The 144,179-nt window shown below is 35.6% G+C and overlaps 3 protein-coding genes across 7 annotated transcripts; 2 read left to right on the top strand and 1 right to left on the bottom strand.

Annotated features, from left to right (window-relative positions):
* Positions 1-24,824: 24,824 nt before the first annotated feature.
* Positions 24,825-114,700, bottom strand: AP3S1 (adaptor related protein complex 3 subunit sigma 1). Of its 5 annotated transcripts, none has more exons than XM_081293539.1 (7): positions 114,276-114,523; positions 88,092-88,183; positions 84,466-84,577; positions 50,474-50,545; positions 34,074-34,181; positions 26,692-26,739; positions 24,825-25,445 (listed from the first exon to the last, which is right to left on the bottom strand). In XM_081293539.1, the coding sequence occupies exons 1-7, from the start codon at positions 114,342-114,344 to the stop codon at positions 25,317-25,319; spliced, it is 630 nt and encodes a 209-aa protein (XP_081149665.1). In that variant the 5' UTR covers positions 114,345-114,523; the 3' UTR covers positions 24,825-25,316. The 5 variants fall into 5 exon arrangements, with proteins under 5 accessions (XP_081149665.1, XP_081149664.1, XP_081149661.1 ...); XM_081293536.1 differs by lacking the exon at positions 26,692-26,739 and adding an exon at positions 31,152-31,192 and having other exon boundaries at positions 25,310-25,445; positions 114,276-114,524; XM_081293537.1 differs by lacking the exon at positions 24,825-25,445 and adding an exon at positions 31,152-31,192 and having other exon boundaries at positions 114,276-114,524.
* Positions 114,701-114,825: 125 nt separating this feature from the next.
* ATG12 (autophagy related 12) lies at positions 114,826-122,223 on the top strand. The gene is made up of 4 exons (XM_081293586.1): positions 114,826-114,990; positions 118,238-118,374; positions 119,523-119,585; positions 120,483-122,223. Exons 1-4 carry the CDS (start codon positions 114,828-114,830, stop codon positions 120,540-120,542), a joined length of 423 nt encoding a protein of 140 aa, XP_081149712.1. The 5' UTR covers positions 114,826-114,827; the 3' UTR covers positions 120,543-122,223.
* Positions 122,224-128,509: 6,286 nt separating this feature from the next.
* CDO1 (cysteine dioxygenase type 1) lies at positions 128,510-140,117 on the top strand. The gene is made up of 5 exons (XM_081305535.1): positions 128,510-129,128; positions 132,167-132,244; positions 133,784-133,938; positions 138,056-138,225; positions 139,398-140,117. The coding sequence occupies exons 1-5, from the start codon at positions 128,959-128,961 to the stop codon at positions 139,425-139,427; spliced, it is 603 nt and encodes a 200-aa protein (XP_081161661.1). The 5' UTR covers positions 128,510-128,958; the 3' UTR covers positions 139,428-140,117.
* Positions 140,118-144,179: the final 4,062 nt, after the last annotated feature.

Here is a 144,179-nt window from a genome sequence, read left to right as displayed (position 1 = left end):
TTGATGACATTCACTTGCTTACATGTGCATCCATAATCCTTATAAATTAAGTTTTTCTACTTTTGAACTTTATAAGAGAAAGCAACTTAATATATATTCTATGATGTCTGGCTTCCTTAGCTCAATGTTACAGCTATAAGATTCATGCACAATGTTGCATTTAACTTTGGATTTATTCTTACCAATGTATATATTCTGCTGAATTCATATTTCACAATGCATTTATCTGTTCTACTGTTCTTAAATATCTGAGTCATTTTTAATGGGTGACTCTTATGAAAATTGCTGCTATAAACACTGTTGTACATGTCTTCTTGTATACATTTCTGATGAATATATACATAGGATATATATTCAATTATAGGATATGTATATACCTTCTCCTTAAGTAGATGATGCAACGCTATTGGCTGTATCAATTTATATTCCCACGGGAGGCACGTAAATTTCCCACTGTTCTCTAACTTTGCCAGTACTTGATATTGCCAATCTTTTAAAGTTTAGCTATTTTGGTACATGTGTGGTGGTATTTCATTCTGATTTTCATTTCTGTTTCCTTGATTTACAATGAAGTCAATCACTTTTTTATGTGATCATAAGATTTTTGGGATTTCTTCATTTGTGAATTGAGTATTCAAGTGTTTTACATATCTTTCTACTAGCTTTATGTCTTTCTTTTTGACTAATATAAATTGCACCTATGAGTCTTTGTTGATTATATATGTTGCAAATACCTTTTCTGATATTAAAGCAGGATAGGGACAACTAAAGAGAGAATAACATTTTTCAGGAAGAGGAGAATTTCGTTTTGAATATTCTCTTTTGAAATGCTAAATGCTGGTGTTCTCTTCCAAAGCTTGGTTGGGGTAGCTTTTGTTGTCCATTACTAAGTCTTGCTTCCAAGTGCTTATAAACTTTTACAGTGTGCTGATACTTAGCTTCCCCAGGTTCAAGGTTTTGGCTGACCTCATGCAATAGTGAAAATTTGTCATTCTGACCTCCTGCTGCCGGGAAAGGAGTTGACTGACCCTTGGTGCTGCTCTGAGTCACCACCATGTTCACACTGAGAACACGCTTCCCACCTTGTCCACACTGAGGGTTTCCCATCTGGTGCTGGGAGACAATGAATGTGAGTGTGGCAGGAATGTTAATGAAGATCCTGCAATGGATTTGAAGGACTTGTAGGACTTAACTGACAGGCAACGCTGGCTGAAAAACTTCCCACTGGCTTGCCAGGGACCTTCTTAACACTGGGCCCGAGTCTTCTCTCTTCCTTCTATCTCTATAACAGTCTGAATTTCATCATGGTGTAAAGCTTTATTGGCTTCCCTGCCCTTTCACCCTCACAGTCGTTTCCCCCAAAAAATCTTTTGCATGTTGAATCCCTTTTGGAGTCAGCTTTTTTGACTCCATGCTATATATAGAAACTGTCGCATTTAAAATTTGATTATACTTTTGTCTGGATACATAAATAATTTTTTCTTTATATAAATAAATTATAAAATTCAGAATTTGTTGCAATAACATGTTTAAGAGAGTAAGCCTTTTTCAATTATTTTTTTAAAATTAGAGTTCTTCCAACATTTGTAGTTGTAGTTATTTTTTCAGTTTAAAAACTTTTTTAGGCTTATGTTATTAATTATTGCTTATCTTTCAATTGTTCTTGTTTCTTCATCAGAAACATCCTCAATTCTTAGGTTGGATTCCTATCATTAGTCTTCTTTACATATTGTACTCTCTCTTTATTTTTATCTGAAGTTCTTTCTGTTTTGTTCATGGAGAGTGTCACCTGCTTTCCCAGCACAGCTTTTGGGTACAGCCATAGTGCTACTGCTTCCAAATCCTCTTTTTCTCTATTCTCTCTGCTTTCTTTTCTTACCCTATAAATGGTTGTAATTCCTAGGAAATAGAGGAAAGGTATCCAGGGAGTGACATGCTGCATCTAAACATATAAAGCGTTTGTCCGGGAGGGGGGCAGAGACAGGAATCAGAAAAACCTTTATGCATTATAGTCTTCCTTATATTCCATCTGTTCAGTGTCAGAGAACATGACAACCGTGCTGGCAGCAGCGAGGACAGGGGAGAAGATTTCAGCGTCAGGGCTGCAGTAGATAACGGAAGAGTTGTATTAGACACAGTCTTACCGTCCTGGTTCCACTTTCTACCTACTTTCTCAAACGTCTTTCTCAGTTCAAAGACCGGATGCTGTCTTTGCCCAAGTGCCAGCACTGAACAGATTTCCTCCTTTATATAGTTATATTGTGAGAAGGAGACACTTGGTACACCTATCAGTCTCTCCTCAGAACAATTCTATGACTGATCTAGGGAGTGATGAGTTGGGACAAAAGTGGGACAATTCATACTTATTTCTAGATGGGCAGAGTTTTCCATAATTCTGTCTGTATGGATTCACCTTCAAATTTTATTAACAGTTGGTTCTTACTCCTAATTTTTGGTGGTGACATTTTTATTCTTTTTTAAGCTGATTAGATATTATAGTGATAAATTGGGAGGAGGGCTTACAGTGGAAACTCTTAAGAAATGCTGTCTTACTGATGCCTCTACCCCAGTACTTACACTTTTATATAAGATTTTCCTCTCTTCTATGCATTAAAGGCAATGGGCACAGAAACCATGGCCTGAGTGTCAGTGGAGTATTGAGCACAGCACCCTCACAGCGTAACAAATCCAATAATTGTTTATGGAATGAATAATAGAATTCAAATGATTAGTTCCCAAGAATTTTTTTCTCCTACTCTGTCACATTGCATATAATATTTTAGTCACTATTACCAAATTAATGTGTTCAAAAGGAAGATCAACTCTGTGCAAATTGACAAACTTTCCTAAAATAGGAAACATACAACCTGACTTTGGCAATTAAGATCAAACCATACAGAAGAGATGACTAAAATTGTGTTGTGTTCTCTGTAGTATCTTGTGTACAATATAGTATTTGAACCACAAATATGAAAAACACTCATAGAAAACAGAGAGCAAGAAAAACACATGAAGAAGCAAGCCATCCTAGGTAATAATACTAAATACATATATTAAAATATGTGCTCATTTATTTTTTAGCCATCTATTTAATTAGATAAAACCAAATTTAAAAAACTTGATTTTTCAATAAAATATTTTGTTTGGTCACCTGTTTATTTAGACAGGTTATTAAGGATTGCAGAAGAATGTCTCATACATATCTGCATGAAACAGATTGCCAAATGAGTTTTGATGTAGTAACTAAGGTTTAAGCTAGGCTGCTATAATAAAAAGACCCCCTCAGTGGTTCATGTAAGACAGGATTTTATTTAACAGACCAAAGGTAAGTGGAGGATCCACATGGGAAGGCAGCTCTCTTCCATGGTGTCATCCCTCCAAGGAATGGTCTTTGTCTGCATACTTAGCCTGGGTCACTAATACCACATCTGCAATGGGCCCTGTTACAGGACTCCCAATTGTTGAGAAGCTGAGGCAGCCAAGGAGGCCCCCTCTTTACTGGTTCTTTCAATCATGCTGGAAAGATTTCAAATCACAGTAGCAGGCATGAGTTTATTAGAAGAGACAGGAAAAGGGAACACGCTTAAGGGAGAGAATGGGTCTGCTTAAAGAGGAAAAGGATGACATGCCCTTCCTGTCCTCTGGTTTTATTGGGCTGGGTCCCAGGGAAGTTTCCTGAAAATCCTGCCTAGATCCACCTTTTAACTTTTATCAAGGACAGTAGATGACATCAGACTTTCCCTACTACACATAACAATGCTAGGTCACTTTGGCCCATGCTGACCAGCTCTAATTGGAACCTGTTCTTACAGATTTTATGATTGGGGAAATTATCCTTGTCTCCTAGGTTCTGGGGTCTGGTCTGTGTAAGGGTCATAAAACTTTTATGCCCCTTTAGGGTAACTTATTCTTCTTATGGACATTTGGGACCTTCTTTTTTCCTGAAGATAACAGATTATTTACTAGGAATATAACATATCCTATTAATTTAAACCAAGCAGAACTAAAGGTAAGCTGCTTTTTTTAATTTTTAAAATGGCTCTAGAGGCTGAGGCAGGAGGATTGTGAGTTCAAAGCTAGCCTTAGCAACTTAGTGAGGCCCTAAGCAACTCAGAGAGACCCTGTCTCCAAATAAAATATAAAAAGGGCTAGGGCCAGGCACAGTGGTGCACCTGTAATCCCAGAAGCTTAGGAGGCTGAGGCAGGCAGGAGGATAGTGAGTTCAAAGCCAGCCTCAGCAACAGCAATGTGCTAAGCAAATCATGAGACCCTGTCTCTAAATAAAACACAAAAAAAGGACTGGGGATGTGGCTCAGTGGTTAAGCGTCTCTGAATTCACTCCTCAGTACCAAAAATAGTATATGGGGGTTAGTACAGTGGGCCCAGTTTATAGAATTGTTCCGTTAACCTCATGTTCCCACTGCACACAGCTGTGTGTACTCTATATTTGTCTGTTGTTTAAGCAACTCATATTATTGTACTTTGTATAGCAACCTCAGCACCTAACACAGATGAGGCAGACTGGGAGTCTCAAGAATGGAGCCAAGGTGGCGGAAGAGGACAATTAGAAACTTAGAGCAGTGCCTATGTACCAAAAAAAAAAATGCATTTTCAGTAGTTTACCAGTTATTTTAGCTGTACCACTATATACAAGGTGGCTAGCAAGTCTGGAAGATGAAAGACTTTCATAGCCTCTCACTTTCAGAGAAGTACAAACAAAGAGAAAGAGAATACATATCTTCCAGAGAATTAAAGGACCGACTGCTTATTTTAATAAGGCATTGGATGTGAAGATTTCTATTTGGGATTCTTGTAGTTTTCTAAGAAACTCTAACACCATTTTATATCATGCAATTTTTTATCTGGCCTAGAAATGGAAGTCTGAGACTATGTCTGATCACCCCAATTTATAATTTAGTTTTGAGACAATATTGAGTCACTAGAAAGAAAAGCTTTGTTTTAGTCTTTTTAAAAAATTTTTTTTTAGTTGTAGAAGGACACAATACTTTTGTTTCATTTATTTATTTTTTTAATATGGTGCTAAGGATAGAACCCAGTGCCTCACATGTGTCAGCTAAGCACTCCACAACTGAGCTATGACCCCAGCCCCTGTTTTAGTCAGTTTGTTCATCACTAGGACCAAAAGACCTGAGAAGAACAATATAGAGGAGGGAAAGATTATTTGGGGCTCACAGTTTCAGAGGTCTCAGTCCAAGGTGTGGTAGAACATCATGGTGGAAGTATGTGGTAGAGGAAAGCAGCTCAGGATGTGACACTTAAGAAGCAGAGAGCATTTCTGCTCACTAGAGACAAAATATATACCCCAAAGTCACACCCCCAGTGACTGATCTTCTCCAGCCACACCCTACTTGCCTACTGTTAATCTCTATCAATAGATTAATGCACTGATTAAGTTTAGGCTCTCATAATCCAATCACTTCATCTCTGAAAGTTCTTGCATTGTCTTACACATAAGCTTTTAGGGGATACCTCATACCTAAACCATAACAACCTTACATAAAGCAGTGGAAACTTAGCTACAATATATTTCATATAAATTGTCATTATTATTATCATTATTCTTTAAGTACCAGCCCAGACAACTGAACTTAAATGAAAGATGCCTATCATTTCAGCAGTTCTGCTGTCAAATGAATGGCCATGAAATACTGTGGCTGACAGTTTGTATCTCCTTTTGCTCCTCCACTTCCACCCTGCCCAGTGTGTAAGTTGCTGAAAACTTTGGGATGTGAGCATCTCTCTTAGGCATAAGCTGACTCTTCCTAAAAGAATCAGGAAACTCCCCTGTGCTTTTATTCATATGCTGCCAATGTTGCTCTGACTTTTTATTTTTTAAGTTCTAATCTTTTGACACTTGAATTCTTTTCCATTTACCTTTCTACAGAAAAGTCCTTCATGGTTGTGAAATGTCAGGATGATCAGCATGTTGCATTAACTCCCTGCAAGCCTATTGAGATTTCTAGTTTGTCTAGGGCACATGGATATGGACCAGCCCATAAATGTTAGCTGGGTACTGACCCTTTCTAGCAAAATCCAAGGGGAATTCTCTGCATGCTGAGGAAAGAATGTCTGACTGAAAGGAAGAGGGAGGGAAAGGGCAAGCCTGAAACATAAGCAGCAATAGGTCTTCCCAGAAGTGGCAGAATTTGCCAAGGGACAGATCAGGACACAAGGACTGCCAGGAACATGATGCACTTTTCAGCCCTGTTAGGAGGAGAGCAGCGTCTCAGCACTGTTGCTTCTGATGAAACATGCATGAACTGAGAGGCCAGGGACAAGTTCCGAACTTTTAGATGATTAAGCTGGGGAATCCTAAGGAACACAGAAGCATGGCCATACAATTCCAGGAAGAAGCTCCAACATCTGTTCCATGTGTGTCTGGGCCTAATCTGAGATAGCATGAAGCCAACTGGCAAAATGTGTTGCTTCCCTAGGCCAGATCATAGCATCTTTAGAAATCTAAATTCACCTTGACTTTTCTCCTCCTTTCATAAGTCATTTTTGTTAGTGAGTTTTGTTTTTCTTCTAGTCAGATTATCTTTCCAACTACTCCAAATTTTGAACTTGGACACACACACCAAGTGAAGAATGTTGCCACTGCAGGTTCTATGATTGGAAGCCACAGTTTGGGGATGCAGGGAAGAGAATCAGGAATAAATTTTGAACACTGTACCATTAAAAAACAGATTTTTGTGTTTTATATACACTTGAACTTCATTTCTATGAAACTCCTATTGGATCTGCGTGGATCCTTTCACTACCATAAATGTGTCAGGGCTACCACTGATGTGCTTTAAGTAACACTTTGATCACTCTACTCCAACTATCAGACCTTTACAAATAATTGCCCTCACTTCCACACTGTTTCTTTGCTTCTATAAATTAAGGATTAAATTGTGTTTCCTTTTCATTTTATTCCTTGTTCTGGAGTTGGCCTATTTGACTTTACAAATTATCCAAGAAATTAGGCAGTCTGTGATTGTCTACAGACAAACACCTTCTAGCAGGGTGGAGCCTTCAAAACTGTGCTGAATGATACTTAGATGACTTTTTCATATTCTTTCGCCTTGCTGGTAAAATCTCAATATATTCCTTTCAAAAAGACAAACAGTAGGGTTTTATTCAATCCCCAAATGTGTGATTAAAGCTATAAGACAATTATCTGGCTAATTAAAGTATCAAGGCTACTGCATAATAAAAGGTTTAAAAATGAAGCCAATTGAATAGGTAAAGGACTTAGAAAAATATGAATATTTTCTTCCATCTGGTTTATTCATTTGGGTGCTTTATTTTCTTGAAAATTTGTTTATATAAACCCTTGACTTGCTTTAGCTGGATATTTGTGGGCTTGCCTACTGGTACATGAGTAAAGCAGAGATTGGAGGAAGATGAAGGCACCAGGAAGAGTGGGAGTGAGGCTCCGACAAGAGCTTTTGCTGCTTATTGCTGAACTCTGATGATTTCTGAGAACTGCTGTGCATGTTTGCAGAAAGTGTCAATTTAAAGGATGAATTGTTTTATGCAAGGTCATACATTACTTTCCAGAAGAGCTGTGGTTCATTTCTGCAATTCCTGAGGTGCCTAGCACAGAGCCTCATATACAGAAGTTGTTTCAGGAATGTGTATTTGCTAAATTTAGATGAATTTGAAAAGTTGGTATGCATTCAAGTTTTATAAGTTGAATCATAATTTTAAAACATATGGGGAGCATATTTCAAGGAACACTGCCTTAAATTATTTTGTGAAATAAATGTATTATGAAAATGCTTTTTATGATTTTTAAATTTTAAGATTTAGACTTACAGAAAAGTTAAAGTAAGTTTTAGACTTACAGAAAAGTTAAAAAGATGCCCAATACCCAGTTTCCCTTATTGTTAATATATTGGTCTAAACTAATGAACCACTATTGATGAGTTATTATTAACCAAAGTTTATACTTTACTTGAATTCCTTTAGTTTTTAATCTGATTTTTTTTCTTCTGATCCAGAATCCCATCCAGGACATCATATCACATTAAACCATCATGTCTCTTTAGGCTCCTTTGGCTGTACCAGAAGTTTTGAACGGCCTTGGCAATTTTGAGGAATACAGCTCAGGGTGCTTTGTAGATGGGCCTCAATTTAATTTGCCTGATGTGTTTCTCACGATGAAATTAGGGTTTGGGGTTCTTGGACAACAGAGCACAGAGAAAAGGTATCATTCTTATCACATTGTATCAAGGGCACATACTACCAACATGACTTATCAGTGATGCTGTTATCTTGATCACTATTATGTTTTAGATATGAGGTATCCTCCAAAAGCTCATATGTGAGACAATGCAAGAATGTTCAGAGGTGAAATGATGATGAGAGGTATGATCTATTGATTTGGATTAACTGGGCAGTATCTGTAGGCAGGTAAGGTGTGGCTGGAGGAGGTAGATCACTGGGCTGGGAGGGGTGGCTTTGGAATTTGTATTTTGTCCCTGATGAGCAGAGCTTTCTCTTTCTACTTCCATGTCCTGAGCACTTTCCTTTGCCACACCCTTCTGCCGTGATGTTCCTCCTCACCCTCTATCCCAGAGCAATGACGTTACCTATCTATGAACTGAGGCCTCTGAAATCATTAGCCAAAATAAACTTTTCCTCTTTTGGTTGTTCTTGTCAGATCTTTTGGTCACAGTGAGACAAAAGCTGACTCAAACAACCACACAGTTAATTCGGTGTTTCAGGTTTCTCCACTCTTTTGGGTCCATGTCCATATATACTCTTTGGATGAAAGTCACTGTGTGCAGCCTGTACTTGAAAGGTAGGGAATTATGTTTTATCTACTTGGAGTGGGGACATCTACATACATTTGGAATTCTTTTGTACAGATTCGCCTGTTCTTATTTATGAATTTATTTACTCAATCATTTATTTGCATCAGTATGGACTCCAGGATATTATTTTGTACTTTGGTTTATGATGCAATCCTATGTTATTTATTTTGTTACTAAAATTATTTTAGTTTCTGCCACTGGGAGATCCTTCAGTTGGCTCTTAAGCAGTACTTCCTGTCACTACAAGTTGCTCCAGGCCCATCTTGCATATCCCTGCCCCAGACCTAGAATCTGCCATTTCTCCAAGAAGCCCTGTTCCACTTTATTGGTTATTGATATTTAGAATCCAAGATTTGAGTAGGTGTCCTCATTGCCTTTGGGTATGGTACTTCTTTCCTTTTCCTTCCTTTGGACCATTTCAGTCAATGGAGTAAAGAAATATATGTGTGTGTATTGGTATATATGCACATATTTATAAATATTTCTACATTTATCCAGCTGTACTCTATTAAGATAAACATGGAATCACAAAGTCTCCAATTTGAATCCATTATCACATATTTTGTAGAAATTGCAACTGTGGAGAAGAATACAGCCAACTAGATTTTCCCTCTACTACACAAGTGACTTTTCCAACCATGTTGCTTATTTTGGAAATTGAGTGACTTCATCAGGTCATATATTGAGCTGCCCCTAGTGCCTTATGGAGGTTTTCATTCATCTTTCTCTTTTCTTCTTTCCTCCTTCCTTCCCTTCCTCCCTTCCTTTCTTTTTTTTGTGAAGTATACTCACATGCTACTGTCTATACTTTTTGTCTTCTCTTTTTAAAGAAATTATCCCATGTGACATTTCTTTGAAACCATACATAACTCTGAGTTCTTTGATTAATTTCTGCTGGTCTTTCAGTGCATTTTCCTTTCTTCCTCTCCCACCCACTTTTGAGGTAATATCTATGGACTTATGTAACATGTTATTTCTTAATAGTCATTACTTACTGTCAAATGGGGTCAAAAAAAATGGGTGAAGAGGGGTGGAGTGAACAAAGCCCTTGGCTGTGTTTCAGATTAATGATGTCAGTGATCACATCTCTTTTATTTCCTTTGTTCTGGAAGTTTATCTAGTTTGCTGGCATTCAAGAGGCAACATGGCAGCCAAGGCTTTCAGTCAAAGGCTTTCTGTACTGGTATATAAAGTAGAGGGGCTCTGAACACATGTGGTGTTCCCAGAGTAGGAGGTCTGAAATGCATGGGAGTGACACATGGACAGAGTTCTTCTTCAGCCCCATTTCCCTGGTGTTCTGTGGTTAAGGACTGTCTCTAGAGACATCCCCTACTTCTCTCCTGGGTCATCTACATTCTTTGGTTGACCACACTAAGATTTTTTTTTCTTTAGATAGACTTTTCCACAATGTAAAATTTCCTTTCAGGGAAATGTTTCCAATTAAAGATCTTAGAACATAGGTTCAACTTTCACTTTTCTCCTTCACTTCGATTTCACAATACTTTCAAGTATGTTTCAGAGTTTGTGGCAAACATTTCTTTATTTTATTGAACTTGCAAACATTTCTTTATTTTATTGAAGATGGAATGGTCATTTGGTTATATTTTGGGTGGGGTCTTTTTCTTACTGTTCCATTATTGTTAGATTTTTCAATGAGTTTTGAGAACATTGGAGTAAAAAAATGCTTTATTCAATTATGTTTAACTGGAACACTTGAAGATTTCTTAAGTGTTTCTTTCCCTAACCATTTTCCAAATTGGCAGAACCAGATAATTCAAACTCTGATAAATGTGCATTTATCAAATACTCAACACAAGACATTGTCAATGCACTTAAAAGCTTCCGGGAATAACATCAGACCTTCTTAGCCTAGTTTTCAAGTTCTGGTTTAGTTTTCAAATATTACACCACCATTCAAATATTACACCTCTCTTGCAACTTCACACTCCTGAAGGCCAAATCTTTTCTCTCTTTAATAGAACAGTTCATTTCTGCACCTGTTCTCTTGCTCATCTGCCAGATGATCTAATATATGAGCAGCCATAAAATAGATGATTTTGCTTCTTAATTATTTTATAAATTTCACTTCCCAGAAGTGGGTTAAACAAAGCAGGGGGTGGGGGGAGCTGTTGTAAAACAATTTATCAACAAATTGTTTTACTGCAAATTTCAATTCCTGGGTTGGAAACTCTGATGATTACCAAAGATCAGTATGCCAGCATCCTCCTTACTCTGAACATGGAAATTGAATTCTTGAATTTTTTTTTTTTTAATTTCCAGGCTGTTAGTCTATAGGACACCTTCATGGATAGGTGACATTCTTTATAAATTAGAAATCTTCTATTATGGATACTTTCATCTTCATAGAAGCAGCCCACAGAATATGATAATTCAACTCACTTTTATTTGGTAATGCCAATTTTGATTGAGCAATGAATCCTTTTTATGTAAGTCATAAGTTTATTGAATAAAAAAGAAATGTATTAATAGTAGGCACTTGAATTATCATGGCATAAACTCTGAAGTTTCATATGAAGAACTTCATTCTGCTTTATTTAGTGCTAATGAAAAGTAATGATGGGATCTATTAACAGGCAAGCTTCAGGAAAACATTTTAAGGGTTGCAGAATAATTTAATTTTAACAGAAGATGAAATTCTTTGGGATTTTTGTTTTTAGGTGTGGGTAAGAGCAGGCATATAAGTCCTAGGTCAAAAGACACGGTATTTACTGTTGATGAGTAAGGACTGTTGATTTATAGGCCATGTCTCAGCACTGAATAAACTGGACCTTCTTGGCTCACGGATTTCTGCCACATTTTTCTCATCACATTTCTAAAGAACCACCAGTCATGATTACAGTGACTGAATACTTAGGAATGATTAAAGCAATTTCCCCTGTTTATATGTTCTCTTAGATCATTTTACTTTGCTTAACTTTAAGGATAACACTGGATAACTGGTGTGATGCCAGTGACTCCTTGGCCATCAGCAGAACAGCTGAACTTGCACACCATGTTCATGTTCCCAGTCTCCATCTGCAGCTTGGATGCTGCTCATTCACTGGCCAGCACATCAGGTTTCTAATCTGGATAAAATTATGAATGGAGTCTGGGTTCCAAATTCTCTGTTCTACACACAGTTTTTTTTTAATACTGGAGCTAGGACTCTGCAAACTATATTTTGAATGAGCCTTTGGCAGCTGGTTCCCAATTAAGTTCTGTCAATATGGAGACCAGAAAGTGAGAAAAAGAACTTATTGCTTTTTTTCTGTTTTTTTGTTTTTTGTTTTTTGTTTTTTTGACAGTCACCCAAGTAGTTGTGTGACAGTTGGTTTCAACTGCTGATGTCTACCAGCTTTTTTTGGTTCTTTCAAAAAGGGCCAGTCCCCACAGGGATGCTGCCAGAAGCCAGTCAGCACCTGCTCCTCAGGGCTCTCCCTCTAGCCTCTTAGGTTTCATTTCTACAATTATTTCTGAATTACTCTAGCATTGCTTTTTGCTGTTTTAGTTCTCTACCTGTATAATCAATCCATTGTCTGAATCAAAATCTCATCTTCTCTGTTAGTCAGATTTGTTGCTGTGACAAGACACCTGAAATAAATCAACTTAAAGGAGGAAAGGTTTATTTTGGCACACAGTTTCAGAGACTTTTCAGTCCATGGATGATTATTAGCTCCATTACTTTTGGGCTTGTTGTGAGCTAGAACATCATGATAGGGAGTGTGTGGTGGAGCAAAACTGCTCACTTCATGATGGCCAAGAAGAACAAAGGGGGCAGGGACAGAAGAGGGATTGGGGTCACAATAATCTCCCTCAAGGACACACCTTCAGTGACCTCACTTCCTTTCTCTAGGCCCCATCTCCTAAAGGTTTGACCACTTCCCAAAAGCACCACAAGCTGGGGACTAAGTCTTTAGTACATGGGCCTTTGAGGAGATGCGATTATAACACTGTTAAAATACCTACTGTGGGTACTGTTTCCCTGAGTGTATTCTGACTTCATAAAAGTGACAGAAGAGTTTAGAGGACAAGATTATAAAACCACTCTCTCTAGACCTCCAAAAATCCAACTGAGTAATTTGTAAGTCTTTTAACATCTTTTAAGTTTAAATTTGTATAGGGTAAAATTATCTCTGTGATGTACAGTTCTATGGATTTTGAAAAATGTATAGAAATGTGTGCCTGCCACTATAATCATAACAGAACAGTTCACTCACCCAGATTTTCTCTTTTTGCCCTTTGAAATAAATCCCTTCCCTCCCCCCACCCCAGGGTATCACTGTTTTGTTCTTCATCCTTATAACTTTCTCTCCTCCAGAATGTCATATAAATGAAAACATACAATATTTAGCCTTTTATGTCTTGCTTATTTAACAAAAATGCATTCAACTTTTTTTCTGGGATGTTGCATAAAATCACTTATGTTTAATGTTAAGTTTATATTAATATTCATGTCTTACATCAGCATAGTTCAGATTCTGCTTTGGTGATTCCCTTCAATGCCTGAAATAAGTTTTGTTCTGTCACATAACAAATCACAACAAATGTAAGGGCTTAGAATAATATTCACTTATAACCTCATGGTTTCCATGGGTCTGGAGTCCATTTTCTGTTCAGGCACAGTTGCAGTCAACATGTGGGACAGGGTTAGTCTCTTCTGAGGCTCACAATCCTCTTCTAAGCTCCCTGCTTCTTGACAGAATTCATTTTCTTGCAGCCTTAGGATTTAGGTCCTCATACTGGCTGTCAGCTAAGGGTCTCTCTCATCTCTTCAGCTCCCTCAGGGCTGTGATTTTCTATAATGTAGTCTATTTCAGGGTGAGCAGAAGTGTGCCTGTCTTGCTTTGAATCCCTCCCTTCAGCAAATGCCTGGACCATCTTTTAAAGAAATTGCCTGATTAAGTTAGACTCATCTAGGATAATATCCCTCTGGATTAATTCAAAGTTCACTGACTTAATCATATCTACAAAATCCTTTCATGTTTGCCACCTTTTCACAGAAGTGAAATATCATCATCTTCCCATGTCCTGACACATCAAGAAAAGGGAGTATTCAGGATTTGTATAACAGGAAGCAGGGGTCTTTAGGGGTTATCTTAAATGTTCTGTCTACCATAATGCCCTATTCCTTTCTACAATTTAAAAGCTTCTCAGGAAGCATTTGTGAAGGCTTCCTCCAATGCTTCTTTTGCTAACAAAATTGAGGCCCAGAGAATATATGTAATGGCACCAACTATGAATTACTAAAGATGATTTATTATATGCCATCAAGGGGCTGACATTTAAAGCCTATCTGTTAGCTTCCAGTCTACCCTTGCGATGACAATGACTTCAGTGATCACTGGGAGAGGCCAAGAGCCCGTAGCAGTTATATCTTCAGACCTTACATTCCTTGTTAAAGTAGGAGCTATGTGGAAGCTTCTCAGGCATCCCTGTATCTATTAGATGTTGATACAAGTGGAGGGAGGGACTCCAAAACTCAGTTTGGTGACACCAAATTGAGCAAGTTACTGAAGTGGGGAGGACAGTGAAGCTTTCATCTTAATCACATATTGTCACACCAGGTAAAATTGTGTGTGAACAAAGTTTTCAAGAATGTCAGAAAATAGGCTTGAACACCATAGATGTAGCCTAAAGTTTTCATCTTACAAACAAGAAACATGAGATCCTTTCTCACTCTATATCTCCAACACTGGGATGTGAGGTGAAAGCCTTCATGTAGGGGTAGATGTGAGTAGGTACAGAGGAGAATGGGCATCTTATGATGGAGGAAGCAGCAGACCAAAGGTCAAGTGTGGTAGGGATGAAGCGTGTCTCCCAAGACACCTATGTCTTAATTCTTGGAACCGTACATTATTTTATATGCCAAAAAGATCTCTGCAGATGTGATTAATGATCCTCAGGTAGATGGTTACCCTGTTATCCAGATGGCTTCTATGTCATCACAAGTGTCCCTAGAAGAGTGAGGCAAAGATAAGAGAGAAAGAAGCAAGATGAAAAGAAGCAGGGAAAGATCTAAAGATGCTTCACTGCTGGTTTTGAGATGGAGGAAGGAGCTCTAAAAGCCAGATAAGAGTCTCCCCTTAAGCTCCCAGAAAGAACCAGCCCTTTGGACGCTTTGGGTTTAGTGTACTGAAGCTAATGTTGGGTTTCTCACCTCCTGCAAGAAAATAAACTTGTGTTGTTCCAAGTAACTGAGTTTGTAGTAATTTGTTATAGTAATAGGAAATGAATACATCAGGCATTAGGAGAAATGGGTATGTTCGGGATATGTTAAAATAGAACATAGATTCTAAAACGTTGACTGAAACTCTTGGTAAGAAATACATTTTATATCAATAGCTAATATGAGCAAGCATACAACTGTACACCCAAAACAGAGAGCAAAAGTTTGCAAATCAGTATTTATTCCATGGAAACACACTGATATTTTCTTTATTATTTTATTATATTCTTGTTATTTCTTCAAAAAATGCAGATTTGTAGTCATTAAATTGACTTCATATTCCCCTAAACAGCATCTTGAACAATGTTGGCATTCAGGGAAGAGAGTAGATTCTAAGAAGGGTAGACAGTGTTTGGAGACATTTTTGCTGTCACAGGTGGGAAGGAGGCTGCTACACATATCTAGAAGGTAGAAGCAGGTATGCTATAAAGCATAGCACAGTCCCCCACAGGAACAAATTATCCAGTCCAAATGTCAACAGCACCAAGGATGAGAAATCCTGCTCCAGATACATTTTCTCTTGAGTCAGCTGTGCCCAGTGGCAGTTTAGTATCTTTTGAAACCCGTCTTTGTGTCTCCTGTCCTCCAGCACCTCTCCTACCTAATAGAAATCATCACGAGCTTGTGTGAGTTGGGCTTGTAATAAGTGATAGCTGCATTTAAAGGCGTTAACTAATGAATCTGAAAGCAGTGAATGGGGATGTGTGCATGAGATCTTGGTATACCATGGCCTATTTTAGGCTGTCACTGTTAGAGAACTAAACAAGCACATCTGCAAATTGTTTCAAGCTTCCAAAACTGCAAAACTGCTAATCTCTACCATCTAAAAATCTGCTATTTGAAGTTTGATTTTACTGCAATTGTATGAAAAGTACATTGGAAGAGACTTTGAACAGGACATAGGTTGTACTGGCCCATTGAAAACTGTAAAGATAATAACATCTACATCATAAAGCCATTTAAAAACTCTTTTCACTCTAAAAATAATTTTACCAGTGTCTCTAATTCTATATGTTCCATTTTAGGGTGCTAGAAAGCAGCTTAAGGGTAAAAGGAATAATCAGTAACTGGCTTCTACAAATAACTGGGATGAAATACACCATATGTTTAGGAAATGACATCTAATTAAAGCCAATATGGGACAACTAAGACAGGCCCAGGGTTCTTAATACAGAGCCAGCCCTCTGGGGTTGGGGGTTGGTGTGGTACACATTGGGCACAGAGTGGTGGTGGTGTCTGTCAAAAGACAGAATATGAAAATAATCTATTTTAGCTTCCAAATTTGGGGGTCCTTGGGGAAAAATCTTACATGTATCATTAATAGTTCTACAGTCAATGACTTTGAGGTTTGAGTCCTAGTCTCTTCTCCTTTCACAGGAACATGAAAGCACCAATAAAAATAAACTCCAGGAAGTGGAAGATAGACTACAAAGAGTTTTAAACATAATAATTAGAATTCTTGCCTCCTGAAACTAAAATAGTTTTACTGTGGAAAATGCTGTGATCTAAATTTCTGTGTTTTAATATGCAGCCCCTCCCCAGCCCTGGGGGAGGCTGGAGTGCTGGTGAGGTGAGGTCTTAACAAACCAAAATTCAGGAACTTGAACAGTTTAGGAATGTGTCTGGAAAGGTTCCAGAAGGTAAGGTCCCAAGTAGAACAAACCCGTGAAAGTGAAAAACATTTTTATTAACCAGTCAGGCTCCTTCTATATGTGTATGGAATTCCTCAAAGGCACATAAGTTAAAAACAAAACAAATGAAGAGCAAGACCCCCATCATTTACTAAATGCTGCTGACCTGTTTGGTACTGTACTAAGCACTTTACATGGATTAATTCATACAACTGTCACAGTCATTCTAGAAAGTAAGTACCATTGGTGTTCCAATTTACAGATGAGAAAACTAAGGCTTCAGGGGATTACTAGGTTAAATAAGGGACCAAGGTTGGTTTAGAAACCAGGCATTTTGACACTAGAAATCATGCAACTAATCTCCTGGGACATGCAATGCATGGGATTCTTTCAAGCACTGCCAAAGGTTTACTTTTAAATGGGCTCAAATTGCAGGGCATGTTAAGGTATGGACTGTTGAAATAGGAGAAGTCAGAGTTACCTTTTTCAACCCTTTCAATATCTATGGAGCAACCTACTATGATCAATAATTGTGATATAGAGATTACATTTTTCTAAATCCTGTGATCATACATAGATAGTAGCCTAATAGGTATCCCTACCTTTCCTCACCTGCAGTAATCAGTTACTCTTCAGTTTCATGCCTCCTCCTTCTTCTCCTCTCCCCACCCCCATACACACCAGACTTAACATCTGGTTTTAGAGTCTACTGAGAGATCTGTAAGTCAGAAGCAATAACCCAAGCATCACGGTCTCAATAAAACGTATCTCCAAAGTGGCTGTTATTTCCACCACATAAGCCATAATAGCTATTCTTTATGGTGCCGTGAAAGACATTTTTGAGGGGAGCAGACTTCAATGAACTGTGAAGGCATGGTGGCAGGGTGGGTGGGGAATTCTTTCTTTGCCAACTCTTTGCTCTCTTGATATGAGAAGCCTGAAAAGACTAGAAGGCAGCTGTAGATTAAAAGTTCACATGACTGTGTCTTAAGGAGAAGCATTTCCTTTCTGGGAACCAAGACCTCTATACCGATAGATCCTAGACTTGTGACCACAAGTACAAATTCCCCAAGTGGATCATTAGGAGTAGTGGAAGTGGGGCCTGGTCCTATGTGGTATACTTGTGGGGACACAAAACCATACAATGATTACTGAATTAAGGTATATTACATTCCAGGGTATGGTGCTCCATTTTTGCTGGGTATCACACCCAAGCTGGTGCTCAGGTGTACTTTTAAAAGATCATTCCAGTGACTAGATTTTCTGGTAAGGTGCAAGATCAGTGGATCTCATGGATCTGTATTCACTGCAGCACGTCTTTTACTGTACAGTGGATTTCTTGGTCCTTTGTGATGTTATACAGGACCCTAGTGTTTTGGTTTAGATGTGAGATGTCCCCCAAAAGCTCATGTGTGAGACAATGCAAGAAAGTTTAGAGGTGAAGTGACTGGGTTATGTGTAAGTCTTGACATAATCAATGCATTGATTTCCTAATAGGGATTAACTGGGTGATAACTGAAGGCAGGTAGAATGTGGCTGTAGGAGATGGGTCATTGAGGGCATACATGCCTTTGGGGTATATATTTTGTCCCTAGTCTGGAGTCTCTCTGCTTCCTGGTGTCATGTCTCCAGCTGCTCTCCTCTGCACATGCCTTTGCTGTGATGTCTTGCCTCATCTCAGGCCTAAGGAATAAAATCAGCCATCTATAGATGGAGACCCTGAAACTGTAAGCCCCCCAATAAATTTTTCTTCCTCTAAATATTCTTTAAAGGTCTTTTTGGTCACAGCAGTAAAAAAGTTTACAATAACTAGGTAGTCAACTAAACCTTTTTAAGTCCCTGATAAGGATGTTGGCTGAAGCCACACAGCTAGGAAGGATAAACTTGTACCCAGAATAAATATCTATTCCAGTCAGGCTTAATTCCCTGTCAAGATGGAAGGAGTCAAATGTCATTTGTCACAAAATGGCTTCTCAGTCTCACAGTGCCAGGGTCTTTGGCTTTGGTCTGTTATTGGTAGATGGAATATTCGACAGAAGCAGTAGCTAGATCAGCCTTAGTGAGGAGGATCCTTTGCTATTAAGCCCATGTTTAACCTCCATCCCTGATTCCAAGGCTACTCCAAGTTCCCACTGCGCCAACACTAGTGGCCAGTTACAGAGACAGAGTGATACTTTGCTAAGTCATCTGCCTATTCAATTGTATAATGCTCTATTCTGTGATAGAATCTCTGATGGATAACATATGACAAAAAAAAAAAAACCTCAAATGCAACAATGAACTTTTATATTTCTATGCTAATCCCATAGGTCCATCTGCATGCCTCTTCCCTAAATGTCCTTGCTTCTGATCTTCCTGATACTTTCAACCAAATAGTAAAGATAGTAGCCATTGTCTGTGATTCCACATATAGTCTTACCTTGAGCCACTTCCATTTTCATACTGTGTTAGGGTTCTCCAGAGAAAGAGAACCAACAGAATATATTTATTCGTTAGACTGATTCACAATCACAGAAGGCGGAGAAGTTCCTTGATGGACATCTGCAAACTGGAGACTACAGGATGTTGGTGGTGAGGCTCAGTTCAAGTTTGAAAGCCTCAGAAGAAAGGCCAAAGGCCTGAGAACTCAGAAGGTCACTGGTGTTAAGCCCCAGAATCCAAAGGCTGATAAATCGGTACTCTGATGTCCAAGGGCAGCAATGGGAGAGGAAACACCCCACTTTGGAAGAAAGAGCTAGAGTTTTCCCTCTCCCTATCTTACTTTTTCTTCACCATCTAGGGCTCCAACTGATTAGATGGTACCTGCCCATCCAATCCAAGGTTGTTTTCGCTTTTAGTGTGCTGACCCATATACTAATCTTTTTTTCATAGACACACCTGTAAGTAATGATTTATCAGTTCCCTAGACATCTCTTCATCAAGTTGACACCCCAAATTAACAATCACACACAAACACACACCCTAAGTGGCTGTCCATGTGCAAAACTAAAAACTCTGCCCACAGGAAGGATTTTTCTTGCTACTGCCTTACTTACTAGCTGAAGGAGAGGTGCTGGTCAACAGTGGAGAATAAAATTGGGACAGGGGCTAGTTCAAATTACTATGCCCTCAGGTACCATTTCTATCTTATTGGATTGTTGGTGGGTCTGCCTGACCTCATTATTTTGTGGGTTTTTCCAGATCTCAACTCAGTTCTGGACACACAATCACCAGAAGCTGAAGGAGCTGTTTTTCAAACAACACATAATTTTCCACTACAGGTGGCATGGCTTGGCTGCAAAATCCTTGGGGCCTATGTTGTGATTCTCTACCCTCAGGCATGCCCATAAATACCACATAGTATCTTTTTCCATCACTGGATAGCTTTAACAACACTGGGTCTATCAGGTAGTGGGGTACACGGAGGAGAATCACTTGCACTGCAGCATAAACCTCTTACAGAGTCCTTTAGTTCTAGGTCTCAAGATGAAAGCTGTTTGTGTAAATGAATTATATGAAATATGCTGCCTCTAGAATCTGAAAAGGCCTACCAATCACCATTTTCCTCTCAGTAGAAAAAAATGATATGCAATGTTATTGTGAAAGGGCTATTGTAGACCACTGGATCTCTAAAAATTTCACTGATATGGCAGGCCCTGAATCTTCATAGAGCTTGTCTCCTGACCACAGAGGGTAGGTATCTTATTAAGGCCTTCAATGAGCTTTTGACTTCTTGTTCATCCAGTCCAAATCACACAATGTTATCAACATGTGGACCAATGCAGTATTACATCCAGAAGATCCAGATACTTTCTGACTACAGTAAGAGGAAGGACAGAGGGGTTAATATTTATTGTACACTCTTATGTATCCAGGATGAATGTGAATTTTCTGACCCTTTCTAATGGGGATGGCAAAGAAAGTATTTACCAGATCAGTGGCCACATAACGTAAATTGGAGGGAGGCCTTACTAAGATGCTTTAACAGATATCATGTTTGGTAAAACAAATGCAATTGGGGCTGTAGCTTGGAGTTCATAGTAGTACAGTTATCTTCCAGGACCCATCTGGAGGAAACAGATTGATCAATTAAATGGGGACATAATAAAGACCACTGATCTGAGTTCTTTGGGTCTTTAATCCTCAGATCTTTTAGGCATTCATCTCTACCCCTTTCCCCAAGTGGCAATAGTGCTATTTACTTACTATTGTTGCTAAAAGTGTGGGAGTAGTTTCAAAGATTCCACTTAATTTTCCTTCTGATAGTAATTCTAATTCCATATACTAAGAAAACACTGTAGGGATTTTCCAAACACCAAGTCCATACCAATTAAATATAGTCAGGAGTAAGGAAAATCACCTACTCCTGAAGGTATTTAATTGGTATGTTGAATCTGTAGGCACAATGGACTATGAACTAGACTTGGCTGAGGACTACCCATAGATTAGATTTATTACCTAACTTTCACATGCTCCACACTATAATGGGGCAAGAGGAATGACAATTCTTGGTTCCTATGCATCAATGCCAACCTGGAAATTGTGCCCAACAGTCAAATATTGGGTATTTTTTCAATTCCCAGTATAGATACATAAGTCAAGTCCTTTTGGAGAAGCACTGGGAAAATCACTAACTTATGCACTTGCTGTGGTATTGGAGGGTCTTTCCTCCTAGGGCTTCAAACTTTTTCTCAATTGATTAGTTCTGGGCCTTAGAACTGGGTAAAGGTTCATGATTTTTTTATTGTGGCGGCAGCTCTGTCTCCTGATAATCCATTCTTGATTTGTTCTGATTATATAGATTAGGTTATGTTCTTACTGGCTGACCATCTATCTTGCATTTATTGAAGATTTATTCCATTAAATATCTCTCTATGACTCACTATAGTTCATGACTTTTGACTGCTATTGGTCTTGCAGTTTTTTAAGATAACATCCACTTTGCTCCGGGAAGTTGAGTACTACAACCTGATGATGTCTACTATTTCACAAATCTCATCCCTCCAATTGTTATCAAGGCACTCAGTTCTGCAACATTTCCTACCATCAGCCTTGACCTTCAAACTACAGTTACTACTGAACTGCTAAGTAATGCTGGGGTCCCTTTAAACAGCACACCCCTTATTGCTCTGGCAAATGAAAACTACTGCTGGGCCCTCCTGCCTTATGCAGTATATTCACTGTAGCACACACCACTCCTCTGAGCTTTTTGATCCTTTCTTCCCCTCCCTACTTTGATAGTTCTGGTTATACTTCACTTAGCTAAGTCAAGGTAAGTGGCTCAGGTCACTACCCTAAATGTTAGTGTTCTTCCCAAAGTGTTAAATTTTTATTATTGTAGAGTGTTTACATATAAATAAAACTCATCCAACTTTATGTACCTTCCCCCTTGACCCAGAATACTCAGGATCCAAGCATACACACACACACACACACAAACACACACACATTCTCTCAGCTCTTGATGTTTGTTTTGGCAAGGTGCTGCAGACAAAGAAGTCCTGGCCTGCTCCTCAACTTTTCCTGTCCTCCAGCTGAAGATGAGAGTTTATATGTTGCCAAGAAGGCCCTCTGGGCCTTAATTGGTGATTAATCATCTTCAGCATTTCTTGAATGTACCGAATATCCAGATTCAATGAAGTTGCCATCCAATTCCATATTCTTTATAATTACTACTTCCCTTGAACCTCTCAAATTTTTGAGATACTGTCCCCAGAGTATTCCCAGTATCCCATTCCAGTTTACCATCAGTGCAAATTTTAACAATTATGTTGCAAAAGCATGTGGGTGATCGACACTGCACATGCCACCACTAATAAGACCCTGCAAGCTAACCTAGCAGGATGATCCAGTTCCAAACTTTCATTTTAGAATTTAGTTCCTCAAATTAATCTTGGCAATAACTGCTTGAAGGGCTTTCCGGAAAAACTGATTTGAGATGAAGATTTATGTGCACAACATTTACTGTGGTATGCCTTTCAGACCAAAACCTGTGAGGGTAGAGTTCAACTGCAATGAAGGCTACAACAGATCCCATGGGTAGCAAGAGAGTGAAGATGGCCTTGCTTTGCCTTAGCCAAGGGGCCTTGATTTTTACAATTTGGAAGGAGAAAGTCCTTGGAAAGAAGCCTTGACTTTGGATGAAGCAACTGTCTCCAGCTGGTGACAATTCTTAAATGGCAAATCAGCTTCTGAGGGCCATTACGAAGTAGGAATGACGCATCGAAATTTCCTTGCCAGCGTACCCCATGTTAAATTCGCTGTTGACCTTGCATGTGTGTTTGAGAAAGGTGACCCTGCTCAACGACCAGGGAGGATCCAGGATTAGGGTGTGTCCTGCAGTTTGAGGAAGTATCCCGCTCCTTGGGTTAAGGGCGTTCCCAGTTTAAGACCTTGGATTTTAGGGAAGTTTGATGTTGAGGATTATTGCTGCTGGAATTAGGGCATTCCTGCTGCCTGAGCTCCCGTTGAGTTCTCGTGAGATTCAGAGAGCACTTTGGGAAAAAAGCCTCGTGGAGTAGGTGAATTGGGTGGCAGCAGAACTGGGATTGCCCCAGAACGTGTGTGGAGGCCGGTGTGAGTTCGGGAATAAAGAATTGCTGTTTGAATCTACAAAGCTGTGTGGTGGCTCGTGATTCTGTGCCCAGCCAAGACTGCGGCATCAGCTGAGTACTCACTGCCAGTAGCAGAGGTGTGAATGCCTCAGTCCTGATGGATATACACAATAGCACCCTTTATAGACACCAATGTACTTTTTCCTTATCCTCAATCCACCACCTACATATATAGTCTCAGAATAAAAATACCATTGACATTGTGATTACTAAAAACTTTTTTTCTGGGGGAGGGAGGAAGATGGAGAAGGCAGGGTAGGTCTTTTTTGTCTTTATTGGTACAGAGTCAGTACTTTAAAATCTTGTAAAATATCCTCTGGGAACCAACTTATTGAATGGTTCAGTTCATTTGCTTTGCTTCCAATTTTTAGGGATTATTTTCTGAAAAGTTAATTTTGCTTACTAATCATGTAAAATATTAAAATGATTCCAAAATAAGGCCCTTTCAGATAAGTTTAGTTTTTATCCAATCTTCCTCCCTTGCATGATAGGTAGATATTAAAATATGCATCATTTATTTTTCCATTTAAAAAATATAAACATATATTTCTTCGTTTTTCCTAAGATAACTGATAACATACTATGATGGTTAATTTTATGTGTAAACTTGACTGGGTCATAAAGTACTCAGATATTTGGTCCAAAATTATTTTGGATGATCCTATACATGTAGTTTTGGAAGAGATTGACATTTAAGTTGGTAGTCTGACTACAGCAGACTGCCCTGCCTACTGTGAGTGGGCTCATCCCATCAGTTGAAGGTCTGAACCAAAAAGCCTGGCCCCTTTTCCCTTACAAAGAAAATTTCTTGTGCCTCACTGCTTTGAACTGGAACATTGTCTTTCTCCTGACTTAGGATGTGAATAGAAACATTGGTTCTTCCTGGCCTAGAGCCTGCCTATAATTACACTGTCAGCAATCCTGGGTCTTTGACTTACCTACTCATCCTGAAGTCGTGGGGGTTTGTCAACCTCTTGAATATCATGTGATCTAATTCCTTAATTTATACATACATACATACAGAGAGAGAGAGAGAGAGAGAGAGAGAGAAAGAGCATTCCTGAGATAAGACCAAATAAGAAATTATGAGCCAATTATGAGAAATTAAAATATATGTTTCATGACTTAAAAGAATTAGTTTAGCTTTACAAAGGGTTTGTGTTCAAAATCAAATCGGTACTTGCTGAAATTATTTTCCATCATCTGGGCAAGAAAAAGTGAGAAGTAAGGTTTAAAGCTATTATGTAAAGATGATTTTACGTTTTCTTAATTTACATTTTACAAAAAGATTTGTCATCTCCCACTGTAGATCTCATCTTACACAGTAAATAAGACGTAAAATACACTAAAATGCACTACCCTTGACTTATGAAATGATCAAGTTTCAGAATAAATTAGTGAGCTTCTAAATATCAAAAGCATGATAACATATTAAATAAATCAACATTAACAACTGCTTAACAGTGATAAAATATACTTTTATTTACTTTGTTGAGTCAGAGGGTCATAAAAAAATTATTGCTAAAGTAGATATCAGGAAACAGACAGGTGCTTTAGAAGTCCAGTTACCTTGGAATTTATTTAAACTAAGAGAAAAAGGTCATAATGTTTTCATGCAATACACACTTGGTTCTTTAAATAACAATTGTGACAAATAGCAGAAAGAATTAGGAATGCTGCACTGATGATCCATACAAAACACCAAACATTTTAGGTTGTACATAATTAAAGAAATATCTTACTTTTCGAAATACTGTAATAGCCAATACACAGAGGCATGCCTTAGGTGGGCATAGGAATGCAGTTTTAAAAAGGAAAAAAAAAAATCACACTGGAACTACTCAATTTCTTTTAAACCACTGAGCAAGAAAAGCAACATTGAACTTCCATACTGATTTTACACAATTTCTATACAGTACCTTGACTTAAATCCAAGAGCAAAAGTTAAAACTCTCCTCCTCTATTTTTGGTAAACAACTGCACGGTAAACTTAGATGACTTTTCCCCCTGGATTTTACCTGGGAGTGGCCTTTTTAATATTTTATTTAAAAGAGGGCAGGTTTGGCACTTTTATACTGATGTCACCAATGTTAATATTTCTTGGGATCTCAGGAAGATTCATATTCTTTACAGCTGATACAGCACGGGCTGGAGCTCCCGCTAAGCCAGCCTGCATACAGAAGTAAATAAAAGAAAAAGAAAATGTACAACTCAGGTGTAGTTCATCATAAAACACTTATAATGGAAGACAATGAAAAAAGATTTTCACATAACAAGTTTAGAAACCAGATGGTAGTTTGAACTGATATGAGATGGTTACTCTGAATACTAATCTATAAAGAGAAAACAGTTGACACATTTAAAAATACAGTAAATACATGCAATAATAACAATGTAAAGATTTAAATACAAATTAATGGGTACTACCTAGATATGACAGGCAATATTCACAAAACAAAAGCTAAATCTTTACCTATATTTTGATTTAAGTGACATATAAGCCCAGAGCATAATTTACATTAGTTTCCTTATTAAACATCTCTTGCAAACAATCATGATTTTTTTCTTTTAAAATGGCATTTATTATCAATATGTGCTTCAAAAAATTAATAAATTATACTTTAGTTTCATTATTCAGGGCTAAACCCTTATAAACATTTCAAAACAACAAAATTGTTTTTTTTTTTAAATTGTGGGGGTTCTTCTAAACTTTTATAAAATTTCTAGAACACTAAAAAGGAAAAAAAAATAAGGATTTTTAAATGAAGTCTGAATCCAAAGATAAAAGTTTTACCTAAAGATGAAACTGCAAAACAAAAAACAAAAGATTTTAACTTTAATGCATTAGTAAAACTTTTAATGATTAAAAATGTTTTATATAGATTCAACATCATATTTAATTTGTAGCATACAGTTATAGAGAAGGAAAAGCATATGTAAATGAATGAAATTTAAAATTTTCAGTCAGTACCACTAGTGCACAATATTTGGCTTTCCACTTAACAGGAATACTTAAAATTTTTGAAATAATTTTGGAAGAAACTATGCTTAAAAATAAAAGAAAAATTCATGTATATAATTTTTCTGAATGTGAAAATCAATAGCATTCATATTTCAGGTATAACTTATATACCAATAAAATTTCAGCACTTTTATGTAGTAAAACATAATAGCACCACTTCAATATAATAAAGCAAAGCCAACAACTCAAGAGAGTTCAGTGGTATCATCTTGCACAAAAGTAGAAAATTAAGTACTAACAAAAACAAATCTTCCAATTTGTTTAGATTACATATATGTAAGATAGTATGAGAAATTACGTAGTTTTTAAAGTCCCTTTTCATAATTTTATTTTTTCTTTTATGTAATCCTACCTCTTTTGCTAATTAAAATAATAATAATAATAAAGCTGTTACCTGAGAAAAATCTTGACTGATACAAAATAGGCCAGTGTAAACTATTTGCTGAATAAAGGATACAAACATTGTTAAGCAATGAAATAAAAGCCATGGATCATCAATTCAGAATTGGAAATAGAAAAGTTAGTAAAATAGTGTTAATAATAGATATGGTGCACATAGGCAATAAGAGTTATCTAGATGAATCAAAAACTCCATACCCAAACTAAAGACTATGCAGGGCTGGATAATTCAATTTTTATTATTTAATGGAGTTTAGCTGTTCTTAATATACAACTAAAAATTCGATTGACTTCTATATTTATACCTACCTGAAGCAGAGAAATTTATGTAATACCCCACTTCCCTCCTATTCCTTCAAAAAATGTATACTTAGGGTAGTAAGCACCATATTCAAAAGTTTCTTTAATTTAATCATTTCAAGTTAAAGGTGTAGCTACCAAAATTTAGAATAGACTACGATCAAAGAAGAATTCAGCTCAAACAGGTTTACCACCCTGTAAACATTCTTTTACCAGAAAGCATGTTGTCTGCCAAAGGAACAAAAATTATTTTACAAACTGCAGACATTATGGAATTAGCATCATTTTTCCAGGTAAAGGGATTTTGTAATTTTTCTAATAAAATGCCAATATTTTCACTTTGCAATTTCCATAAAGATACAAATTATAAGTGGACTATAGAATATATTGATAAAATATTTGGACATAATTATTTTAAAAGTTATGAAGTATTAAAGGATGTTATTGTGAAAAAGAATATGTAGGTGTGTATTTACTGGATTTTATGGTTTACATTTATAAATAGTAAAACATAAATATTTTACTATTAAATTAAATGTCATAAAGCCTTATTTTCCACAATATCCTTTACCATGTATAGCTAAACTAAACTTAAGCAAGGAAAATGAGAATTAAAAAAAATTATCTTGTTATTTCATTAGGTTAAATTGTTTCTTTTTGACTAAAAATGGAGTTTGGTTGTGGATTATTAATAAGAATATATAAATTCAATATAGCAATTGATTTAAATAGCATGTATGTGCCATGTTCTTATTATATACAATCAGAAGTTTCTAAATACAACAATCTATAATTCTTCTAAACATAAGCAGCAAGCCATAGACATGCAAAGGATGGGAACTATTTAGAACACGCAGATGAATTAAGAGAATCAAATTATTTCTCAAGCATGTTCAATACATTTGTGTAGTATATCATAAATTGAAGTAGTAAGAAATTTAAATATTATAACATATGTTAAGTTTTATTTGACATTTTAAGAAATCATATTGTGAAGAATATTAAATGTGAAGAAGAAAAAATAAAGACTGTTGATTAGAAAGCAGATGCTTAAATAAACTGTCAATTTTGATATATAAAAACTATGGCTTAAAAAAAAAGGACTATGTTACTCAGGCAATCAACACCAGAACGGTCATGAAACAAATTTTGTTTTCAGACTTCCATCAAAGTAAAGTCTGAAACATTTTTATTAAAGAATAAAATGTAAAGGAAGTAATCTGTGATTAGAAAATCCATTTGCTAACACTGAGGTATAAAGTAATTTTTATCTTGGTTAAATTTTTTTTCTAGTAAGATATATGCAGAGCAATAGGATAACTTTTACTAAAACTTAACTTTTTTAACACTAAAATTTACCGAAATTATTTACCTGACTTGTTAGTAGTACACACAATTTAAAAATATAAAGGAAGATATTCCTGACAGTACAACATAGTTCTTAAAGATTTAAGATTACATAATTGACACAAAGCAAAAAGAAAAAGAATGAAATTCTACTAGAGAAATAACTTGTTTCGTCTGTTATACTTGAGCACCACCATGGCAGGTAAACTGCAGCAACTCCACTAACAAAAACAAATATATGAATCCAAAGCAGTTAAGAGTATGAAACTGGATGAAAGAATGAAGTACAGTATATAAAAGAATGGGCATGTTTTCTCTCCCATGAGATTAAATTAACAGAATTAAGAGAAAGAAAACAAAATGAAGTCTGCAAGTATACCAAAATGAGGCCAAACAGATAGAAGACTTATACAGACATACTCTTGGAAATTTCAAGCACTTGAATCACAAAGATAGTAATGGATGGATATGATTTGTTTTTTATTTTCTTTTTAAATTGCCAGACCCAAAAATAAACAAAATATGAGCAAGCAAAACTGAAAAAGCAGCATTGCTAAAATATATTTCAAAGAACTGGAAAGCTCCCCTTTCCTCATGCAATAAGCAATTAACTTTCCTGAAGGGAAATGGGAATTAATAATCTTATTTCATCTAAGACATAAAATACCATCTACCACCTTAAAATAGTTTTTGCAAGCTTGAAATATAGTATAATAAGATGGTAGCTGGAATCATTTGTACATACTAAATTCTTTCCTCAACCTTCTGCTGGAAATTGCTAAGTGCGTATTCATAAGTTTGACCTAACAGGAAGGTGAAAGAACACCAACATTAATAAATATGATATTAAATGGTTTCAGACTCAAAATCATTAACAAAATAATGTCAGATTTTGAATGCATGCTTTTGAGCAAAACAGAAATTTCAATGTTTTAATTTCTGAATATGAGGCATAATAATTTTTAATCAGGATTTACAATAGGCTTGTTCTGTACTTCAAAGACAGTGCTTTAACACTGTAATTATAAACACATTAAAAATGTTGATGATGTGAGCAAAAACTAAAGGATTTTATAAACAATTTTATCAAAATTAGAATGTTCAAAAATTTTTAAATCTTAAAAAATTACTAGTCATTTTATAAATTATCTTCAGTTATAGTTTTAATTTCTAACAGAATTTGCCTGTATGAGTGAAATAAATATAGCAGACTAATGACATTCCTGGATTTATTACAACTAGTTTGATCGTAAATGGATCTTAAGGGTCCCTCACCATGATTCTGTAGAAGTACAACATAAATGTGCACATCAAGGGAGAGGGGCAGAATCAACTCATGGCTGACCTTCCCGCCATCTTTATCTTAAGGTCACTTTTCCTACTCTCTACTCTTTGAAATCAATACCTGAATTTTTAAAAAGCCAATTAATAATTGTAACATATCCAAGTGGTTGATGGTTTCTTTGATAGAAAATTGCAGATTAATATAAACTAAATACTACAACATAGAAATTGGCAGTGCTCTCAATTTATAGAGTGAATAGGGTACCAAGTATTTTCCATAACAGAGACAAAATAAAATTGAACACTGGAACCAAAAACGGTACTCCAGCTTCATGATATAGCCCATAATCTTATTCTAAGATATTACAAAGCCACCTGTATGTTGCTACTTCTCAAAACACAAATAATGCAGTAGCTGAAAAGCATGCCAAATTCTCATGTTTTTTCTAATTAGTCAACTGGATAACCTACCTTGTTAAATTTATAAACTGTTTTTTCCTCCATAAGACTCAAGTAAGGTATTTTCAACTGAAAGTTCTTATTGGAGGCATATAAATATTTTTATCCTTTCCTGAAATTGCTTGTTGCCAAAAAAACTGCTCATCACCATCTACACAGAACTCTCAAAAATGTAGTTTACTCTAATTTATGGTATGAAACATATACAAAAAACTGAAGAAAAAATAATTTTGTAAAGCAAGGACTCTATTAAAAACACTTCCAATATTTGCCAATATACTTTGCAAAACTTTTCAAGCTTCAAGAAATTTAATTGATTCTAATTAGGATATGTTTGGATGTCAGAAGATTTGCTACAGCAGAAATCCAGTGTTTCTTGGTAATATATTTAATCCTATTTTTAGAGCACTTCATCAAGTTTTAAGAGATTTCTGATTTTAATTTTTGTTGGCCACTATTAACATGCACTTGCAGGTCAAAAACTCTAAAGGCAATTCTGTTAAGACTTTGGAACTGAAAACCATTTTGGGGGGAAGAAGTACTATTTAACAGTCATTATTCTAAGACTTTACTGCTTCCCACTTTGTATGCAAAACTCTAAAAGTTCAGCTTTGGGTTTTTAAATTCACAGCTTCCAAAACCCAGCAGGCAATTTTATGTTAGAATCCTAATTTGGAGATGGATAAAACATTTGAAAGTTAAATTAAGATTGGTTCTGTCACATCATGCTCAAAATATACAAAGTAAATTGTCATTTCTACAAATGCAATTTGTCAGTTAAATGACAATATTTTAAAAAGGAACAAAAAAATTTAAACTTTCCTTTTACAATGCAGGCAGACAAAACAGAACAAACATGACATCAATGATATACTAGTAAAATACACTAAGTCCAATAAAAGATGAAGAAACTACAAGGAGAAACTAGAATGGAAAATAGGCTACAGGGACTATATGGGTTCATTAACACAAAGAATTTTTGAGTCTGGCCTAAATGATTAATTGCCTTTGACATCATTTTGCTTTCCCTTTGGTAAAGTACATTTTTCTCAAAGTCAGCAATACCTTGTCTACCTGTCCTGTCTGGGAGACTGAAAGATAAAGGTCTGTAAGAGAGAAGAATGGAAAGAGCTAGAAAGATCAGGATGTTCAGAAAAAAAGAGGACTGATTTTTTTTAAAAAAATAGTGACTAAATTCAGACTCATTTATCCATCTTAAGAATAACATGAAATATATAAAAGCTAACAAGCCTCCCCAACCTCACCCTCTACCTCCGCCCCCAGAGAGTCATTTCATTTTTAGGCAGATTCCTGAGTACCTCTTAAACTTACCAAATCCCACCAACCTCCCAGTTTAAACCCTCCTCTCCCAAGATCCCAATGTTATAGTAAACCAGAATAGATGAAAATACATTCAGAGTATTTCTGTTTTCTCCTCTTTGAGGATCTGGTAGATCTTTGTTTTTATCTGTTTAGGTGTTGGGAATTAAACTGGAAGTGTATGACCTTTGAACCAATGTAATAAAATCTTTTATTTCTGACAAGCACCTAGATAAATCCACATTATATTCAGAGTGGTTTTTTAAAAGATGAATGCTACTCCTAAAGAACTGCTTAGAATTTTAAAAATATAATTATCAGTTCTTCTCATCAATCATGATATTCAGAATTTTAATTTTCTTTCTTCTTCAGTTTTTGCTTTATAAAAATTATAACAAATTTGGTAAGAGATTAATAAGTCTATACTTTGCTCTCAAATAATTTGGGTTCATCTATAGAGTTATATTTCTTGATAAATCTAACCAGTTGAAGTAAAATAAAAATTAAAAATATATGAAAACTTTTCTCATTTCAATGTGTCTGGAATAAAGCTCACAGCCATCTAAACATACTTAAAAATACAAACATTGCTGGAAGATTACGTTAAGTTGACATATTTTTCAACACTATTTCTTAAACTATGATAAGGACTAAATGGTCTCACTTTGACACACAAAAAGGTATTTCATCATTAAAATATTAGCAGGTACCCTATGTAGAGAAACACTTGATAAATGTACAACTTTGTGGTTTATTCCCAGATTTAAAACATGCCTTCCTTTAAAGTACAAAAAGAAAAACTAATATGGTCACAGATAACAACTGGTTATATGTGTTAGAATATGATCAGTAGATAAATAATAGAAGCATGCACCAGTGTCTATTTAAATAGTGCTGTTTCTGCAAAATATTTTTTAAGTTAGGGCAATTTCATAACTATAATATTCCCATCAAAATGTAAACTGCACTTCACTGCTCTTTATAGATAAGAAAAACTGCTTTATTAAAATATTTTTAGTGGACAATCAAAAAGAAAATACCTATAATACTGTAAAAACTATACATAGTTAACGCTAAAGAGCAAAAGAAAAAAGGGGGGGGGGACACCACCAATGGGAGGAGGTAAGTACTTAAAAATGTGAAAATTCCAAACAAGTGGTCAATATATTTTTACAGATAATTATACAAAATTCACAAATTATTCATTCACATTACACCTATTATTAATGAATCATGTCACTGCTCCTTTGCATTTAAAATTTATAACTGTACAAGCTTTTTGAAGCAATGTTTAGTAATTTACATACATTTCAAATTGTCATTTTAAGACTTTACAAACTGTAGTGTAGATTTTGCAATGAGTCTTTTACTATACTAAATAGTATATTCAATTGTACTAAATATTTGGAGTCCTTTTCTTTGTTCTAAAACAAAATTTTCTCTATTACCCTACATTATGCTTTCTTCATTCAAACTCCAATATTTTAAAAACTGGCTACAGAACATACAAAATATATACAGTCACTTAAAACATTCCTAAGTTTAAGCTCTTTGTCATCACTACAAGCCTCTCCCCTTAGGAAAGTCAATGGGAATTAGCGACTTTAGATGAGGAGAAATACAGGACTATTTTTACTTTAAGAACTCTGGAAAGGGTTTTTCAGAAAGCCTCAATTGTTGCTAACCCTCAAATTTATTTTAATCCATCATCTTTTATTTCCATAATTCAAATGAGCCAGAATTGTGTCAAACTGATTCTTTAAAATGCCAACAGAAAATTTTTCAGAACTCACCTTTTGTACATTAATGCTAGTGTATTAATTAATCCTTTGCTGCTTTTATAGCAATATTTACTTTAAACCAATCAAACATGTGAGCTAAAAGTAGAAGTATCAAATATAAGAGTATGAAAATTTTCTGATGAAATTTCTAATACAGCATTGAATGAGATATCAAGACACTTTACCTTTCTAAACTTTGGCTAAGATAATAAGACAGCACCGAAATAATGTGAATTTGAGTGGCCTAGCCACAACATGTTCTGCTGACATTCAGCCTAGTTTTTGAGGAAATAGTCACTAGATTTCTAAAGTAAAGTAGGGTTTTATACAATACAGAAGTGTGAGTATCCTTAATTCATACATTCTAACACTGAATCAAATAGCACAAAGTTAGCAAAGTAAACCCAAACTTTCTTTTTATAATGCCATAAAAATCATAAATATCTGCATCAATGTATTAAAATGTGGCTTAACTAATTTTTCAGTGACCTTTGAGAAAGTCCAGAATCTAAAAATTGAGGTACTGAATTTGTTTTTTCAGTGTGCACTCAGACTTTCCAAGCACATAATCTGAAATATTACTTCCTCATAAGAATACCATCACCTCTCCTTTCCCTTTCCAGAAAGAATTTGGAATTGTGTTTATTAACCAAGGCAGTTACAATTGTGGCTAAAAGAATAATAACATAAAGCTAGTTGTTGGATAATAGTCACAGGACATTTAACATACTAAAATGTGTATATTCCATTTCTAAAACCTGAATAAACAAACCAGCTGTACCTAAAGGGTGATATTGAACGACAAACGGTGAAAGTTACATACCATGCATTATTTATGATCATGCTTAGAACCGTCATTAACTAGAGCAAAATTTTCCCTTCTTACCTCAGATTTCTCCAGTTTATTTTGTGCATCAATTTGTGTAACAATCTCATTCATGTTGGTCTCCAATACCATTCCCCCCATCACCATTTCTGCAAGAATATTGTGAACCTAAAAGAAAAAATACAAAAACATAAAGAAAATCTCACAAATGTTTCATAATTTCAGTAACTTTTGTTTCAAAACTGCTGATTCTATTTTATAAGTAGTAAAAATAATTGAGGGCTCATAATCCACTTTCATCACTCCTGTGAACCTTTAGGCAGTTATATAAGCTCTTTAAGTCTTAGTTTAATGGGCTGAAAATCAGAAACAAGAATATACATTCTACAAAGGACTGTTGAAAGGATTAAATGAGGAAATCCATGGAAATACCTGAAACAAAGTAACTGATAAATACTAACTTTAGTAGTCTTCCCTTATCTATACTTTCACTTCCTTGGTTTCGGTTACCTGCAGATTTCTTTGGTCCAAATATATTAAATGGAAAATTATAGAAATAATTTGTAACTTTAAAATTGTATGCCTGATGAAATTCTTAGGCACTCCACTTCATCCTATCCAGGATGTGAATCATCCCTTTGCCCAGTGTATCTATGCTGTATTATGCCACCCACCCAACATTATGACGACTCTATAATCCAGGATCACCTGAAACAGTTCTGACTTCAGGTCAACAGATCAATAGTAATCTAATGCTACGTCACAACGCCTACATCATTCACTTCATTAAATCTCATCATATAGGCACTGTCATCTATCATTATCAAAAAATAAGGGTGAGTACAGTATATTTTCAGAGTGTTACCATAATAACTTTTATCACTGTATATTGTTATAAGTGTATTACTTTAATATAATAGTTAACTGCTTGTTGTGCCTAATTTATCTTAAATTAAACTTTATCAAAGGAATGTATGCATATGAAAAATGTAGTATGTAATCTGGATCTAGATTATCTCCCAAAGTTCCACATTTTAAAGGCATATGTTAAAGGCACCAGTTTGTGGCACTTTGGGGAGATGATGCAACCTTTAGGAAGTAGGGCCACCTGGAAGGAGGTTGAGTCACTAGGGGTACCCCCTTGAAGGGACTATTGGGATCTAGCCCTTTCCTCTTATTCTCTTTGCTTTCTGGCCACCAGGAGGTAAAGAGGTATCTTCCATCACACAATCTCATCATGATATATCATGCTGCCACCGGCCCAAAAAATTAGAGCTGAGTGTTCATGGACTGAAATCTCTAAAACTGTAAGCAAAAAACAAACCTTTCCTCCTTTTTTAATTGATTATTTTGTCACAGTGATAGAAAGTTAACCAACATACGTAATATCTGTGGTATAAGGCATCTACTGGGAGGCCTTGGAACATGTGTGAAAAGAGGAGCTACTGTACCACTATTATGATAATATCAAAATGATATTTCATTCAAGGTCAGAGCCAATGAATAGATATTCATTAAAATTTCTATTCTAGAAGTAGAAATACCCCTTCTCTTTGTAAAACAAATTCTTATGAGCACAACTGATAAGGCTCATAAAAGTGCAGTAATTCCCCTACCTATAATAATGTCATATTTAATACTCAAAAAATGATATAGGAAGGCTTTTTATATCAGATTCTTAGTTAATAATTGTTAGGTTACAATATTATACTGTAGGCAATTTAAAAAACAATGAACACACTGGGAAAAAAAGAATTTTCTTTTTATTGTAAGTAATTTAATAGTGTACCCTCAAAACACTCTACATATAAATATTCAGAACTTTTATTATAAATATATCTGAAAATGACTAAAAATAGTGTCTTCCATTAGAAAGTAAAAATATAACCCAGATATTTTTTCATAGTGTTTACTGGACAAAAATTAAATAATTCAGAGCTGAAATAAGTTCCATAAGATAGTATACAGTGCTACAATTTTTTTCAAAAACATAATGTGATAAGGTTAAGAGTACAGACTCCAAAATTATATAGGTATGAATACTGACTCTACCACTTATTTGTATGAACTTCAGCAGTCACATCACTTCTGAGTCTGTTGTTACCTTATTGACAAAACAGACAAAAACAATACAGTGTTTATAGAGATGAAAACAGTATAGGTATCTTCTAGGGTTAGCCTAACAATTAAATGAATGAGTCATGTAAGCGCTTAGCATAGGACTTATTACGTATTTTTTAAAAATTAAGAAAAGCTTTAAATATATTATTCAATTTTAATTCTTGTGTAAGATTTCAAACTAAAACTATCCTATCGTTTACTCACTTTTCCTTTTACAAAGAAGAACAAATGTACAAATTTTGAAGAAAGATTTATATAAATTACTTTTTTCCAGGAAATAAAATCAAATCAGAAACCACAATTTTTTTTGAAACTAGTGCTAAATACTATCACTTCTACTACCATCAATACTGCACTAGATATCATTTTTTAAAGAAATGTTTTGATGCTATACTTACGTGATATGATTTTATTCTCACATTTGGTTCAGTTGAGGCACATGATCTAGTATTTGGCAAACCAATAATTCAAACCTAAGTCTAAGCTACCCAAGTCCAATTCCCTGCTTTCTTCACTAACAATAATGATTGTAATTGATATAGCTAATTGATTAAAGGTCAAGGTGATTAAACATATAATAAAATTATCTTAATTAATTGCTAATAGGTAGAGGAAAAGTGTTCAGAAAGGCTAGAGCCAATGAATAGATATTCATTAAAATTTCTGCTTTAGAAGTAGAACCACCCCTTTTCTTTGTAAAACAAATTCAAATTCTTATGAGAAAGCACAATTGATAGGCTTATAAAACTGCAGCAATTTCCCTACCTCCTTAGCTCAGTCTCTCTGTGGGTTCATGACCTTCTTATACCTTTATACATTGCACTACTGCTTTTCCAGAAACATCCCACAACACAAGTGATAGATTAGTAAAAAACAAAACAACAACAAAAAAACTATACATTTCAGTATTATAGGAAAAATCAAGGAGGTTTAGAATATGGGTGGCCTAAAAATGGGGGTAATACCCAAGAAATTTGAAGAATATGTGTCAATTTAAGTGATAGGAACTAAGATGCAAATTGATTCTCAAGGCAAAGGCAAAAACAACTAGGACAGCAAATTTAGAAATCCAGAAGAGACAGAAAATAGAAAAGTAGGGTCCAGTGAGTTATATCCTTAAAGAAACATAATCCTATTTATTATTAAGGGGAGGAGGGACAAAGTTTATTATTCCTATAATCTCAACTACACTCCTGTGACCAAAGATAGGGGTGTGTGTGTGTGTGTGGGTGTGTGTTAGATAGGTGGGTGGGTGGTGTAGTTCTTCCCATATGATCAAAGCAAGCATGAATTCCGCAACAACAAAGCTGGGTGTCCTATAATTCAATGCAATGCCGACATCATCTACTGTCAGAGCTCAGTGTATTCTAAAGGGAAAGGGTTCAGTTCCACAAATCAGCCCTCTATTTTAGATGCTTCTGACTGACTGACTATACACTGAGTGTTATGGTTTGAATGTGAGGTGTCCCCCTAAAACTAATGTGTGAGACAAAGTTCAGAGGAGAAATGACAATTATGAGAGTCTTAATCCAATCAGTGAATTAATCCCTTAGGATTAATAGTATCTGAAAGTGGATAGGGTGTGGCCGGAGGAGGTGGGGCATTGGAGGTGTGCCTTTGGGTATATATTTTGCACCTGGAGAGTGGTATATCTCTGCTTCCTGATCATTTTGTGAGTTGCTTCCTTCTGTCATACTCTTCGCCCTGTTCTGCCTTACTTCAAGCCCTGAGAAATGGAGCCAGCTGTCTAGACTTAGACCTCTGAAACTGTGAGCCCCCAAATAAACTTTTCCTCCTCTATATCTGTTCTTGTCAGGTCATTTAGTCACAGCAGTGAAAAAGCTGCTAAAACCACTGGGGTTCCTCACTACCCTCTCTTGGAGTTCAACTATTTGCTAAAGCAGCCCAGAACTTAGGAATGCACTTTACTTATACTTACTGGCTTATTATAAAGAATATTACAAAAGATATTAAGAGATGGACAGGGAGTTAACAGTACAGGAAGGGCTGCAGAGCTGCTTTGCCCACTATACGTGCGCCATCTTCCAGGAACCTACATGTGTTCATTTATCTGGAAGTTCTAGGAACCCTGTCCTTTAGCATTTATAAAAGCTATATTATGTAGGCAAGATTAACTAAATCTTTGGCCACTGGTGATCAACTAAAACTTCAGTCTCTCTTCCTAAGCTGAAATTATCAACCCTGATTATGTATGGTCTTTCAGATGACCATTCCCCACCCCATCCTGAAGGTAACTAGGGTCTGCAGGGCACCAGTCATCTTACCAATATACAAAAGGCAGTCATCACTCTGGAGATTCCAAGGTTTACAAGAGCTATTTGGCAGGAAAAGAGAACCATGACCAAATACAGTCATCCCTTGGTGTCCTGGGGGTGGGGTGGGGAGAAGGCTGGTTCCAGGACACCTAAGGAAACCAAAGCAGAAACTCAAGTTTTTTGAATAAAATGTAAAAGTATAATCTAGGTACATCTTCCTACACATCCTTCCATGTACTTGCATCATTTCTAGATTACATATAATAATTGATGTAATGCAAATGTCACGTTAATCATTTATACTGTATTGTTTTGGGAATAATGGTAAAAAAAATTTGCACATGCTAGATGCAATAAAAATTATTTTGGATCCACAACTGGTTGAAGTCAAGGATGGAACTCATGGACAAAGAGTATATATATCTGAATGTGTTTGTTGTGTGTGTGTGTGTGTTCACTATACATCACAATATCACAATTATAAGGATAATAAATGCCTAAAGACAGTATTCTTAATGAAGAGGTAATAAACATTACAGAATATGAAAATTCAGGGGGATAAGCATGTACCAAATGAGAATTATTCATTAGAAGACTACTCCAGTATTATTAAGCATATAGTATCCATAGTGATATATGTCACAAGGAGGAAAAATTGAGAAACTGAATATAATATGTCTAGGGACAGAAGAATTCATGTTCCAAGAACTGGAAAGAATTTTTATAAATTTAAATAAGAGAAAGAGAATGACAAAGGATGTGCTTTTAGCTCAGTCCTAACTTATATGGTTGACAAGAGTCTGGTAGTTTGTAATTTTATTTAAAACAGATTTTTGTGGAAATAAAAAGAACAGAGTGGTAACATCTTTATATTAAACTCATATGTTAAACTATTTGGATATTCAGCTAAGATAAGTTAAATGAGTTTTTACCCTTTTTCTGAATTTTTACAAGTTCTCAATTATCTAAGAAAATAGTGTAGTGAGAAAGTTATGTCATTGTTCTAGACTGATATGTTTGTCTTTCCACAAGGACAAATTTACTGAATATCAATAAATTCATTAGCTATGTCAGTTTCATCACCTGATTTCACTTGGAACATGAATTCTTCTGTCACTGGACATATTATATTCAGTTTCTCAGTCTTGACCATGGCAACTACAAGTTCTTTATTCCACTGCAATCTTAATTACTAATATCTATAACATTAATACTTCATACTTCACACATCATACTTCAAAAAGTTGTTATTAGGCCACAGAGAGGCTGAGAAAGGGGTAAGATGGCCAAAAGACTTAAAATAGGCATAGGAAAAACAAAGGCGAGTAAAAACAAAGAGCCCATACAAATGAAATCACTGTAGGTGGTTCATATAAAAGGGAAAACCCAAACCCAAGAGTGAGATGTCAAGGCAAAAGGGTCCTGAGGGAAATTTCCAAGTGAGTAGTATTAAAATGGAAGGGGAATGAGGTGAAGAATTGGGACAGAGCCAGTTCATTGCCATGATGATCTTTTGGGCACAGACCATGATACTTAAACCAGAAGGTAGGATGGGTGAGCCATCTCCTAGTCTCAGGCATACCTCCTTTTATGGGTTCTAGATGAGGTGATCATATCATCCATCTGATGTTCCTGATAAGCTCATATGCCTGTTTTCTTTAGTTGATCTTGAGAATCATGGGTCTATGTACCCCTGATTCTATTTGGTAAGTTCACAGATGACAACTATTTGTTAGCACAGGTAAGTTATTTATCAGTCTTTGACTTATGCCTTGTGACTATGCAATAAGTTTTGTGTGCCCAACATCAAGATGTTATCTACTTGCACAAACAAGGTGCCAAGTCACTCTACCTTAGCATTTGTATTCAAATTGAAGTAACTCAGGACAAGGCACAGCCTGCTCTTTATGAATGGCAAATATCACATTAACAATGTATTTCTACTGTGTATGTATGTTTTAAATATATGCTCCATCTACCCACCACATAGCTACTTCTGAACATAGACATAACTTCTGAGTTTCATTTCTATGTTTTAAAAAAATAGCAATACAAGCAAATGATAAAATATTTAAGCCATACAGAAACTTGTGTCAACAATCATAGTCTCTAACACACTCTGCATCTGTTATTAGGTCTCTCTATCCAAAGATATTCAATTAGCTGTATCTTATACATCCTCCTACTAAACTTATTATGTGTGTGTATGAGTAACTAATTTACACTAGTGAGATCATACTACACATATATACATATTCTTTCCTACAAGAAAATAAATATGCTATTTTAAGGAGAGAATGAGAAGCTGACTTAAAATAAAAAAAACTGGTGCCTGATATATGTACAAAAACGATCAATGAAACTGTGTTGACAAGAACATATAACCAAAAAATACAAAAATATATGATGGGGACTCTAATCACCATAAAACTAAAAATAGGAGAAATCTATAGATTTTTAAAAATACGACCACTTAGTAAAAACCAATGGAATCAACCAATACCAATGATGTGTTCCCACTGAGATTTTTTTTAAAAATTATATGATTACAAACTTGGATATGTCCAGAAATGTTTTGGAAATGTACCCATGCATACCTTTTAATAGCACTTATCTTAAGGATCAGACTAAAGGACTGAGTGAAAAAACACCTTTTATTTTATAGTTTTCTTTTGAAAAATTTTTAACATGTGCACCTATTACTTTAAAAAAATTAAGCATGCCACTTTAAGTATGTCTATGAAGAAACTGGAAACTTCTGCTTAAAAAACTATATTTAAAGACTAAATGATCTCAATATTATTTTATTAATATTTATATAAAGCACATTTTGGGTATCTAATAAATAGTAAACTTTTTTCTTTTCAAAGTTATTTTTATCAATTAAGTTAAAATTCAAAAGAAATGAACATGGTATTTACTTGTATTAATTAGTTTTCACTACCCCACAATCAGTAAATAATGTGTATTAAATATTTAGATGGAATGCTTCCAGACACTTGAATAAAGCCTACATACATGGTCACTGGACAGTAGAACAAAAGTTAATCACATATATTTCACTTTAAATAGTCAGAAGCCCTCCACTAGACCAAATCAAGAATCTGAAAAAGGATAAAGAAAAGTAGAAGATCCTATTATACAGATTCCTTTCATTACATTATTACCCATTTTCACAGCCTAAAAGCTATGCACTTTGCTATAATTTTAGCTAAAAATGAGGTCCTCAATACCACAGTGTAAAATTTTACTATTTTAACACCTGACTATGGGGTGGTCAAACAAAATACAGTATGTGCATTCTATTTAATACTTGCCTTAAAAATAAAGACAACATTATGCATTGATATTAAAGGATCTAGAGATAGATGAGTTTAAATAAAGTACGGCATAGAACATAGAGAAAAAGTCTAGAATCCTACCCTTGCTCAAACATTAAGAGATTAAACTTAAGAGATGAAACTTCAGAGAAGCAGTGTGGGTGGCAGTAAGTAGGTATGAGGAGAGGGGAACAAGGTGAAAATTTCATATTTGATCAAACAGTCTTCAGTATTATTTGACTCTTTCTAAACAAAATACTACTGTTGTAATTTTAAAATAGTAAAATATCTGACTAGGTAACACTAATTTTTCTTTTTTTAAATTCTGGAAGATAAGAGGAAGACAGAGACAAACAGACATTAAAGTTCATGAAACAACAGCAAACTATTTAAGGACAGAGATAAGTCACGTCCTTCACATAATCCTGCTGTATTAAGCATTCAATAAATATTTTACGATGTGTTTTGCAAAGAACATTTCATTTTGTTTACACAAGGAAACTAAATAGGAGTTAAGAAAAAATGAGACCAAAGCAGAGTGGTAAATCTACTCTAAAAACTAGTAAAGCACATTGCTTTTATTATTAAGACAGAATAGCTAAATGTTATTTTAAATTATTAATTTAAATTACTTATTTATTTGCTTCTGTAAGTCATGACCTTTCTAAATAATCTGATGATAAATGTTTTTAATACATATATACTCATTTGATAATTAATGAAAACTTGCATTTACAATTGTAAATGATCTAAATATTTTTCTTCATATTTTGGTATTTCTTCAAAATCATGCTACCACCGATGATAAAAAAAAATTGTACCAATTAAATATGGCCAATTAAATCATTACAAGTTATAGAATATAATATGTACCCTAACCTCAGAATATTAAAATATGGAATAAAATATGCATTTCAGGATCTCAAAATATGGTATTTTTCCATCCGTCTTTAGCTCTGTAAGAGTTAACAGATGAAATAAAAGCTATGATGAAAAATATTAATAAGAAAATGGGTGTCTTTGGGTTTTACTAAAGTCACTACTGATATTAAGAAAATGTTTAGTTTCTAAAATATATCTCCAAATATCTTTACCTGAATTTTGTTAAATAAAAAAATATTTAGGGCTGGGGATGTGGCTCAAGCGGTAACATGCTCGCCTGGCATGCGCGGAGCGCTGGGTTTGATCCTCAGCACCACATAAAAATAAAATAAAGATGTTGTATCCACTGAAAACTGAAAAATAAATATTAAAAATTCTCTCTCTCTCTTTCTCTCTCTCCTCTCTCTCTAAAAAAATATTTAAAAATTCAGTGTAATTGTTTTCCAAGAAGATACTGGACATATCAAACTGTTACACAACTCAAAATTTTTACTTAATTATGTTTTTTTCAGTACCAAGGATTGAAATCAGGGGCACTCAACCCCCGAGCCACACCCTCGGCCCAATTTTATATTTTATTTAGAAACAGGGTCTCACTGAGTTGCTTAGTGCCTCGCTGTTGTTGAGATCTCGAGATCCTCCTGTTTCAGCTTCCTGAGCCTCTGGCATTAGAGGCATGCACACTGGGCCCAACACTTAATTATCTTTTTAATTTTAAGAAAGTGTTTGCTAAGTTGGGCATGGTGATGCACTCCTATAATCCTAGGGGTTTGGGAGGCTGAGGCAGGAGGACCATGAATTCAAAGCCAGCCTCAACAACTTAGCAAGACCCTGTCTCAAAATAAAATATAAAAGGATACAAAAAGGGCTAGAGATGTGGCTCAGTAGTTAAATGCCCCTAGGTTCAATCTCTAGTACCAAAAAAAAAAAAAAAAAAATCAGTTCTATAAGTAACTTGACTAATATTATCTTTTTTCCCCTAAGGCTGAGGATTGAACTCAGGATCTTGCACATGCTAGGTATATGCTCTGCCACTGAGCTAAATTTCCCAACCCCTTGACTAATATTATCTTGAGATTAATTCAATTTAAAAGGATCTAGTAAAAGATGACTACCCACCCCCCAAAAAACCCTATATTTTTATTGAGTATTATATTATGAAAGAAACTCCAAGGTATAAAGATTTTGAAAAAAATTCAAAAGAAATCTAGGACTATATTTTATCATTCTATCAAAATTCTGGTAGTATTTTCAAAAAAAAATAGCAAGGGAAAATATATAAAATAGTGGCAATAGTAATAATGAAGACATTTACTAATAACTGAGTGAAGGAAAGCAGAGGGGGAACAATTCAAAGTAACAGATAAAATTTGAAAATGCAAAATATTTAGGTATGACTAAAAAAACTAGAAAGCTGTTCTATTTTCTATTCTGTATCCTGAAGAGCTGCTTATTTATTATGAAAGACACAGGTGTCCATTAAACAAAGAAACAAACAAACAAAAACCTCAGAATATGCCAGCTCTATTTCTACACTTTCTAGCTTATGTGTTATTTTTCACTTATATTTAACATTACAGTTTTTTTTTTTTGCTTGTTTTAATTGCACAAAGGCTATAACTATCAGGGTTCAGTTAGATTATCTACAGATTTACTCTTTCTTTACTCTTCATCTTTTAATATGCTTCTCCTTCATCACTTGACCTCCTCTGTACAAAGTACCCACTTTAGAATTTTCTTTAGTGAAGACCTACTGGTGGCATATTTCCTCATTATTTGTTTTCTCCATATTCTTGAAAGATATTCTTGTCAATTCCAGAATCACAATTTGGCAGTTATTTTCATTGAACACAATGTCTTCTAACTGCTATTGCTGCTACTGAGAAATTGGTTGCCAATCTAATAATTATGTCTCCTGTGAAGGAAATTTATCTTTTATTTCTAGGTGCTTTTAGAAGCTCTTTCTCTTTTATCCAACTTTGCCATTATTAGTCTAAGTGCAGGTTTCTTTCTATATAGTCTAATGTGATTCTTTTACCTGCAGATTATTATCTTCCATTAATTCTTGAAAATATCAGACTTTAGAAACTCAGATAATGAATCTGTTTTATTATTTTCTTTTTCTCAAACAAAGAATAGATGTTGATTAGATCTTTCTCACTCTATCCTCTATGACACAAAGGCTATCTTTCACATTTTCCTCTCTTTCTTTTTTTGGGGGGTTCTCTTTATGGTTCATTATAGATAATGTGTACTACTTACTCAAATATGTCTGATATATCACTAAACCTATCCATTGAAACTCTTGTGATATTTCCTCTTAAAAATTTATAAAGTTTTTTTTAATCACTTGGGTCACTTCTTATACTTTATTCAGTGCAATTTTTATCAGGATTAACACTTATACAGAAGCTTCTTTCTCTTCCTTCTTTATTGGGAGTAAACTTTAAAAAAATTATTTCTCTATATATTTTTGGTTGTTGATGGGCCTTTATTTTATTTGTTTATTTTTATGTGGTGCTGAGAATTGAACCCAGTGCCTCACACATGCTAGGCCAGTGCTCTACCAACTGAGCCACAACCCCAGTTGGAAACTAAACTTTTTAACAACTTGCTTAGCAGGCAGGGTAGGAGATGGTGTTTCTGTGGTCAATTTTCTGTGCTGGAGGAAAAGGATAGAGACTGGCATACTAACACTAAGCTATCAGGAGTTTGATTACAGAAAGGAAAGACTGAGTAAAACACATCAAAAATAATGGGAATAATGGGAATAAAAATACTTATGATAATCAAAGTAAGTTGCAAATATGGCAAAGAAGGTTAGAATAAATTATGTAGTGTTGTACTAGATGGTGAAGTATTAAGAACTAAATGGGCTTGTTTGGTTGGTTGTTTTGTGGTGCTAGGTATGGAATCCAGGGCCTTATGAATGCTAAAACATGTACCTTACCACTGAGCTACAGCCCTACTGCAATGACTTTTAATATATATAATTTTTTTTAAAGTTTTGTATGTGTGGCATGTGTACATATAAATCTATTTTCCAGCTCAGTACACTAAGAACCAGGAATACCATCACCTCCATAGCAATGAGCAAACATGGTGCCCACATGGTCACTTCCGAACATCCTTTTCCAGTAAGAGGAACCAAGATTCCTTGAGAAATGGCTGTTTGAGGTCTGGAGCAGAAAATATAGAAGATACTCCATCCACTGAAAAGGCCTAAAACAATGGCCAGCCTTGTAATTATGAACATCTGAAGACTATGGTTTCAATATATTATCTCCCTGCTAAAAGGAACTAGGGCTACTAGAAGACACGATGGTTCATCTGGAAAAGGGAATGAATAAAACAAGTCTAGAACATCTAACTGTACCAGAACACAAAGCAGCCAGCAAGATCTGTGTAGGATCAAGTCAAAAGAACCCAGAGGACAATCTGAAGGGAGTTCTCATGGGTCAAAGATGGACAGTATGAGCACCAAAAGGAATGATATCAGCATTTGATTAAAATAAATCAAAATTAATTAAAATTCTGTCACAAGGACACTAATAACATCAATTATAATGTTTGGTGGGTATTAGGAAAGCAAACCATTACGGAAACTGTTAAATATAAAGTGAAATACTCTAAAATTTATCCTTCCTTTCCTATATAAACTGTGCTTTTTAAACCCATCATTTCTGCCTTAATGTATTATTTCATTCAAATCACTTTTAGTGTATTAATATTCATATTTTTAATTATATTTTCTCTTTTTCCTTAATATACTTAGTTTGGTTGCATTTTATTTGTTCTATTCCTTCCCTTTTAAATAAGAGATTTTACTGTACTTAAACTTTCCGTTAACAATTACTGTCTGGCCTCTCTCTACTAATTGAACACATAAGATTTTATTATTACTTGTAAAACAAATATTAAGTCTTTCTTCACCATTGAGAAATCTTGTTTTCCAACTAAAATGCTCTAGTTATTCTCTAATCTCCTTTCTCCCAAGTGGATAAAATCTTCAAAATACTTTTACAATATACAGTAAATGTACTCTTCAAAGTCTCTACTCTTTTCCTTCATGTTTTCTATCTCTTCATCTTTCAGTCCTGTTTTGAGGTTCTTTCCTCCATCTGATCTTCTAATTTCAGTCTCAATTATGCGACTGTCCTCTTCTTTTAAACATTTTAGTCTGAAAAACATATTTTTAAAACCTTGGAAGAGTTTTTATAGTCTCCTTAAGTACTTTCTTTCTTTAAATCATTTTTAAAATGTCATGAGTCCCTCTACCTCCTCCAGGAGTTCTTTTTCAATGAAGCCTCTGTTCTGACTGACAGTTTTTCCCCTCTCTCTGGTTGAGACAGTAGTCCTTCTTCTCTGTTGGATTACACGTATTCAGCTCTAGTTACCAAGCTATTAGTAATGGCTAGACTCCTTTAGAAGTGAAAAGAAAAGGTCTCTCTGGCCTGTGATTTAAGATCAGGTTGTCAAAACTCCTTACTCACAAGAAATCAGGCTAAAAGAAAACACTCTGCTCTTAAGTCTAAATTTCCCCTGCCTCAATGGTAGGAAAGACACTTATGCCACCCATTAGATCTCGTTCTCTGATCATAGGTGAGTGGGCGGAAGAATGCAGATCAGAGAGAGAAAATATATTCAAAGCTGCCACTGTCAAATTCATACACCCTTCAAACCAAGCTCATCCTAGAATTTTCAGCTTTCTTGCTCAACCAACATGATTTTTTTTTTTTTTTTTTGGTCCCAAGTAGTGGCAACAACCCAGCGTTTTCCAATCAGAGCCTTACTTTTCAGGACATGGGCAGATAACTCAGCTGAGAAAATAAGCAGAACCTCTCAGCAATCTTAAAAGGGACATGTAGTATAAAAAAGAAAGTAAATCAAGTTATCCATATTTGTAAGATTGTAGAGGTTATTAACAAAGCATTAACTTAAGTGTAATAAAGATCCTGACTCAATTCTTTATTTTTTAATATTTTTTAGACGTTGATGGACCTTTATTTTATTCATTTTACCTATATGCAGTGCTGAGGATCGAACCCAGTGCCTCACACATGGTAGGCAAGAGCTCTATTACTGAGCCCCAGTCCCAGCCACCTGACTCCATTCTTGATGTTTGATGGCTCATAGCCCTTGAGCCTCATCAGCCTCCCCTCCTCTTTTGTCTACTTCTGGACAAGCTGATTAGGCCTGGGTTCTCCTTCCTTTGCACTGATGGGAAAGCTAAATCACACAAAACTTGACCCATATGCAGAAACTTTTACTCCAGCCTCATCCATAACTACCATAAAACTCCTAGCCAATTGTTCCCTGTTCTTACCATAAAACCTCATTATTTGAGTAATAAACTTCATATCCTCTCATGCATCACCAGTCTGGATACCCAACTAATTTTGAGTGTGTGTGTGTGTGTGTGTGTGTGTGTGTGTGTGTAGTAGTAGTAGTAGTTGTAGTAGTTCTACTACTTCATGGTGAATGTTAGCTTTTGTGACTGATATAGAAATTAATAAAGATTTTTTAATGAGAAACTGGTAACCATCATAAAAGAAAATACATAACACTGGCTTAGGGATTAGGTAGAAGGCCACATGGAAACAGTTATATTGGAGGCTACAAAGTTAGTGATCCATGTTTGTAGTGCTAAACTAAGGGGATGAATTCTCTACAACTTCTCCCTTTCATCCATTGAGTTGTAGCTCAGAAGCAGCCTGAGATGGTATGCAAAACTCTACATTTACCTCTAAGAAAAAACTGAGCTGAGCCAGTGAGAAGATCCCTAACAGATGGAAGTCCAAGGCTGCTTAAAAGTGAAAACAATCCCATTTTCAGGCTAGCATTATTTTGGACAGAAAAAGTTGAGACAAAAAGTATCTACTTGACTAGTCTCTAACTCTTGGCATCCTGAAATCTACCTCAATACATTGAAAAAAAATTAAAACAAGAGCTCAGCCCAAAGAGAAGAGACACAGCTAATTTTGGCAGGTTCCAATACACTAACAGATTGTTAAATGAAAGGAGAATATATACACAATATATGTGTTCCCGCCTTACTTTTTTTAAAAGATACATTTGTTTCTGTACATTTGTACAAAAAAATCTAGAAATATATATATTCTACAATGCTAACACTAGGCAATCTCTGTTATCCAGATGGCTTCACTTATTTTTCTCATCTTTATTTTCTGATCTAAAATGAAATTATATTAACATAAAATAGAAGTTTTAAAAACATTGTATGCCGGGGCTGGGGATGTGGCTCAAGCGGTAGCGCGCTCGCCTGGCATGCGTGCGGCCCAGGTTCGATCCTCAGCACCACATACCAACAAAGATGTTGTGTCCGCCGAGAACTAAAAAATAAATATTAAAAAAATTATCTCTCTCTCTCTCCTCTCTCACTCTCTCTTTAAAAAAAAAAAAAACATTGTATGCCATATATATTAGATATGAGAACTTAATTTCCTTAAGGAAAGCTTTCATTCTCTAGTAACAAATATAAGAACTTTACTACTACCACACTTCATAAGAAAATCTTCAATTTACTTAAAAATTGCTAATATATTACCTAAGCTGATGACTTGAGCAGCCATTTTAAATTTTTAATTATGTGCTGGAACATAATTTTGATTACTGTGAGCCCTAAGACCTGAAAACAACAGTAGCCTTTTTTAAGTGTGAAAAAAACTTGAAATATATTAGAGAAAAGCAGAACACTAAAAGTAGATTTCTAAAAATATTAAGTTATCTGTTCAAAGTGAGTTCATATATAAAATCAAATCATTTAGTAAAAGAGAAATTAAAAATTGTATTCTTTTGATTATCACAAATAATAATAAAAAAAATTCTTGTGCTATATCTTGATTGTGGTAGTGGCTACCTAACTATATATATTTGCCAAAACTCAGTTAACCACATGCTTATAACTGCTGACTATTAATATATATGTACTACACTTCAATAAAGCCAATGTTTTGTTTTTTTGCTAAAAATTTTTATTATTTATAATTTTTATTTAATGGCTTAATCACTCAAAAAGATCAATCAGATTATGCAAACTTAATACAAATAAAACCCTATACCTAAGTAGAATCTCTTCCTACTAAATTCTATATTACCAAACCTAGCAATATTGTTTAGAAACCTCAGTAAGATTTTTTTCTCATCTTCAGCTTTCAATAAGTCATCAAGTCCTCTATCAATTCTTTCTTTCATCCCCATCTTAGTGCTTTAGTTAATTTCTTTCTGGAATTTCCAAGAGATTCTTACTCGACTTCCCTATCTAATCTTCTCATTACCGATTCAACCTCCATAATGCAGGAAAAAAATCTCTTGCCAATACACTCCCAAAACAACAACAACAACAAAATAATAATGCCAACAGAAATTTGTTTAAAAGCACCAAATTGTTTCAGAATAAAGTACAAAGTCAATGGCATTAATCGTTCTTCAAAATCAGGCCTCTTTCACTTCTCACAAAAAAGCCTGTATGTTGTCTCTGCTGGTAGGGTCATTCTTTCTTTTCGTACTGGTAAGATATCTATTAATTATTTAAAATTCAGTTTAAATGTAATTTCCTCCATTATTTTCTCCCAGACATAGGCAGATAGTTCATGTGTGTTCCTAGTAACACTATACACACTTGTTAAAGCCATTTTTTCCTGCATTAGATGCAAAAACTCTTTAGGGTGTGAATTTTCACTACCAAGCACAGTACCCAGCTCATGATAAAAAAATATTTATGAATTAAATAATAAATAATGGAATAAAACAGTATTATTCATTAAACTCATTTTCACGTTGACAAATACAGATTTATGTTTTTCTTAAAAGTTGAGATTTGACAATATACAAGTAGTACCTTGTCTACATGGAAAATTAAATCCAGTTCACACACATTTTCAAAACATTTGTCTAAGGTTTCCACGAATACCTACAGAAAAAAACAAAAGAAAAAATGTTGGGTAGGTATATTCAAATTTATTATCTATAAGGCAGACAATTCTTAATTTTGAACCAAAACTTTTCTAATTATACATCACATTTTCCATTTGAAAACTAAAAACTGTATTAAATATAAAGTTAAAAAACACTTCTTCAAGTAAGCTACATGTAGGCTACTTTTTAATGTACAAATATAAGAAGGATTGGAGGGAAAGAGAGGGAGAATGGGGTTATTAATGATGGTAAAATGTGATGACCATTATTATCCAAAGTACAGGTAAGAAGACACGAATTGGTGTGAATATACTGTGTATACAACCAGAGATATGAAAAATTGTGCTTTATATGTGTAATAAGATTTGTAATGCATTCCACTGTCATATAATAAATATATGTGTATATATATAAATATAAAAACAATCTTTTCTAAAAATTACTAAAACCAAAAAATCTCAGCATCATTTCTTATTTTAAAAATATTTTTTAAAAGTACTTTATACAGGTTCCTTATCTTAAGGTAAATAGGAAAAAAATCTCATTAGAAATAGTTATCAAGAAAGATAAAATTTTTAATTAGCAAATCAGTATAAAATACCACTAAAAATTACATGCAGAAAAGAGTCTACACCTTAGAATCAGACTTACCTGGGCTTAAACTCTGGCTGGAAAAAACATTATATAACGCGGAGAAGAGTCACCTCAGGAGACCAAGGTTCAAACCCTACACATTTTCCCCAAATGGCCTGTTTTTAGGACTAGACCTTGGCCAACTCCTGAGAACTAATCTGTAAGCTTCTGAATGTTCTGTCTAATAAGAGTGTTTTTTTGTATCCCTGAGATCTTGGGCCTTGATGTAGCAGATTGGTGAACACCTGGCTTTTTCTCTGGGGGTCTGGAGCTTAAATAACCAAGATCAGTCCTGCAGGTAGTATACACCTATGTGATTGACACCCAATAAAATTCCTGGACACCTAAACCTGGATAAGCTTTCCTGAGTGGGAACACTTTGCACTCATCGTCACATATTCCTAAAGGAATTAAGCATGTCCCATATGATTTTTCCAGACTTCCCTGCTGATTTTTTTCTGTAGATCCTTTCATTATAAGAAATCATAACCATTAGTATATAGCAACTTCTGAGCCCTCATAACCTTAACAAATCATGGAGACCCTTGAAACAAACCTTAATAAATTAATCTCTTAAATTCTACCATGGAATGGTCGTCTCTTAACTATTGCATTCCATTTCTATTCCCATTACACCTCTCAGTGGTAGCCTTCACAAGATAGAGTGACTGTACTAGGACTTTATTGTCTATATTGGGACAATATTAAGAATAAATAGAAACAGTTACCAATATCTATTATGCAAACTAAAAATTATGATCACCCTACACAAAGGTGAGCTTATAGGGCAAGGAGTAAAGAGTAGTCTTCCTGCTCTAAGTGCTCCAACTTTAGTCTAATATCCATAGATGCACAATCCAGGGTTCTTTCCTGTCATTTAGGTTGATGAATAAGATAATTAAAAAATGTAGCTATATTATCATCTGACTATAATTAACATTGTCTTAGTCCAGAAGTTGGCAAAGTTTGCAAAAGGCCACACAATAAATACTTTAGGCATTGAGGCCCTTAGAGTCTAAAGGCCTCTAAACAAATGAGCATGTTTATGTTTAAAAAAACTTTATTTATCAAAATAGGCAGCAGGGGCTGGGGATGTGGCTCAAGCGGTAGTGCGCTCGCCTGGCATGCGTGCAGTCCTGGTTCGATCCTCAGCACCACATACAGACAAAGATGTTATGTCCGCCAAATACTAAAAAATAAATATTAAAATTCTCTCTCTCTCTCCCTCTTTCTCACTCTCTCTCACTCTTTCTTAAAAAAAAAAAAAAATAGGCAGCAGCCTCGACTTAACCTGCAGGCTACAGTTGGACTTAGACCAGTCACTAGGAGAAAGACAACAACAGTACATAGTTTTACTCATAGTTTCATTTGTGAGAAGCAAGTAAGTTATTAAGATAATCAAGAGTAAAGAATACACAAGTGCATTCTGAAACTTACTGTTGGTACTCTTCCTTTTACAGAGCTCCTAAAACCCTTGAAATCTCCAAAGTGATCTCTCTCTCAGGGATTGAACTCAGGGCACTTGACCACTGAACCACATCCCCAGCCCTATTTGTATTTTACTTAGAGACGGTCTCTCAGAGTTGTTTAGAGCCTTGTTTTTAAACTTGTGATCCTCCAGCCTCAGCCTCCAGGATTATACCTGGCTATGATATCTCTTTTTATGCTAATGAGAGACGAATGGCTGGGGACTCCGGATGGCCTGAGGATGGGGGACACGGATTGCAGGAGAACTAATCTCTTGATTAGAGACTTGAAAGTTTCAGTTCCACCCTACCTTCCAATCTTCAGGGAGGTGAAGATGTTAAGCATCAATAGCCAATGATTTTTTTTAATCAATCATATCTACTTATCTACACCAAAAAGAACTGGATTCAGGGATCTTCCAGATAGCTTACAACAAAGAGGAGATGGAAACTACACTCCTCCCACAAAACATTGTCCTATCCATCTCTTATCTGTATCCTTCGTAATATCCTTTATAATAATGTGTAAATGTGTTTCCCTGAGTTCTGAGTTGCTTTAGCAAATTAATCAAAACTCAATTTATTGCTGGTTGGTCATAAGTACTGGTCACAAAAATCTACTTGCAACTGGTATCTGTATTAGGGGGTAGTTTTGTGGTCCTCAACCTGTGGGATATGACGCTTCTCTAGAATTGGCAGAATAGGACACCTAGTTAGTATCTGCTGCACAACTGCTAGGTGAGTGTGTGTGTGTATACGTGTGTGTGTATGTGCGCATGCGTGTGCATTTCCACACACACATAGTATCAGAAATACTGTGCTGAGTAACTATGTTGAATAAAGGGGAAAAAATGAGTTTGTCTTTTTCTTTTACAACAGTTGGGCCTCATGCTTTTAGATTACTGCAATTTTGCGGTAGAAAATAAATATTATTGAGCAGCCACCCACACTCCCAACTTGATCTTTTTTCTCCTGAAGATTTTGTAGACATGGTCTCTGAAACAACTTCATTCCTTCTATACATTGTTCCATTATGATACAACAGGTTCCTTTATGAGGACTGAATTGATGCAATGTTGCTTGATCACTGATGAAGCACTTAAATGTTAACTACCTGGGGAAAATAATAAGAAGAAAACTTTTCCCATTGAGAAAGCACATACTTAAGTCAGGAAATTCATCTGGAAAAATAAGAGGCCAAGAATAGCCAAAGCAATCATTAGTGAGAAAAGTGAAGCAGGAGGCATCACAATGCCAGACATTAAATTATACTACAGAACTATAGTAACAAAAAAGGCATGGTATCGGCACAAAAACAGACATGAAGACCAATAGTACAGAACAGAAGACACAGCGACAAACCCAGCTAAACACAGTTATCTCACACTAGACAAAGGTGCCATAAACATACATCAGTGAAAAGATAGCTTCTTCAACAAATGGTGCTTGGATAACTAGAATTCCATATGTTAAAAAAAAAAAAAAAAAGAAATTAAACCCCTATCTCTCACCCTGCACAAAACTCAACTAAAAGTGGATCAAGGATAAAGACATTAGACCAGAGACCCTGCACATACTAGAAGAATAAGTAGGCCCAAATCTCCATCATATTGGCTTAGGAACTGACTTCCTCAACAAGATTCCTAAAGCAAAATGAAATCAGAATCAATAAATGGGATGGATTCAGACTAAAAAACTTCTTCACAAGAAAAGAAACCATCAAGAATTGAAACAGAGAGCTTACAGAATGGGAGAAAACATTTGCCACCTGTAACCACAGAGCATTAATCTCCAAGATACATAAAGAACTCAAAAACCTTAAAACCAGATGCTGAACATGGCAGCGGGCACGGAGAGATCAAGTCTCTGACCTCTTCAGCTGTGCAGGCATAGGGAGTCGTAAACAGTCCAAATGCTGTTTGCTTAGGATCACTAGGCAATGCTGAGCTGACGTGGATCTGGGGTGAACAGTCTGGGCCTCTCAGAACACACACTGAGCCCAGATCGGCTGAATTCAAGCTCCCGTTCGCCTGCTTCCCGCAAACAAACAGCTGTGACTCAGCACTAATCCATCCGGCTGAAAAAACTGGTCAGCCCTTCTGATCCTACGGAGGTAAATGCCAACTGAGCCTTCATAGGCAGTGGCCACAGGTTTGAAACAGGGCTTGGGAGAGACAGTAAGGACCCACCCATTGCATTGGTCACCCGGCAAAGGGAAACGAACTGTCGCCATTTGCAAGAGATACCACCATGGCAGAGAACTGACTTCATCAGACTGCGGCGGAGGAGATAACTTCATTGAAACCTGTGGCTACAGGTGTGTAATCCCCTAGCCTTCCCTCTCCACACATTGGGGAAACCTTAAGGGCCCCTCCCAGCTCTCCCGTAAGGGCCCCTCCCAGATCTTCCGTGAGCGCGATAGCCAGACCAAGGGAATCAGAAGTGGCGTCGGACCCGCGGCGCCGAACTCCCGGCTACCGGTCCCACCAGTGCTGACAACTGAGATCTTTTGCACCAGCTATCGGGGGCGTGGCTACCAGAGGGCAAGAAAAATTCACTGAGGATTCTCAGCTCCAAGCTCTACAAACTTAGGGTCTGAGGGAGAGTGTGCCTAGTCGTTCATGAAAACAGGGCTCCCGGGAGCAGCAGACCTGGCGTGTAGCCAGTATTGTGTTGAGCGTCACCGGTGAGAGGGGCCTGGCTAGAGGAAAAGTGGGGAAGTGACTAGACACAAGAGGAGGCCCTAGGGACTCAGGATTGGAGACTCGCCCAGTCTGGGAGGAGCTGCTGCACAGTGATTGATTCCGGCGTATTGACAGGAGAAGCTTGGCCTGGTGGGCACAGCTCCACCTACTGGAAGAGAAGTTAATCAAACTCTAAGCATTTATTAGGTTTTTTTTTTATTTGGGTTTTTTTTCTCATTTTCATTTTTCTTATTGTTTTTTAAATTTTTTTTAAATTTTTTCTTCTAATTTTAATTTAAATTTTTTTATTATTATTTTTCAAAAAATTTTTTTCTTTTTTTATTTCCTATTTTTTTTCTTCTTTTGTCTTTTCATTTCTTTTCAATTTTCTTATTCCTCCTTCCTAGAATTCTACCTGCATACTCTCATTCTCTTTAGTGACTTCTTCCCTTCCCTTCTAATACCTTTCCTCCCAAGCATCAAATAAATTTATAGGAGTAAATAGTAACTCAGCAGTCAAACAGAACAAGAATTAGCATGAGCAGCATGAAAAACCAAGGGAGAAAAGGAGTACAAACAATGCAGGACAGCCTAAATATTCAGGAGGACCTAGAGTCATCAGAAAAATGGTCATATAAAGAACTCAAGGAACACCTTAGACAGATGGAATGGAACCTTAAAGAGGATATGAGACAGCAAATTCAAACATGAAAGAACACATTAAAAACTAATTACATGAACAGATAAAAGAAGAAGTTAAGCATCTTTATCAGGAGATAGAGATAATAAAAAAAAATCAAACAATAATTCTAGAAATGAAGGAAACGATAAACCAAATTAAAAACTCAAATGAGAGTATCACTAACAGAGTGGAGCAAGTAGAAGCCAGAACGTCAGATAATGAAGACAAAATATATCATCTTGAAAAGAGTCTAGCCAATTCAGAAATGCAGGTAAAAAATCACAAGTAAAAACATACAAGAGATATGGGATAACATAAAAAAAAAACAAATTTAAGAGTCATTGGGATAGAGGAAGGTATAGAGATTCAAACCAAGGGAATAAGTAACCTGCAGAATGAAATAAGTACAGAAAACTTTCCAGAAATAAAAAAAGAAAAGGATATACAAATTGTAGATGCATACAGGACACCGAGCATACAAAATCACAGTAGACCAACGCCAAGACACATTGTTATGGAGATATCCAATATACAGAACAAAGAGAAAATATTAAAAGCTACAAGAGAAAGGAGGCAGATTACATTCAGGGGTAAACCAATAAGGTTCACAACGGATTTTTCATCACAGACGCTGAAAGCAAGAAGCTCATGGAACAATGTATTTCAAACACTGAAAGAGAATGGATGCCAACCAAGAATTCTGTATCCAGCAAAATTAAGCTTCAGGTATGACAACGAAATAAAAATCTTTCATGATAAACAAAAGTTAAAAGAATTTGCAGCCAGAAAACCAGCATTGCAAAGCATTTTGAGCAAAACACTACACGAGGAAGAAATGAAAAACAATAACCAAAACCATCAGTAGGAAGTGCCTCAGTAAAGACAGAGGGCGGGGGGGGGGGGAAGATAATAATGGAGAAACAAACTAAATTAAAAAAAAAAAGGATAAATAATCAAACGTGGCTGGAAGTACAAACCATATATCAATAGTAACTCTAAATGTTAATGGTTTAAACTCTCCAATAAAGCGACATAGGCTGGTATCATCGATTAAAAAAAACAAATCCAACAATATGCTGCCTCCAGGAGACACATCTGATTGGAAAAGACATACACAGGCTGAAGGGGAAACGATGGGAAAAATATACCACGGACACGGTCCTCGTAAGCAAGCAGGGGTGGCCATCCTCATATCGAATAAAATCGACTTCAAGACTAAGTTAATCAAAAGGGATAAGGAAGGACATTATATACTGTTAAAAGGAACCATTCACCAACAAGACGTAACAATTATCAATATTTATGCACCAAATAATGGTGCTGCGATGTTCATAAAACAAATTCTCCTCAAGTTCAAGAATCAAATAGACCACAACACAATAATTATGGGTGACTTCAACACACCTCTCTCACCATTGGACAGATCCTCCAAACAAAAGTTGAATAAAGAAACTATAGAACTCAATATCACAATCAATAACCTAGACTTAACTGACATATATAGAATATATCAACCATCATCAAGTGGATATACTTTTTTCTCAGCAGCACATGGATCCTTCTCAAAAATAGACCATATATTATGCCATAGGGCAACCCTCAGTAAATATAAAGGGGTGGAGATAATACCTTGCATTTTATCTGATCATAATGGAATGAAACTGGAAATCAATGATAAAAGAAGGAAGGAAAAATCCTACATCACATGGAAAATGAAAAATATGTTACTGAATGATCAACGGGTTACAGAAGACATAAAGGAGGAAAACAAAAAATTCTTAGAGATAAATGAAAATAAAGACACAACATATCGGAATCTATGGGACACAATGAAAGCAGTTTTAAGAGGAAAATTCATCGCCTGGTGGTCATTCCTCAAAAAAAGAAAAAACCAACAAATAAATGAGCTCACACTTCATCTGAAAGCCCTAGAAAAGGAAGAGCAAAACAATAGCAAATGTACCAGAAGGAAAGAAATAATTAAAATCAGAGTGGAAATCAATGAAATTGAAACAAAAGAAACTATTGAAAAAATTAACAAAACTAAAAGTTGGTTCTTCGAAAAAATAAATAAGATCGACAGACCTTTAGCCATGCTAACGAAGAGAAGAAGAGAGAGAACTCAAACTACTAACATACAGGATGAAAAAGGCAATATCACAACAGATGCTACAGAAATACAGAAGACAAATAGAAATTATTTTGAAAACCTATATTCCAATAAAATAGAAGATAGTGAAGACATCGATAAATTTCTTAAGTCATATGATTTGCCCAGACTGAGTCAGGAGGATACACACAATCTGAACAGACCAATATCAATGGATGAAACTGAAGAAGCCATCAAAAGACTACCAACCAAGAAAAGCCCAGGACCGGATGGGTATACAGCGGAGGTTTACAAAACCTTTAAAGAAGAATTAATACCGATACTTTTCAAGTTATTTCAGGAAATAGAAAAAGAGGGAGCTCTTCCAAATTCATTCTATGAGGCCAACATCACCCTGATTCCGAAACCAGACAAAGACACCTCAAAGAAAGAAAACTACAGACCAATATCTCTAATGAACCTAGATGCAAAAATCCTCAATAAAATTCTGGTGAATCGAATACAAAAATACATCAAAAAAATAGTGCACCATGATCAAGTAGGATTCATCCCTGGGATGCAAGGATGGTTCAACATACGGAAATCAATAAATGTTATTCACCACATCAATAGACTTAAAGATAAAAACCATATGATCATCTCGATAGATGCAGAGAAAGCATTCGACAAAGTACAGCATCCCTTTATGTTCAAAACATTAGAAAAACTAGGGATAACAGGAACTTACCTTGACATTTTAAAAGCTATCTATGCTAAGCCTCAGGCTAGCATCATTCTGAATGGACAAAAGTTAAAGGCATTCCCTCTAAAACCTGGAACAAGACAGGGATGCCCTCTATCACCACTTCTATTCAATATAGTTCTCGAAACACTGGCCAGAGCAATTAGACAGACGAAAGAAATTAAAGGCATAAAAATAGGAAAATAAGAACTTAAATTATCACTATTTGCAGATGACATGATTCTATACCTAGAAGACCCAAAAGGGTCTACAAAGAAACTACTAGAACTAATAAATGAATTCAGCAAAGTGGCAGGATATAAAATCAACACGCATAAATCAAAGGCATTTCTGTATATCAGCCACAAATCTTCTGAAACAGAAATGAGGAAAAACACTCCATTCACAATATCCTCAAAAAAAATAAAATACTTGGGAATCAACCTAACAAAAGAGGTGAAAGATTTATACAATGAAAACTACAGAACCCTAAAGAGAGAAGTAGAAGAAGATCTTAGAAGATGGAAAAATATACCCTGTTCATGGATAGGCAGAACTAACATCATCAAAATGGCGATATTACCAAAAGTTCTCTATAGGTTTAATGCAATGCCAATCAAAATCCCAACGGCATTTCTTGTAGAAATAGATAAAGCAAGCATGAAATTCATATGGAAAATAAAAGACCCAGAATAGCAAAAGCAATTCTAAACAGGAAGTGTGAATCAGGCGGTATAGCGATACCAGATTTCAAACTATATTACAGAGCAATAGTGACAAAAACAGCATGGTACTGGTACCAAAACAGGCGGGTGGACCAATGGTATAGAATAGAGGACACAGAGACTAATCCACAAAGTTACAACTATCTTATATTTGATAAAGGGGCTAAAAGCATGCAATGGAGGAAGGATAGCATCTTCAACAAATGGTGTTCGGAAAACTGGAAATCCATATGCAACAAAATGAAACTGAATCCCTTTCTCTCGCCATGCACAAAAGTTAACTCAAAATGGATCAAGGAGCTTGATATCAAATCAGAGACTCTGCGTCTGATAGAAGAAAAAGTTGGCTCCGATCTACATATTGTAGGGTCGGGCTCCAAATTCCTTAATAGGACACCCACAGCACAAGAGTTAATAACAAGAATCAACAAATGGGACTTACTTAAACTAAAAAGTTTTTTCTCAGCAAGAGAAACAATAAGAGAGGTAAATAGGGAGCCTACATCCTGGGAACAAATTTTTACTCCTCACACTTCAGATAGAGCCCTAATATCCAGAGTATACAAAGAACTCAAAAAATTAGACAATAAGATAACAAATAACCCAATCAACAAATGGGCCAAGGACCTGAACAGACACTTCTCAGAGGATGATATACAATCAATCAACTAGTACATGAAAAAATGCTCACCATCTCTAGCAGTCAGAGAAATGAAAATCAAAACCACCCTAAGAAACCATCTCACTCCAGTAAGATTGGCAGCCACTATGAAGTCAAACAACAACAAGTGCTGGCGAGGATGTGGAGAAAAGGGTACACTTGTACATTGCTGGTGGAACTGCAAATTGGTGCGGCCAATTTGGAAAGCAGTTTGGAGATTCCTGGGAAAGATGGGAATGGAACCACCATTTGACCCTGCTATTGCCCTTCTCGGACTATTCCCTGAAGACCTTAAAAGAGCATGCTACAGGGATACTGCCACATCAATGTTCATAGCAGCACAATTCACAATAGCTAGACTGTGGAACCAACCCAGATGCCCTTCAATAGATGAATGGATAAAAAAAATGTGGCATCTATACACCATGGAATATTACGCAGCACTAAAAAATGACAAAATCATGGAATTTGCAGGGAAATGGATGGCACTAGAGCAGATTATGCTTAGTGAAGCTAGCCAATCCCTAAAAAACAAATACCAAATGTCTTCTTTGATATAATGAGAGCAACTATGAACAGAGCAGGGAGGAAGAGCAGGAAGAAAAGATTAACATTAAACAGAGACATGAGATGGGAGGGAAAGGGAGAGAAAAGGGAAATTGCATGGAAATGAAGGGAGACCCTCATTGCTATACAAAATTACATATAAGAGGTTGTGAGGGGAATGGGAAAATAAACAAGGAGAGAAATGAATTACAGTAGATGGGGTAGAGGGAGAAGATGGGAGGGGAGGAGAGGGGGGATAGTAGGGGATAGGAAAGGTAGCAGAATACAACAGTTACTAATAGGGCATTATGTAAAATTGTGGATGTGTAACTGATGTGATTCTGCAATCTGCATTTGGGGTAAAATTGGGGGTTCATAACCCACTTCAATCTAATGTATGAAATATGATATGTCAAGAGCTTCGTAATGTTGTGAACAACCAATAAAAAAAAAGATTAAAAAAAAAAGAATAGAGGACACAGAGACTCATCCACAAAGTTACAACTATCTTATATTTGATAAAGGGGCTAAAAGCATGCAATGGAGGAAGGATAGTATCTTCAACAAATGGTGTTGGGAAAACTGGAAATCCATATGCAACAAAATGAAACTGAATCTCTTTCTCTCGCCATGCACAAAAGTTAACTCAAAATGGATCACCATTTGACCCAGATATTGCCCTTCTCAGACTATTCCCTGAAGACCTTAAAAGAGCGTACTACAGGGATACTGCCACATCAATGTTCATAGCAGCACAATTCACAATAGCTAGACTGTGGAACCAACCCAGATGCCCTTCAGTAGATGAATGGATAAAAAAAATGTCGCATTTATACACCATGGAATATTACGCAGCACTAAAAAATGACAAAATCATGGAATTTGCAGGGAAATGGATAGCACTAGAGCAGATTATGCTTTGTGAAGCTAGCCAATCCCTAAAAAACAAATACCAAATGTCTTCTTTGATATAATGAGAGCAACTATGAACAGAGCAGGGAGGAAGAGCAGGAAGAAAAGATTAACATTAAACAGAGACTTGAGATGGGAGGGAAAGGGAGAGAAAAGGGAAATTATATGGAAATGAAGGGAGACCCTCATTGCTATACAAAATTACATATAAGAGGTTGTGAGGGGAATGGGAAAATAAACAAGGAGAGAAATGAATTACAGTAGATGGGGTAGAGAGAGAAGATGGGAGGGGAGGGGAGGGGGGATAGTAGGGGATAGGAAAGGTAGCAGAATACAACAGTTACTAATAGGGCATTATGTAAAATTGTGGATGTGTAACTGACGTGATTCTGCAATCTGCATTTGGGGTAAAAATTGGGAGTTCATAACCCACTTCAATCTAATGTATGAAATATGATATGTCAAGTGCTTTGTAATGTTGTGAACAACCAATAAAAAAAAAACTTAAAACCAAAAAAGAAAACCCCAAATAACTTAATCAATAAATGGGCACAGGAACTGAACAGACCCTTCACAGAAGAACTACAAATGCTCGACAAATATATGAAAAATGTTCAATATCTCTAGCAATTAGAGAAATGCAAATTAAAACTACACCAAGATTCCATCTCACTCCAGTCTGAATGGCAACTGTCAAGAATACAAGTAACAATAAATGTTGGCAGGGATGTGGGGGAAAAGGTACATTCATATATTGCTGATGGGACTGTAAATTGGTACAGCCATTCTGAAAAATCAACATACTACAGTAACACGGCCGCATCAATGTTTATAGCAGTTTAATTCACAATAGGCAAGCTATGAAAACAACCTAGGTGCCCTTCAACAGATGAATGGATAAAGAAAATGTGGTATGTGTACACTATGGGATATTACTCAGCCATAAAGAAGAACAAAATTATGGCATACTCTAAGTGAAATGAGCCAAACCCGAAAAACCAAAGGCCTAATGTTCTCTCTGATGTGCAGATTCTAACACATAAAGGGGGTTCACTGAATTAGACGAAGGGGAATGAATGGAAGGGAGAGAAGATGGGAATAGGAAGGACAGTAAAATGAATCAGACATAACTTTCCTATGTTCATATTTGAATACATAACCAGTGTAACTCCACATCATGTACAACCACAAGAATGGGAAGATTATACTCCATGTATGTATAATATGTCAAAATACTCTCTAGTGCCATCTATATCTAAAAAGAACAAATAAAAATTTTAAAATAGAAAAAAGAAAAAGCATATTTACTTCTGAAAGTCTTTAATTTAAAAATGATCTCAATGCTAATTTATAAAATCATACTTAAAAGTTAGGTAAGTAAAGCCATTTAACTTCTAACTCTCCTTAATAAATTTTTACTGAAGTATAGCATACATACAGAAAATCACACAAATTATAAGACTATACCCCACCACAAATTCCCAAAGAGTCAACATAATCTGCATAATTAAAGCCCAAATCAAGTTTTAGAATATTGCTAACACTACCAAAGCCCCACTCATCATCCATCGGTACCCATCAAAGGTTATCACTTCCTACTTTTTAACACTACAGAATCTTTTGCTTATTTCTGAATCACATTTAAAAGGGATCATATAATTGGTACTCTTTTGTGAATGGTTTCTTTTATTCATTGTTTTTTTTGTGTGTAATATTCTCTCAGATTATTACATAATAAAATGCTTGCTCATTCTCATACAATATGCCATTGAATGTATATGCCACAACTTGTTTATCCATTCTACTACTGACATAAATTTGGTTATACAATATGGGGCTATTACAATTAGTACAATTAAGAACATCCTTATGTCTTAATGAATGAACCTACTGAATGTATATCTAGAGCAGAATTGCTGAGTAAAAAAGTAATGTGTTCAGGTTCAGCATACAATGCGCTAAATAAATAGATTTTCAAACTAAATAAAATTACTCTCAAAATAGCAGTATATGAAAGTTCCTGTTGTTTCAGATTCTTGTCAGTACATATACTGTCAACTGTAATTTTAGTCCTATTCATGGATGTGTGTAGGTAGATGATGATATTAATTTGTATTTCCCTGATAGCCAATGAGATTGTGAACCATTTCACTTTTATTAGCTATTTAGATAACTTCTTTTTAATTCCTATTCAAGACTTCTGCTCATTTTTCTATTGGTTTGTTTATCTTATTCTTATTGATATATAGGAATTCTTTATATACTCTAGATACTGTCGTTTGTTATATGTACATATTACAAATATGTTGTTCTACTCTGTGACATGCCTTTCATTCTCCGAATAAGTATCCTTGGAAGGAAAGAAGTTTTAACATCCAATACAGCCCAATTTTTATGTTTTTCCCCTTTATGGTTAATATTTTTTTAATGCTCAACTTGAGAAAACTTTGCCTACAATAGGGACAGGAAGATTGTTTCACAAAAGAAAATTGAAGTTCCATTATTTTAGTTTTCATGTTTGTACCAAATCCATCTGGAATTAATTTTTGTTTACTGTGCATGGTCTTCCTTAATTCTAAAATAATTTACTAATATCAGAACAAAGATTACTATCAGAACAGAATTTCCAGTATCCCTTCACCAGTTCCACTGCTTTTATTCACTTACATGTACTTATAGAACATTATCATAATTTACTAAATGAACATACTATGTTGGGAAAAAAAAAGAAAAAATATTCTTGAGAACACTAAGTGTGCCACCAGTGAACTCAGAATGGCCAAAACCATGGGCTGCCTACAAAGGCAATATGGTAGAAAGATGAAGACATATGCATTGAAACTAAAGACTTGGCTTTAAATTCCTGCTGTGCTGCTATCTATCTTTATAGCCTTGAGCATTACTTAACTTCTTTAAAATATCAGAACTTTATAGTGAAAAAACTACTTAACTTTCTGGATTATCACAACAATTAAGTTAAACCATTTAAATAGAATACCCAGCACAATTCCTGAAGATAGCTAACAAACAGCACCCAGTATTATGTATCTGGAATAATAATAAAACTACTGTTGTATTATAATTTTATAAGGAAAAAGAAAGAGGTAAATCTAGAAGAGACATGGTAAATAGCACCCTCTTGTGTTTCGTTTAAAGAATGATAAGAGTTCCAAACCAATTTCACTCTTAACAGGTTATCTATCAAGTAACTAGCCACTAAAGTCCATATAACACCAAAGACTTAATTTCTGGCCTCAAGGAATTCAAAGACTAATGGGAGAGGAATTACTCTCCCATTAGTCTTTGCATTTTCTAAAAGAATCATATTTTTTAAGTTTTATTTCATTTTAATAATTACCAAAAATTAATAATGCTTCAACATAAATATAAAAGCTAATCAGAAAAATGCCACATCTATACATAAAAAGGATTCCTACCCCACCCCCTTCCCTGCCCTAGTACTGAGGATTGAACCCAGGGCCTCATGCATGCTAGACAAGTGTTCTACTATTGAGTTACAGCCTGAGCCCAAAAGAGTCCCCTTTTCCTGTTCTTTTGTTTAATCAACAGAATTTTTCCTGTGTTTCATTAAAAAAAAAAATCTATATACTCAGGCACCAAAGGATAACAGAAAGACAATTTGGTACTTAAGAGTATTCAAGAGGCTAGATATGTAGCTCAATGGTAGAATGCTTGCCTAGCATGCATGAGGCCCTGGGTTCGAACTCTAACATCACCAAAAAAAAAAAAAAAAATTAAAAAGTACTTAAAGAAAGTCACATATCACTTAATAACAAAGGGTTATAGCTTAAGAATTATATCATTAGACACTTTATTCATTGGGAAAACATTGTACAGTATACGTCCACAAAAGTGGATGGTATAGCCTATTACATACTGAGGCTGTCTGTACATATACATGGTATACTCCATGTATCTGAACAAAACAACCTGAGATTAAATCAAACTCAAGAGAAAATGATGCAATTAAGAGAATACTGAGGGTTAGGATATAGCTCAGCATGTCTAAGACCTTGAGTTCAATTTCCAGCACCACAGGAGAAAAAACACATAAATGGTGAATATACGATATATGAGGCCACTAGAAGTTTAACACAGAATACACTGTTTTACTCTAAACATTTTTCCCCCCTGTGAAGGAGCTACTCTAATGTAACAATGAGTTACAAATAACAGTAAATAATAAATAAGTAACAATAAATAATAAGTGACAAAATGAATAAATATAAAGAATTTAGCCAGGCATGGTGGTGCATACCTGTAATGCCTGTTGATTTGGGAGCTAAGGCAGGACCCTGAGACCCTGTCTAAATAAACAGAGCGGGGGATGTGGCTCAGTGGTTAAGCACCCTGGGTTTAATCCCTCATACCAAAAAAAAAAAAAAAGACTCAGAATAACATTTCATAAAAGAAAGCATTCAATATATGTAAATATTAATTTTACACATTAATTTTACATTATTCCTTTGTTTTTGAAAAAATGTGCCCAAGAAAAAATAAAAATAGATGCCAAAATATATCCTTAAGTGGAGTTTCTGAGTTAAAAAAAAATAATTGATTTCTGGGTTTAGGAAATTGTTAAAATTCAGGAGAAATAGATCCTGCTGCTCTACAATAATAAATGAAATTATAAAGGGTTAAAATGTATCAGGGTAATATACATAATTTAAACAGATCAATTTCAAGTGACAAAATAGAAGACGCCATAAAAAGTCTACCAACCATGAAAATCCCAGGACTGGATGGATACACAGCCGAGTTCTTAGAGACCTTTAAAGAAGAATCAATACCAATATTCTTCAATTTATTTCAGAAAATAGAAAATGAGGGAGCATTTCCAAACTCATTCTAAGAGGCCAATATCACTCTGATTCCAAAACCAGGCAAAGACACATCAAAAAAAGAAAACTTCAGACCAATATCTCTAATGAACATAGATGCAAAAATTCTCAATAAATTCTGGAAAATTGAATACAAAAACATATAAAAAGGATTGTGCACCACGATCAACTGGGATTCATCCCAGGGATGCAAGGTTGGTTCAACATACGAAAATCAAAAATGTAATTCATTACATCAATAGGCTTAAAGATAAGAATCATATGATTATTTCAATAGATGCAGAAAAAGCATTTGACAAAATACAGCACTGCTTCATTTCAAAACACTAGAAAAATTAGAGATAACAGGAACATATCTCATCATCATAAAGGCTATCTATGCTAAGCCCCAGGCCAACATCATTCTAAATGGAGAAAAATTGAAGGTATTCCCTCTAAAAATGGAACAAGATAGGGATGCCCTCTTTCACCACTTCTATTTAACATAGTTCTTGAAACACTGGCCAGAGCAATTAGAATAAAGAAAATAAAGGGATACACACAGGAAAAGAAGAACTCAAGTTGGCTTATGATATGATTCTATACCTAGAAGACCCTAAAAGTTTCACCAGAAAGCTTCTAGAACTAGTAAATGAATTCAGCAAGTAGCAGGATATAAAATCAACACCCATAAATCAAAGCATTTCTGCACATCAGTGACAAATCCTCAGAAAGGGAAATGAGGATAACTACCCCATTTACAATAGCCTCAAAAAAAAAAAAACATACTTGGGAATCAACTTAACAAAAGAGGTGAAAGATCTATATAATGAAAATTACAGAACCCTAAAGAAAGAATTTAATTAGACATTGGAAGATAGAAAGATCTACCTTGCTCTTGGATAGGCAGAATTAATATTATCAAAATGACCATGTTTCCAAAAGCACTATACAGATTTAATGCAATCCTGATCAAAATCTCAATGACATTCCTTATAGAAATAGAAAAAGCAATCATGAAATTCATCTGGAAAAAATAAGAGACCCAGAATAGCTAAAGCAATACTTAGCAAGAAGAGTGAACCAGAAGGCATCATGATACCAGACCTTTAACTATACTACAGAGCAATAGTAACAAAAACAGCATGGCATTGGCACCAAAACAGACTGGTAGACCAATGGTACAGAATAGAGGACACAGAGACTAACGCACAAAATTACAATTATCTTATATTCGACAAATGTGCCAAAAACATGCACTGCAGAAAAGATAGCCTCTTCAACAAATGGTGCTAGGAGAACTGGAAATCCATATGCAACAAAATGAAAATAAACCCCTATCTCTCACCATGCACAAAACTAACTCAAAATGGATCAAGGATTTAGGAATGAAACCAGAGATCTAAGTCTAACAGAAGAAAAGGTAGGCTCTAAACTCCATCATGTGGGATTAGGCCCCAACTTCCTTAATAAGACTCCTTTGGTGCAAGAATTAAAACCATGAATCAATAAATGGGACGGACTCAAACTAAGAAGTTTCCTCTCAGCAAAAGAAACAATCAGTGAGATGAATAGAGAGCCTACATCTTGGGAGCAAATTTTTACCCTTCACACATCAGACACAGCACTAATTTTTAGGGCATATAAAGAACTCAAAAAGCTAAGCACACACAAAAAAAAACAAATAACCTAATCAATAAATGGGCCAAGGACCTGAACAGACACTTCTTAGAAGAGAATATATAATCAATCAACAAATATATAAAAAAAATGTTCATCATTGCTAGCAATTAAAGAAATACGAATCAAAATCACTCTAAGATTTCATCTCACTCCAGTCCAAATAGCAGCTATTATGAATACAAACAACAATAAGTGTTGGCAAGGATGTGGGGAAAAAGGTACACTCATACACTGCTGGTAGGACTGCAAATTGGTGCAGCCAATATGGAAAGCAGTATAGAGATTCCTTGGAAAAATGGGAATGAAACCACCATTTGACACAGCTATCCCTCTCCTCAGTTTATAACCCAAAGGATTTAAAAACAGCATACTACAGGGACACAGCCACATCAATGTTTATAGCAGCACAATTCACAATAGCTAATTGTGGAACCAACTTAGATGCCCTTCAATAGATGAATGGATTAAAAAATGTGGCAGGGGCTGGGGATGTGGCTCAAGCAGTAGCTCGCTTGCCTGGCATGCGTGCGGCCCGGGTTCGATCCTCAGCACCACATACAAACAAAGATGTTGTGTCCGCCAAAAACTAAAGGAAATAAATATTAAAAAATTTCCTCTCTCTTTCTCTCTTTAAAAAAATGTGGCGTATATACACAATGGAATATTACTCAGCATTAAAAGAGAATAAAATCATGGCATTTGCAGGTAAGTGGATGGAGTTAGAGAAGATAATGCTAAGTGAAGTTAGCCAATCCCAAAAAACCAAATGCCAAATGTTTTCTCTAATATAAGGTGACTGATTCATAGTAGGATAGGGAGAGGGAGCATGGGAGGACTAGATGAACTCTAGATAGGGCAGAGGGGTTGGAGGGGAAGAAAGGGACATGGGATTAGAAATGATGGTGAAATGTGATGGTCATTATTATTCAAAGTACATGTATGAAGACACTAACTGGTGTGAATATACTGTGTATACAATTAGAGATATGAAAAATTGTGCTCTATATGTGTAATAAGAATTGTAATGCATTCCACGGTCATATAAATTTTTTAAAAAGGTAAAAAAATAAAACAAAATGTATGAATATCTTTTTTAAAAAGGGTTAAATTGACATGTTATATGACAGAGAAATTATTCAGTGCAAGAAAAGGAGCCATGGATTTAAGAATACTAATAGTGTTCCCAGAGACCTTAAAAAAAACCTTTTTAGTCACCAGCAAAATGTTCTAGAGAAATGCAACTTGGTTTATTTAGTTCATGCAAACAATAAAAAATTACCACTAAAATACTGAATATACCAACAGAGGTAAGGAAGATAGGTCGAACTTAAAACCAAATCAATTGAACAATAGCTATGAATGAAGCCTATGTCATTCTCCAATAGGTACTGTTGAATGTTCTATTTGGAATCTTTAAAGTATGATGTTGAAGGTGTGTAAACAGCACTCAACTCAGCCTATGATGAGTTTATAGACATTCACATGCCAATATTAGTAAAAATAAACATTTACTGTGTACCTCACACATACTCAAGTCTTGGCTTCAATATAAGGAAATTAAGAGTTGCTGAAAGGACCATCTACCTTCTATATCATCATAATGATTCTGAAAGCGTTTACATCAATGACTCTTTTGTGATTTGTTTTTTAAAAGAAACCTAACAAATTAAATACATATTATTGTCACTGTTGCAAGTGTTCTAAACAGATGATTTTACTTGATCCTTCATGTAATCTCATAAGACAGATACTCTTACTATCAACCATTTGCAGAAAAGTAATCTAAAGCAAAACGTTAACTACTAACAGGTAAATGGCAGGGTCCTAATTTAATCTAAAAGGTCTCAATGCAGAACTCACCTTCTTATTTACTATTTATACCCCTCAAATAACAACAAAAAATAGTACTTTGTTTTTAATGTAGGAAGTAAGAAATTACATTTTTTTAAAAATATAGAAAATTATATAGCAAAAATTTAAAATGTTTATACTTAACAGATAATATCCCATTTGCAAATTCCTTTAAAATAGAAAAATAACAAAAAAGTGGCTCACAGCATTCATTGAAGTACATTCAGTAAATTCTCAATGGTTTTACAGTGCTTTAACCATACAACTAGACAAATCCATGAGAACATAAATTCAATTTATGGGAATTATAAACTAGTCCAGTTGGCAGGGGGACAGAATTTCATCTACCTAAATCAGATGATAAAAATTCAAAGAAAACATAAAAATAAGAACCAAATGAAAAGTCATTATGTGTCTTTGGAAACCAGGAGGAAGACATCTGAGTACCTCAAAAAAGCAAAAGAAATGGAAAACACAGAGCAGAAGCTGTGTTGTTGGCCATAATGTGTCAGAAGACAATAGAGGGAAGTCATATTATTGAGACTTTGACCTAGGGAAAAGGGTTTTTTTGAGACCAATCCTATATCTATGTAATGGAGTGTCTGCTACAGTATCCTCATTAGTATGTGGGAAAGAATTAATATCAGGATCTGTCCAAGGCTTCTAGAGTCAATAGATAACCTTAGAAACTAAAAAAATGGTTGCCTTGCTAGTGAAATGATTTTTAGTTCAATCAAAGGAGAAACCAAGTCAAGTTAAAAATAAAAAATAAACCAAAATGACCGGGAATACACATTATGTTTCAATAATAACCCTGAATGTGAATGGCCTAAACTCATCAATTAAAAGTCATAGATTGACAGAATGGATTAAAAAAAAAAAGATCCAACAATATGCTGTCTTCAAGAGACTCGTCTCACAGGAAAAGACATCCATAGAATAAAGGTGAAAGTGTGGGAAAAAATGTACCACTCACATGGGCCACATAAACAAACAGGGGTTTCCATCCTCAGATAAAGTGGACTTCAAACCAAAACTAGTGAAAAGAGATAAAGGACATTTCATACTGCTTAAGGGATTCTACATCGAAAGATATAAAACAACCATAAATATCTATACTCCAAACAACAAGGAAGCTAAGTATATCAAACAAACCCTTCTCAACTACAAGAACCAAACAGACCACAACACAATAACACTAGGTGACTTTAATACACCGCTATGGCCACTGGATAGATCTTCAAACAAAAACTAACCAAAGAAACTATAAAATTCAATAATACAATCAATGAGTTAGACTTAACAGACATATATAGAATATTCCATCTATCAATGAGCAAATACACTTTCTTCTCTTCTCAGCAGCACATGGATACTTCTCCAAAATAGACCAAATGTTATGCCACAAAGCGAGTGTTAGCAAATACAAAAAAAAAAAAAAACAAAAAAAAACAGAGATACTACCCTGAATTCTATCTGACCATATATAGAATGAAATTATAAATCAATGATAAAGTAAAAAATAGAAGGTATTCCAACACCTGGAGACTAAACAATACACTATTGAATGACGCCTGGATAACAGAAGACATCAGGGAGGAGATTAAAAAAAATTCTCAGAGGTAAATGAGAACTCTGATACAACTTACCAAAATCTCTGGTACTATGAAGGCAGTGCTAAGAGGAAAGTTCATCACATGGAGTTCATTCATTAAAAGAAGAAAAAGTCAACAAATAAATGACCTGACTTTAAAGACAAGCCCTAGAAAAAGAGTAGCAAACCAGCACCAAAAGTAATAGAAGATAGGAAATAATTAAAATCAGGGCAGAAATCAATGAAATTGAAACAAAAGAAACAATTCAAAAAATGACAAAACAAAAAGCTGATTCTTTAAAAAAGAAAAAAAACCTGACAAACCCTTAGCAACACTAATGAAAAGAAGGAAAGAGAAAACTCAAATTACTAAAATTCTTGATGAAAAAGGAAATATCACCACAGACACTACTGAAATACAGAAGACAATTAGAAACTATTTTGAAAATTTATACTCCAGTGAAATAAAAAAACCTCAAAGATACCAACAAATTTAGAGGCATATGATCAACCAAACTGAGTCAAGATGATATACACAATCTAAACAGATCAATTTCAAGCAAGGAAACAGAACACGCCATCAAAAGCCTACCAACCAAGAAAAGCCCAGGACCAAACAGATTCACAGCTGAGTTCTAAATGACCTACAAAAAAGAATACCAATATTCTTCAAATTATTCAATGAAATAGAAAGGAGGGAACCCTTCCAAACTCATTCAATGAAGCTAATATCATCCTAATACCAAAACCAGGCAGAGACATATCAAGGAAAGAAAATTTTAGACCAATATTCCTGAAGAACATTGATACAAAAATTCTCAACAAAATTCTGGCAAATCACACACAAAAACATTTTAAAAATAGTGCATCATGATCAAGTGGGTTCATTCCAGGAATGCACGGTTATAATGTAATTCATCACATCAATAGACTTGAAGATAAGAATCATATGATTCAGCCTCCTTATATCAGAAAAATCATTTGGCATTTGGTATTTTGGGATTGGCTAATTTCACTTAGCATTAGAAACAGATGAACTCTAGAGAGGGCAGAAGGGTTGGAGGGGAAGAGAGGGGATAGGGGGTTAGAAATGACGGTGGAATGTAATGGTCATTATTATCTAAAGTAAATGTATGAAGACATGAATTGGTGTGAATATACTTTGTATACAACCAGAGATATGAAAATTGTGCTCTAAATGTGTAATAAAAATTGTAATGCATTCTGCTGTCATATATAAAAAAGAATCATATGATTATATCAATTGATGCAGAGAAAGCATTTGACAAAATACAGTACTTTTTCATGTTCAAAACACTAGAAAAACTAGGGATGGTAGGAACATACTTTAATACTGTAAAATATATCATCATTCTAACATCATTCTAAATGGAGAAAAATTAAAAGCATCCCCTACAAACTGGAACAAGACAGTGATGCTCTTTTTTACCACTTCTATTCAACATCGTCCTTGAAACTCTAGCCAGAGCAACTAAACAGACGAAAGAAATTCAAGGGTTATGAATAGGAAAAGAACTCAAAACTACCATTATTTGCTGATGACCTGATTCTATACGTAAAGGATCCAAAAAACTCTACCACAAAACTTAATAAATGAATTCAGCAAAGCAGAAGAATATAAATCAACACCCATAAATCAAATGCATTTTTATACATCAGTGATGAATCCTCTGAAAGACAAATTAGGAAACCTACACCATTCACAGTAGCCTCAAAAAAAAAAATTAAATTAAATACTTGTCTTTCACCTCTTTTGTTGATTCCCAAGTATTTTGTTGATTCCCCTCTACAATGAAAACTATAGAACACTAAAGAAAGAAATTGAAGAAGACCTTGGAAGATGGACAGATCTCCCATGCTCTTGGATAGGCAAAATTAATATTGTCAAAATGGCCATACTACCTAAAACACTATGCTGATTCAATGTGATTCCAATTAAAATCCCAATGTCATTCCTTATAGAAATAGAAAAAGAAAACATGAAATTCATTTGGAAAAATAAGAGACCCAGAATAGCCAAAGCAATTCTTAGCAAGAAGAGTGGAGCAGGAGGCATCACAATACCAGACCTTAAAGTGTGCTACAAAGCTATAGTAACAAAAACAGAATGGTATTGGCACAAAAATAGACATGTAGAACAATGGTACAGAATAGATGATACAGAGACAAACCCACATAAATACAATTATTTCACACTAGACAAGGTGTTAAAAACATACATTGGAGAAAAGATAGCCTCTTCAACAAATGGTGCCAGGAGAACTGGAAATCCATATGCAGTAAAATGAAACTAAACCCCTATCTCTTACTATGGACAAATCTCAACTCAGAGTGGATCAAGGACCTAGGAATTAGTCCAGAGACCCTGCACCTAATAGAGCAAAAGGAAGGCCCAAATCTTCATCACATCAGATTAGACCCTGACTTCCTTAACAAGATTTCTATAGTGCAAGAAAGCTGGGAATGGAACTACCATTTGATCCAGTTATCCCACTCCTTGGTCTATACCCAAAACACTTAAAATCATCATACTATAGTAAGTAACATAGCCACATCAATGTTTATAGTAGCTCAATTCACATTCCTAATTTTAATAATTATACTGTATTTATGGAAGATATTAAATTTGAGGAGTCTGGGTGAACATATATGGTATGTGAGAATTCTTTGTATTATATACTCCATTCTTTTGTAAGTTTAGAATAATTTCAATAAGGAAAATTTTTTTAAATTCTAAAAAGAAAAAAGAATTTTGTTGGTAATAGGGATTGAACCCAGCGGCACTTTACCACTGAGCATGTCTTCAGCCTTTTTTATTTTTTATTTTGAGAAAGGGTCTTGCTAAGTTGCTTAGGGCCTTGTTGAGTTGCTGAAGCTGGACTTGAACTTGCCATCCTCCTGCCTTAGCCTCCTGAATTGCTGGGATTATAGATATGTGCCACTGCACCCAGCTAAAAAGAAAAAAAAAATTATATTAAGCTCAAAGGTCACTTTCCTATTACTTCCTTATAAACAACCATTCTACACTAGGAAATGACCAGTTTACCTTAAATCAAAGGAAAACAGTATCATAGGCTTAATTTTTCTCTCCTAAATCGATATTATGGAAGAGAAAATAAATTTTAAATGCTTCCCAGCTCCAAAATTCTGACTGTAAGTATCTAAGTTCCAAAATATACCCTTTATCACTTTGAAATCAGGAATAATGTGTCCATTATATTCTATGCCCTATGCTGGCTGCTTATATTCATTAGCTCTAATTCTTTTTTTTAAAAAAAAAGATGGCAAGGTAGATATAAATATTTCATCAGCTCTAATTTTTACAAAGTGCTGTCAAGATAAGGATGTATATCATCACTTACTAAAAAGAAAACTAGGAAAAGAAGAAGCTAAGTAATTTTCCCAATTGTTAGATTGTAGACCTAAGGCTCAAGCTCATACTATCATCTGACTCTACCTTGACACCAACTTGACACCATGATGCTGCCCAAGACGACTGCTATCAACAAAACATGTAGGTATTATCAAATTTTATACCAGGATTAATCATGAAAAAGTGGTAATAAAAAAAATTGGAAGCAATTATTTTATTTCTAATTACTGGAAACTGAACTTCTCAACCATGAAAATAAGAAAAAGATTAATACTAGGCAACTTTAATAGTCTCCAAATTGTTTGTAGAAATCTTTTCCTGGTTTCCCACATATACATGAGAAACAAATATTATTCAAAATATTCCAGAAACAAGAATATGGCTAGTAGACAAAATCATTCTAAAATGATCCTGGGCATTCACAATTCACTCTAGAGTGCCTAGAAAAGAAGTCTGCTGGGCCAGATCTCCCTCTTTTTCCATCAGTAGGAACTGCACAATAACTCAATTTCCCATAGAACCAGAAGTTTGTTTCACCTCCACAGAGGAGCCACAACTTCCCATAATCTCCAAGGACTGGGTAGGTTTTCCCAATTTTTAAAACCAGGTGGCAACTAATCCTAGATATCCCAGGCTTAAACAGCATATCTGTCACTCCACTACGGACAATCCTTTCAAGCCTATTCTAATAATAAAAGGACAATGATGGGCTGGGGGTGGTTCCACAGATATACCACTCTATGTTCAGTAGGTCCATAGCACCTGCCTTAGCATTAATTTGCTATGGGATAATGGGAAAATCAAGGGATCTTTTCTCATTTAAATATTGTTGGCTTACAAGTTTCCCCAATTCAGCCTATTTCTTATCATATAAATGTGCTACCATGTAAAATTCATCCCATGCTATCACACAACAAATAGGATAGCATGGCAAGGTAGATATAAATATTTCTTTCACAAAAATTTCTAAAAATGAGAAAGTTAGAAAAATAAAAGGAATCCTTTATCTAATTGGATAGTAATAAAATAGTTCATATGCCTTTCTTAAAAATATACGCTTTAATAAAAACGTTAACTGAAAAACCAAACTACCATACATCAATGATCTAGTCACAATCATCTGTACAATATCTTTTTTTTTTAATTAATGCTCACACCTACTTTATGGGTTGATATTATTACCTCCACTTCGCAGGCAAGGAAAATTAGATAGGGTCAAAGAGCTTAAAATAACTTACCAAAAGTTATATACCTAGATATGACAGAACCCGGATGGATTTAACTACTACAAGATACAAAACTGCTTTAATTTGCTGATCTTTCTAACAACCTTAAAAGATCTATAGGCAACATGTTTGAAACAAGCATATTTCAGACAGAGGTGAACAATTTTAGGCCTATGAAGATGAAATAACTTGGTCTATATTATACTAAATTAGCAATAGCAGCCATAAATAAAACAATTTTACAAAAGTTAGATTAACAGTAATATAATAATAACAAATACTATACACAGTGCTTTGATTTAAAAACATATTCTAACACTGTAGTCAAAACATCTTTCTAAACATAAAGAAAAGTTTAGCTGTTAATTTTTTCACTACAAATGAACAAGTCTGATGCTGTGATAATTGTTACACATAATATAGAAAACTAGTAGGAATTCAGAACGAGCCAGTGAACATTTTATGCTTCAACATTATCAGTATGGCATAAGAAACTAATTGGAGACAATATGACCACTTATAAATAACTCAAACAACCTAACATTAATATTTAATGAACTTTTATTCTAGGTCTGTAAATATTTTAACACTTCCAACGAAGACATGCTACAACAGAAAGGACTCCTCAAAAAGCTAGGTATTAATTCTGAAATTTGCTTACATGGTAATCAATATCGCAACAAAATGGTATATATCAACAATAAAAAAGGAGTTTTCTTTTTCTTTTCCAATTTATGAAGAACTGGGGGATAAAGCAAACAGAGCTGATTATTCATTTGGGTTTTACGATATTAAAAATTCCACATAGAATTTACTTATAATGCCTTCTCCTAGATACAAGATATAAAGTAAAATCTCAGACAACATATGCATACTTTAGGAACACTAACTCTTTGCACAAAAATTTTTGCCTCCAATTATCATTTGAATGGTATCATTTCAAACACCTAAAATATAACAATTATAAATATATTTAGTAGTTATACATTGATACTTTCTTGATCTGTTCTTAAAATATGTAAGACAAAGAGATTTGGATCTAAATTTTTGGTTTATAAATTTTTCACTTTTACTTTTTACATGAAAGTTGCCTTTCTCAAAAACCAGAAAATGAACAAATCAAGAAAATCAGTTTTAAATAAGCTCTAAAAGCTGTCTGATGAAAGAGAAGCAAACATAATAAGTTTTTCACTTGCATCTTTGTTCATTCAATGTTTTTAGAGTGACTGACTCATGCGTGCTCAGCACTCCCTCTTAAGTATTTAATCACTTTAAGTAATCAAGGTGAAAGACAAAAACTACAGAACTTCCAATATGTTCTTTGTAGTGACAGACTTGGTAATTGTAAGGTAGACTATAGACTTATTTCCAATTGACTCCCATAGAAACACTCTATAAGGTCTTTTGAAAATAGCTTTAGTTGACTTTTGTAATGGGAAAAATGACACAATTCTCCTGAAATTCTGTTTTAACTTATTTAATATCAAAACAAATTCTTGGAGTGAGGGGAGTAGCTCAATGGTAGAGCATATGCTTAGCATGTGTGAGGCGCTGAGCTCAATTCCCAATCCAAAAACAAAGAAAAAAGATATTGTCAATGTTTGAACATTAATGGCTAAAAAATTCTGCAAAACACAAAAGATAGTTTCCACTTTCCACATCACAGAATGTACTTCAGATACACGTAGGAAATATGTAGGATATTTGTTCTTTGACAATTCCCCTCCTAATTTCCCTCTAAGATATACCAACTATTCTGTCTTAATAATTAAGTTGAGACACAGCATCAAAAAAATAATCAGAGGTGACTACTTACTCTCAGGACACAAGACAAAAAAAAAATTTTGATTTACTTCTAGGAAAATTCACATGTATTTTAACTGTTCTTAACTGCAATATTTCTCTTCAACAGAACAGACTGAATTTGAAATGAAATACTTTCTCCTCTTTTACCTCTTAACACTTCTAGTGGTTAGCTCAGATAAGTAAAAGACAGTATGCGGAATGTAGTATTTATCTACCATGTATATTAGTCAGAGACAACTGAGTTATAAAAAGCAGAATTCCATATTAAAAAAATCTTGTTCTGTAGAAATACAAAGATACCTTAAAATAAAATGTATATAATCAATTAACTACTCCATATATGAAATAAATAAAGAAATGTAATAATGAATGAAGTTAGAAGGCAATGGCAGTACATAGTCCTGATCAACATTTAACTAATCCATATGTAAGCCAAATGTGGATTCCATTTCTTTATTAAAAAAGAAAAAAAAGGGGCTGGGACTGGAGCTCAGCAGTAGTGCGCTCACCTAAGCACGTGCAAGGCCCTGAGTTCGATCCTCAGCACCACATAAAAATAAATAAATAAAGATATTGTGACCAACTAAAAAATATTTTAAAAAAAGAAAAGAGAAGAAAATTCCAGGAAACCAAAACAAAACAGTATTTTTTAAGTAGTGGAATAAAATGAACATACGTTCAAGGATCTTGGGGCTTATTTAGTATCACAAGTTCAAAAATATTTTTGAATTTTCTTAGAGCTTTACATATTAAGAAAAATGTATATTCTACCTCATTATATTTGTGCGCACGAACACACACACATTTATCTTAAAAGTGTAATTTTCTCACCCCATCACCTCCGAATTAAAAAAAAAAATACCCTTGGAATATTTCCCATAATTATTTTGTTTCATGTAATTCTGATACCTATCCCTTCCTCAAAACCTGGAATTAAAGATTTGAGAGTAATCTGGTAATATTAATAGGTCCAATTATCATTTAACTACTTTTTATTCTTTGCTTTATTGACAATTTTTAATATCTAAAGCTTTAACTACTTCTGATATTTCTAAGCTTGGTTTCTCAGAATTTATTATGTTTTCTGCTTCTGCATGGGTTAATTTCTCATTTATTCTATAACATTAGAGATCAAACCATGTCTCCTTACCTGATTTCAAAAACGTAAAACTTATTGGACAAAGAAAACTTCCTTTTGACATGCAGTTTTCTCCAACTTACAATTACCATCACACCTTTACATTTTTGTACTATTCAGAAAGAAAACATAAATTCTGTGTGTTCCTTCATAATAATCTTAATTCAGTACAATTATTTCCAAAAACTACATATTTTGGAAGTTAACTTTTTAATAGAAGGTATTATAAAGAGGAAATACAAAAATCCTAAGTGTATACAGAACTTACTGGTTTTCATAAATTAAACATAACAACTTAGCTCAGATTTTTTTAAATGGTGTTAGTAACTATTATATTTATTTAGTAACTTCTGTACCATTTAGTAACTATTATATTTTAAGTTCTAGCTAACTCCTTTAACCTTTGATATTTTACATAGAATGCTAAATATGAGGCTTTAACTGTACTCACTCATTCACTAGCTCACTTACTCTTTCAGCAATAATTGTTTGAGTACCCACTATATGTATGAAGCCACTCTATACACTGGGAATAAATAGGTAAACAAAATAAATGAAAATCCTAGCCATCACAGAGCTTATATTCTAATAAGGGTAAATGATAACAAAAACAACAAAGTAGGTCAACTATATACGATATTGGTGATAGGTGCTAAGGAAAAGAATAATAAAAACAGGCAAGGGGTTAGGAAATGTAGAACTTTTAGGAAGAATGGCCAGAGAATACCATATTGAGAAGGTTATATCTGGGTCAAAATCTGAAAGAATGATGGAGCTAACAATGGGAGTATCAAATAGAAAAACATTCTAGGTGCAAAGATCAGCAAGTACAAAAGGCTCTGAGATACGGGCATGTCTAGTATATGTGAGAAACAGCAAGGAGACTAAGCAAAGCGGAAAGAAATTTTGGATGATGAAGGAATTAGATGATGAAGTAAGATAAGTAACAGGGGACAGGAGTCAGATCATTCATGGCAGCATGGTTAAGGAATCTGGCTTTTACTCTGAGTGAAAAATGAAGTCATGGAAGAATTTTGGATGAAAGAGCATAAGGCATGCACTTTAATAATGTCACTCTGGTTGTTGCACAGAGAAAAGACCAAAGAGAAAACAGACAAAACAGTGAAAGCAGGGAGACCAATCAGAAAACTACTAATATAATCCAGGCAAGAATTATGATGGCTTGGACCAAGGTGGTGGCAGTGCAGAAGGAAGTAATCAGTCAGATCCTGTGTATCCAATAGGATTTGTGGAAGAAACAGATCTGGGAGGGATCAGAAAATCAAAGTCAAGGAAAAGCCAAGATTTGGCTGGTTCAACTGGAAGAGTGAAGTTACTATTAAATGATAAGGGAAAAGTGCAGGAGGTACAGATTTTTGATGGACTACTACAGTTTGGAATATGTTAAGTTTGACGTCTTTATAAGATACCCAAAGGAGCTACCCAATAGGTAGTAGAAGAAAGGTCTAGGCTGAAGACTTAAATGTTGATGTCATCAATACATAACATTTGGGTAAAATCACCTAGCAAATGAATAGAGCCAAAAAAGCGAAGACATTCAAGGATGGAACCCTAGGTCTAAACATTATCAAAGTTTAGATTAGGTAAGCAGGTTGTCCTAGAAACCAAATAAAGCAAGTATTTCATCAAATAAAGATGAGAACACTTGGATTCAGCAACAGTAAGGTTAGATGTCTGACTGGAGGGCTTAAGAGAGAACAAGAGAAGAAAAATCTGAGATAGTATATCCTTTTTAAAAAGTGTTTTATTCTCAAGGGAGGGAACAAAATGAAGCAATGGCTGGAGAGTGAACTAGGGGAAAGATTCTTTTTTTTTTTTTTAAATGAAAGAACATCTTGTAGGTTGGTAGGAATGATTTAAAAGACAGGAAAAAATAAAGATATAAAAGAAAAAAAGGAGGATTGCTAGAATGATGACAAGGTAAAAACTACTATAGGAGTGCATGAATTGGCCTTAGCAGAGAGCATGGTGAGTTCCTTTCTCACAGAAGACAAAGAAAAATACATAGACATAGATGTAGATAGCTAGGTAGATAGTGGAAGCCTGCAGAAATTCTCTTCTGATTGAGTCAATTTTATCTTTGATCTAAGCAGCAAGGTGGAAACAGTGCTGCAGGTTTGAGCAGAAAGCAGGATACATCAGAAGTCATATAGAAGTATGAGAGTAAATAAAATCTGATTACTGGGTAGCATTAAGAACTCATGAGATTAGGGATCATGAATTAAAAGTGAGACCAGGTGTGCAACAAAATGAAATTAAATCCCTATCTCTCACCATGCACAAAACTCGAAGTGGATCAAGGACCTAGGAATTAGTTCAGAGACACTGAATTTAATAGAAGAAAAAGTAGGCCCAAATTTTCATCATGTTGGATTAGGCCCCAACTTCCTTAATAAGACTCCTATAGCACAAGAATTAAAATCAAGAATCAATAAATGGGTTGGATTCAAATTAAAAAGCTTCTTCTCAGCAAAACAAACAATCAGTGAGGTGAATAGAGAGCCTACATTTTGGGAGAGAATTTTTACCACATGTACATCAGATAGAGCATTAATCTCTAGGGTATATAAAGAACTCAAAAATCTTAACACCAAAAAAACAAATAACCCAATCAATAAATGGGCCAAAGAACTGAACAGACACTTCTCAGAAGATGATATACAATCAACAAATATATGAAAAAATGTTCAACATCTCTAGCAATTAGAGAAATGCAAATCAAAACTATTCTAAAATTTCATCTCACTCCAGTCAAAAAGGCAGCTATTAAGAATACAAACAACAATAAGTATTGGCGAGGATGTGGGGGAAAAGGCACACTCATACATTGCTGGTGGGACTGCAAATTGGTGCAGCCAATATGGAAAGCAGTATAGAGATTCCTTGGAAAACTGGGAATGGAACCACCATTTGACCCAGCTATCCCACTCCTCAGTCTATACCCAAAGGACTTAAAAACAGCATATTACCAGGACACAGTCACATCAATCTTTACAGAAAGAGATAATATTTTCCTGCCAAACAAAGCAGCACAATTCACTATAGCTAAATTGTGGAACCAACTTAGATGCCCTTCAGTAGATTAATGGATAAAGAAAATGTGGTGTGTGTGTGTGTGTGTGTATATATATATACACACACACACACAATGGAATATTATTCAACATTAACAGAGAATAAAATCATGGCATTTGCAGGTAAATGGATGGAGTTGGAGAATATAATACTAAGTGAAGTTAGCCAAACCCAAAAAAACAAATGCTGAATGTTTTCTCTGATATAAGGATGCTGATTCATAATGGGGTTGGCGGGGAGCATGGGAGGAATAGACAAACTCTAGACAGAGCAAAGGGGAAGGAGGGGTGGGGGGGGCATGAGGGTAGGAAAGATGGTGGAATGAGATGGACATCATTACCCTAAATACATGTATGAAGACATGAAAGATGTGACTCTATTTTGTGTAAAATCAGAGATATAAAAAATCATGCACTATATGTGTAATACGAATTGTAATGCATTCTGATGTCATATATAACAAATTAGAATAAAAAAAATAAAGGAAAAAAGTGAGACCAGGAAGTATGGTTGTTTCTTTTCCTCTAAATATTTTCACATGTATGAATGCAGGCAAGGAACTAAGAGTACAGAGCTAAGATTATAATGACAGACTGGAATTTAATCTGAGGAAGGAAAGGTAGGATGGCAGGATCACAGAGTAAAAAAAATTTCTAATTCAATTTTTAAAATGAAGGGACCTGATAGGCCCAAAGGCTTGTTGAAGGAACTAATATGAAAAGATAAGAGGTGTTGATAAAAGAAAAAAAAACTGAAATTGAGATTATGAAATGACTGAAGTCCAGATAAAAATAAGGTCTAGGAATTATTAGTAAGATGATTTAGAAGGCAAAATTCTTTGGAGGAAGAGTACTGGGTTTCAAGAAGACACCAGGCTATTGGAAAATTTATACACAGAAACACTGAAATCACCAAGAATTATAAACAGTCTTGGAGTTCATTTTCAGTGAACAGAAAATAAAATCTGTTAGGAGACAATTCTCTGTGTATTTCATGTTTCTGCAGATACTGTGAGTGGAAACACGCTATCTTTGTTTTTACAGCATGCTATATACCAAACATCTTTAGAAAACTGAGAGCATCCTCCTCCAGAGAAAAACACGAAGAAAAAGACAATATTTTCCTGCCAAACAAAAGCAGACATGTTCTGTGCCCCTTATCAAAATTCCAGATCCCTAAGCTTGCGGTTTCTTGTATGTAATTCAATATACTGTATACACACACGTCTCTCCTGGCCCTCTTCACGGCACTCCTCAAACTGAGGAATCAGTGAAAGCAAATGTTGTTATTTTAACTGATCTTTTTTTTTTTTTAATCATGTTTTTGCCATTAGTAATAAAGTCTTTTATCTCTGGCCCAGAAGTTTCCTATCTTATGCCAACATCCATGAAACTATGAAGGTTAACTTGTCAGCTTGCAAACAAAGTAAAATCTCAGACCTTTGACAGTTTGTTAACAGAATCTCCAAGAAATGGGAGATAGAAAGAGATGACTGCAACCAAATGCAGAAAAGGGATAATATACGATAAAATCTGGCGTTATTTTAGAAGAGAGAATGTTCTGGAAAAAGCAAAGAGCATACCTCCAGGCTCAGTGATATAAAAAAAGCAAGAGAAAACAGCTACTACTTGAGAGGGTTGAAGGTAGTATCATAAGAAAAGGAAGATTTAACTTAGAAAAAAAGTGAAGTAATATAAATAGAGATTAACGATAAAAGTTGTAGGGACGTTAGAAAAGATTTTTCAGGAGACGGGAAGTAGGTTTTAGAGTCAGATTTGGATACATGTGGTGAGAGATCCATGAGTTTTTGGCTCCTCGTGGTAATTCACATGAACAGGAAAAAAGCATGACGAAATCAGTTGAGATTAGTTTTAATCAGATTAAATTAGTCTGCTTATTTCTATAGTCTCTATTCTTTCATCCACCCAAAAGCTTATGAAACACTTTTTTTTTCCTAATCGTACAAAACATCATTCCAGGGGGAAAAAAATCTTTTCAGTGCTATGAATCTAATCCAGGGTCTCAGCATGCTAGGCAAGCATTCTACCAATGAGTTACACTCCAGTTCTTAGAAAATTTTATACATAGAAGTTTCAAAAAACATAAAACTGTTACTTAAAACATTAAGAAGCAGTTGTTAACTTACTTGAATTAGATCTAAAATGCCGAGTTCACTTTCTGAAGAATCCACACAGAAGACAAAATATAGGGTGGCATAATGTCTATAAATCAGTTTGTTGTCAGATCCTCCAATTAATCTAAATGACAAAACAAAACAATTGAAATGTTAAGGGGAACAAAATTCAAATCATTTGCATTAGCTCAAACAAAGTAACAATATGTTTAAAACCTCTTATAAAATGAAACATTCAAATGAACTTATTTCAGAAACTAAGTAAATTAAGATGACTATTTTCCTCAGAAATGTCAAGTGAAAGAAGCCAGTGTTTAATTTTAGTTCATATATTCAGTGAACTATTCACTGATTACTAGGTGCTAGGCACCGAAAGTACATAAAGATCAACAAACAAATAAGATTACCAGATGGTAGATGACTGTACATATAAAATCAAAATAGGACAATGCCATATTGAAGGGTTTACTATTTCAGACTAAAGATTAAGAAAGAGTGACATTTAGGCTGAAATCTACTGACTAGCAGCCAGCCATGAAAAAACTTAGGGATGAACATTCAAACTAAGGTAACAACTAATAAAAAGGCCACTTCATCAAGAACAAAGAATGTATGTTTCTGAGAAGAGAAAAGAAGGCCAGTGGGCAAGAAAGGATTAGTGAACAGTGAAGTAAAAGGAGGAGGTAGAAATTAGATCACAGGACATTTTTAAGTGCTTACTAGATTTAACTCCATAGGTCACAGTAAATTACACAGCTTAAGACTCACTAACAACTAGGAAAGAAAAAAAGAATGACATTTCTTAAGTTTTAGATTTACAACCAAGATCTCCTCCAAAAATACATTGTTTTGAAATACAAACGTCAGAAAACTAAGCTAATACATAAATTTTTTCATCAAATACTTTCATTATATTGACTAGAATTTCAGCATTTTAAAATAATAACTCAGGAATCAGTCAAGATATTTTTCTAAATATAGTTTAGTTATATCATAGTTAAGTTTACAATAAAAAACTCACCTCCTCAAAAACCTCTTAACACTAACAAATTTAAAAAAAATCAAGGCAAAATGTAATCAAAGCTAACTGAAAATTCAAATAGAATACAGGAAAACAGCATGTGTTTAGTAACATTAAACTTATGAGTTTTGTAGAAATGACTTCCCTAAGTACATGTTTCCTGTGTCCTCTAATAGCAAAGGTGAAATGACCTCTGAAAATAGTTAAGAATTCCTTCTATGCTAGATAAGATATTTAGAAGTCTACTTTAAAAATTCTGAGATTATATTTATGATTATAGCCACAACTGTTCCCTGAAAGGAACAAAAAGAACACAAACAGCAGGCTTCATTTCTTTTAGAGTAAGTAGTATAGTGATTTTCTAAAATTTTTCTTTTGCTTTGAAAGAGGTCCAAGTTTCTGAAGATTCATAGTTGCCAAATGGCCATGAATCTTATAAAAAGAAACCAAAATTAATAATATAGTAAGTACATATTTTGCTTTTAAAACCATAATTTCATCTTTATAGTACAATACTGATAGGAATGCTCTGTGAATGCAAATAAAACACAAAATTTTAGAAATATTTGTAGTCCAAGTTGCCTCATTTTAGGAGATAAACTGAGGTCCAAGAATATGAGCAAGCTGATTGAGGAAATTAGCTTGTCAGTCATGAAACTAGGACTAAGCTAGATGTGTACAGCTTTCTACTCCTATGAGATGAGAAATTAAGAGGCTGAGATGAGAGCAAATAATAGCAAAAACTACAAAATCCTACAAAAGTTTATGAGAATAACTACAAATAAAATTTAAATATGGAAGCAGGTACATTTTATCTCCATCATTAAATCAGAAATTTCAAGTTAGCAGTAAAACTTAACAAATTGTAAGTATGCATTATATATTTAGGTGTGGCATGATATAAACTTTTAAGAAATGCAGGCAAACTTTCTACATGATAAAAGTAACTTTTGGTCAGATAAGAATGAATTCCAGGGCTGGGGATATGGCTCAAGCGGTAGCGTGCTCGCCTGGCATGCGTGCGGCCCGGGTTCGATCCTCAGCACCACATACAAACAAAGATGTTGTGACCGCCGATAACTAAAAAATAAATATTAAAAAATTCTCTCTCTCTCTCTCTCTCTCTCTCTCTCTCTCTTTAAAAAAAAAAAAAAAAAAAGAATGAATTCCATTACCCCAACTACTTTTTCACAGTATCAATCATATATACTAAGATAAAAGTCTAGGTTTTGCCTAATCAATCTGTGAATATTCATACTGAGACTAAGCCACCATTTAGTTTGAATTCTCAACCAAGAAATGGTTTTGTTGTTTTGTTTTTTGATACCAAGGCTTAAACCCAGGGATACTTAAACATTATGCCATATCCCCAGTGCTTTATATTTTTTATTCTAAGATAGGGTCTCCCTAAATTGCTTAGGGCAACTTAGTGGAGGGCCGGCTTTGAACTTGCGATCTACAGCAACCTCATATATGTTAATGGCTATAGAGTACTTCTTAGGGTGAACATTAATAAAAATTTGGAGTAAGTCAGGTACAGTGGGTTGGAGGAACGTTGGAACCTGAGGCAGGAAGATCCAAGTTTCAGGGTAGCTTGGACAACCTAGCAAGATCCTCACTAAGGGCTGGCTTTGAACTTGCGATCCTCCTGTCTCAGCCTCCTGAGCCACGGGGAAGAAATGTATTATTAAGTATATTAATTACATAAACAGGAGGAGAAATATTTATAAAAACAGTGATGAGCAAACTATTTCCATAGTATCTATTAATTTTAAAGAATTTATAATACTTGAAAAGCTAATTACAAGTAATTTTTATTTATTCATTTTAAAAATAGAGAAGTCAGCTGAATTCTAATTTATACTATAGGTATGTAGACACATAGATTTATTTGAAAAACAAACTTTAGTCTTTTTTATAATATGAGAATAAAGGATAAAACTAAATTTTTTTGGCGGGGGGTATCGGAAACAACCCAGGGGTTTGTGCATGCTAGGAAAGCACTATACCACTGTGTTCCGCTCTATCCCTATTATTTTTATTTTAAGACAGGATCTTGCTAGGTTGTCCAAGCTACCCTGAAACTTGGATTCTCCCGCCTCAGGTTCCAACGTTCCTCCAAGCCACTGTACCTGACTTACTCCAAATTTTTATTAATGTTCACCCTAAGAAATACTCTATAGCCATTAAAATATATGAGGCTGCTCTAGATTTGTTTATATAAAAAGTTTTTAAAAATATTAAGCAATAATAAGCAACATGCCAATAAGCATGTTTGCTGGTATAAAAGTACAATTTTTGGTAAATGCAAAATGAATTTTCTAGGATATATATAAAACTGGGAAGGACTAAGATTGGGAGAGGGAGACTCAATTAACATTTTATACTTCCCTATAATGTTTCAATTATTACCATAAAAATAAAATTTATGTAAAATGTCCTTACAAAATTTTTTACAACTTAAAAGATTCTTTAAATTAGACTTATAACTAATATAGGTAGTAATCAATTATCTAAACCAAATGATAAAAATGAGGAATCTTTTCCCATTTTATTAAATAATATATATTCAATTACATAGTTAAAAAATTAGAAACACTATAAATGCTTTACTTACAATCCTCCTTCTAGGAAATTACAAACATTTTCATCTCTCTTAGATACCAAATGGAAAGTCTCCCGGATGATTTGCTGTTGTGTATCTTCACTCTGAGAAAGAATAAGTCATATACATTAGGATTGAGTTTATAGGTTTAACAAAATCTTCAGAATTTTTAAAAATAAAATACAGCAATATTGGAGTGAGAATTCCATCTAAGAGAAGTCCTTGGAAAAATGACTTGAGTTATACTTTACAGAAGCAAAACCCAACTTTTTTTTGATGAAAAAAGAAAAACAAAAAACTACCAGTATAGTAAAAGTAGCTTATTTCTAAATTTCAAAAACTAACAAGAATAACAAATAAATTAGAAATACTAGCCAAAGCAAAACTAGATACCAACTAGCCAAAGCCCACTGTTTTACAAATGAGTAAAATGAAGAAGTAAACAGAGATGTTAGAATTAATTCATGTAGCCAATCTATATTTGAATGAAAAAATAATGCAGAAGTTTGGAGATAGACTGAGGTAAGAGTTCCTCCACTTTACTTATCTTTATATAACCATAAGCTAAAACCAAGAATTGGTTAATTAAATATTTATTAAACTCAACCAAGTAATTCACATTCCAGTTTAAAAAAAAAAAAAATCAGCTTCCCAACACTGCGAGAACTGAGCAAAATTACCTCAACATGCCTCATAGTACAAAAAAAAAGTGTAACACTACGTACAAAAAGAGCATAAAAATATGACAATATCCAATGATGAGAAAGATGTGGAGGCAAACTCTCATCCCACATATGTTAAAGTAATGAGTACAATCACTTAGGAAGTTTATTTACAAGCATTTATTTTTGCTCCTCAATACTATTCTACACCATATGAAATCCTTGGTTTTGAAAGTCACAAACACTTAAATATTGGTAATTACATATATCTAACAAATTCTTTTTTATTGATTTTTAATATATTGACAGTGGAATGCATTACAATTCTTATTACACATATAGAGCACAATTTTTCATATCTCTGGTTATATATAAAGTATATTCACACCAATTTGTGTCTTCATACATGTACTCTGGATAATGATGTTCATCACATTCCACCATCATTTCTAACCCCCTGCCTCCTCCCTTCTCCTCCCACCCCACTGCCTTATCTAGAGTTCATCTATTCCTCCCATGCTCTCCCTCCCTACCCAACAAAGAATCAGTCTCCTTATATCAGATAAAACATTTGGCATTTGTTTTCCTGGGATTGGTTAACTTCACTTAGCATTATCTTCTCCAGCACCATCTATTTACCTGGAAATGCCATGATTTTATTCTTTTTCATTGCTTAGTAATATTCCATTGTGTATATATACCACATTTTTTTTATCCATTCATCTACTGAAGGGCATCTAGGTTGGTTCCACAGTTTAACTATTGTGAATTGTTCTGCTATAAAGATTGATGTGGCTGTGTCCGGGCAATATGCTGTTTTTAAATCCTTTGGGTACAGACCAAGGAGAGGGATAGCTGGGTCAAATGGTGGTTCCATTCCCAGTTTTCCAAGGAATCTCTATACTGCTTTCTATATTGGCTGCACCAATTTGCAGTCCCACCAGCAATGTATGAGTGTGCCTTTTCCCCCACATCCTTGCTAACACTTATTGTTGTTTGTCTTCATAAAAGTTGCCATTCGAATTGGAGTGAGATGAAATTTTAGAATAGTTTTTATTTGCATTTCTCTAATTGCTAGAGATGAGAACATTTTTTCATATATTTGTCGATGGGTTGTATATCCTCTTCTGAGAAGTGTCTGTTCGGGTCCTTTGCTCCTTTACTGATTGGGTTACTTGTTTTTTTGATGGTTAGCTTTTTGAGTTCTTTATATACACTAGAGATGAGTGCTCTGATGTATGAGGGGTAAAAATTTGCTCCCAAGATGTAGGCTCTCTATTCACCTCACAGATTGTTTCTTTTGCTAAGAAGAAACTTTTTAGTTTGAGTCCACCCCATTTATTGATACTTGATTTTAAGTCTCGCACTATAGGAGTCTTATTAAGGAAGTTGGGGCCTAATCTGACATGATGAAAATTAGGCCTACTTTTTGCTGATGATATGATTCTATACTTAGAAGACCCAAAAAGTTCCATCAGAAAACTTCTACAACTAGTAAATGAATTCAGCAAAGTAGCAGGATATATCAACACCCATAAATCAAAGACATTTCTGCACATCAGTGACAAATCCTCTGACAGGGAAATGAGGAAAGCTACCACATTTACAATAACCTAAAAAAAAAAAAAAACTTGGGAATCAAAACAAAAGAGGTGAAAGATCTATACAATGGAAACTATAGAACTCTAAAGAAAGAAATCAAAGAAGACCTTAAAAGATGGAAAGATATACCTTGCTCTTGGATAGGCAGAATTAATATTATCAAAATGACCATGTTTCCAAAAGCACTATGCAGATTTAAGGCAATTCTGATCAAAAACCCAATGGCATTCCTCATAGAAGTAGAAAAAGCAATCATGAAATTCATCTGGAAAAATAAGAGACCCAGAATAGCTAAAGCAATCCTTAGCAGAAGGAGTGAAACAGGTGGCATCACTATACCAGACCTTAAACTATACTATAGAGCAACAGTAACAAAAACAGCATGATATTGGCACCAACTAGACTGGTAGACCAATGATACAGAAGAGAGGACACTGAGACTAACCCAAAAATTATAATTATCTTATATTAGACAAATGTGCTAAAAACATGCATTAGAGAAAAGATAGCCTTTTCAACAAATGGTGCTGGGAAAACTGGTAATCCATATACAACAAAATGAAATTAAACCTCTCTCACCATGCACAAAACTCTACTAAATTCTTAACCCATGCACCAGGAGATACATAGACTATTAAAAAAAGCAATGTTTGTTACAACAACAAAAAAAGATGAAAACAATTCAAACGTCCACCATTTGCAGAACAGATAAATAATGACATAATAAGATCTTATAAATTATATCCTTATATATGAATGATTCTTAAAAACTTAATATGGCAAAGAAAGTTTTAGCTTAATCCTCCATGACAAAATACCACAGACTGGATAGCTTATATAACAATATGTATGTTCTTGCAAGATTCAGGAAGCTATCAGTCCAAGACCAAGGTGCCAGCATGGTCATTTGTAGAGAAGTGCTCTTCTGCTATCCTATAATTGACCACTTTCTCACTGTGTCCTCACATAGCAAGGAGAATAGAAGAAGCAAGCTGTCCAGTACTACTTCTTATAAGGGAACTAATGCCACAAAGAGGGTCCCACATCATGATCTCAGTTAATCTAATCATTTACAGAAAAGTCCATTTCTGACTACCATTACATCAGTGTTGGAACTCCAACATTGTGGGTAGACACAATTTAGTCTACAGCAGAACAGAAAAGCAAATACCAAAACAATAAACCATCCCACTAATATAAAATTCAAAATTAAGCAAAACTAAACAATATGTTATTTTTAAAATATACATAGACTATAGGTAATAAAAACAAATTATAAAGTAAAATCAAAGGAATGAGTAACACATATTAAATTAGTTTCACAAAAATTATATTTTCCAACCACATTTCAAATAGGTGAAAAAATCAAACTACTTTCCAGATAAACTGGAAAGGAAGAAGTAAAACTATCTCTTTTAAGAGATAATAAGATTTTATCCCCCAAAAGCCGTATAGATTAAAAAGAAAAAATTGACAGAGCTAATAAGCAAATTCAGCAAGTGAAAAGATACAAAATAAACACACAAGAAACCATTAACAATAAAACCTAAAAAAAATTAAAAAGCAAATCCCATTCATATTTGTGATACTGTCCAAGAAAATCCAATAAAAATAAAAACACAATACTCAGGAATACATTTAATCAAAGATGTACAAGATTTGTACACTGAAAACTAGAAAACAATGCTGAAAGATATCCATTCATTTTATAAGACTAACTTAACACTCATACCAAATCAGACAATGAGAAATGAATCATAGTACAATCTCATTTTCAAACATAAACAGAATTTATTTTTAAGGGATTTAAGTATTTTATTAAAATAGCAAATAGCAACAACATTCCTTTTTGATCATTTCAAATATATACCTATTGCTCTAGCACGTGTGAGGGCCCTGGGTTTAATCCTCAGCTCCACATAAAGATAAATAAATAAAATAAAAATATTTTTATACACTATTGAACTGGGATTGTAGCTCAGTGGCACAGCACTTGTCTAGCACTAGGTTCCATTCCTCAGTACCACATAAAAACAAATAAAATAAAGGTACTATGTTCATCTACTTAAAAAAATAAATACTATTGAGATACACACATTTAAGTATAGGAAATAAAGTAAGAGCCACAGTTTCTGAATCTTGTTAAATCAGATGTAATAGGACAAATTGATATTCAGGTTTCAATAACATAGAAGAACACATCATTGCTGAGTTAACAACAGTCAAGGCAAAATGAAATAAAAAGTAAAGCATGATATCTATCTACTCATGAACATACACTAGTTTTATGTACAGTTTGAGCTATATTTGTCTCCCATCCTCTGTAACCCCTAATAGGGTATTTCAGTAGACTTTCTTTAGCATTCTAGAGAATGTAGTCTCTTCTACTTATTGTCTTCCTTCAGTAATTCCAGGTTATTATGGGCAGTGAATCTGCATTTACTAACTTCTGTATACTTAAAGCTGATGGAGCATTCCAGTAAACAAAGCATGGTTCACCTTCAGTAATACACAATGACCCAACAACATCCCCAGTGGAAATCAAGGATAGACAGACATTCCCATGTTCATTTGTCAAAAGAAAACTTCTTTGAGATCGCTCGCTGGCCACCATTGACCACCCACCGTTTGCCCGGCGCCTTTTGCCTGCCCATCACTCATTGCCCGATGTCCACCTGCTGATAGCCGGACAACTGCCTGCAGACCACCTGCAGTTCACCCACTGCTGCCTGGAAATCCATTGTCAGGGTACTCGCAGGTTTGGTTACATGTGGCTGCCGCCATCTTAGGACACCAGCCAGGGCCTGGGATGAGAGTCGAGGGCCAAGTGACCTGCAGGTTTGCTTCCACCACTGCAATCATATCAGGGCGCAGCAGCTTCTGTCTGGGGACACTAGTTAGGGCCTGGAGATATAATGTCGGGGTACCTAGAGGTCTGGTTGCACCTGAGGTCTTTCTGCTGGGTGTGCAAGTGGCCGCCATCTAGCTGCCTCTTTGCAGTGTTGTACCTTTGTGTAAGCACATCCCTGGTGGTTTCTCTCCGAGCTGAAACAGCATTGAGATCTTGGGAGTGCAACAAGTAAGAGCCTGGGCAATCTGGAGCCCAGATCAGATTACAGCTGGGTCTGCATGGGCAAGTCTGGGCCTGGAAAACCTGTGCAAAGCCAGAGACCAAGGGCAGTTCCCTGGGCAGAGAACAGGTTGGAGAAACTGGGCTCTCTCCAGCTCAGTGAGTCCTGAAGTGCGGGGACAGAAGAGGCCAGCTATAATAGGTGGAAAGACTGGAAAAGGGTGTGAGGGCATCTTGCTATTGGCTCACCCAGCCAATCATCCAGCACCCACTGGACTAGAGCTATCATCAAACTTCAGACAACCCCACCTTATCAGCAGAGAAAGGAAATGGAGAAAATGTCTGAAAGTCAATGAAAGCAATCGATGAATTTTCCATAGAGACCACCCCCACATCTCTACCACCCTGAAATCCAAATATTTTTCTTGCATAAATTTATTGAGGAATGGGATGTCTGAATAGTATATTACAGTTTTATTTTGTATTCTTACATTTTTGCTTTTTTTTATCTGTATATATTTATTATCTCACTTATCTGTCTCCCTGGATTCTCTTTCTCATTTCTCTCATGCTAACACCCAACCTCTATTAATTCCTCCCTTGCTCTTTCTATAATTTTTTAACTCTATCTTTTGTCCTTGTTCCTCATAAACATCACATCCTATACTACTTCTGTTCCTTTTTTTTCCATCATTATAAACCCTTTTAGCAAACTTATCGTCAATACTGTAGACAATAATTGAACACATCATTTCTGTTTATTGTGACAAACTGTAGATGCCTTAATAGGAGCTATGTGGTTTAAGATTGTATATTATTTGCATTGGGTGCTGTTAATACTGATCTCCCACTTAAAGATGAGGTACTGGAAGCATTCAGGGACACTATAAAACTACAGGGTAGAAATTGTAGGGCCTTAGATCCATACCGCTAATGGGAAGACACACAAACAACATGACAAGTGCCTCAAACACATTAACATGTTCCAACAATAAAACCCACAGACAACACAGTAGAATAAATGTCAGAGAAGGAGTTTAGAAGTTACATAGTTAAACTGATCTTTGAAATAAAGGATGGTATGAGAGAAAAAATACAGGAAGTGAAAGATCACTTCAATAAAGAGGCAGAGATTATAAAAAGAAAAATTTTTATTTTTATATTCTCAGCAAACAATGAACCAAATTAAAAACTCAATGGAAAGTGTCACCAACAGACTAGACCACTTGGAAGATAGAACCTCAGGCAATAAAGACAAAATACACATTCTTGAAAATAAAGTTGAGCATACAGAAAAGATGGTAAGAAATCATGAGAAGAACTCCCAAGAAATAAGGGATAACATGAAAAGAGCAACTTCAAGATTTATCAGCACAGACAAAGGCATGGAGAAGGAAAATCAACTACAAGAGTTATAGGACTCAAAATGTACACATTTAGGCACATTATAATGAAAATGACTACCATGCAGAAAGGACAGAATTTTAGAGACCACAGAGAAAAAAATAAAATTACATATAGGGGGAAACCAATTCAGAGTTCAGCTGATTTCTCAACCCAGACCCTCAACACCAGGAGGTCTTAGAATAATATATATCAAACACTGAAAGAAAATGGATACCAGAGGGAATTTAATATCCAGCAAAACTAAATTTCAGGTTTGAAGATGAAATAAAAACTTTCCATGATAAACAAAAGTAAAAGGAATTCACAATTAGAAAGCCTACACTACAGAATATTCTCAGCAAATAATCCCTGAGGAGTAAATGAAAAAAACAATGAAACCAGCAAAGGGAGGAATTACACTAAAGGAAAAGTCAATCAAAGGAGAAACAGTCAAATTAAAACCAAAATAAACCAAAATGACCAGGAATACAAATCTTATTTCAATAATAACCCTGAATGTTGATGTCTTAAACCCATCAATCAAAAGGCGCAGACTGGCAGACTGGATTAAATTTTAAAAAACCCAACAATATGCTGTCTTCAAGAGACTCACCTCACAGGAAAAGACATCCACAGACTAAAGGTGAAAGGTTGAAAAAAATAATATTACTCACATGGACAGCGTAAACAAGTGGGGGTTTCCATCCTCATATCAGATAGTTAGTCAAAATGGATAAAGAAGGACATTTCATACTGTTTAAGGGAATTATATATCAACAATACATTACAATCGTAAATATTTATGCCCAAACAATGGAGCATCTATATACATCAAACAAACCCTTCTTAATTTCAAGAATCAAATAGACCACAATATAACAATACTTGATGACTTTAACAGACCTGTCTCACCACTGGATAGATCTTCTATTCAAAAACCAAACAAAGAAAACTATAGAACTAAATAATGCAATCAGTGGTTTAGACTTAATGGACATACATAATTTCATCCATCAATGATCAAATACACTTTCTTCTCAGGAGCACATGGATCCTTCTCTAAAATAGACCATATCTTATGCCACAAAGCAAATCTTAGCAAATACAAAAAATCAGAAATACTACCCTGTATTCTGTGAGACCATAAAGCAATGAAACTAGAAATCAATGATAAAAAAGAAAAAAAATAGAAGCTACTCCAACAGCTGGAGACTAAATAACATGCTATTGAATGACAAATGGATAGCAGAAGAAACAAAACAATACTTAGAGCTAAATGAGAACACCAATACAACATATCAAAATCTTTGGGACCTATGAAAGCAATGTTAAGAGGAAACTTCATTACATTGAGCTCATTCATTTTTAGAAAGTCAATGAATAAATGACCTGACAATACATCTCAAAGCCCTAGAAAAAGAATAAAAAATCAACACCCAAAGCAGTAGAAAACAGGAAATAATTAAAATCAGCATGAAATTGAAACAAAAGAAACAATTCAAAAAATTTGGCACACAAAAAAGTTGTTTTTTTGAAAAAAAATAAATAAAATAGAGAAACCCTTAGCTACACTAAGAGAAAAGGAGAGAAAACTCAAATTACTAAAATTCATGAAGAAAAAATAAATATCACAATGGACATTACTGAAATACAGAAGATACTTAGAAACTATTTTGAAAACTTACACTCCAATAGAAAATCTCAAAGACACAAACAAATTTCTAAAGACCTGATTTACCCAAACTGAATCAGGAGGACATACACAATTTAAACGGAGCAATTTCAAGCAATGAAATAGAAGATGCCATCAGAAGCTTACCAACTAAGAAAAGCCCAGGACCAGATAGATTCTCAGCCAAGTTCTATAAGACCTTCAAAGAAGAATTAACACCAGTACTCCTCAAATTATTCCATGATATAGAAAAGTAGGGAACCTTTCCAAACTCATTCTATGAGGCAAGTATCACCCTGATACCAAAACCAGACAAAGACACATCAAGGAAAGAAAACTTCAGACCAATATCCCTGATGAACATAGATGAGAAAATTCTCAATAAAATTCTGGCAAACTGCATTTAAAAACACATTAAAAAGATGATGCAGCATAATCAATGGGGTTCATATCACAGGGATGCAAGATTGGTTCAACATATGAAAATCAATAAATGTAATTTATTACATCAATAGACTTAAAGACAAGAATCAAATGATCATCTCAATAGATACACAAAAAAGCATTTGACAAAAATATAGCACCTCTTTATGTTCCAAACACTAGAAAAACTAGAGATAGTAGAAACTTATCTCAACATAGTAAAATCTATCTAGGTGCTAAGCCCACGGCCAACATCATTCTAAACGGAGAAAAATTAAAAGCATCCCCCTAAAAACTGTTCAAGACCGTGATGCTCTCTTTTACCACTTCTATTCAACATTGTCCTTGAAACACTAGCCAGAGCAATCAGACAGACCAAAGAAATTAAAGGGATATGAACAGGAAGAGAAGAATTCAAAACTATCAATATTTCCAGAGGACATGATTCTATATTTAGAAGATCTAAAAAATTCCACCAGAAAACTTAGCTAGAACTAATAAATGAGTTCAGCAAAGTAGCAGAATATAAAATCAATACACATTAAATTAAATGCATTTCTATACTTCAGCAATGAATCCACAGTAAGAGAAATTAGGAAACCCACCCTATTCACAAAACTCTCAAAAATTAAAAAAAAAAAAAGGGCATCAACTTTACAAAAGAGATGAAAGATCTCTACAATGAACACTACAGGTACCAAAGAGAGAAAATGAAGAAGACCTTAGTTCAGAAAGATTTCCCATGCTCTTGGATAGGCAAAATTAATACTGTCAAAATGGCCACACTTCCTAAAGCTGTATACAGATTCAATGTGATTCCAATTAAAATCCCAATGTCATTCCTTATAGGAATAGAAAAAGCAATCATGAAATTCATTTGGAAAAATAAGACACCCAGAATAGCCAAAGCAATCCTTGCAAGAAAAGTGAACCAGGAGGCATCACAATACCAGATCTTAAACTATACTATAGAGCAGTAGTAACAAAAACAGTATGGTACTGGCACCAAAACAGACAGGTAGGCTAATGGTACAGAAGAGAGAACTCGGAGGCTAACCCACAAAATTACAATTATCTTATATTAGACAAAGGTGCCAAAAACATACATTGGAGAAACATCGCCTCTTCAACAAATGGTGCTGGGAAAATTGGAATCCACATATAGCAAACTGAAATTAAACCTTTATCTCTCACCCTGCACAAAAATCATCTCAAAGTGGATCAAAGACTTAGGCACTAGAACAGAGACCCTGCACCTAACAAGAAGAAAAAACAGGCCCAAATCTTCACATGTCAGCTTAGGACTGGCTTCCTCAACAAGACTCCTAAAATACAAGAAGTAAAATCAAAAATCAATAAATGGGATGAATTCAAACTAAAAAGCTTCTTCTCAGCAAAGGAAACAATAACATGAAAAGACAGCCTACAGAATGGAGAAAATCTTTACCACATGAATATCAAATACAGCACTAACCTCCAGTATATATAAAGAACTAAAAAAACTTAACCCCAATAAAATAAAATAACCCAATCAATAAATGGGCTAAGGAACTGAACAGACACTTCTCAGAAGAAATATAATCAATCAACAAACATAAAAAGTTCATCATTTACAGAAATGCAAATCAAAGCTACTCTAAGATTTCATCTCAATCCAGTCGGAATGGCAATTATCAAGAATACAAGCAATAATAAGTGTTGGCGAGAACATGAGGGAAAAGGTACACTCATGCATTGCTTGTGGGACTGCAAACTGGTGCAACCACTGTGGAAAGCAGTATGGAGATTCCTCAGAAAACCTGGAATGAAATCACCATTTGACCCAGTTATTCCACTCCTCAGTTTATACCCGAAGGACTTAAAATCAGCATACTTCAGTGACACAGCTATATCAATGTGTATAGCAGCTCAATTCACAATAGCTAAACTATGGAACCAACCTAGATGCCCTTCAACAGAAGAATGGACAAAGAAAATGTGATACACAAAATGAAATATTACTCAGCATTAAAAAATGAAATTATGGCATTTGCAGGTAAATGGATGCAGCTGGAGAATATCACACTAAGCAAAATAAGCCACACCCCAAAAAAGCAAAGGTTTAATGTTTTCTCTGATTAGCAGATGATGCAGATGTGGGTTGGGTAGGGAAGAATGAAGGAACTTTGGATTGTGCAGAGGGGAGTGAGGGGAGAGAAGGGAGTGTGTAAATGGGAAAGATGGTGGAATGAGATGGATTTTATATGATTCCACTACCAGTGCGACTCTGTACCATGTACAGCCAGAGGAAGGAGAAGTTGTGCTCCATTTATGTACAAAGTGTCAAAATGCATTCTACTTTCATGTATAAATAATTAGAATGAATGAAAATTAAAATGAAAGAAAAAAGAAACCTTTTCAACTCTATAGGTTATGAATTCATAGCATAAATTAGACAAAAGTATAAGAAAAGAGGGAAGACTATGGGGTACACAAAGCATATATTATTTTAAAGAGTTAAAACTGTCTATTATAAGAAGAAAATGAAATAAAGTAGTTGAAATATGTTAAACACTTTGTAAAAGTAAAGTTTTGCAAGTTCTAAATACAAGGTAGTTTGGGAGAAAAATTCAGTACAGTCCCTGACCTTGGACACACACCTGAAAATCAACTACATCTTCTTCTCCTCCTTCTGTGGACATCTTTCTCAGGAGAGATTATCTATAATTCAAGCCAATATCTTGAAATTCTGTCCCTGATAGCCTGTCCTCTAGGGGGCAGTGACCAGGAATCTGACAGTTTAGATAATACAAGAGAAATGGCCCTTAGGGGCACTAAGTGTAATGTCCAGGCAGTTCTGAAAATCCAGGACATTTCCTGGCTTTCAAGGTGCCCAGTGTTCTCTCTGTATATCTTCTAGCACCCATACATCAGAGCTAACAGTCTCCAAAGCATAGGAGACGGAGCCTAGAAACCAACCCCAATAATCAAACACAATTCATTTTTTAAAATGTGCATAAAGTATCACTAAAGTGAGTTGATTCTATCAATGCCAAGTTGATTTAATATTATAAAACTGATCAATGTAAATCTCTGTATCAACAGAATATTAATAGTATGATTATACACAAATTTGGTTTATTCATGCAAAGAATAATACACTGTATTAAAAATGATTATAACTGAACCTAATATGTCAAAAGTCAATCTCAAAAACTAATGAACACAATTTTTTAAAAATTTAAGTTCCAAAAGAATATATACACTGTGACTATCTTTGTAAAGTTCAATAAGATGCAAAACAATAATTGTTTAAGAACAAAAAAAATGGGGGCTGGAGTTGTGTGTGGCTCAGCGGTAGAGCGCTCGTCAAGCATGTGCGAGGCCCTGGGTTTGATCCTCAGCACCACATAAAAATAAAATAAAGGTATTTGTCCAACTACAACTAAAGAATAAAAAAAAATTAAAAAAAGAACAAAAAATTATATCAAAATGAAAAGAGAATATTTTTAAAAATTCAGTGGGGTTGGGGTTATAGCTTAGTGGTTGAACACGTCCTTAGCATGTGCAAGGCCCTGGATTCAATCCCCAGCACCAAAAAATTAAATTAAAAATTTAAGATAGTGGTTATCTCTGAATAGAGAGGAAAACAGAAAACCTTCAAAGGTATTAGTAATTTTTCTTAAATACAGCAATTAGGTTATTATTGACTATAATTTACATATATTTAACATGTAAATATTCTTTTATATATACTCAGCATTTCACAGAAAAGAGGTAGGAAGAAGAACAAAAGCACTGTGTGAGACAGCTGCCCTCTTCCTTCCTTATGTGTGCTTAATCATATCCCACCCACTTCCTTCTAGTCTTCATGTAGAGCAAAATGCTCTACATGGATCATCGTATCTACCTACTCTTGTGGTTTCACAACAGTAGTATGTTACTATCTTCCTAATTTTTAATTCTCCTATGTTCCCAGTGCCTAAAAGAAGGCTGTCCTTTTTTCTGAGTTGCTCACAAGGTACTTCCAGCTTCCAGACAGACATCTCTACTTATTTTCCACAAAACCATATGAAACATTACATGTTAAAGACTAAAAACATTACATTTTTCCTAAAAATATTATTACTATATTCTAGTCTCAGCTAATAGCATCACCAATTATCATCTTCCATATGAAAAATCTTGATAATTCCCTTTCTTTCACTTCCCATGTCCAGATGCAGGTAAATTCTTCATAAACAACAGTAATGCTAGATTCAAACATATTATTTCAACTCAGATTTTTATTTTTACTCAGAATACCATATGAACCACCAAAATGTTATTCTGCTACCTGTCTTCCTACTCAACTGACCTACACACAGCACCAAATACATTACCTCCTTTAAAACAAACAAACAATATTTACTTCCTTTCTTAAAGATCTCCAAGGTCCATATAACCTAATCTAGGCATACCTTTGAAGTTTCATTATTTATTTCTTCTCCCTTATCCAATCTCCTCTAACCACACTGCATATCTCACCATTCACTCCCATTATATTTTCTCACTTCTGTTTTGGAACACCTTTCTCACTCCATTTGCTAACAACACCCTTTTAGACACACAGCTTAGTCATTACCATGTTTTTTAAGTCATTACCATTTCTATGAAGTTTTTTTTTTTTTTTTGGTTTGGTTTGGTTTGGTTTTTATTTTTTATTTTTTTAACTATGTCAGGTAAAATTAGTCTCTTCTTCCTTTGGTCCTGTTGATATTCCTTTTAGGTACAGAAAATAATGCGTTCAACTTTCCTTTGTAGGCTCTAAATTCTAATATGGGAATATGAACTTTGTATCTTAAAAATTCTCAGGAGAGAAACATACTACATAAAATACAATAATAAAATAGCAGCTAGTGGAAAGTGAAAATATGAGGAGAAATTTTTACATTTAGAGAAAAACTAGAAAATATAATGGAGAAGTACCCAAAAAATAGAGTGAAAGGGTAAAAATACAGAAAATAGAAAAGAAATGATAAGAAATATAGAATAGTTCAGAGTAATGATGAATAAAAGGAGATTCAAAAAGAATATAGAGAAAATTGAAAAATGTTCCTGAGGAAAAAGGAGAAGAGTTTCCAGAATTAATGAAAACAGATCCACAGCAGTGAAACTGCCATACAACTGAGACAGATGGTTCCTGTTCAAGATTTCAGGAGAGATTTCTTAAAGATATGAAAATAACAACAGATGCATATAATTTAGACAACTGGCAAAGATGTAAATTAGTGAAAACTGAATGGAAAAAACTAGATTAAAGGAAAAAGCAATTATTTTCAAGGAAAATAAAATGTCAGGAAATAAAAAAAAAAAATCTAAGCACAGTTTGCAACATGGCTCACCTAAAGGCATTTTTCCATAATAAATTAATGTAAACACTGAATACTGGGGAAGTGAGGGCAGATGGAAAAGCGAAAGACAGTAGAATGAATTGGACATAACTTTCCTATGTTCATATATGAATATACAACCAGTGTAACTCCATATCATGTACAGCCACAAGAATGGGAAGTTATTCTCCATGTATTTATGCTATGTCAAATTACATTTTACTGTCATGTCTAACTAAAAAGAAAAAATTAAAAAATTAAAAATTAACCCCTTCCAAAAATAATAAATACTGACCTCACCCAACAATGAAGTAACTATGAAGGCACTGGGAATCAGTTGTGGGAGAGCTAAATAATTATTTTCAGTAGCAGAAGCAAAGAGATCACATAAAGTGAAAAGTCAAGCAGCAAAATAAGCATGTTATTTAGAGACATGTACAGAAATACTACAATAATCAACTAAAAGTAGTTATTGGTAGGAAGGGGCAAGTTAGGGAATGATATTTTTCATAATAAACCCTATAAAATAGAACTATTGGATTCTTTAACCTGTGTGTACTTATAACTTGGGAAAACAAACTAAAAACTAAGATGTGGGGGAAAAGAATACAGAATCTGCAACCAGACTGTATATGTTTATTACTGGATGTGCCCAGTGTTAACTGTGAGACGTTAAGCAAATCACTTATGCTTTCTGTGCCTGAGTTTTTCTTGTCTGGAGCATGGAGAAAATAACAGTGTCTACCTCATGGAGTTGTTATAAGGACTGAGTTCATATATAAAGCTCTTAGAACACGACCCACACATAGAAAACACACAGTAACAACTTATTTTTAAGTATTTACCTCTAAACTTTACACCTGTAAAATAAGTTCTAGAATTCTCAGGACAGTTCAAAAATTTTATAGGGAGGCCAGGCATTGTGGCACACACCTGTGATCCCAGCAACTGAGGCAGAGGCAGGAGGACTGCAAGTTCAAAGGCAACCTTAGCAACTTAATGAGGCCCTAAATCACTTAGAGAGACCCTGTCCCAAAATAAAAAATGAAAAGGGTTGTGGGTGTGGCTTAGTGGTTAAGCACCCCTGGGTTGAATCTCCAATATCCCCTCCCCCCCAAAAAAAATTATAGGGAGTTTTTTTTGAGGAAAGTTATCCTTTTACATTATATTACCATTTGTCAACAAATAATAAATGTGTTAAGTTTGCTGTTTCATTACTTTAACAGTGAAAATAATTTCTCATATGAACATCAAGATTGCCATCTGGAATCTTCTCAGAATGCTGGCAATACTCAACTAAAGAGAATTAATATGAGTGGTTACCAGAGACTGGAGGAAGGTATGAATGGGGAAGGATGAAGAAAGAGGTAGAGATCAAAGAGTAAAATCTTCAGTTAACACTGGAGGAATAAGTTTTAGTATCCATTGTACTGCATGATGATCACAGTTAATGATGTTTCAAAAGTTCTGATAGAACAGATTTTTAAAGTTCTAATCACAAAAAAGTAAGTTGATGAGGTGATATGCTAACTAGCTTGATCAATCTTTCTAAAAGATATAAATAGATCAAAACACTGAATTACTGAATTGTACCCTATAAACACAATTACTGTCAATTAAAACAACATTTTAAAAAAATGAAAATCAATGTGGGAAAGAATGCCTTAAAATTTTAATCAAGCAAGCAAATTCTATGCTAAGGTTTCCAATGACACAATACAATTGCCCTCTCTTTAATAATCAATTTAATTTAACAGCTTTCATAAAGAAGGCCGGAACTTGCTTTTAGGCTGATCAACTTTCCTAACTCCATAGTTTCATAACAAAAGTCAAAAGAGATACATTTCAGTTAGTCATAACTCATACATTATATCAGTTTAAAGATACTGCATTACATAAAGGCAATAACCTATTACTTTAAATATTTCTTAAATTACGACTGAAAAATAAAGACAAACAAAGAGTTTGTCTTCAGAATTCTACTAATTCAGAAATCTACTAATACAACTTTCTTTTCCTGTGTTCCCTTCCTATCCTTTTGCATGTCATAAAAGGTAAGTTTAAAATTAAAACTTTTTCTGTAATTAGACAGTTAATATGTCATTATCCTCACCAATCGTAACCACTGAGCCTCATCCTTAGCCTTTTTTGTTTTATATTTTATTTTGAGACAGGCTCTTGCTAAGTTGCTTACGGCCTCACTAAGTTGCTAAGACTGACTCTGAACTCAGGATTCTCATGCCTCAGCCTTAAGAGCCATTGGGATTACAGGCTTGCACTGTTTCCAGCCAGAATATATAAAGAACTCTTCCAGCTCAATAATAAAAAGATAACTGGACATGCCTGTAACCCCAGTGACTCAGGGGCTGGGGTTGTGGCTTAGTGGTAGAGTGCTCACATAGTACATGTGAGGCACTGGGTTCAATCTTCACCACCACAAAATAAGTAAAATAAAGGTATTATGTTCATCTACAACTTACAAAAAAAATTAAAAAGAAGGAGTTCATTCCAAAAGAGAGCCCAAATAATTTAAACACTGGGCTCTTTGTTTAGAAAAATAAAAGAGACAATTCATTCTGAGAAAATAAGAAGTACTTGAGAAAAATCTCTGGGATTTTCTATAGTCCCCTGGCGACAAGATTTTCCAACCAAGGAAAGCAGCAAATAGTACTAATAATAAAAGTAACTCTTATTATTAATTTTGATAACAATTACTGAGTCTTAGGTGTCAGGTTTTACAAGTATTTTCTTAGTTAATCCTAATCTAAAAAATATTATTCAAAATAAAAGTACACAGAAGATTGTTTAAATAAATTACCGTAAACTATACAATAAACTACTATTTGTCATTAAAAATAATTTTCTGGATATGGGTACCCAAAGCACAAGAAAGTACAGAAAAACACAGATAAGGTGAAACTCATCAAGATTTAAATTTAAATTCATAATTCTTCTGCTGAATGGAAGAAAATATTTGCAAATCTTATATCTGATAGAAACTAACACTCAGAACATATAAACTCCTTCAATCAATAATAACAAAACTAGATTGAAAAATAGACAAATTATTTTATAATAAACATTTCTCCAAAGATACAAAAAGGGCCAATAAGCACATGAAAAGATATTCCTCATCACTAGTCATTAGAGAACTGCAAATCAAAACCACAAGGAAATACCACTTCACCCCCATTAGAATGGCTAATACAAAGAAACAGACCAGGTTGGGGTTGTGGCTCAGTGGCAGAAAGTTTGCCAAGCACATGCAGGGCCCTGGGTTCGATCCTTAGCACCACATAAAAGTAAATAAATAAAACAAAGGTATTGTGTCCAACTACAACTAAAAAATAAATATTAAAAAAAAAAACAGAGACTAGCAAGTGTTATCAAGGATTTGGAGAAACCAGAATCCTTGGGCATTGCTGGTGGGTACGCAAAATGGTGCAGCCTTTGTTGAGAACAATAGGGTGATTCCTCAAAAGAAGTAAACACAGAATTACCAGAGAGAGAGGAGGAGGCAAAGGGGGAGGTACCTGAATGAAATCAACCAAATTATATCATTACCTTGTGTGAACATATGAATATGTAATACCAAATCCTGCTATTGTGTATAATTATTATGTATAATTATAATACACCAATAATTTCTTTCTAAGAATTACCATATGATCCAGCAATTCTACTTGCAAGTATGCATCCAGAAGAACCAAAAGCAAGAACTTGACCAGATATTTATACACCTAAGTTCATAGCAGTATTTTTCACAATAGCCAAAGGTGGAAGCAAGCCAAACATCCATTGCTAAATGAACGAATAAACAAAATATGGCATTTACAAACATGCAATGGAATGTTATTTCACCTTAACATACTATAACCTGGGTGAACCTTGAGGACATTATGGTAAGTGAAATAAGCCAGTCAAAGAATGACAAACTTCCTGTGATTCCTCTTATATGAGGTAGTCAATTTTGTAGAAACAGAAAGTAGAAGGAAGTCTGCCAGGTGCTAGGAGGTGAGAATGAGGAAAGCTATGATGGTTTGAATATGAAATGCCCCCACAGACCATGTGCTAAAGGCTTGGTTGCCAGCCTCTGGCACTATCCGGAGATGGAGCAAATTATAGGAAGTAAGGCCTAATGTAAGTGAGGTTACTAGGGGTACACCCTTCCTCTCTCTCTTTGGTTGCTGGCTGCCATGAGATAATCAGTTTTGTTCTGCCACATGCTCTCTGCTATGGTGTTTGCCTCGCCATAGGCTGAAAAGCGACAGAATCAACCAACCTCTGAACTTTGAAAAACTTTGAAACCATGAGCTAAAATAAATCTTTCCTCTTTTTAAATTGATTATCTCAGAATTTTTTTCACAGCAATGGAAAGACTAACACAGGGAGCTAGTGTTTAATATTTATATAGAGTTTCTATTGGGAAAGATGAAAAATTATAGAGATGGAGGGCGGACAGTGGCAAAACAATGTGAATTTACCTAATGACAGAGAACTACACACTTAAAAACGGTTAAAAAAGTTTTGTATTATACATGTACTACTACAATAAAAACTATTTCATTGCCATTTTATACCACATTAAGATACATTAATGACAGAAAATAGGATATATACAGTGGGATAAACTGGTACAGTTCCCCACGAAGCACATAGACATCAAAATACTGAACAACTGAAAAAGAACATTGGAAAAAAAGCCTTTTCCTCCTGAGTAGCAAAATGAACTGTGACAGCTAGTGATTTTTGTAATTACATCGGGCTTCAAGTAAGGCAGGAAAGACACAAATGCTTCTCAGCACAATAATGGAGGTACTCTAGTAGGTTTCACACAAACTCTGTTCACATGAAATTAAGACTGTGAGAGGTTTCAGAAAAATACATTCTTTTCTTCTTGCATTTTGTTACTTCACAGGCAACAAGAATGGAATCTGTTTGATCAAGGTCTCATTGGTATAGAGAATGCACAGAATAGGAACATTCACTTTCACCTTCATTCACAAGACAAGCACTCCTCTCTCTCCAGAGCCTAAGGATAACAGGAGAAAATAAACTGAGCAGAGGACAAAACCATTAACTTTTCAGCAGAGGCACTATTTAATTGTGCAGATCACAAGTAGGGTTCAAGCAGAAATAGCTCCTCTTGTTGGCATGTGGGGATGATGTCATCAGACAGAAAGTTGTGAAGAAGTGGCAGGCACAATGAGGCATACTGGCATGATTTGGCCTTATCTTTTCCTCTGACTTCATCTCCTGCCACTCAGGTTACCTTTTTGTTAGACCTGAACACATCACATCTGGCCTCATTCAGGGTGCTTTCTGACTCTTTCAGCCTAAAACATTCTTTCCTCTGCTGTTCTCAGAACTCTCTCCTCATTCTCTTTTCAAATGTCAGGTCCTTAAAGAGGCTTTCCCTGATAATCCTACCTAAAACATACCTCTGCCCCATCACTCTTCATTCTCTTCCAGTGATTCATTTTTCTTCATATACAGGTCATAATCTTAAATAATTTTTTTTAATCTTCTACCTCCTATCACTAGAGTGTGAACTCATTGAGCAGGAATAACATCTGTCTTACTTATCATTGTATTATTAGTGCTTAGAACAGAGCCATAAAAACAACACTTTTTGGAAGAATATGGGCAGGGAACGAGAAAACAATGCCAAGTAAGAACATGTCAGGTAGTTTCCCCACAGGCCACTCCTCCTTCCCAAGGCCAACTCTAGAAGTGCCTCCACTTGGAGTCTTACAAAAACACCTGTTAGCTAAAATTATCTTTATTCCTCTTATAATGAAATATTTTTCTAAGAGATTCTTGATCCTTCAGAAAAATTTACCTATATTGTAGTTCAAAATATTTGATAAGAAGGCTGACAGGGTAAAAATAATGAGGAAAGAACAAGTGTAACTTATTCTTATGTAACAAGAGGCAGAAGGGGATTGGACTCTGAAGATAGTCTACAATTCAGAATTGCCTTGGATCATAAGCAGCAGTAAAGAAATTCATAATCCACAAGTACAAAGACTCCAAGTGCTAAGGACAAGAATGGGTGCTGACTTTCCAACAAAAGTTAGCTAAGACTTACCCTTGGAATCATAAAAGGGAAGGGCCCTGATAAACTTAGGTTATATGTATGAGTTCAGTTTTCTAAAAAAAGTATATATCCTTCATTGAGAAACTGAGGAAAAATTAATAAACACTGGAGGAAATATGCTACATGTTAATAATTATCTGTGTATAATGGAATCAAGGATGACAGTGATCTTAACACAAGTATTTTCTACATAATCTTAAAAAGTTTTATTTAAAATGTCAAACAATAAATAATTTAAAAATCAGTGATGTGGATAAAGAATTTCTCCTTTACAATATAATTTCTAATAGATTTAATCTTAACTTCTTAAAAAGCAAGGCTTAAGGCAAATTGCATACAAAGTTGGGACCATATCAAAATTTGAATTTTCCAAAGACTGCTTTATATAAGGAATACTTTGAACTAGGATTTACTGTGGCACATGTTCCAGACTACATGTGACAAAGAACCATTCCTTGATATCAAAAACTTCAGAAGCAAACTAAAATTAAAAAAAAGAAAAAATATTATTTATTGAAAGGAAAAATGTACGCTAATAAAGAAGGAAAAGTGGTGATATATATACTAATCACTAATCAGCTTAATTTACCCATTTATATATATAATATATATATCTCAAAACATCATGTTGCACACCATAAGTATAAAGTGACAAATTTTTGTCACCTATACCTTACTAATAATAAAATTTTTAAAGTTTTTTAGAAGAGGAAATAGTGGACCCCTGGATGATCAATGCAACATCCACTCCTCTATTCCAACTTTCCAAAATGTACCAATTTTATCTGTGTTTCCACCCTTCATGGTTAGAAGTAATACTGGTGTTGGGTAGGACTAACCAGACTAGAGAGAAAAAAGATACATTCCCAGAAAGAAACAGATCACTGTGTCTTTCTGATTTAATTGACAAGGAAAGAAACCAGCCTTTGGATAACAGTAATTTTATGATGAGTAAAACAAAGAAAGAAAAAGGAACTCGATCTATAAGGAAGTCATTGATTTGCTGATGCAAATAAATTTGTAATCTGTCTACTGCTCTGCACTTCCTATAATGTATACAGTTCTTTTTTAGGCATTGGAGTGATGCAACATAAAATCCAATTTATGTAGTCAAAAGCATTCTACTAAATATTAAAGTAAAACAAATCATCTGTAACTTCCTTCTAAATAAAAAAGCTGAAATACTATGTTAATATATACTAACACCTTAATACTCAGAACTGTTAATAACTACAGCTTGATCAGAGAGTAAGTTTAACGATCACATCCACCACACTTTTGTAATAGTCACTAAAAAAAGACTATCAAAAAATGCCACAGTCTTTGCTGGGCACAAGATCACAAGCCACCACACAGCTTTGTCGATTCAAACTGCAATTCTTTATTCCCGAACTCACACCGGCCTCTACACACACACGTTCTGGGGAAATCCAAGTTCTGCCGCACAATTCACGTCCCAAATACTTTCTCAATTCCAGGAGAACTCAACGGGAACTCAGGCAGCAGGAACGCCCTATTCCCAGCAGCAATAATCTTCAACCTGGAACTTCCCTAAAACCCATATTGTCTTAAACTGGGAACGCCTTAAACTTGTCTTAAACCGGAAAGCCCTAAACCCAAGGAGCGGGATACTTCCTCAAACCTGCAGGATACACCCTAATCCTGGATCCACCCTCATCCTTGAGCAGGGTCACCTTTCTCAAACACACATGCAATGTCAACAGCGAAATTCCAAGGCAAGTCCATTTAACATGGGGTACGCTGGCAAGGAAATTTCGATGCGTCATTCCTACTTGGCAATGGCCCTCAGCAAAAAAATATAGATATGTCTTTCTTAAGGATTCTTTAAAAAAGAAAAAAATTATACATTCAATTTTTTTCATGTTAATTTTTTTAAAAAAAGGAAAGAACAGTCTTACAGTTCCTTCTAGGATTTGTTTTTGGCGACAAACAACAAATCAGACATAGTTGATAAGAAAACTGAGGCAACTCAGGCATTTTAGAGTTTGGAAATGTTCCTGCTTGCATTTTATATAGGGGTGGTATGTGTGTATGCACGCATATACACATCTTGATCTTTTATATCTGTGGAAACAAATAAGGCAACTCATATAAAATAATACATTTCTGGGGATGGGGTTGTGGCTCAGTGGTAGAGGGCTTGCCTAACACGTGTGAGGCCCTGGGTTCAACCCTCCACACCATATAAAAACAAATAAATAAAATAAAGGTATTGTGTCCAACTACAACTAAAAAATAAATATTTGAAGAAAAAAAAGAAAGCATTTCTACTTAGAGTGACTCACCAAAGAACACTAATAATACAGGAATCATAACCCACAGGGTTTTTTTTCTCTTATTTGATAGCTCTGTAAAAATATAACTGGTTTATGAAACATATGTCTCAATAGCACACAGACATTGCCAGGTGAATATTAAAAGAGTAAAGGTTAAAGTTACTGTGACTAAGCATTAAATAGAAGAGACAAAAACATTTGAACTCCTGCTATAATGGCTCAAGTGTACTAAAGGGAAAAACAAAAAAGGATACACCTTCAAATTCTTAATATCCGACTCTAGTAGAATGAACCAAAACTTAAGTTCAGTGAAACAGATGTGTGACTTCATATGTTTCACACATGACAACAGCTTGGATGCACAATCAAAGCTAAAAATCTATTGCAGCATGAAATGGAAATATGTACTGCTAACAGAAACGAACATATAAATTGTTATATCATGAGGAAAAATAAATGAAGAATGAAAATCCAATGTAATAGTATTAACTTGTTGACAAAAAGTCAAAACTGCTCAGTGCTAAACCAATGTAGCTGGACTCAAACCTCAGCGTACTGTCAGTGTACAGAACTGTTGACCCAGTCATATCCCTAGATATTACTTAAGTTAGACTTGAAACTGTCAATGTTACTGGAGATTGATTGACTGATTGATTGATTGATTTATCAGACTTCTTTCAACTTAAACAGAAACTGTTGAAGTAACAGCTATTCTACGTTTGTAACAAAGGAATGCATTCATAAAACTTCTGGTTAATGAAGGACTAAGAGAGTTGAGAGTTGGAAGGAAATTTAGGGAGTCAATTCTAAATCTGAACTATATCCCAAGGTAGGTTCTAAATGAATGTCTTCAGCAAAGAATCATCAAGAGTTTTTTAAGTTCAAGACTTAATGTAAGCTGGGTGCAGTGAGACATGCCTATAATCCCAGCTACTCAGGAGGCTGAGGCAGGAGGATGGCAAGTTTGAGGCCAGCCTGGGCAACAGAGACCCTATCTCAAAAAATAAAATAAAATAAAAAGGGCTAGGGATATAGCTCAGAAAAAAAGATTCATTGATGACTGCTTGGGGTGACACCAATATACCTAAACCCTAATACCTCCCTTCAAGGATATAGGCTATAAAACAGAATACTGTACCTTTAAAGGATAAAAAATTAAATCCTAAGAACCAGGAGGAGTCTTACAGCAAGATAAAATACTTCAAGGAACACTTATGAGATGCTTAGGCTGGGTCTAGAACAAGGAGTCAAATTTGGACACGTGGCAATGAAGGACATTCCAGGTAGTATGAATAGTATGAATAGAATGCACTCCAATACCCTATGCAAACAAACATCATTTCCAACAATTCTTCCCTGACATAGTCTGCTCTTGTTATACCAGTCTTCTTGGTTTTCTTCAAAGAGGCATTCTCTCCTCAGGGCTTACACATTTGCCTGGAATGCTCTTCCCTGATATCTGCAAGGCTTGCTTTCTTATGTCCTTCAAGTATTTTTTCAAATGTCACCTTCTCAAGAGAACTTAACTGGCTACCTTATTTAAAACTGCCATCCTTACACTCCCTATCACCTTGCCCTGTTTTGTTTTTTCCACAGCATTTATTACTACCTGGCACACTATATAGTCTGCTTCCTATTAGCTGTGTCTACACCCTTCCCACAAGAGCAGAAGACAGATATATTTGTTCATCTTCAGTGTCTGCACACATAAGTCATGAAATAAATATTTACTGATAAACTGATGGAATAAATGAATGAAAAAGATATCTACCCTCAAATAGATTATAATCTACTGGAGAAAGCATATTATTGGCAAAAATCCAACTTATAAAGACTAATACACAGAAACAGCTTCTGGTACCCCACTTCTTCACAACCAATAAACTGACCTTTTATACCTTCTAGCTACATTTCCCCATGAAGCCTCTTTCCATATTAGGCTTCAGTGCTATCTAGTGAGTAAATGTATCACCCTGTAATATTTTTATTACCACTGTTGAACAAGAAACATGTATTTCTAGATTTCCTAATTAAATTCATATTTTAGTAGATGGTTAAATTCTACACTACAGGGGTGGTATACTGATTACTGATCAGCCAGGGAATATTAAATTGAGATACGGAAAAATAAAATTTTGAATTCTATTTCACTATTGGAATATACTTTTTCTTCACTGAAAAATGGCACTGGTAAAATGATTAAGAGAAACATTCCTTTGACAAAGGGTATTAACATTTTAAGGAAATGGTTAACAACGGAAAGTTAATGGTATTTTTTTTTATTCAGAAGGATCAATTAGAATTATATTCTGGATTAAAGAATAATGTAGAATTTTTAAACGGAGCATTCTTATTTAAGTTACACTAAACTAAAACTACCCAGGATTAATGCAAAATATTCTCTATCACCAGCAAAGGCAAAACAACTTAAGGAAATAAATAAGCTCAAGATTTCTCTTCAGCCAACACCTCCACAGACTATATTATCATTTTAGACAAACTGACATTTTCACATTTAATTTTTAATGGCAAGAATGAGTTCCATCTGGGACCTAACTGCATAAAAGTATTAGTCTTGGCACAGTTTCAATACTGAATTGAAAGTTCATTTCTGGCTACAAGCAAAATGCCCCAATACAACACAATAGTTACATCTCACATTAATCCTACCATCCAGAGCCCAATTTTATGTATCTAACCTAGGGGTGAATTTTGCCCCAAGGTAGGCACATATGTATATAACCCTTTCACAATCATTTATAAATTACTACCTAAAAGCCTCGAGCACTTAGGAATATTAACAGCGTTTGCAGTTTTAAAAGAGAGGTTTTACAAATATTACTATTCTTTTTAAGTAGAAGAGAAACTAAATTCCCTTGAAAAATGCCCAACCGGAAGCCGAAATCACAACTTCTAGGTATAGAATCACCGTACTTCAGCCATGAAAAATGTCAACAGCTATTTCAAAAGTAATTCACAATCAGGTGAAAAACATGATAAAACTATCAGCTCCTCACTTATCTTCTTCTTTTGTAAGGAGACACCTTGAAAGTCACACTGGGCAGTTGATCTCACGGAAACATCCATGGGAGACTGTACAGAGCGTGCAGTCACCGAAACGCGGGAGGCTAAAGTTCCTCCGCTATGAGAGGATTACAGCGGAAAAACAGTAGCCCATCTGTCCACTGGCGAACATAAAGAAATCCACCTGGAAGGGTTGGAAGTAAGGGAGGTGGGGCTGTGAGAAGAGCGGGGCCAACCCGAGCCGCCCACAGCACGAAGGCAACCGCTCGGGGTGGGCTCCCGGGACTTAGGGCGCGGGGCTAGGAGCGGGCGCAGGTGGGCTGCGGATGCCCGACCCCTGAGGGCCGGGCCCGAGCTGCCGGGAAACCACCCTGCCCACAGACGGGCGGAGGAGCCGCCCCGCAGAGCCACGTCGGAGGCTGGGAGCCCGGCGAGGAGGTGGGCACCTGGCTCACACCCACTGGAAGCTGACAGCCGGGAGCTCGAGGCTGCCAGGGCGCTAAAAGGGCCGCAGCGCGCCGGACGGAATCGCTCCGAGGAAGCCGCGCTGGGCGCTGCCCGCCGTCAACGACTCCCCCTCGCCCAGATCGGCGGCGGCTGGATACTTACGTAGGGCTGGTAGAACTTGGAGAGCCGCGGCTTCCCGTGGTTGTTGAAGATGAGGATCGCCTTGATCATGGCTGGGCCGGGCCGACTGGGTGGGCACTGGGGGCCAGGGCGGGGGCGGGCACGCGAGCCTCGCCTCGGGATCTTGCCAGCGATCCTTCCCCACCCGCCCCCTCCCGCACGCGCTCGCGCGCGCTCCCGAGCCGCTGGGCGGGGGGTTGAGGGGCGGGGCCAGGGCGGGGCAGACGCGGAGGGAAGCGGAAACATTTTCGGGCCAGAGCCGACTTAGCGGAGGGGTGCTTTTCACTTGGCGGCTCAGGGGAATGTTGCCCATGGAACCCGTCCTTAAGTTTATCGCAGTAAGAAAACACCAGATGCCATAGTAACAGCCAGGGGTCCTAGACAGTTTCCATATGGAGAGCTAGCCGGAAGCTCCAACGTTCACCGTTGGGTTAGATCCCCCTTTGGCGCCTCCTTTGCGATTCTCCTCAGCGCTGAGCCTGCCCTCTGCACGCTCTCAGCTGCCACTTCCGCTCTCGCTTCCCACCGTGCAATATGGCGGAGGAGCCTGAGTCTGTGTTGCAACTCCCTTCAACTGCTGCTGCTGCCGGTGAAGGACTTACGGATGTCTCCCCAGAAACAGCCACCCCAGAGCCCCCATCTTCTGCTGCAGTCTCGCCGGGGACAGAGGAGCCTTCAGGCGACACCAAGAAAAAAAGTAATTTTGAGAGCAGTCTGGGCAGTGAGGTGGGAGGTTTAGCTGCGGTCTCTAAGGGTGGTGGCCAATAACGAATCGAAATTTAGAGGAAGGCGCGAACCAGAGGTACATTTTCGGGAGTCCGAAGAGAGGAAGTGTGCTTTCATTTTTCAAACCTTGTCGAGTGCTTCAAGAGGAAGCCGTCTCCGGACTCACCATTGTGCTTGCTGGGCTATGTTAGGTGCATTGGTTATCCATGTGGTTCCAGGTACTTAGCTGCCTCCGTGCTTTTTACAATGTATTCTAATTTACCTGTGAGTTGGCTACATTACAAGTCTTGAAGGTGAGATCCGAGTGAAAGTTCAGTAGCTTCCGGTGCTTAACATAGGAGCTAATTATTTGAATAATGATTTAAAGTAATAAGGATGGTCAGATTGGTCAGAATATGGAGAAGTACTGGCGAACGAAATCAACCAAATTAAGGATGGTCAGTGGCAAGGCCTGAAATTAGATCGCTGCTTTTGTCTCCCGTACAACAGAGTGTGAATGGACTCCTTAAATCGGAAAAAACTTGGTTTTACTCAGTATGGACATTGCTAAGGGAAATTTGAAAATACAGATATTACCTTTTTTAAAAAAAATTTTGGAACCATTGTGAATCATTTCATTGCTTGAACCTATCAGTCCTCATGGTTTACTGCTTGAGAATTTGTTCTTTGTTGGAAATTAATTTCTAATGTTATTTGTTTTGAGCACTCTAGAGAGTTGAGAGTTGCTTGTGAGCAAAACATTTGCAAAGAGACTGAATTTCCTTAGACAAGTTTTCTGTCCAGAGTCTTGAACGATAGATAAGTTTTCAGATCCATTATCTCACTGGCCTTTCATTGAACTTTTTTCTGCTGCTGTTATGGAGAAAAATTGCCTCTCCCAGCACTGCTTCCCATTTAAATCAGATTCATTTGGGGCTGGGGATAAAATGAGCTCGGTTGTAAGATAAATGCTTGTCTGATAATATAAGCCCTAGTTTAATCTCCAGCACCACAAAAAGAAAGAAAAATCAGACTGCTTTTACCTCTGGGAAAAAAATCTGTTGTCATTCCACCTGATGCACTGTGATTACTTGTACAGATTAATCACCAGAGTCTTTCTTCAAAAGAATCCTATATGTTGTACAGATTGTTGTTGGATTGTTTTTTTTTTTTTTTTCCATTTTGCCTACATTGAAAGGATTTTTTTAAAGGTTTAGTCAAAACTTACTACTTAAAGCCAGGCATGGTGGTGAATGCATGCCTGTAATCCCAGCAACTCAGGAGGATGGCAAGTTCAAGGCCACCTTCCATTGAGCAGCAAGACCCTGTCTCAGAATAAAAAATAAAAACACTCCTGGGTTCATTTACCAAAACCAAAAATTTACCGCTTGACACTCAGGATAGTTACAGAGATGGAAAATAGTGACCTAGCACCCAGAAGGTGTGTTTTCTTTGGTATGCATAATTTTCTTTCTTTTTTTAACAAACTGAACCATCCTATTGAATTCCTATCCTGATTGTGATCCTTTTTGAGGAAGATCTGATGAAAGAAACTTGAATACTTCAATCTCTGAAACTTTAGAGGATTGTTGAAACCTATCAAGGTTGTAGGCCCTGAGGGCACCTTAGGCTCACCTGGGGAATCTTTTGAACAAAACTGTACTGAAGTCTTTACTGTCAAAAGATTCTCACTTAATTGATGTGTATACCTGTATTTTAAATGTTCCCCCAGTTGATTTTAATGGGTAACTAGAGTTTGGAACTATTGGCAGATCCCCTTAAGAATTGCAGGGTTATGCAGTGAAAATTTCTTCTTCTCTTCTTGCCCTCGGGCTCTTCTTCCTTCATCAGTATGACTGGGTCCCTAATTACAGCGCCTGGGGACTGAGGAAAGAGGGAGGGAAGTGTGGAAGCCAAGCTAGCCAAAATCCCATCTAAATTCTTCCAAATGAAGAGGAAGATAAACTATGTGCATCATATATTTTAATTGCCTTCATTCCAGGGGTAAACTAGAATAAATTGATCTCTAATTCCAATGGGCCCCAAGCTTTTAATTCCAAGAATGGCCTAGGGGGTAATAGAACAGAATTAACTGTAGGGGGCAGCAGTATTCTATTTTCCTTTCAGTATTGCTTACTTTGATTATAGATGTTTTTGATTTTTTTAAGGGACATAACTTCAAAAGACAGAATCATAGTCTTCAGGTTTGCATTGCTGTATTTTGGATTATTGAAAGGATTTCTCCGAACCTTACTTTTGGCCCAAAATTGTATTTTATTTTTAATAACATGGTTTTTCTTTATTAAAGAGTTTATTGTAGAAAACTCAGCAGTTACAAAAAGCCTAAGTAAGTTATATCAAGTAATAATTGCCTGTGTCACTACTGAAAAGCAATATTTTGTTTAAATTCCTTAAACTTGTGGCCTTGGAACAGTTGGTATGAAACTAATAGTGATTATTTTCCCTTAGAAATGTGTAATAGTTCCTAGGCATCAATGTATAAGTATATAGAAGTACACATGGAGCTACATTTTACTTTATTATCCATTTTCTATAATCATGTGAATATGTGTTCAAGATGCTTTTAATGAAATTGAGACAATATATGTACTGTTTACATTAGGTTTATTTTGCTAGCATCACTATGTTGTTAAATATGCTTTTATAATGTCTCTTTAATATTTAATCTTAAAGTTGAATAAGAATGACTTATGTGCTGGATACTGTTATAAACATGTTAATTCATTTAATCCTCATGACAACCCTATGAGGTAGGTGCTATTTATTATCTCCCTCTTACAAATGGAGAAACTAGCATGGGGAGATTAAAAAGTTTTCCATGTGTATACACCTAGCAAGTGACAGAGCTAAGAGAGTATAGCATCTTTTATTTAATCAGTATCTTTTAAATATCCATGTTGGATACTTGGTTTTACCAGTATTTTTCCTTAAAGATGCTTTAGTGAAGGGGAAATTCTTCTAAATGAGTCTTTGCACATCACATATTTTCTTCAATTATATTCCTAGAAGTATTACTGAGTCAAAAGTATGTCTCCAAGTATTGGATATGTATTACCAAGTTGCTTTCCAGAAAGGGGATACCATTTTTTATTCTCAACAGTAGTAGCCACATGAATACTCTATCTTTGTAGTTTGGTAAGTAAAAAACAAAATGTGAGATTAAACTTTGCTGCTGTTACACATCTTTATGCGCCATTTCTGTTTCTTTTCTTTTACAGTTGACATCCTACTGAAGGCTGTGGGAGACACCCCTATAATGAAAACAAAGAAGTGGGCTGTAGAGCGAACCCGAACCATCCAAGGACTCATTGACTTCATCAAGAAGTTCCTTAAACTTGTGGCCTCGGAACAGTTGGTATGAGACTAATAGTGATTATTTTCCCTTAGAAGTGTACCATAGTTCCTAGGCATCAGTGAATAAGTATATAGAAGTACACATGGAGCTACATTTTACTTTGTTATCCCTTTTCTGTCTTTTTTGTTGGAATTTATATACTTTATTGAAGGATTCTTTAGGAACTCTGAAATAAGATGAATTTGAGATTTGCTTTACATTATAAACCAATTTTTTAATCTGAAAAGAACATTGTTTTGATTCCAGTGTTGCTTTTGTCCCCTTCTTCTAAAGGTAAGCAATATGTCTGACATGTGCTATGAAAGAACTAAGAAATTTACATTTAAATTTATGTTGTAGTATACCTTACTCACTTCTACGAAGGGTTAATATTTTTAATGCCACTGGTTTTTATTTTGGGCAGGTCTGTCTAGAGACTGTAAACTTTAATCACCACACTTAATGACATACCTAAGGAGAAAATGTTAGCAAAATCTATTCATATTATAGTTAGTGATCAAAATAACATCTGATCTGATACTGTTAAAAAAAACACTGAAACATTGAATAACAAATTCTTTAAAGAACAGGATTGTAAGGGCCTTGGGTTTTAATTATATTGCCTAGCCCCCTTCTTTTGCCTGGAAATGACTTTATGGTAGCAACCGGCCTGAAGTAGTTTCGTACCTTTGAAAGTTTTTTTTAAAGGTAATAAACATTAAAAAAAAAAAAAAAGCCTTAACCATGAATGTCATACATTTAACCAAGAAAAATGCATGCACAGACTATCTTGAATATTAGATTTATTGATTTGGGGCTGTGTGTGAATTTTTTAGAAGAAATTTTGTCTTTATGGTTAGGTGCAAGTGTAGAATTTTTTGTAATACTGATTTCTTGGAAAGCCTGAACAAACTATTTATAAAAATGATTTACAAGTTTTTAATTACTAAAAGCTGGAAACTCCTTTATAGGAGCAAAAATTCTGTTATTCTTCTGGAAGAAAGATAATTTTCATAAAGTTCTCTTTAAATGGATGAATTAATTATTTAGGGGAGCTTTGTTCAATCTAAAGACAGCTTAAAATAGCTTGATTTGAACCAAAAAAAAATACAGGTTAATCAGTGTACCATTAAAAATGAATCTGTATTTTCTTCTTTTCTTTCTTATAGTTTATTTATGTGAATCAGTCCTTTGCTCCTTCCCCAGACCAGGAAGTCGGGACCCTCTATGAGGTAAAAAGTTACTTTTTTTTTTTTTATCTTAATGGAGTATGCACATGTGCATAATATGCATATAATAGTGTATAGCATGAATCATTCATATCTGTAAGAATTGGCATGCCAAGCACATTGGCACCTTCCTGTAATCCCAGTGACTTGGCAGGCTGAGGCAGGAGGATCATAAGTTCAAGGCCAGGCACAGCAACTTAGCAAGAACCTACCTCAAAATTTAAAAAATACTGATATACTGAGGATGTAGTTCAATGGTAAAGCACCCCTCGATTCAATCCTCAGTACCAAAAACAAAAGAATTGGCATGCCATTCTTAATTGTCTGTGTGGGGAAAAAAAGAAGAGATGACATTCTCGCTCTCTTGTTTCGTCTCTAATACTTGAATGTAGTAGGACTTTAATAACTTATACAGTGATTGAAGGATCAAGAAATTAATTGTATGTCAAAATAATCTTTTCATATTTTTAGAAGTTATATCCAGTCTCTCTACATTGTTCATGTGATCTGTAATCCAAATCTGCCTCCAAGAAATTAAAAAAACTACATAAGAACCACTTTACTCAACATTCTTGCAGTTCTATGGCGATAATTATTAGAGTGTACTTACAAGCACTAGTAGAGAACATCTAAAAATACATACTTGATCATCAGAGCAAGATTAAAATATATAAGCCCATTCATACCCAATTTGCTTAACTGATGGATTTTTGTGAAACATTTATGATTATTGGTTACGTGTCTGGTAAAAAAAAAAGGCATTTTTTTTAAAAGAAAGTTACCTTATGACATAGGTAACATGAACATATATGGATATTTGTGATACATATGACTTTTTCTTAGTTTTATTTAACAGTAACAAAAATGGAGTTTAATTTGTTGCGGTTTTTCTTTTTGTAGTGTTTTGGCAGTGATGGTAAACTGGTCCTACATTACTGCAAATCTCAGGCCTGGGGATGAGCCACAGAGAAAAACAGCTTGCTACTCAAGATGATGTTTTCACAGAGGAAACGGCTCCATAAAGTTCTTATGCTGTGATGAGACTTTTAACAGATATCAACTACTCAGCATGTGTCTACTGTAACTCATTTATACATAAGAAAACCTCTGTAGAGTGAATAGACTAACAAAAATATGATTTGTGTTAATACACAAGTCTTCATAAAAGATGGACATCACAGTATGCCTGTTACTCCTGCCTATTACTACCATTGTTTCAGATCTGCCTCCAAGATTGAGAAGATTGAAACTACATGAACTTTCATTACCAATTTCAAAATGATTGAAATTGTTTACTTATAGAACTAGCACTCTGCTGATTTCTTTCATGGTAAAAATTAATTTTCTAATAGGTTTTTCTATTTCTTTTTAACTCATTCAAGGAAACGTCAGGGGTATAAGAGGTTTATATTTTTTCTGTTGAATTACCTTGTCAAACCAAGTCGCATTGACCTCTTAGCTGAATACCTTACATAGTCCATTAGAGGGCAGTCCAGCTGATAAAAAGGGTTTGGTTAATCCGGTTCTACATCTTTGCCAGGTAAAAGGAAATAAGACTTTTCTTGTTAATTTCTGGCCAATATGTAGCCAAGAAAGCAAGTATGTTGACAAACTGGAAGACTTTGAGAAAATAATCACAATTTAATTATGCTGGGAAACAAACAATTTTACAAATTCTAGACAAATGAGTTTTATAGGATTTTTTTTTTTTTTTGGTACTATCATTTAAGATTGAGTCCCAGTGTTGTGCTGCTTTATCACTTATTTAAACAATGTCCAAAGAACTTGCTGAGTAAACCTAAAATCATTGTGTACTTCATATTATATTCAGATTGAAAGTATTCAAAGAATAATTGTAAAATAGCCTCAAATTTTATGTGTATGTCATGCCTTGACTAAAAGAGTACCATTTTTACTGGTGTGGTTAGACTGCTCATTGCTTGAAGTGAGATTTAACTTTTTTTTCTTTTGTACTTTATTTATCATGCATAATATTTAAAGCCATTCCATAAATGGAATAGAATGTTCAAACAGGTTTTGTGACATATACTATAATTTCAAGTGTTTGTTTTCAAAGATAATATGGTAGGAAGGATGTGATTCTTATGAAAGTACTTGAGCTACACTTACATCCTTTAAATCCCAGAGTGCACTTTATGGCTAGGGTTCAGCCACATATTAGCATGAGGATATGCTAAATAACAATTCACTTTACAGTGAAGAAATTGCTATTCAGTTCTCATTTTCTGCCTAAGAATGTGAATTCTTGATTTCCCTTATACCAATGACCCTTTATAATAAATGAATATGGCTAATAGCAGTGGAAAATTATTGACAGGTTAAATTGTACAAAATTATGAGAAATGTGTATATATGTTGAAAGATGGAAATAAATTTTCAAGTCAATTGGGTTAGATATAAAAAAGATATATTCTCTAGTTTTGTCTACTTATAATTCACTCAAGGAAGGACTATATTACATGTGTAAATAGAATTTATGCATTATTTTTGCTGTTGATGTTTCAAATAGAAACTACCTCAACAATGAAAAATATTTTGAGTTTGAAATTTTTAACATCAGTGTAATTATTTTTTTAATCCAAATAACAGTAGCCTATTAAACTAAGATTAACTAAATGTATACTTTATTTTCTTCCCTAATAACTTTGAAGAACATACAAGGCTTTACACATTTTCAAATTATATTTACTTTTTTTTTTTTTATCTTTACCCAAATAGTCATTCTTCACTAACTTTGCAATACTTAACTTATAAGCCTGGAGTCTACGTTATTGGAACTTAAATAACTAAAATTTAAGTTAGAACCTAAAACATAGTTTATTCACAAGTTTGCAGTTCATACTGTCTTAAATGTGATTGAACTTAGGGGGAAAAAACTGAACCCTTAGGTCATATTTTAAATTTTCTGTGTATTGAGAAGAAAAGTATCAGTTTGTCATCTTTAGCTTATTGTGCAAGTATGACCCACAGCATATTAAATAATATGATATTAGAATCTTAGAGGTATATGTGCCACAAACTTCATAACAAGTTCTCCATGTTTAGGGCACAAGGTAACTTAAGAATATTTTATCTGTAATCAAAATAAGACTGGATACTTACTGAAATCTGATTTCTTGAAGTCTTGACCTAAAAAGACTTTAGAAAGCCTGTGTCCTCTAATCAAATGAGAAAACTAAAAACTGTAGGATATGCCTCAGATTATAGAACATTAGTCAACCCATTTACTTATTTAGATTGTGTAACCCAAAGTAGGAAAGCATTAAGTGTTGAAAGAGTGGTGAAAATGAAAATTGCCTTTCATGCAGCTTCTGCTTTATTTTCCTGGAATTATAACAGGTTGGGTAAGCTTTTAACACCACAGGGAAGCCAGCTATAGGTCACATAATGACAGGGAAGGTGTTTAGAAAACAGTTTAGTGGTTTAGTCCTACAAATATTATTTCCTTACAACAGTTTTCAACCCAAACTGGATTGTTCACTGTTCCCTGTGGTTTTGGTTTCCTACCTCTGCTTATGCAGTTCACATACATATTTACTCCTTCAACGGTTAACAATTTTTCTATGCCTAAATTCAAAGTTGAACTCTTACAGCCAGTCTGAATTAGAGAAGATACCCTCTTCAGAAAGACAGCAAACTATAATAGCATATACATGTGCCTATTACTCCTTCATGAATGTTGTTCTTAAAAATAGGATGTTTTGGGAATTTTTTTTTAATTTGGTATTTGGGCATATTGAGTGAATGAAATTGTGATAACAAGGTGATTTAGTGTAGGAAATCAGCAATGTGTAAAAAAAATTTATATGGCAGAAGGTAACGGAAAATATTTACAATGTATAATAGCATTTTAATGCCTATGAACTTGTTTCATCTGATAAGGCCAACTAACTGAAAAATAAGCAAAAAAAAAAAAAAAAAAAAAAGGCAGGAGGTGGGGTGTAGTTCAGTGGTAAGAGTCCTGGGTTCAATCTCTAGCACTTAAAAAACAAAAAAATCTAATGGGATTCACAAAGGAAGAACAAATGGCCAATAAAGTATGAAAAACCTAACCCCTTTAGTTAGTACTTAAAACATAAAAAGATGCTGGTTATCACCCATCCTTAAATTAAAAACAAATCTTGATATTGGCAAAGTTGAGGGGAAATGAGTCCTGTCATTTTCTTGGTGAATGGAATGTGAATTTGCACTTTATTTTTAGGAGCCAGTTTGGCATTACCCAAAAACCTTGTAAGTATAAATATCTATTATTTATTAATGTTTTCAGTACTTGGTCTGTCTTCAGCATTGGAATAAGACAATTTTATTCTAATGACAAGTCGGGGAGTAGACTTTCAGATTTGAATTTAAATTGAAGACTTTTTTTTTTTCCTTTTAGTACCCAGGATTGAATTCAGGGGCACTTGACCACTGAGCTACATCCCCAGCCCTATTCTTTGTATTTTATTAGAGATGGGGGTCTCACAGAGTTGCCTACTAGTGCCCTGCTTTTGCCTAGGCTTGCTTTTAACTCTAGATCCTCCTGTCTCAGCCTCCTGAGCCACTGGGATTACAGGCATGTGATGTTTAGAAATAACGGAAAATAAGATATTTGGCAATAGGGGTTTTACATTATGTTGTATTAAGGATATTTTGTGTTGTAACAGATAAACATGATTCTTAGTATTGGTTACTTGCGATGGTGACGAGAAGTCTGTGACCATCTGTTTTGAAATGACGTTTATTTCTAGAATTGTGATCATCTGTTTTGAAATGGCTTTTATTTCTAGAATCGTCTTCCTTACAGTCTTCAGCCCTGTCTCTTCCAACTATCTGCTCCCACTTAAAGTATCTAGATCTCCAAAGCATATCTTTCTTCCTCTTCCAGTTTAATTTTCTCTAACCATTTCAGTAAAATCCATCCAGTTGCTTAGCTGTTTCTTGACTCCTCTTCCCACCCAGTTCCAATCTGCATCAAATCCAGATAGATTTACCTTGCAAACTTAGAATTCAGCTGTCCCTCAGCTCTTCTGTTATACTTGTGGACAAAAGCCACCATTAAATACACAAAATTGCCATTCTTAATTGTAATAGCTAATTCATTCCCCTGCATCTGCACTCATCTGACAAAAACTCTCCAAAGACATCCCATATAGGAGTAAAAGCTGAAGTCTGTGATGTGCAGTCCCTAGTACACATTTCTGCCACTCATCTGTGCTCTTATTCCAGTACTAAGGTTGCACCCATTCCAAGGCCTTTGCACTTATTTCCTCCATCTGGAAACTTCCATTTCCCTCATTCTCTGCTCAAACCTACTTTAAAGAAGTCTCTGAATTCCCTCTAAAATGGTTTTTTCCCCTGCTTTATTTTTCTCCATTATACATTGTGTACAAGTGTTGTGTATCCATATGGTATACAATATTTGTGTGTCCTTTCCTGCAGCCATTGAACTATAAACTCCCTAAGGGCAGAGATTTACTTTTGGAATAGTGCATAGCTCATAGTACTTGCTTTTTTTTTTCTTTCTTTCTTTTTTTTTTTTTTTTTTTAATGTGCTAGATGAGCTGGGAGTTATGGTGCATACCTGTAATCCCAGTGAATTTGGCTCAGGTAGGAGGCTCTCAAATTTGAGACCTGCCCAGAAAACTTAGCAAGACCCTGCCTATAAATAAAAAGTGCTGAGGAGTGGCTCAGAGGCAGAGCCCCCTGGGTTCAATTCCCAGTACCACACACACACAAATCTTGGGTAGATGTTATTTCCAAACATCTAGTTTTATTTGCCTTCTGGATCTTCTGGATATCTGCTCCCATGGCAGTGTCTTAAAATGTGTCCATCATTGTCTGGGCAATTCAGAGTACAGTAGAACTACTCTCTGGGTCTTGGTATTTTATTAATAAAGCCTATAATGTTTATGGCTTTTAATGATGAATAGGTTACAATGTGAAGCTCTAGAGAAGAATTCTGAGGTTCTTTGCTGGATTTGAATTGAACTCCAGAATCTCCAAAGAAGTATCAATTGAATTACTCTAGCAAATTACCAACATATTTTCCCTAACTTCACCATTTATGCATGCACTCAAATATTTTGAGTGTATAACATAACAAAGTTGTGTGTGCTAGGAATGGATGTAGATATAAAATGTTGCTAGGCATGGTGATGCATGCCTATAGCCCCAGCTGCACAGAGGCTGAGGGTGGCTTGAGCCTAAGAGTGGAAGGCCAGCCTAGGAAACCATAGGGAGGCTTTATTTCAAAAAATACAATGTAAGTGGAGCCTCTCTTAAAGGTTCTCATTATCAAGGTGATTCACATAAGTGACTGCAGTGCATGCTGAGAAATGCTAAGTGCCATTTAAAAAAAAAAATGATTATAGCTCCAGTTGTTCCAGAGGAGGAAAGATGGCTCATTTGAAAGGAAAGCAAAGGGTGGATTAAGATTTTTGGACATGCTGAAATGACCTAGAATCTATGTAGAAAGAAAAAATTAAGCAAAAATAGATTTAGTGAGCACACAAAAAAGATAATGACTTATTCAATTTGGCTGGAGGATATATTTGTAAAGAATGAATGATAAAGGGTGAAAGACCCAAAAATGGTAGTTTAGAGCAAAACAACCTGGAGCTTTAATGCCTATCCTACAAAACTTGTTGCGTTGGAAAATCAGCATTACTGAAAGTTTGTGACCAGAAAACATCAGTTCTATGCTTTGGAGTAATTAATCTATAAGGCTATGCATAAAGGATTTGCATTAGAAAAGCTGGAACCATTAATCCAGTATAGGAGGTTAGAGCAGTGACCCAGCCACATCAGAATAAGTGGAGTAACAGGATAGAAAGGAGGTAAAAACAAAAGATAAGGAGAAATAAAACTTGGTAGTTAGTTAAAAGGGAAAGAGTTGGCAGTGGTGGTTGAGGGCTCTGAGCCTTTGTACCTCAATGCAGAAACAACCTCTAAGAGTTAAAGAACATGCTTGAAAAAAGTTTCTAACATGCTACATTTGAGGTGCCAAAAGGTGTTAGTGCACTAAGCATGTAAAACTAGAGATGTGCACAGGGGTGGTCAATGAAATCATGAAAGTAGGGAACAGAAGGTTTAGGGGATTAGACCCACGGCTTCAGCCATACTAGGCAAGCACTCTGCTACTGAGCTACATTCCCATGTCTTTTTATTTTTATTTTTTTAGACAGGATCTAAGTTGCCCAGGCTAGCCTCAAACTTGTGATTTATCTGCCTCAGCCTACTGAGTAAGGCTTGTGCTACTGTGCCTGCCAAACAGAGATTTAGAGAAAAAAACAACAATGGATAAAAATGTCTATAACTATATTAGTACAGATCTTTGAGTTCTTTGAAGATAGAGTCAAGAAAATAGAAATTTAATTGGTAAATGTAAGATGTCAACCGTGAAATACAGAGAAATTAAGTTTGGCTTGTATCTGATTTTTGTTCATTCCAAATATTAATGGCTTAGAATAGCTGAAATGAAGTAATTAAGAGACTCAAAATATTGACAAGCTGAGCACAATGGTGCGTGCTTGTGATTCCAGCTAGCAGGTCAGCTGAGGCAGGAGGATCACAAATTTGAGGCCAACCTGGGCAACTTAGTAAGACTCTTGTCTCAATTAAAAAAATAAAAATAAAAAAATAAAAAAACGCTGGGAATGTAACTCAGTGGAAAACACTTGCTTGCTAGCATGCTGGAGTCCCTGGGTTTGATTCCAAGCACTGCAAAAGGAAAAACACTGACAAAAATAAAAAAATAATTTTTGAGTAAATAATGAAAAGTGTACACATTATTTGATCTCCATATACTTAAATTACCTCCCGGTTAAACACCCTACAAATATTGGCTTCTGAAAAGCTTTCTACTTTTAGCCCTTTTTGAACGATGGTGATGGAGCTATTGTTTTTCTTTCTTAACAACACTGTTAGAATATAGTGTAATAACATTAACTAGGAATGTTAAAATAAGACTGCCGGTGGCACAAGTTTCATTTTATATAATGGGAGTCTAGATAAAGCCAGACAATTCTTCCAGAATTCTATATATTTGATAACCTTGAATCCAGGTTATTCCCTGGATCCTATTTATACTGAGAAAGAAGGAACCTATTTTTGTATTTTATTAGTGATAGTGTCTCACTGAGTTGCTTAGGGTCTCGCTAAATTGCTAAGGCTGGCTTTGAATTCGTGATCCTCCTGCCTCAGCCTACAGAGTCGCTAGGATTACAGTCCTGTTTGCTCATTTTCAACCAAACTTGATTGATTTGCGTGGTTTACCAAGGCATGTTAGTTGCTATGCACCAGGTAGAAATGGTTTTTATTTGTAAGTACCAGGAGGCTCTTCTCAGCACACGCCTAAACTTGAAGGATTCAAATAATCTAATTAAAACCTTTCAAATAACTGCATAATTACTTTATTTTTCAGGAGGGGGTGTCTTATTCTCACCATCAATTAAAACATTAAGTTCTTTGTACTGGATATACTATTTGAGGCACTGTCACACATGTCTAGAATGAGTGACCTAGCAGTTCACTAATTATACTTACTAGAAACCAGAGTTCCCTTTGTTAAAATGTATTTAACAATACAAAATATTAAGGGGAAAAAAAAAGGCAAAGTCACCTGGCCTGGGCATATTATCGATAGTTTCAACCTATAAAACAGTCCTTCCTGCCTGGGAAAAGAATCCATCTTCAATCTTTGCAGGGTCCTCACAATTTCTTAGCTGTATTTGGAAGCCCAAGTTCCTTTCCATACCCCTCCTCAGCGTAACCCCAGAGGTCTCCTTCTGACCCTTTCTGTCCACGATCCCGGGATGCGATCCACAGCGGAAGAAGTGGCGCGGGGAGAAAGGTTGGGATGGTCCGCCAAAAATACAATGTTAAGGTCCGGGAGAGATTGCGCAAAGCCCACGGCAAGCACTGGGGACACGGGAGAGAATGGGGCCCTCGTAGGGCAAACGGAGCCAAGGGAACGCGCAGGAACGCCTGTGTGTATTGGCCTTTCCCTCAGGCTGTCCCCGCCTCTGCCACCTTCCTTGGGTGGCCCTCCGCTTCACCCCACCCCCTGAGGGCCATTGGTACATTCCCGGCCGACTCCAAGAGCTTAAAAAGGGCCCGGGAGGGTGATCTTTGCAGATTTGGTCCAGTCTTGTTAGCGCAGCTTGTCTATAGCGGCCCTCCTACCTTCCACGGTGCCTGCCGGGAGTCCTGAGAGCTTTAAAAAGGGTTTCTTTGCGTTTGGTGTTCGAGGGTCTGTGTGTGTGTGTGTGTGTGTGTGTGTGTGTGTGTGTGTGTGTGTGGTCTGCTGTGAAGGTCCTTCGCCCCCGCCGCCTCCACTCGCTCAGCGACTCTACTGCAGCCAGCTCGGAGCGGTATGGAACAGACTGAGGTGCTGAAGCCCCGGACCCTGAACGATCTGATCCGCATTCTGCACCAGCTCTTTGCAGGCGATGAGGTCAATGTAGAGGAGGTACAGGCCGTCTTGGAAGCCTACGAGAGCGACCCCGCCGAGTGGGCGATGTATGCCAAGTTCGACCAGTACAGGTGAGTGCGCCGTCTCCTTAAAGCCGAGCGACACTGACAGGAGTCTGTCTCTGTGAAGCCCAGGCCGCACCGCGCCCACCGCGCCCACCCTTTCGCCCCTGGATGGCGGGTGGCTGGGCTGGCGCTCTGCGTTTGGGGCTGTGCTGCAGCCGTGCATGCAAAAGGTGGATCCTACTGTCGCCACAGCCGGGAGACAGACAGCAGGCAGCCAAGAGAGGGAGGCCACTTTTCAGCGGAGGTTTTCTTCTCCCGGACAAACCTCTCTGCTCCAACCCCAACTGCTCTGGTCCTCAGCCTCAGGAACAATGCCCTCCGCTAGGGACCAATTGTCAATCCCGGACTCAGAGGCTGGGGGGAGCATCCCCACAGCCAGAGGAACTCAGGCTCTGGCTCGCTAGCAGCCTGGAGGAACTGACTGGCTGGACTAATAGAGGTGTCTGGAGTAGACAACTACATCTGCTATCTAGGAAAAGGGGTGATGGCAGGGAACACAATTCCCTGACATCAGTTTTCTATCACTATGCCTTCGGTTGCCCCAACCAGGCACCAGAGTCTTGAGTTTGTCAGTTGCTACTATTCAATTTCTGCACTTCCCTCTTCCAAACCAATTTAACTTTTCCACTGTGGGTTTATTCAAATCCACTAACTGGTTTCGCAAACTAAAAATAGTGTCGCATTTTCTGCTCTTTGGCTCTTTCTTATCCTAGGGGTAGAAAGTAAGTTGAAGACTCATACTTCAAGGAAGAGCTTGAGGGAGATGTCCTGGTAGGTTGAGACCTTTAAAGGCCCAGAATAGTTGTTAAGTAAAAATGATTAACTATACCCTAGGGGCAGAAATAAAATTTAATCACCACTAAGGGTGAGAGGTTCAGCTTTTCCAAAGGGCAGCCAGCGCTTCAATCTTTAATGGTTGATTGGGTTGAGACTGGCAGAGGGGAGAAACCTGAAAGAAAGGAACAAGGAAAGAATGACATCTCTTTTCTCAGGTAGTAGTTTCTGTTAGTTGCTTCCCAGTAACAGGAAGGGTATTTGGTAGTTTTGTTATCAGGGATCTTTCAACTATCCTAGGATTAAAGGTGAAGGCCACTTGGGCTTCCATTCTGTTTGCAAAGTGGCTTTAGGAATTTCCTTTGGTACCTTTCAACTCAGTTGCTAGTCAAGTCCTTCCATAGCTGTCAACAATCCTACCACATTTTTAAAATGTGCCTGCATTTGCTCTATACAATTGAGAACTTGTTATGGGCTAGATACTCTTCCAAAGAAGTATACAAGGTTACTACTTTACAAAGAATGAGACAGGCATCATTCTTATCCCGACTTTACAAGAAATGACTAGTAGGCTACAAAGAGACTGAACAACCTGAGGAGGACTTCTGTCAAGGTTCAAATAAGATTATTGTTCTAGAGCCTGCACTTTAAACCACTACTCAATTTCCATTGGACATATGACATTAATAGTTTTATTCCAGTAATATATCTGACTAGATATAGTATTGGCCAAGTGAAATTAATTAACCAGGGAGGGCTCTAATAGCTCCTCATCTTTAAACAAAAGCATTTCTAGGGACCTTGAATTAGTCTTGATTGAAAAACCTTTTGAAATACAATTGGTTGGGTTGCTTGAGTTAAGGCAAGGCTCTTTATAATAATGGTGTAGTCCTGAGTGGGTAGTTGGGAGAACAGAGAAGAAGAAAAAAGGGAGAGCAGAAATGAAGTACTTTGCTCATAGCCTAGGTTCCTAGCACTGAAGAATTCTGATGTATGACCTATGGGGGTTGGGTGGACCATGCATTACCAATGCAGAATACGTTCTACAAAATATATTCTAGTGTGAGCCAGACAGTAAATTCTCTGGAATAAGGCCCAAAGAAACAAGAGATCGGGCTGGGGATGTGGCTCAAGCGGTAGCGCGCTCGCCTGGCGTGCGTGCGGCCCGGGTTCAATCCTCAGCACCACATACCAACAAAGATGTTGTGTCCGCCGAGAACTAAAAAATAAATATTAAAAAAAAATTCTCTCTCTCTCTCCTCTCTCACTCTCTCTTTAAAAAAAAAAAAAAGAAAAAGAAACAAGAGATCACTGGTAGAGGGAAAAGTAGGATTCTGGTATAGAAACTCAGTTTACAGGAAATACTTTTACTCTATGTACCACCCCTTTCTGGATCATAAAGAGCTACAAAGAAAGGGTGTCAGCTAAAATCCACTTACCAAGCAACTCTCTCAAGGATCATGCTGCAAAGCACCTGGCCCTGAGCTTCGGGGAGGGGAAGGACAGGACAGAAAGGGCATGCAGGATATGAGTGACTAAGGGAACAAACACTACCAAAAAAAAAAAAGTATAGATCTCTTTCTCTTAAAATAAATACATAAATATCATAATTATCAAACTTGGCTAATTAGATGGGAGCAATAATATCCCTGGTACCCCCAACTTATTTGCAGAGAACTTTTCATCATGAGTGCTTCTGAATGTGGTTTGTGTTTGGGCGTTAGTAGTAAAATTAAAGAGAATTCTACAATAGCTATTTAATGAAACCTTGTTTCTCAAGTCCTACATTAGCTACAGGGAAGAAAAATTGCTGAAAACAATAGCAACATTCTTCCCTGGAGCAATTTTCAAATACTTTCTATAAGAAACTTTTTATCAGTTTGAGATTGTGTGATGGACCAACGGGAATCTGCTTCCCCCCACCACCACCACCACTATAATCTTTCCATGCAATTAATTAAAACTGGTTAGCTAACTCTGTAAATGTGGTACTTCACAATATGATCTCATTCTTCATGGACCTGCAACAAACAACCTAAAACCACAAAATACAGAGGGGAAAAAAAAAAAACATTCAGAGTTGTTTTGAGGTAGAAGTAATAACACAGGTACCCAGGACAATTAGTGTGGCCTAGTGGCCTAAGGCACTAGATCTAGACTCCAGTCTCTCTGGAGACCTGGATTTGTAAATGCAATGGTACTTTGTAACACTTGTTTTTCCTGGTACTTGTTTCAGTGAATTCAAACGTCTGAATATGTTCTTCTTTTAGGTATACCCGAAATCTTGTGGATCAAGGAAATGGGAAATTCAATTTGATGATTTTATGTTGGGGTGAAGGACATGGCAGGTAATGTAATAATTCCTTTTGGTATTTATTAGAGTATCTGTCCAAGCATATGAGAAGTACACAGTACCAGACTAGCCACTAATCTCATATTTTAGAATTATTTGATCACATGGTCCCCAAATTCCAATAAAAATTTCCATGGAAATTAGTATAAGGAGTTAAGGCATACACTATATATTAAAACCAGTCCCCCAAATGAGGCAAATCAGGTAAGTATTTATCTAATTCAGTGTTTCTCCTGCCTTCTATGTAGTTAAAAAAAAAATTTTTTTTTAATGGAGTTCTGTTTAAACTCAGCTTTGTGGTGTTTGGGGTGTGTAAACATTTGTGGGACCAAAGACCAAATCTTCAAGATTTTGAGCTAGAAAAATATTTACAAATTCAGGAAATTTCTTTGTAGTTCATGTTAATTGGTTAGTTTCTTTACCTGTACACAACTAAAACTAATGCTGGTTCTTTAAAAATTGGTTCTGGCTGGGTGTGGTGGCACATGCCTTTAATCCCAGCACCTCCAGAGGCTGAGACAGGAGGATTGTGAGTTTAAAGCCAGCCTCAGCAAAAGCAAGATGCTAAGCAACTCAGTGAGACCCTGTTTAATTAATTAAAATAAAAACTGGTTCCTGTCTTTAGTTTGTACATGTGCCAGTCTTATTGCCAACTGAATACTTTTTAAACAAGTCCTTCCTAGTATTTGAGAGTGCTAAAAAAATTATTAGAGAAAGGAAATATAAATTTACATGACTCTAGAAAGTTAGGTCCCTAGAGTTTATTTATTCATATAGAATGGAGTTGTATTTATTCATCCAGCATTTTTTTAAAGTGTATTTATCAGGGATTATGACTAGACTGTGAATGTAGTTATAGAATTCAAAATACAAAATATATACTAAAAACATATATAGGTATGTATATTTTAATCAATTCTGTAGTTAGTTCTACTTCAGATACCTAGATACCATTTAAGATTGCATGAATAAATCCATTCTTTCCTTAAATGTAAAGGAGAAAAGAGGAAAGGCCTAAATAAAATATTAAGTGATCTTTTCAGTGTGGTGTAATTATTATGGATGATTATCTTTATTCTTTTCATAATTTCACTAATGTACTTTTTGTTGTTTCGTGGTGCTGGGAATTAAAACCAGGTCCTTGCATACTACTTTGCCATTTCTAATGTGCCATCATAATCAAATTCTAGCTCAGTGTGAGTTATTTAGAGTTGTATTTGGGAAACATAAAAGATTTCTGGTTTTATGTTCTTGTTGTCAAATTAGTATTACAACAACGTTAAAAAAAATAACTGCTCTTTGGTAGAGGTATGTATCAAAACTGTGCCCCATAAATGCCTTGAGATGGATGATACATTATTTTATTATTTGGCCCTGAACAATGTTGCATTATAAATTGATGAAATTTTGAAAATTTGGCAGAAATTGATTTGGGCCTGGGAGTTGTCCTCTGGACAGTGTGTACGTGTCAGCTCTGGGCAGACTGGGTACTTGACCAGCTACTGAGTTCAATTGTCCTTTTGTGTATATATAGCAGTATTCATGATCACACGGACTCCCACTGCTTTCTGAAGCTGTTGCAAGGAAATCTAAAGGAGACTTTATTTGCCTGGCCTGACAAAAAATCCAATGAGATGATTAAGAAGTCTGAAAGGACCTTGAGGGAAAACCAGTGTGCCTACATCAATGGTAACATCCTATCCTTTCTCTAAGGACAAGTGGGAAAAACTATGGTCTCTTATCTAAAATGCTGGTTACTTACATGCATCTTTTGAAATTTGTCAGAGTCATGATTTAAATTACTTGGGTAATGACCTAAACACAGTGTGTTTTATTTTTTAAACTTTGCTTTTGGGTTTGAATCGTTTATTAAAAATATGCAGACTACTTAAAGGGGTGGTAAAAGGTGATTTACCTGCCAAAACTTGGGAAGATTAGAACACACAAAACAGGCAAAAAAAATTAGAAAAACACATTAAGTATAGTCTTTCAACAAAAGAGATCAAGTTGGAAATAGTAATCTTTGTGTTAGAAAATGTAAAGAAATGTTCTAGAAGTGATTAAGAACACCAGCTAGTCTCTGTTTTTCTAAAATGCAAACAGCATATTTAAAAGACTCTCCTCAAGGAAAAAAATATATTTGGAGGCAGTGATTTATTATAGTTTATGTCTTACCAAGAATTCATTCTTTTCCTGGGTATGGTATAGGAAAGCCAAATACTTTTCAGAAGAGGTAGTGATTTAAATTCTATTTTCCAAAAAGGGATGGGAACTTTCCAAAAAGCTCATTAAAACATATGAGATAAATAATTTGAATTCTCATTTATACGTGAGGTTGCCAACACATGGGAAGATTAAATAACTTGTCTGAAGTCATTCAGCTTTTAAGTGACAGCCAGGATTTGAACTCTCAGAGCATATGCTCTTAATTAGGATGTTCTCCCACTTATATAAAACAAAGAATTACACAGACTTCAAAGCTAGCTGTTCCTTTATATGTCTTAGTCTTATATTGGCCCTAATACTTGGCCTAAATTTGTTAAATCATTGGTTTAGGAATGCAAGTCACTTACAAAGGTCAGACCACATGGGAATTTTTTCCCTCTATTTACATAACACAAGGTTATTCATTTCCTATGCACTTGAAAATTCTTAACTCATCTTCTCAGATATTTGAGGGTTGCTATATATAAGGCATATAAGACATTTATAAGACAGTTTCTTAACTGTACCATACACAATAAAGCCAAAAGCCTTTCAAAACAATCACTTGCAGCAGGAGTGAGTCTTTGAGAAAATAGATTAGATCTTGAAAAACAGATAAGCCTTTTCAGGGGTCCTCCAATGTAAAAGGCTGTAGAAGCCAAGCATGTAGATAAGTGAGTAGTGCAGCCTGGGCATAAGGCTGTGGTGAGGACCTGATAACTGAAGTGTGCAAGCCACACTAAGTGGATAGCAGTGATTGCCAGCTCCAATGATATCATCTGATTTCTTTTTCCATAGAAGTTGGAACTTCTGGTTTTTATGTGAATTTTTGTCAATCAATAAAATATTGGGTGGGATATACTAAATCTTTCTGTAGACTACCCCAAATACTTAAAAGCTGCAGATTTTCAACCTCTGATTTGTACAGATGCAAGATTGAGGATAGAGTACAAGAAAGAAGATGAGTGAAGGCAGTCCTTACAAAGACTGGAAACTTCAGGAATGGGGAAACAAAGAAGGAAGAATGGGATTGGAAGATGGTAGTAAGAGAATAGAGAGATACTGGGACCTGGACTTCCAAAAAACAGATGAAAGTATAAGCTTTCTTTAGTAAATAGAGTTGTAATTGGGAATACCTTGATCAATTTGGTAACACATGCTGAAAGAGAAGGGAGAACTGGGGTAAAGAGACCAAGTCACCTATTGTAATGTGTGAAAAATCAATAGTGCATGGGTGAAACTAGCCTTCCTAAATATCACTAAGAAAGGCAAGGCACATCATGAACATAAAGGAGGAGAAGGCAAAAATCAAAATGCAGTAGTGACAGTGCTGGGATTATTAAAAGTAGGGCTCACACATGATACTGAAACTCAGGGCTTCTCTAAAGGATGGTGACTTATTTTTTCAGGGTCTTTCTCTGCAGGATTTCCATAGTGGATTGGATGATATATGTGCCTGCAACTGGAGAAACAAAATTATTTGTATCCAGGGCAGTTAATTCTTAGGAATGCTGAGCATTTATTCAGAATTGTGCTTAAAGCATTACAAAAGCAGTAAGCTATAGAGTCAAGGCACTTTTAGAAATAGGGAAACCCTTATTTCTAAAATAAGAAGATTCTCAAAATTGTGACTTGTTCAATGGTAGCCTAGCTTGTCACTCTAGCTAGAAGTAGAACCTAAGTTTTCTGCTTCTAGATATTATTCTTCATTGAGTCTTTTGGGGTTTTGTTTTTTAAAATCTGGTTGAAAGTATTTCTCCCAGGGCTTTTTGACTACTTCAATACAAATGGGATGATCTCTAAACCATGGCTTGGCTGTCAACTTGAGATTCCCCTTACAACATCCCAAGCATCCCTTTGCTCCTTTGTAATGGTTCTCTGTTTCCTGGTCTCCTGTTTCCTTTGTTCTTGCTTCACACACTTATTTTAGTGAACATATCCTCCAGGAGCACTGTGAGAAAAGAATCATGGAACGTAAATTTTTGAGACCTCAAATATCTAAAAATCTGTGTCTTCAGTCCCTGCAACTCAATTGGTAATTAAGCTGGATATAGATGATGACTTATCTGGCAAACATCATCCCTCAAAACTATGAAGATCATCATTTTTGTCTTTTGGCTTACCAGTGTTCTTGTCAAAAGTCCAGTGCAATTTTGATTCTTAAATCTATGAAACCTAGACATTGTTTGCTTTCTAGAAATTTTTGGAATCTTTTCTTTTAGTGCCATCATTTTGTGTTGCAAAATGTCACACAGATGCATCTTGCTTGATGACTTCTTCATTGTGCAGGGTACTTAGTGGATTCTTTGAATCTGGACATTTGCGTCCTTCAATTCTAGAAAATATCCTCAGGTTATTTTTTTGTTGTTGTTATGTTTCTGAAACTCCTGTTGTTTAAATTTTAAATCTTCTCAACTATTCATCTGATATTTTTCTTTTCTATTTTTTCTTTGTCGTTTTGTTCTTTGAGTCTCCCTTGGCTTTTTCTGTCCACTCTTCTATCCAGATTTTTATTTCTAAATCCCTTTTCATTTTCTGATCCCTTTTATAAAATTTTATCTTACTGAGGATGTTAATGAGAGGCTTTCTAAAGTCTTTTCCTGAGTAACCATTGTTTGAAGTTGCATTTTTCAAGTTGCTCTAGCCTATGTACTAGAGGCCAGCTCAAATATCCTGTGGCCTTGGCCATGTGCTAATGTGTAAAAACCAAGGGAGAAAAAAGTTAATAGATAGCTCTAAACTATCTAAACTACTAGGGCTTGTCAACTGGATTTCACTCTGTGGTAGTCTGACAGAGCCTTTTCCTTTAGAAACTAACAATGAAAATATACTTTAGGATATTTTTTTTTGAGCCAATAAAATTCCTTGAGAAGCAGCTTCCCATCTCCTACCTGGAGAGAAAAATTCTGTCCAGCAGCTAGGTAGTTATAAAAGCAGGGATCTTATCATTCAATATGTAAATTTTTGTTTAATTCACCTGTTTTTTGTTTTGTTTTGTTTTGATTTGTTTTTACCTATGGTCCACCAGTCTCAAGTTCACCTATTATACTTTCTGGAGAATAGATCTGTCTTCTACTGGAAGGAAAGGGAGAGAGAATCAGTAAAAGATTTGAGACTCTGCTTCCTAAGTAGTCTTTCAACTATTGGTGTATTTTAGCCCCATATTCACCCTAATTTCCAGAAATAACTGGTGCTGCCAATTCCTAGTTATGTAAGAGCTTCAAGACATAAATCAGTTTATTCCTTGACTTTCCTCACAAGTGACTGAGGATTTAGCTGTCCTTTGCAAAGACATCCATCTTTCAAGCCTTCAAATATTTACTAACATTTTCTCTTTTACATTTTTTGTCTTTGTATGTTGATTTTTTTAAAATTTCTTTACTGCAATAGGAGGGGATTTTCAGGAAGGAGCAGAAGCTAATGTGTCTGAGTAACCATTGTCACTAACCATCTGTCACTGTCTTTAAATAGAAGTTTAATTCTAACTAATTTATGTTAGTTCCATATGTATCAATATTGACTCAGAATCAGGTGATTAACAAAAGATTTTGCCTGTCATCTAAGCTCTTGTATCTCTTCTTTCCTCTTTGATATTACTCAGATTCCATTGGCTTACATCGAGTAGAGAATATCAGCCATACAGAACCTGCCGTGAGTTTGCACTTGTACAGTCCTCCTTTTGATACGTGCCACGCCTTTGATCAAAGAACAGGACATAAAAACAAAGTCACCATGACATTCCACAGCAAATTTGGAATCAGAACTCCATTTGTAAGTATAATTTCTCTTTTCTGGGTTTTTACTGCTTTGTGGGTTGGCAATATTACACTGTATGCATTGCTATTGTTATAAATATTATTTGAAGATCTTAAGTTTTAAGTATTCTCAAATTTAAAAAAAAATGAGATGAACCTGAGCTCAGGGGAAAGACCCAATATATCTTAATTATATCTTGAATTTTGGAGACTATATTCTCAATTTGTATTAAAAAATAGATGCAAAATATTATTTATTGAGAAACTTCAAAGTGTGAGCTCATTCCTAAAGAAAATGTTTTCTTGGGGCTGGGGCTCAGCGGTAATGCACTTGCCTGAGATGTGTGAGGCACTGGGTTCAATTCTCAGCACCACATATAAATAAATAAAAATAAAGGTCTATAAACAACCAAAAAATATTTTTTAAAAAATTAAAAAAAGAAAATGTTTTCTCTTCATTTATTTGGGCAATTGAAATGATTTAACATAACTTTCATGACTTACTCTTCATAGATTTCATTTGTTGGAGCAGCACAAATAAGTTGCATAGTTAAACATTATAAAGTTGAGGTTCTATTCTGATGAAATAACTAATGAAACTTGTCCATTTTGATTGCTAAATTTGCTTTTTCTTTGAGATGTGATGCTATTTAGATCATAGATAACAGAGTTTGGGTTTTGTGGGTTTTTTTCTTTTTTACTGTGCTGGGAGTTGAACCCAGGGCCTTGTGCATGCAAGGCAAGTGCTCTGCCACTTTCATTCTATTCCTTCTTGAGGAACAAACATTTCCACCTAAAAATAATAGGACAGCTGCCCAATTAAAAATATTACGGCATCTGTACAGCAAGCAGTCTTCTACACCTGGTGAAATAAATGGGCTGTTGAGTGAAATGGTCTCTACTGGTAATTGGAATATCCAGAAATAGCACCTGAAAATAATCCCCTTGAAGCTATCAAAAGCACAGCCTTTGAGAGAAGCAAGAGTGGAATTTTCTCAAGTTACTCCATGTTGTGTCTTTATCTCCCATATTCTGAACCAAGAGATAATCTTATCAGGAACAAAACAACAAGGCTCCACTGCCTTGCCAAGTTCTCATCCCCTGCTGCAGAAGCAAGATGACTTTAAATCAGCTGAAATGTCTTGAGAAAAAAATTCTTACCCAGCTTTCTTCTTTCCTTTCTTACAGCCAACTTCAGGTTCCCTGGAGAACAACTAAGGAGTACTGAACCCCACAAGGTTTTGCTTTAAGGTCCACGCAACTTTTGCCTTGGACAGGGAGGCTCTCACCATTTGCTGTCCAGTAACATACTTAAATAAGCCAATATTTAGATCTACTGTAAGGCAGATGTTAATGATAAGGCATTAAACAAGCCATAGTGCGCTGTGCAACTGCAGAAGAAAAATCTCACTAAAGGAAAAAGTCTTGTGATTTTACAGGCCAAATCATGTGCTCTCCTGGTTCTATCCTCTAATTCCATTGAACCTGGCTAGGAGTTTGTTTCACTGAGGGTTTTTTAAATGACTTTCAGAAATACTTTGGTCTGTGAATTGTAATTAGCAATAAGTAAAAACAAGAACCCATAGACATCAAATGCCTGCTTTGCTATCTGGAGGACTAAACGTAGATGTCTTTAATATTCTTTGTATGTTCTTGATATTCAAAGAGAATTTTTTGGATCTGTGTGTTTTATTTTTTCAGCCTTAATTTACAAATTCCTTTTCTATGGATAATAGATAGAGAAACTTAAGGCAATTCTCCTTTAGTAATGAAATGAAGGGTAGAGGATTTAGAAATGTACATGTGCCCAAAACTACAACAAACCAAAACACAGACTCATATCAAATATGTTCCATGGTCATAGTTAAAAGAGTTTGTACTGCTATCAAAATTGCCAAAAAATTTTAATAAAACTAGATGTGAATATAAGTTGAAGCTGTCTTTCTGAAAAAAAAATTCATATAAATTATAGCTTCTTAGATTTAGATAGTATGCCAAAAGCACTGTGAAAAATACTTTTTTGTTTTAAGAACATGTGCGTCAAAAAACTGCATTCGAAAGCCACTTACCTGGGGATTATTAGAGTGCTTGCCTAGCATGCAGGAAACCCTGGGTTCCATCTCCAACATCGTACATGCATATATATATTTTGTAGAAAAAGGTGAAGATTTCTAGCTTCTTGAAATTTTGAAGTATCTGGCAACACTGGGCCTGCATTACATATTCATTACTATCAGTTAGCTAGGCTAGGGTCTGCCCCTTAAAGAACCACCCATCCCACCTGCTGCAGCCCTTAACTCACCTGCTCCTTGTTTGTGTTACATGCAAACCATACATATTTTTTTGAGTTTGCTAGGCAATTGTCTAAGGAATATCTATCACGATCTTAAAGTGTATTATCTCTGAAAACTCAATTAGAAAGTAGTCTTTTGAAAATTTCTGATTGGCTCATGATTATTTACATCTTGGCTTCCTCTCATCTTCAAGAAGGATATTAACATTTAATAAATGTTAATAAATGCTGACAACATAGTAGGCCTTATTATAGTTGGGCATACCGACAAACTTCTGGAAAACAAGCTTAAGGAATCAGATGTTGTTGGCTGTCTATTGTTGCTGTAACATCACAAACTCCATGACTTAAAGCAATGTAGGTTGACTATCCTATAGTCAGAAGTCTGACAGCTTCGTAGCACAAAAATCAAGGTGTTATCAGGGCTGCCTTCCTTTCAGTAGGTCCTGAGTAGGATCTGTTTTCTTGTATTTTGGTTTTCCCAGCCTCTTAACTGGCCCCTTCCTTCATCTCCAAAACCAGCAGCAGCAGCCTGGTGGCACATGCCTATAATCCCAAAGACTAGGGAGGCTGAGGCAGGAGGAACACAAGTTTGAGGCCAGCGTGGGAAATTTAGCAAGACCTTGTCTCAGGCAGCACTGGGGATGTAGTAAAGTTCAATCCCCAAAACCACAAACAAACAAAATTCCAGCAGCGGAAAGATTTAGTTCTACATGTCATCACTATGATAGATTCCTCCCTTTTTTACTTTGAGAATCATGGTTAGTAGTCTCCATCTCAAGATTGTACTCTCACTCATACAGTCTTTTTCCTACCAAGGTAACATTCATAAGTTATGGGGATAAGGTATGATATCTCTAGTCCCCAGTGAACCATGTCCGTTTCACTTGCCAAAGACTCGTGCATCCCTAGACCCCAAAGTCTCACTCTATTATAGTATCAACTTATAGTCCAAATCTAAATCTCACCTAAATTAGATATGGGGGAAGATTCTTGTTATAATTCATCCTGGGATATTCATCTCTACATACAGACCAACATACAAACATGATTAAGAAATTTACTAAAGGTAACCAGCCAAGATATTAGAAATCTAGAATTTAAATTCAGTATTTTATCTCAAGCATCCTTTAAAACTTATTATATTTGGGTCTTTCAGGATAAGATAAACCTAGACTACTTCCCATTTCATTGTATCCCACTATACAAAACCAAAACATTATGGTATAGTTATATATTTATATACTATATACATATAATATGCTTAAATTTTTGATAGATGGCACCTTAATGCACAAATAAGGTAATACCCTTTGTATGGCATGTACGGCAACATGTAGACTTGAAGATACCTATGAATGTGAGGGTCAGCCCACAAGGCCACACTGGTAGCATTGCCACCCCACCCCCAGCCTCTGTGATTGTCTCTGTTGTCTACCACCATCACAATATTCCCACAGGAGCAGAGTTCCTGCTGTTTCCCACAGTGTTCCGTGTTCACTTGGGTCACCTGGGGTGTTTGTACACAAAGCAGGGCAGTGACAGAACCAAAATCTGAAGTGGGTTTTGTAGGAGTAAGGAAATGTGGGGGCTGAAAGCACTCTGGTTGCTGAAAGATGGGAGAATGTGAAAGGATGCAAGGGCTCTCAAAGGCCCAAGGCTGGAAGATGCAAAGGACCTTGAGCTCCATCCCAGCACTCAGTACCTCTCAGCTCACCTGTGGCTTAAACTTGTGCACCTACTGTTAACTCTACTGGCAATGACCCTTTCCCATCTCTTTACATGGCTGGTTTATTCTTGCCCCTCAGGTTTTAGTTCAAATGCCCTTCTTCACAGAGGAATTCTCAAGCACCCTAAATATAAAATCTCCAGGTACTTTCTATTCAATTCCACTGAAGCACTTACCTGATGTACTAATTCTACTAATAAGATTCAAGTAGAGACATGGTTTCATTTCCTGCTATATCCTGGACACTCACACTGTAGATGACTCAGTGGGTGCTTTGTATCTATGATATGAATGGAAAAAAAACCCACCCCCTTACATGATAATTTGTAATTTTCTTGCTATTATCTGTCCTGTGAGCCACAAAATCGAATACGCCATGTTATTTTCATTAAGTATGCCAATTCTACGGATTATTTTGTTGTTGTTGTTGTTGTTGTTTTGGTACTGGGAATTGAACTTGAGCACTCAACCACTGAGCCACATCCCCAGCCCTATTTTGTTTTTTTATTTAGAGACAAGGTCTCACTAAGTTGCTTATCGCCTTGCCTTGCTGAGGCTGGCTTTGAACTCAAGATCCTCCTGCCTTAGCCTCCTGAGCCACTGGGATTATAGGCATGCGCCACTATGCCTGGCCTAAGGATTATTTTTTAAATCCCAGACTTTTTAAGTAAAACCCATGTCAGAGATTTATCTTTTGATGTAGGTTCATTAGTCATGCATGTAGTCTACTTAATGAACAAAGGGCTTTTTCGTACATTTCATGGGAGGGAACAGCATTATTTATTCTATTTAGCAATGGTGCTTAGCACCCTCCCCCCTCTTTTTTTTTTTTTTTTTTTTTTTTTGATCACAGATCACTTTGAAAATCTTTTCATGCTGAGGAGCATTTTTTCAGAAAGCCATCACCAAAAAATTTGCACACAATTTCAGAAAGGATTCGTGGATCCCCTGAAGACCTCTGGGGGTCCTGGTTAAATAACCATCTATGAGCCAAGGTTCATGGGAAGTGGTGACTACATGACTTTATTTTATGTGATTAAGAGGGTATTATCCCACAGAACCATCGGTTAATCTTTTAAAGGTTATGTAGGGGTTCCTAGAAAACATGAGGCAGGAACTACCTTGTCCAAGGCATGTCCACACATTTCACAAGATTTTTTCTATTTCTAAAGATGTTTGGGACTTTCACAACTTTATTTACCCAACTGATAGGTGGACTAGAAAAAAATGTATGTGGAAGAGTGACATAAGCCAGACAAAGAAGGATAAATACTATATCGTTCTACTTGTTTAAGGTACCTAGAATAGGCAAATTCACAGAAAGTAGAATAGAGGTTATGGGATATTGTAATGAGGGGATTGAAAAGTTCTTGTTTAATTGTACAGAGTTTTTGGTGGGGCTGATGAAAATGTTTGGGATATATATGTTTTGGGTACGTGATAGGTACACAGCATTATGAATGAATTCAATGCCACAGAATTATACATTCACAAATTGTTAAACTTTATATATACATTTTCCCACAATCACAAATTATTTCTAAAAATGATGTGTGAAAAAACTATGTGTGCATGTGCTGGAAAAGATTAGACCTATTCATCATAGAAAACGCAAATGGTTGTGCATGCCTGTAATCCCAGCTACTCCAGAGGTTAAGGAGGAGGATCAGTTTCAAGGCCACCTTCAGCAACTTAGTGAGGCCCTGTCTCAAGATAAAAATATTTTAAAAGGGCAGGGGGATCAAACCCAGGGCCTTGCATCTGCCACTGAGCTAAAGCCCCAATGAGCAATCCCTAGAGAATCCCTGGGTTTAATTCCTAGTACCTCCCCACATACACATACACACGCAAATACTGCAAAAGATATGAAAGGCATATGGCGAAAATTCTCCTTCCATTCCTATCACTGGGTGCTCAGTTTCCCTTCCTAAAGGTAGCCAATATACCA

Source organism: Spermophilus citellus (genome assembly GCF_964194105.1).
Source record: "Spermophilus citellus genome assembly, chromosome: 1".
Classification (NCBI taxonomy): domain Eukaryota; kingdom Metazoa; phylum Chordata; class Mammalia; order Rodentia; family Sciuridae; genus Spermophilus; species Spermophilus citellus.
The sequence above is the reverse complement of the archived record's forward strand: the minus strand, read 5'-3'. Positions and strand labels throughout refer to the sequence as shown.

Bases quoted from the DNA above. Each gene is read 5' to 3' on its own strand.
- AP3S1 (XM_081293539.1), bottom strand. From the start codon at position 114,344: ATGATCAAGGCGATCCTCATCTTCAACAACCACGGGAAGCCGCGGCTC. The intron at 88,184-114,275 runs GTAAGTATCCAG...ATTCTTTCTCAG, and splicing joins CCAAGTTCTACCAGCCCTAC to AGTGAAGATACACAACAGCA. The intron at 50,546-84,465 runs GTAAGTTAACAA...TTTTTTCTGTAG, and splicing joins GCATTTTAGATCTAATTCAA to GTATTCGTGGAAACCTTAGA.
- ATG12 (XM_081293586.1), top strand. From the start codon at position 114,828: ATGGCGGAGGAGCCTGAGTCTGTGTTGCAACTCCCTTCAACTGCTGCT. The intron at 114,991-118,237 runs GTAATTTTGAGA...TTTCTTTTACAG, and splicing joins AGGCGACACCAAGAAAAAAA to TTGACATCCTACTGAAGGCT. The intron at 119,586-120,482 runs GTAAAAAGTTAC...TTCTTTTTGTAG, and splicing joins AAGTCGGGACCCTCTATGAG to TGTTTTGGCAGTGATGGTAA.
- CDO1 (XM_081305535.1), top strand. From the start codon at position 128,959: ATGGAACAGACTGAGGTGCTGAAGCCCCGGACCCTGAACGATCTGATC. The intron at 129,129-132,166 runs GTGAGTGCGCCG...TTCTTCTTTTAG, and splicing joins GCCAAGTTCGACCAGTACAG to GTATACCCGAAATCTTGTGG. The intron at 138,226-139,397 runs GTAAGTATAATT...CCTTTCTTACAG, and splicing joins TTGGAATCAGAACTCCATTT to CCAACTTCAGGTTCCCTGGA.